General features: G+C 43.1%; 3 protein-coding genes across 3 annotated transcripts in view; 2 read left to right on the plus strand and 1 right to left on the minus strand.

Moving 5' to 3' along the window:
• CRTAP (cartilage associated protein) overlaps window positions 1-15,940 on the minus strand; it is a 23,495-nt gene extending 7,555 nt beyond the window's left edge. Inside the window, exons 1-4 of the mRNA XM_046673047.1 lie at window positions 15,395-15,940; window positions 10,089-10,238; window positions 7,417-7,588; window positions 2,187-2,315 (exon numbers count right to left, since the gene is read on the minus strand). Of these exons, the coding sequence (XP_046529003.1) occupies window positions 2,187-2,315; window positions 7,417-7,588; window positions 10,089-10,238; window positions 15,395-15,865 (922 nt within the window). The 5' untranslated portion in view covers window positions 15,866-15,940. The remainder of the gene's footprint in view (window positions 1-2,186; window positions 2,316-7,416; window positions 7,589-10,088; window positions 10,239-15,394) is intronic.
• A 15,950-nt stretch (window positions 15,941-31,890) lies between these two features.
• GLB1 (galactosidase beta 1) lies at window positions 31,891-121,245 on the plus strand. The gene is made up of 16 exons (XM_046666603.1): window positions 31,891-32,097; window positions 54,381-54,550; window positions 55,935-56,085; window positions 56,639-56,699; window positions 57,770-57,864; window positions 63,463-63,643; window positions 66,711-66,769; window positions 68,193-68,314; window positions 68,401-68,441; window positions 72,574-72,686; window positions 92,443-92,517; window positions 95,013-95,102; window positions 97,974-98,087; window positions 99,377-99,508; window positions 101,192-101,446; window positions 120,668-121,245. The coding sequence occupies exons 1-16, from the start codon at window positions 32,026-32,028 to the stop codon at window positions 120,920-120,922; spliced, it is 1,986 nt and encodes a 661-aa protein (XP_046522559.1). The 5' UTR covers window positions 31,891-32,025; the 3' UTR covers window positions 120,923-121,245.
• Window positions 32,113-38,519, plus strand: TMPPE (transmembrane protein with metallophosphoesterase domain). Its single transcript, XM_046666615.1, has 2 exons — window positions 32,113-32,393; window positions 34,320-38,519. Exon 2 carries the CDS (start codon window positions 34,429-34,431, stop codon window positions 35,770-35,772), a length of 1,344 nt encoding a protein of 447 aa, XP_046522571.1. The 5' UTR covers window positions 32,113-32,393; window positions 34,320-34,428; the 3' UTR covers window positions 35,773-38,519.
• Window positions 121,246-131,595: the final 10,350 nt, after the last annotated feature.

Raw genomic sequence — 131,595 nt, forward strand, 5'->3', positions numbered from 1 at the left:
CACTGTTTACTTATAACCCAGAAAGTAAAATTTTCCTGGGGAGCAGCAAGAAAAACTAGAAGTTTGGGGTTGCCAGTGTTTCTAAGTCTCAGCCACAGTTTCTGATAGGCAGGGTGATTTTCAGAGCATGTGAGGATTCCAGAGGACCAGTAAACTGCCAGCGCCTGGGTGGGTCTGGAACACTTCTAAACGCCTAGTGTTCTGGCTTTGTGCGCACAGAACCGAGCCCTGCTCAGAGGGCTGGAAGACCTGATGGATTCTTCCCCGTGTTTCAAAGTCCAGCACAGAGCTGGCTCACTGACCTGCCAGCACAGGTTTTCATGAAAATGGAATAAAAACACTAGCCTATGTTTTCATCCAACAGAAAATCTTTAAACTGTGAACCCAAGATTGGCAAAGTGTTGATAAAAGTTGAAGCTGGATGCTGAGCAGGCTAGAGTTCATTATCCCATCCTCTCTAACGCATGTTTTAAAATTTTCCAGAATAAGTTTTTTTTAAAACCACATATATAATTTTTCATAATTCTCATTAAAACAGAGCTCTTCCAAGTGTGGATGAAGATAAGCAAAAAGTTAACACCGGGGTAAGGAAGGGGAGGTGGGGGAGGTGGGAACAGGTGGCTTGCTCTGGATGTTTCTCTGTATATCTCCGAGATGTTTGGTTTGCTGCAACAAGCCTATACTACAAGCCTTTGTGAAAGAAAGCACTACTCAGTCACTTATATTAAAAAAGAGAGCTCTTCATTAGCAAAAATGCTACCTAGTAGAAACCGTCCCCTCAACACTAGAATACAGTCAGCAAATATTTTGTGGGGACCTACCATGAGTTCAGTGCTGTCTCATAGGAAAGCGTGTTCATAGATTATGTAGAACAAGACTCTTGTCCTTTATGCTAAATAATCCTTTACCAAACAGCTGGTGCCAGGGTGGCAAGTAAGACCTCATCCCTGCCCTCCGTGCAAGGGGACTTCTGGGAAGGACATCTGTTTAAGACACACCTCACCCTCCTGTTAATCTTGGAAATGTCCCAGCCAAAGGAAGTGAAGCTTTTCACTGCATCCTTAGATGAGGTTCCGGCTGAGAAAGGCAAGTTACCTTACTCAGGAAGACCTGGTGGAAATGACTGCTTCAAAGGAACAATCTTGATTCAAAGCAAAAATTATATATATACCTATATACATACATACATATATATAAATTTTTCCCTTTTGTGACCTTCAGCAGGCAAGGCTTTCAGTGTGTCCTGAAGAGGACAGGAGGTGGGATAAAAAGGTAAGTAGCTGTTGTGGGCAGAGAGAGCCCAACAAAGAATAGAATAGCCATAGCAGGGAGGGAGGGCGATGGAAGCCAAAGTCACCTGTCACTCTTCCCAGGACATCCCTGAATCTCCAAGGCCAGCCGCTCCTCAGTTTGAAGGGTAGCCTTGGGGAATGTAGCCAGACTCCTGCCCCTGGACCCAGGCATTCATCAGTAGGGCAGAGTAGTTCCTGCAGCAATTGTCCCTAATAATCCCCCTGTGTTTGTAACTCCTGTCCCTAATAGCCGCCGACGCACACGCTGCTCGAACAAGGGGCTCTCAGCAGGGTCAGTTACAGGGAGAGGAGGAAAAGCCAAAAAAGACAGGCCCTGAAGTCTAAACTCTGAATGACTTTCTCTCCTGCATTCATTTCCCTTTGTCCCCTTGGAATGTTCTGATTGATAAACATCATTTTCAGGCCAAGGGAGGACCGACTGGAATGAAACTCTAATAGCCTGAAAAATAATGCCAGTGATAGGGAGGAAGGGAAATAACGATAAAAAGAACAAACACTTGGATAGAGTCTGCTCTGTGCCAGGGTGCAAATACCCTAAGCAGTCTATGTCTATCAACTCCTTTAATCCTCACAACAATCCTATGAGGTTAGTACTATTATCTCCACTTTACAGATGAGGAAACTGAGACACAAAGAAGTGAGTAAGTGACGAAGCTGAAATTTGACCCAGACAGTCTGGCTCCAGAGTCCGTGTCCTGAAGCACCAGGCCATACTGACTGTGCAAAGCATGGCACCAGGGCTGTCAAGGCGACCTTGATAAATTCTCTCAACAACCATAGGAAAGGGTTGTACCCTTATGTCACAGATGGGGAAGCTGAGTCTCAGAAGGATTAAGTACCTTGCCCAAGATCTTACAGAAGATAATTACTTACGCTTATAATAAGCAAACTGCAAGTAATGATACATGGTAGCCACAAATTTCTCCACTGGATAGCCTCCTATCACTGGGGTGAGGTTCTCTTCACACTGTATTTTGCATTCCAGAACTTCTATATAATGATCTGAAAAAACACACAAATTTTCAGAGCAGTGCATTCATTATTTTTTTAGTACCACTTCTGCCCTGCCCCCCAAAGGATAAAGGTAAAAATGATAAAGGTGAAATACTGCAATACTTATGATAAAGGACTAAAATCTTTAATACATAAAGTTCCTTAAAATCAACAAGAAAAAGACGAACACCCCAATATAAAAACGGCCAAAGGATGTTAACAGAAATTATAAAAATGCTAATAAACATTGTGAAAAGATGCTAAACTTTTTCTGTAATTAAGAAATACAACCCCACCTAAAATAATAAAATAATTGAAATGGTTAAATTTGCAAATTTTTAAAAATTTGATAACATCCAGTGTTAGGGAGAGAATGATAAGACTTACACACTCTCATATTCTGTTGGTAGAAGCAAAACAGAAACAAATTTTTGGACAGCAATTTGGCAAAATCTATCAAAGGTTAAAATACACATATCCTCAAACCCAGCAGTCTACTTCCAGGAAATTTTCCTTAGACAGAGGCACACAAAAGCACTGTTTGTAATAGCAAACAAACTTGGAAATAACTTAAATGCCAATCAATAGGATGATGATTAATAAATTATGGTACATACAAACAATAGAATCTATAAGCCTTTAAAAGAGACTAGGTGGACCTAAATATAATAACAGAGAAAGATGTCAAAGACTACATTTCCCAGCCTCCCTTGCAGTTCAGTTGGGGCCACATGACTAGCTGTGCCAATGAGATGTGGATTGCAATAACTAATGAATGCTACTTCCGGGGCTGGTCCCTAAAAACCTTTCAGTGATCCTTGGCCCCCTCATTTTTCTCCCTTCATGTAGCTAGAAGCAAAAGGCTCCAGGATGATGGCACACATTTTGTTGGCAACACTGTGGAGGGACAGGTACTGTCATACATTGTTGGGAGGAATACAAAATGGTCACTTAAAATTCTAAATAATTTACAGAAATATTTAGTCTTTGAACTATCAATCCCACTTATGTTGACTTTGAAAACAAACCTCTATATGTAGGGGGAAAAAAGCCTAAAATTCCCCATTGCAATGTTATACATAAGAGCAAAAGATTGGAACAACCCAAAAGTCCATCAGATAGTTGACTAAACTGTAGTATGTCACTCTCTCAACTCCTCAATGCAGGACGCAGAAGCAATAAAAAAGAATGACACAATCTCTGTGCACTAGTTAGGACACATTAAGTGGAAAAACCAAAGAACAGAACATATAACATACGGTACCTATTCTGTATGAAAGAGGCAGACATAACATTAAGAGGAAAATAGATTTATACTTATATATCCTTTATAGGAAAAAAATGATTCAAAAAAATATTTAGGCAAGAATCTTCAATAGATGCTAAATCAACAGAGCAGGGATGGGGAAACACAGAGTTTGATGGATAATAAGTTGTATCTCCCCACAAATTATTTATTAATCTCTAAACTAGTAATTATATTGTGGAGAAACTAGGAACCAGAAAGAACTTTAACTAAATGCTTAAAAATTAACATCACCAATAAGGGGCAAACAGATACCACGCACACTGGGATGTGATACTCTGAGAAAGACGTTTCTGTAACGTTCCAACCAAAAACGCACAATGTGAATGTAATTGTAAAGACACATCATAGAAATTCAAATTGAGGAATATTCTATAAAATTATTGGCCCATATTCTTAAAAAAGATCAATGGCATAAAAAGACAAAGAAAGGCCAAGGAACGGACCCAGATTAAAAAACACTAAAGAAACAAATAAATAGGAAACATGATCCTGGACTGGATCTTACACTAGAAAAAAAAAGTTGCTAGCAAGGACATTATTGGTACAATTGACAAAAGTGGAATATGGACTACAGTTTGGGTCAAAAATAATTGGATCAAAAATAATAATAAAAAAATTGTATCAATATTAAGTTGCCTTAATTTAATAACTGTATTGTGGCTATGTGGGGAATATTATCATTCTTAGGAAATATACTGACGTATTATGGAGTAAAGGGTCATGATGTATGCAGCCTACTCTCAAATGCTTCTGAAATAAAAGTAATGATACACACACATACAGAGGTCGTGAAAAAGGAAATGTGGCACAATAATTGTTTAAATTTGGTGAATCTGGGTAAAGAGTGTATGAGAGTTCTTTGTACTGTTCTTGCAACTTTTCTATAGGTTTGAAATTATTTAAAAATAAAAACTAAAGGTCTCTAAATATCTATCTATATAGATAGATAGAGTCATAGATATAGATACAGATATAGATATATATCTTAGGTATATCAAAGATAAAGTTATCTTTGCTTATTTTTGTCAAAAAAAAAAAACCTTTTAGAAGTATAAGCCAGAAGCTAATAAAAATGGTTACCGTTGGGGGTGAGTGAAATGGGTAGAAGAAATGTGGATGGAAGCAAGACTTCCTTCTAGCTGCTTGTAACTCCTTCCTCCCCTTCAGTCTAGGAGATAACAACTCAGCTACTAGCAGCCCCGGGGTACAGTGTTGCCCCTCGGGTTCCCCGTCACCCACACGTCTGTAAATAACCCCTGTTATTCTGTAAATAAATCTTTCTTGAATTACCCTGCTGTATGTGTGCCATCTATTTCCAGTCAGAACCCTGACTATACAGAAGGAAACATCTTTCACAGTATATCCTTTTGTGTCTCACATTTTACACTATGTGCACATATTACCTTTTCAAAAATAAAAGTTCGAGACTAAGTATAACGTACCCCAGGAGGTGGGACACTGTTTCACTGGAGTTAGGAGAGAGGACTCAGCAGTCAGAATGCCTGGGTTCAAATCCCAGCCCTTTCCCTGAGGACAATGAGCACAGCAGTTAACCTCTCTATGCCTCAGCTTTCCCAGCTGTAAAATGGGAGAATGCTAGTACCTTCCTCATAGAGCTGCAAAATTCTAATTCTAATAATACACATAAAGAGCACAGAATGGGGCCTGGCATCTCCTTAGAGCTTCATACATGTTACCTTTTCTAATAACTATTTTTTATCTATAGTCAAAACACTGCAGCTCCAAGTAAGCCCCCTTTTCGCACCCCAGCCTTTATTCTGTGTGTAAAGAGCACTTCCTGACAATGCAGGCATGAAGGGAGGCTGGAAGGAATGACCCCCTCATCAGCAGAAGCACACTGGGTAACAGATTCTCTGTGAGGTCCAGGCGTGAGCACTAGCAGCTGCCAACATCACGGAAAGAGACAACCAGACATTCTGTGCCTCCTATAGGAGAACTCAGCGCCAAGTAGGAAGTAGCTTTGTCCCCCAGCCACCACCCAAAAAAAAACAACCTGAACCCGATCAAGCCTCTACATCCAACTACCAATTTATAAGAAATACAGAAGGCAGAGAATCATGGGGCACAATCAGCAAATCCAAACTATGGGAATCTCTACAGGGCAAACGAACCAGTTTTTTCAATTGCAACTGGGAAAGATATGGAGGAGGGACCTATAGATTAAGAGAGATTTAAAAGGCAACCAACTTCCTTTAATGTGGATGAACCTTGCGGACATTATGCTAAGTAAAATAAGCCAGTCACAAAAGGACAAATACTGTACCATTCCACTTAAATGTGGTACCTAGAGTAATCAAACTGATAGAGACAGAAAGTAGAATAGTGGTTGTCAGGGGCTGCGGGGAGAAGGATGGGGAGTTAGTGTTTAAAGGGTATGGAGTTTCAGTCTGGGAAGTTCTGGAGATGGATGATGGTGATGGGTGCACAACAGTGTGAATGTACTTAATGCCATAGGACTCTACACTTAAAGATGGTTAAAATAGTAACATTTATGTTATGTATACTTTACCACAATAAAAATTTAAAAAGATAACCAAGTGCAATTTTTGGACCTTATTTTGATCCTGATTCAAACAAACTGTAAACTAAAAGTAAACACACATACTTATAACATTTCTGAGATGACTGGGACACTGTCTGGAAAATTGATGACAAGATTAAGGAAATATGATTAAAATTCTTTTAGGTGTAATAGTTTGGTGGTTATGTTGAAAAAAGTTATCATTTAGAAGTATATACTGAAATATTACAAATGAAGTGATACAGAATCTGGGATTTGCCTCAAAATAACATGAGAGTGGGGAAGTGGGTGGGAATTAGGTGAAGCCCAAGTGGCCATGAGTTGACAACTGTGAAGCTGGGTCATGGGTACATGGGGGTTTGTTATACTCTTCTCTTTATTTTTTGCATAAGTTTGAAATTTTCCACAATAAAAAGGTTTTGTTAAGAAAATAATAAGGTACTCTGAAAAAAAAGATTCATGAACAAAAAATGATTTAAAAAAACTCTGGATTCAATACCTTAAAGAGCTGCCATCCAGCAGGATTTCTACGGGCCTTTAACCGCTAATGTACACTGTGACTCTCCAAGAGGCAGACAGCGCTCAGCCCATTCCCAGACTTCTTGGACCAGCGGACCCTTTCTGCACAGGGCAGTTCTAGGATCAGTGTTCCCAAAATACTTTAGGAAATCTCTTGGCCATTGTCCATTTTCTGGAGCAATACTGCCCACTAAAGGTTTAAAGAGAGATCCTAGGGAAATCTGAGCTATCTATGGGTAGTATTTTAAATTTTCTTTCTTTCTTCATTCTTTCCTATGTTTTCTAAACTTCCTATAATGAGCATGCATTGTTTCACAATTAGAAAGAAAAATCTGCCAAGTTACCTTAGTGACAACGACTAAAGGTTTATCATACTTTTCATTCTACCTTCATACGTGTTGGAAAATTTCCATAATCAAAGTTATCTGAGTCATGAATTGCTCTTGGGCCCATTTTTATTTTTCCAAAATCTAGTGGGGAATCTGTAATCTGCCCCTGCAGGGCAGAGTTGATATGGTGGACTTCCTCTCCAGCCCTGTGCTTGAACACTGTACCAAATTATTTCTCCAGAAGCCCCTACCCAGTCAAAGGCTGCTATGCAGGTGTCGGCCACCCCAGTTACCCATTAACATTCAAGCTCAAAAGTTCCTCAGAGGCCACTCAAGTTACCAAGAAGGCAGGCAGGCTCCACAAGAGTGATTGGAATCCCATTTACGTCTAGGATACAACTCACCACCAACCTGCTATGGAAAGATAGAAATCCTTGAAGTCCTTGATTTCCCTGGAGCCCTCACAGGCTGCGAGACACTCATAAAAGGCTTTGAAGAAGTCGGGAAGGGCCAGCTCCATGTCCGTGATGGACGTTCTCCAATTCTCGCCATTGTATGCCCGAACAGCTCGGACGAACAGGCTCTGGAAGGCAAGGAGAAGCCAGTGAAGCTCTGGACACAAAGGGAGATGAACTTGTCCTCCCAAAAGGAATCAGCCCATCATAGAGCTCCACTCTCATTAGTTCTCAAGAAACCATGCTGACCCTTAATAAGAAGCCAACCAGTGACTGACTTATATCCAGCTTTTTCTACCCTGTGTACAATGGTACACTTATTTCATTTAATTCAAAAAGTAGCAGGCACTTGATAATAAAACCAAATTCAAATCAAGGAAAAAGGGAAAACCAGTGACAGATATCTGAGCAATGGCAGCCAAGAGTCAGGGGTTGGGATAAAGGCTTAACTACAAAGAGGCATGAGGGAACATTTGAGGGGAGACGAAAATGTTCTAATCATGATTATGGTGGTAGTTTCATGACCGCATGCATTTGTCAAAAGTCATTGAATTATACACTTAAAATTGGTAAATACATTTTAAATAAATTATACCTCAATAAAGCTGATTTTAAATGTGAATCAAGGAAATGGTACAAGCTTGAGAGCAGGTGTCAGCTACCTCTGCCCGTGACAATGAAGTACAAAATAAGAATGCTGTGCATCAGCTCTAATTACCAGGGAGGGCAGCCATGTGCCAGATGGTGGAAGCTTCAAGGAATGTCTGCTCATTGTTGACTGGACCAGATGAAGGGCAATAACCAGGGCTGAGGAAGCAGCTTGGTCTCACAAGCAATAAGACAGATCTTAGATACATGCAAAACTATGCTAACTTGGAGGGGCCAAGACAGGCAGGCCTTGAAATAAGCATGGGACTCTCCATCTCGAGTTTCTTTTCAGCTGCACCAGAACAGGGGTACCCAGGGCCAACCCCAGACCTGGAATTTTCACCAATCTTAAGGCATCAGGTAGAGAAGGTGGATCTCCCTAAACCTCTTGGACAGGCAGGATCCCCTGGAAGTAAGACATGCAGAGGACGGAAGGGGCGTTGCCTGGAGACTGGGTAAATAAGCAGCCACTCCAGGCAGCTGGCTCTGCAGAGGCGGTAGGGCAGCAGCAGCAAGAAGAAAGCAAGGCAGAGAGAGAGACCAGCGGGCACACAGGAGGGCAGCCCGCCACACCCAGCAGGACTCCAAACAGGGACAGAAGGGCCTAGCTGACTTGCAGTAAAGCACAGTGCTCTGACCACATGCACTCAGCTCTGCTCCCCAAACCCTATGAAAATGACAATGAAGCAAGTAAAAAGTCCTAAATTCTTTTTATAGGCAAATGGGAAAGGAGCAAGCAGCAGACAAGAGAATTCAACAACTTTTGCAAAGACAGAACGCCAAATTATCACAGAGGAGGGTCCAGTAGGGAAATGAGCCACACACCCTGTTGGCACTTGCAGGAACTAGGGACCACGGAAGGCTGGCGCAAGGCACAGAATGGAAAGCAGGGCTGAAAAGCCTGAACGGGCCTGCTGGAGCCCTAGGTTCTCTCCCAGCACCTACCTGCCCACCCAAGGGATCACGCCTCCCAAAGCCACTCCTCATCAGACTGGTGATTTATTCTAGAGGCTCTATCCATAATAGCTGAAGGTCAGGGACCAGGCATAGCAGAGCTGGGGCTGAGGCAAGGGGCTGAAAACCAGGAAGTAGGTAAGGTCTGACTCAGCTGTGAGGCCTCCATCCTTCTCCCCAGACTGGCTCTCAGACACCAGCAGACAAGCATGGACACTCTACCAGTCCTGCCAAAGTCTGGAGAATTCTTCCCTGGAAAACTAAAGGGCCCCCAGAAAAGAGACTTTGCACACTATATTTGAGAGTCACCACCAGTGAAAAAGTGAGCTTGCAGCCAGGTCACACTACAGGAAACCCTGTAGTCAGACCTTGGGGTCTAACAGTTCCCCATAGATACTTTCAATACATCCCTCTGTTTTCAACCCTGCCCTGCCTTCCTTGGTACCCATGCCCCCAGTGCCCGAGCTCGACAGGCCCAGGCAATAGTAAGTCTCAAAGGGGTTAGATTCTTCCTTTTACTGTCATCATTAATTCTCATCAGAACTCCCCTTTGCAGAGCACAGATTTAAGGAGCCTCGAATACATCAAGTCAGTTCTGCCAGCTCCTCTATTCTCTTTCCACCTTAATATATATTGGGGGCAGGGGGCAGGAATGTATAAAAATATATGTCTCCTAGTTTCATCAGAAATGGAGACTTCAGTTTCTGTTTCTTGTGTTCTTGGTCATTTTTGGATGATTTCCAAGACATAAGTTTATTCCACAATCTTAAAACTGAATGATCAAATGACCACATTTCTAAAATGTAGGATTCAAAGGAAAAGTGGCTTTAAAAGCATCATGAAATGTAAAAATCTCATTCTTAAGTGGGTCAACTTTGTGATAAAAAGTCAATCACTTCTATTGTCGTAATATTCACCAATGTCATAAAAATTACTAGAGGTCCTTAGATGTCAATAGCTGTTCAACAGACACTCTTCTTCAACAATTCACATTGCGCCAAGTGCTGTGTAAAAATCGAAATATACCTCATATGACTTGGTTTCCAAGTCTTTAATGTAGTCCTCGGCATCAGGCAAGCTCTTGTAATACGCCATGTTTCTCTTCATCATTTCATCATCAGGATGCTTCAGTAGAAAGGTGTGAGCAGCTGCAATAGCTTTTGGAAGATTATTTGCCTAAAGTACAAAGAAGAAAGATAAGAGTTACTCAGTGGATGGGGAGAGGGCGAAAGGGGTAAAAGGGCACATATGTATGGTGACAGATGGCAACTAGACTTTTGGTGGTGAACACGATGCAGTCTACACAGAAGCTGAAATATAACGACGTACACCTGAAATTTATATAATGTTATAAACCAATGTGACCTCAATAAAATAAAAAAATAATAAATAAATAAATTTTTTTTTAAAGTTACTCAATGGATGATGAGCAGTGATTTGGGTAAAACAAGAATGCCTGTTTAGTCCTTCAAGTAACTTTGTATTCTACACAATGGTTCCAGCTAAGGGTTCAGTGACTTCCAGGGCCCAGCAAGACCTGGACTCTCTTGCCCTCGAGCTTCCAATGGGGTTCACCAATGAGGAGCCCCAATAGGTGTTTGAAGGAAGGGAAGAGAGTAAGGTTGGGTTATCTAGTCTCCTGACTCCCTCCCTGCACAGTCACCTTGGGCTGCTATTGTTCCTTAACTGAAGGTCACAGCTCCTCTCAAGGTGGCCCTCACCATACAGTCTCTCTCCTTCCAGGTTGCTCTCTCCCTTTCCCTTTTTTGGCCTAGGAGTAGTCACACCCCACCATTACTAGCCCTTGTAAATAACTACCTTACTAAACATCTCTCCAGTTACACCATGTGACTATACCATGTCTTTTCTGCTGGAATCTTGACAAATACATGAATATTTTCCCAAGTCTCTCACAGAACCTCCTGCTTCACCATTCTTGATGACCCCCTGCCACCTCCTCACTTACTCATCCACTCACTCATCAAATATCTGCTGAGAGCCTCCTACATGTAGGCACTGTTCTACAAAGTGGGTTTGTAACAATGAGGAAAACAGGGGAAAAAAATCCCTGCCTTCACGTACTGTGCATTCAAGGAAGTTTCCCTATCTGCCAGCAACCTCCACTAAGAGCCTCTTTTATGTTACACCGTGTTCTGTCCTCCTGCTTTTCACAGCACTCTGTTGCTTAGCTAATGCATCTATCTCCCCCTCCAGGCTATGGTCCTTGAAGGACCCACAGTGTCGTTCATGTCTGCATTCCTGGTGCCTGGCACGCTTCCTGGGACAAGGCAGGACGCAGTGAGTATCAGTCATTTGGACATGACATTATGACTACCTAATATTTTCATAAAATTAACTCACATTTTCCTCTTTCCCCCTTCCTCTTCTCCCCACTCAGGCGGTAGCCAGCTGATTCTGAGTTTCACTGCCTCGAGGGAGGTAGCTGTCTGGTGAGAATGCAGAAATTACCCATATGACAGAAGCCCTGTGCTCTTGAGAGAACTTAGCAGGTGTGAGGAGAGGAAGAAAGGGGGAGAGGGGCTGCGGGTAGAAGCTGAGAGAAGTGGGAGAAAGAGGGAGTCCCCCAGGCTAGAAAAAAGGTTCTCCTTGGGGCCTACAGGAACAGCAAGCTCTGTGGCCCTGGAGCTTCAGACTTGGCACTGTTGTGGGCAGAGCCCAGCAGGGCAGAAGTCCTCAGGGAGGAATGGTGTGCTGTCGTGGGCCTCAAGAGGGCAGGCAGACACGGATTTGGACACCTCCCTGTGTGGACACACACCAACAACCAGAGAGCCCCCCACACTGATGTCTTGGCTCTGGCCGTCCCCTGGAATCATGGTACAACCTGGTGGGGGAGGGGAGGCACCCGAACATGTGCACAGAGACTCCTTCAGCCAATCCAGAGGGACACTCAGAGGGAGGAATTCAGTTTGGAAAGAGAAAATAAGGGGATATTTAGTACACCTCGGATTTCTGAGAATCAAAGGGTAGCACATATCTGTATGAAATTGCCCCAGATTTCGAGCCAAGGCATTTGGAGATGAAGGCAGTGGCTATACTGGAGAAGTGGTGCGTGGGAACGAGGGCAGACTCCCAGACGTCAGTGCTGACATTCTGAGAATGCCCATCAGTGGCCTGTGGTGGGGCTGCCTCTGAAAGAATTCCACAGAAAGGTTTATACCGACCGGGAAAAGGCCAGTCCGGCAGCTAAAAGGAAGGGAGGAGGTATGAATGCAGCCCTTTTAAAGAATTTGCCGATGAAATTAGATTCTGTCATTCTCAAAAGAGCACTTAGAAAGAGGGGTACGGGGGGGAATATTTTAAGGCCACTAAGTCAGGACCTGGGTTTTACAAAATGGAACCCCTTCCGGAGGAGGAAAGGGTGATTTTACTCAGTTCAGCTCAGGCTCTGCCAGCTGGAACAGGGGGCCACATCTTGGCAGCTAAACCTCTGAGAGACCCAGGCAGGTTTTGGAGAAGGTGGGTAGAGCAGCTACCCTGCCCTGGGTTCCCGGAGACAGCCACCTGCATAGGAGGCCCCCAGCCACCTGCCAAACGAGCCACCCCTAAATCGGCCTCGATGTGCTGGCAGGCCCTGTGGTTCAGGGGAGAACAGAGTCCACGTCCAGGCAAAAGGTGAGCTAAGAGTGCCTGCGGGGCGGCCAGCTCTGTCCACTCAAAGTCATTAAAGGTTTGACAAAGTTGGGGCCGGACTGGTGGCGCAGCGGTTAAGTTCACACGTTCCGCTTCTCAGCGCCCTGGGGTTCGCTGGTTCAGATCCCGGGTGTGGACATGACAGTGCTTGGCATGCCATGCTGTGGTAGGCGTCCCATGTATAAAGTAGAGGAAGATGGGCACGGATGTTTCCTCAGGGCCAGGCTTCCTCAGCAAAAAGAGGAGGACTGGCAGTAGTTAGCTCAAGGCTAATCTTCCTCAAAAAAAAAAAAAAAAAGGTTTGATAAAGTGCTGGGGCCCACTTTTCCCTTGGCCTGAGGGGAAGATGAGCATTTCATGGAGATGGCAGCCATGGAAAGAAACCACAGCTAGTGACATGAAACTAAGGCAGATGGGGGACATGAGACCTATGGTGGGCTTGAGGACTACACACCAGGAGCACGGCCCCTTCTCTACAAGATCCCACATCCAAGCCGCCTGACCTTGCTCTGACAGTCTGAACCCACCATCCCCGTCCACGTGTTCAACTCAGGCATTTGTCCTGAATCACAAGACAGAGGCCTGTGAATCAGAACCGCTCAGTAACATCTATCCACATCCTGTTCCAGCTCGCAGCACCATCTAGCTCCAGACTCCGCTTCCAGGCTTCAGGTGCCAGGGAGAATGCATGTGCCTCACCAAGCATTTTCTCTCTACCCAGAAACACAGTTTGAAAACATAAACATCACTAAGGAAAAAAAAAATAAACCATACAATATTGCCACCTAAAATCACTGTAGCAGTGATTTTCAGTTGAAGCAATTAAGTGAAGATTTGGGTTTATTAGTAAAATTCTTGGCGCCAGCCCCGTGGCACAGCAGATAAGTTCACACTTTCCACTTTGGTGGTCCAGGGTTTACCGGTTCAGATCCCGGGTGTGGACCTACGCAGTGCTCGTCAAGCCATGCTGTGGTAGGCATCCCACATATAAAGTAGAGGAAAATAGGCATGGATGTTAGCTCAGGGCCAGTCTTCCTCAGCAAAAAAAGAGGAGAATTGGTGATAGATGTTAGCTCTGGGCTAATCTGCCTCAAAAATAAATAAATAAATAAATGAATAAAATTCTTAATTTTTTCCTCCCCATAAGAGATGTCCAAATACTAAGACAGATGGTATTTTACTGCCTTTTACGTAAGTGATTGTCATCGAGACATATAATGGGTTTTGAGGAGAAGCTATGAACTTCCTAACCTTTAAGGATGCCATGATGGAGAAAACCCATGCCTTACTGTCACATTGAGTAAAATGCTCTTCCTCTCCTCCCTATAGCACTTGTTTCAAATTCATCTATATATTAAAAAAAGCAGAGCTTCCATTATTTTCCAGGTTTAAAAGTAAAACATTTCCTCCTTGATTATGTGACTCAAATTTGGTTCAGACTGTATTTGCCAAAAGCTATACAAAAAAAGAGAGAATTAAACGAGTCATTTTTAGCTTAAAAAGTAGTGCTCGTATGAGTCAGCCATCATTTTTCAATGTCCTGGAAATTTATTAATCTTATCTCCCTTTCTATTTTAAAACTGATTTTTTATTGCCAGGACAAACATTCACAGAACTGATACTTTATATAAAACTGTAACTAAGCATGGAAATAACCCAGTTTTTCTCCTATTTGGAGTTTTGTGCTATTTCATTGCTCATATGATTGCAACATACACGTGGCTCTGTTTCAGCGGAAATATGAAAAACAGATCTTGTAGCCCAAAGTCTCAAAGCAAAGTTTAAAAAAATAAAAACCCAACCAACTTCCACTTCCAGAATCTGGGATATGCTGTGAATCTATTTTTGCAGTCGTTAAAAGAAATGCAATATGTTCCTTTAAAAATCGTTTTCAATTAGATACAGTAGAAACCGGACTTTGAGAGGGCTCTCCTGGCGAAGGAGGTGAAGACCCTCCAAGTTCAAGCCTGTTTACCCAGTAACAGGGAATTCAGCCCATTCTCAAAATTTGTGGCTCCCCAGAGTAAGGACTCAAAGGAGAGAGAACCGCAATCTGTGGCTATTTTTAGCCAGCAATCACAGAAGTTAAGTAGCCACAAAAAGGAGGAAGACAACTGTGTTAAATTCTAAATGAAAAAGAGACAGCGGCGAGCGCCAACCGGGTGAGTCATGGCGCACAAGCTCTGCTCCTCTAGGCACGGATGCGTCCAACCAAGCACGCCCTGTCCTTTCCTGGCCTCAACTTCCCCCTCTAGCCGGCTCCTCAGGTCCTCTTCCGCTTTATTAGTGAAAGTCACTACTCACTTGAGAAAAGGCGATTTTAATGGTATATACAGAAAAAAGGAGTCGGTGTTCAAATAACACGTAACATTTATCAGGCACTTTGTTGGGTGCCAGACACTGAGCTGGACGTTCTAGGTACGTGTTCTCTGCCTCAGAACGACCCTTCCAGAAGAGTAGCTTCATCTCTATTTAAGACGAAGAAGAGGGGGCAGGATTTGGAAGCATCCTTTGGCTGAGCTGGGAGGGAGAGAGCCCTGGAAGGTCATGAAAGGTCCTGAAAGGGCGGTGCAAAAGCGGCCCAGGCCGGAGGGGCGGGGGCGGGGCCAGGGCCGCGGGGCGGGGCAGGGGCGGGGCCCTGGAGGGGGCGAGGCCGCGGCCGCAAGGCCGGGCGGACTTGCCTTGAAGTAGGCGAACTGCAGGAACTTGTAGGGCTCGCGGCGCTGGAAGTCGGCCAGCACTTCGCGGCTGGGCTGCGACTGGCGGAAGGCTGGCAGGCCCTGCTTGCACCGCTTGAGACAGTGCGCGCGGCGCAGCAGGCCCCCGAAGAGGCGCAGCTCGGGGTAGCGGGCGAGGCCGGCGGCGGGCTCGGGCTGGGGTGCCGCGCTGCAGTTGCGGTGGCAGAAGGCCTCACTGTCGCGCAGCAGGCGGTGCAGCCGCAGGCTGATCTCCAGGTAGCCCACGCTCTCCGCCCAGTGCTCGCCGCTGTATTGGTCCAGCGCGTGCCGGTAGGCCGACTCGAGCGGCATCAGCTCGTCCCGCGGGAAGCTGCGGAAGCTGTAGCGCTCGTACTGGGCGCGCCCGGAGCGCAGCGCACAGCCTGCGCACAGCAGCGCCAGCAGCACTGCGGCCGCCCTGCGCCCCGGCTCCATCGCGCCCGGCGGAAGGAAGGACGGGAGGAAGGGAGGAAGGGAGAGAGGAGGCAAGGAAGGAGGCGGACGGCGCAACGCGGCGGGCCGAAAGCCTGGGAGGCGGGGACGCTAGCCTCCGGCCCGCCCCGTCCGGCCGCCCCTCCCCACCCATCCCGGGGGGCAAAGCCGCGCTTGCGGGGAGGGTGCCCTGGGGAAGGCGCGCAGCCGTCTGGTTCCTGCACCGTCTAACCCGTGTTCTGGGGTTCCACTGTTCCTTGGTTTGGAGACGGCCGTCTGCAAGCCAGACGCGGCCCTAATGGATCCTAGATTAGCGCTAAACTTTAGAATCACTTGGAGGACTTGTGAAAACTTAGATTCCTGGGCCGTGCCCATAGAGTTTCTGATTCAGCAAGTCTTGGATGGGCGTCTGAGGATTTGCATTTCCAACCAGCACCCTGATGAGGCTGATGCCTCGGGTCCCAGGCCTACACTTTGGTAGCACTGCCGCCCACCTTACATTTCAGTGAGAAAGAGAACGCATAAATAAAATTAATAAGAATGTCAGTGGCACTTTATAAACTATTTAGCTAGCCAAATTGAAGGTGCACGCACCTTATGACTGCCGTTCCACTCTCCAGAATATACTCCAGAAATAGACTCTTGTATGTGTGCATCGAAAGATATGGATGAAATGTTGAAAGCACTTTTAAAAAATTCTTTATTTTGAAATAATTTACAGAAAAGTTGCAAGGATAGTACAAAGAACTCCTATATACCCTTTAATCGAGATTCACAAATTGCTAAGGTTATGATGCCACATTTCCTTTCTTTATCTGTGTGGCTTTTGCCTTAATCTTTCAGTATGTGTATCCTAAGAATGAAACTACAGTGATCAAATTCAGGAAATTTAACACTGATAGAAGACTTTAATCTACACTCCCTATTCCAATTTCCTCAACTGTACCAATAACGTCTTCTATAGCACTTTTTTGCATTGACACAATGCAGTCCAGGATCATGTATTGCATGTGGTTGTCACCTCTACTTAGTGTCTTCTAATCTGGACCTTTTCTTCATCTTTTCTTGTCATGCTGTCAACATTTTTGAAGAGTATAGGCCAAAACAACAATGAGATACCACCACACACCTACTAAAATGGCCAAAGTCCAAAACACTGACAACACTAAATGCTGGCAAAGATATGGAGTACCAGGAACTCTCATTCATTGCTGATGGGAATGCAGAACGGTACAGCCACTTTGATGGCAGTTTGGCAGTTTCTTACCAAACTAAATGCACTCTTATTATACAACCCAGCAATCACATTTCTCTATATTTACCGAAATAAGCTGAAAACTTATGTCCACACAAAACCTGCACACAAATGTTTATAGCAGCTTTATTCATAATTGCCAAAACTTGGAAGCAACCAAGATGTCCTTCAGTAGGTGAATGGATAAATAAACTGTGGTACATCCAGACAATGGAATATTATTCAGTGTTAAGGAAAAAAAAAGGAGTTATCAAGCCGTGAAAAGACATGGAGCTACCTTAAATGCATATAACTAAGTGAAAGAAGCCAATCTGAAAAGGCTATGTACTGTATGATTCTAATCATACGACATTCTGGAAAAGGCAAAACTATGAAGGCAGTAAAATGTCATTGGTTGCCAGGCATTGAGAGGAAAGGATGAATAGGCATAGTACAGAGTATTTTGGGGGCAAACTATTCTGTTATAAACCAACATTACCGCAAGTAAAGAAAAAAAATAATCTAACAGAAAAAAAACTATTCTGTATGATACTATAATGGTGGATAAATATCATTACACGTTTGTCAAAACCCATGGAATGGGGGTCTGGCCCCATGGCTCAGCAGTTAGCTGCAGACCTAGCACCACTTCTCAAGCCATGCTGTGTCAGGCGTCCCACATATAAAGTAGAGGAAGATGGGCACAGATGTTAGCTCAGGGCTAATCTTCCTCAAAAAAACAAACAAACCCATAGAATGTACAACACCAAGAGTGAACCCTAATGTAAACTATGGACTTTGCGTGATTATGATGTGTCAATGTAGCTTCATTGATTGTAAGAAATGTACCACACGGCATTCTGAGAGTGGGGGCAGCTGTACTTATGTAGTGGCAGAAGGTGTATGGAAAAATCTCTGTACCTTCCACTTGATTTTTCTCCAAATCTAAAACTGTTTTAAAATAAAATCTGTTTTAAAAGAGAATACAGGCTAGTTATTTTATAAAAGCTCCCTTGTTTGGCGTTTTCTCTGATGTTTCCTCATGATTAGATTCAGATTAAGCTCCTGCGGCTAGAATACCACAGAAGCAATGTTGCAGCCATCTCAGGTGTCACATAGGAGGAATACAGTGTTGGCCCCTTATCAGGGATGTTAATTTTGACTACTTTGTTAAGGTTGTATCGATTTTCTCCACTTCATTTCTTTCTTTTGTAATTAGTAAGTGTTTCTGGTAAGATATGGCAGTCTTATTCTTTTTTTTTTTTTTTAAGATTTTATTTTTCCTTTTTCTCCCCAGAGCCCCCCGGTACATAGTTGTGTATTTTTAGTTGTGGGTCCTTCTAGTTGTGGCATGTGGGACGCGACCTCAGCATGGCCTGATGAGCAGTACCATGTCTGCACCCAGGATTCAAACCGCCGAAACCCCGGTCCACTGAATCGGAGCGCGAGAACTTAACCACTTGGCCACGGGACCAGCCCCAGCAGTCTTGTTCTTAATAGCAGAAAGCAGAAATACCTGTCCATAAACAGAAGAGTGGATTTTTTTTTTAAGTGAGACTATGTGTACATAGAAGAATATTTTACAGCAGGGGAAAATGAAAGAGTGACAGCTACACATAACAACACAGTTTAACCTTAAAAAAAAAAAAAAGAATGATTCCATTTGTCTAAAGTTTAAAAATATGCTAAAGTACACAAAATATTATTTAAGAATGCAAATAATATAGTCTTACCTCATATAAACACACAGGGTAAAACTTTAATGAAAAAGGAACCATAAACAAAAACTGGACAGTGGTTTCCTGTGAGGTAGAAGGAGGGGCATGGAAGTGGGAGGGGGTCCCATTGGGGTGAGGAGATGGGAGTGAGTATGCATCACTTTTTATGGCATACATTTATGTTTATAAGATATAATTTTATAGTTACTTGTTACTTTAAAAAAATATTGCAATAGTTATATAAGGAAAATAAAACAAGTGGCTGGGATGAGGTGGGGGAAGATTACATGAGGAGGTGATATTCGAGCAGAGACCTGAACGGGGGGAAGGAGCCTGTGCAGAGAGCTGAGCTGGGAGGAGTTCACTTGGTCCCCTGGAGCCTCCTGCTCAATCCGTGACCACCTTGCTTGGGGCTTGATGTCCTTAATGTGTGGAGAACATGAAAAAGTCCAATACTCCCTTTCAAAAACAGGCACACAAAGGAAAATGTCCAATAACAGAAAAAAAGTTCAATCCTACTAGTAATAAAATACAATTAAAAAGCATCTCCGGGCTGGCCAGGTGGTGCAGCCATTAAGTTCGCACCTTCCACTTTGACGGCCTGAGGTTTGCCAGTTCGGATCCCAGGCACAGACCTCAGCACCGCTTATCAAGCCCTGCTGTGGCAGGCATCCCACATACAAAAAATAGAGGAAGATAGGCATAGAGGTTAGCTCAAGGCTGATCTTCCTCAGCAAAAAGAGGAAGATTGATAGTGGATGTTAACTCAGGGTTAATCTTCCTAGAAAAAAAAGGCTCACCCAACAGCTCAGTTGTACCAGCTGCTAAGCTCTGGCCGCAGCTTCCTCTGTCTTGTACTTGCCTTGCCAGCCCCTGCTGAAGGCCCTTTGCCCAGGGCTGTTATTTTAGATCCCATTCAGATGTCACTTCCCCAGAGACACTTTCCTTTCTTCTCTGTCCTTCTTAACTACATCTGTTCAGAACCTCACAGAACTTGTGACAATTTCAGGTCAAAATTTCTCAAATTGTATACCTTAAATATGTACAGTTTCTGGGACTAGTCCCGTGGCCAAGTGGTTAAGTTTTCGCGCTCCGCTGCAGGCGGCCCAGTGTTTCGTTGGTTCGAATCCTGGGCGCAGACATGGCACTGCTCATCAAACCACGCTGAGGGAGCGTCCCACATACCACAACTCGAAGGACCCACAACGAAGAATATACAACTATGTACTGGGGGGCTTTGGGGAGAAAAAGGAAAAAATAAATAAAAATGAATATGTACAGTTTATGGTATGTCAATTATACCTCAATTAAAACTGTTTTTAAAAAGGGCACAATAGTAAAAAAAAAAAAAACCACAACTCACAGACCCACGTGCCTGTCACTGTAGCATCTATCACAGTTGCAAATTTATGTTTCTTTTTGTGATTATTTGATTGACATCTCTTTCCTCATAAGACTGTATGCTTCACAAGGTAGGGACTGCATCTGTTTTACCTACCACTGTGTTCCTAGCACGTCAGAGAGTGCTTGGCACTTAGTAGGTACTCAATAAATACTTGTGGAATGAATGACACATCTGTCAGACTGTCGAGTCTCTGTTATCTCCACCAAGCTATTTCTCTCAAAGATACTGTTCAAAAAAGCTTATTAATCAATCCGTTCTGTGTGCACAGCATTATCCTCAGTCCAGTGTGTTTGACAAGGACGAACGAGTAAGTGAAGCAGCATAAACCTAGAAAGGAAGATAAGGCAACTATTAAATTAACCATCTTCTGGAATACCAGAACCAAGTGGAAAGCTACTTTAAGATACACATAGCAAAGTGTTTCCTTTCTACAAAAAACAAACTCATCTAAGAGAGAATGAACTGAACATTTGCTTATGGTTGATTGCAGGAATGCTTCAAATTCCTCCCCTCTCCGTACAATTTCTCCATCAAGAGGTGGGGTCAGTTCCTTCACCCTTTGCATCTAGATTTGCCTATGTGATTTGCTTTGGCCAATGAGAAAGCAGCAAATGTCCCACTTTGTATCAGGACTTGCCTTCTCTTGTGGCACGTAGGACCCTCTCTTCGTGTGACTAAGCCTAGGCTGGCCTGCTGGGGGATGAGAGACTTGTGGCCCAACTGTTTCTCCATCACTCATGCCAGCTGCCAAATGTATGAATGAAGCCATCCTAGATCAGCCAGCACCAGAAGATTCCTGGGCTATCTGCGGATACATGAGAAGTCCAGCAGAGGCAAAACCAAAAAAACCACTCAGTTGACCTGGAGAATCATGAACTAAATAAATGATTGTTGTTGGCCTCTCAGTTTTGGGGTAGTTTGTTACACAGCATTAGCTAATGAATACATCGACCAAAAGTTCAAGAAGGATACCTCTTTTTTTCTTCTCATTTGGCTCCTTCTCTTGTCCTTGAAGTTAGTTTGAGTCAACCTAGTGGGGTTAATGGAGAGAGACTGTCACATGTGTACTGTGGCCTCTGCTGAAGTGACATCTGTTCCTGGTTGGTCGCCAATGAGGAGTCATCCCTTATCACCTTGGCCAAGCCCCTTCAGGTCCATCAGCTCTATGCCACTTCCAGCCCACTCTGCATTGACAGTGGGGTTTGGGACATTTCTGGGAGCTGCTTGGATCCCAGGATATCTCCAGATGTCATAAACCAATGTACCAGCCCCCACCAAAGATGGTTCTGAAGGAGGAGACATGAAAGGTACAAGAGGCTGAGAGAAGGTCACTGTGGCTACAGTATAAAGAGTGGAGGGAAGGAAGTGGGGGCAGCAAAGGTTAAGCGGAATTGCCTTTGAGAAGCAAGATTGTAGGTGGGCAAGTGGAAGTGGCGGGAACAGTTGCTTCCTATTATAATTCAACAGAATTTTAAAAGGAAGTGAAACCAATGTCTACTGTGTCTGACCCCTAGACTTATGGGCTGGTTGGTGCCATCAGAGCTCTGTCTGAGAGGGTTCCTCACTAAAGGAACCAGTGTTCTCCAGGTGACTTTAGTGACAAATTCTCTTTCGTATCATGAATTTATTCATTCTTTCAATATGCTGTTCAACATCTACCTTATACCAGGTGCTAGAATGCAAAGATGAATCAGACAAATATCCCTGACGGCAAGGAACTTCCAGTTGAGTAAAGATAAGATGTTTATTTTTTTTTCATCTGTTACATAAATCTATAGCAAACTATTGTGTGCCAGGCACTGTATTAGGGAAATGATATCAACTGTTTCCTCAGAGAACTCAAAGTCTGGAGAAGACAGATAAGTAAATCTTCCATTACCCTACCATTAGAGCTGGAATGGACATATGGACAGAGGACTGTGTGGGCCCCAAGGGGGCTCGGGTAACTGTCTTAGTCTGTTCGGGCGGCTATAACAAAATACCATAAGCTGGGTGGCTTATAAACACAGCATTTATTTTTCACAGTTCTGGAGACTGAGCAGTCCACGAAGAAGGTGCCAGCAGATTCGGTGTCTGGTGAGAGTCCACTTTCTGGTTCACAGACGGCCTTCTTCTCACTGTGTCTTCATATGGTGGAAGGAGCAAGGGAGCTCTCTGGGGTCTCTTTTATAAGGGCTTTATCTTCATGACTTAATCACTCAAAAGACCCCAAAGACCCTACCTCCAAAGAGCATCACACTGGGTATTAGGTTTCAGCATATGAATTTGGGGGGGGGGACCTCAAACATTCAGTCTATAGCAGTAATGTAGTTTGAGAGTAAGTCTGGGAAGGCTTCTTGCAAGAGGCCCTGCTTGAACTCCTTTAAAGGGTCTTAAAAGATGGAGAAGTTGGCTGGAGGCAAAAACAGAAAAGGAAGAAGATTCCTGGCAGAGGGAGCAACATGTGCAAAGGCTCAATTGGGGAGGAAGGTGATGGGGCTGGAGGCCAAAAAACAGTATAGGAGACTCCCGAAGTTTTCCCCATAAGACAGTTGAGGACCTGAGTTAAAGCACAGAACATAAAGAGCCATAACATAGAGAAAGATGTCATAAGTTAGATGTAGGGAGAGCACTATGGAAATTTCTGGAAGGAAAGAACTCCTTCGACTAGTGCGATCACTGGTTACTTCACTAAGAAAGAAGCACTAAATCTGGGGTTTGAATTGGGAATGAGTTGTGACCTATGGTCCTAAAAGCAAAATCTAAGAGGACCTCCCCAAAACCCAAGGTTGGAGAAAGCTCAAGAAATGCATACAGGAAATGGTAGGCTTCAGAGCAATTTCATCACGTTGAACAAATAATTGTCTCATCTGGGTTCCCTAGAAAATAGAGTCTGAGGCAAGAAGTAAATGTTTTTGTTTTTGTTTTTTGAGGAAGATTAGCCCTGAGCTAACTGCTGCCAATCCTCCTCTTTTTGCTGAGGAAGACTGGCCCTGAGCTAACATCATGCCCATCTTCCTCCACTCTATATGTGGGATGCCTACCACAGCATGGCTTGCCAAGCAGTGCCATGTCCACACCCGGGATCCGAACCGGTTAACCCCCGGGCCGCCGAAGCAGAACGTGCGCAGTTAACCACTGTGCCACCGGGCCGGCCCCAAGAAGTAAATGTTAATACGTACTTTATTTGGGAGGCACAATCAATGACAGTGAGAGTGAGAGGAGAGGGAAAAGAGGCAAGGGAGAATGAGAAGCCACATAAACGTGTTCCTATGCTCGCTCCTGCTTCATAACGGCCTTGAAGGCGCAGCCAATTTCCTGGCAGGTGCACCCACTAAACCACATGGAATGTCTCCGGAGGCTGTACAGAGAAACCACACTTTGAGTTAATAGTTAATCTGAGGGAGGAAGGGAGAGGACATTTACTTACTGGCTTTTTCCCTCCTCTGGTCTCCCACTGCACTACATTTCTCCATGGGGGGTGAACTTGTCTGCCCTTCTGGGTTGCACCACCCAACCTCTTTGGCAGCCACATGGTGCTTCGCTCCAGTGAGTCCAGAAGTGTCTGGAGGAGCCAAAGACTCTAGACGGCTGGCTTGCAGTGGCAGATGTGCTTGCTGCAAGGGCATCTGAGGTGGAGCAGGCAGCCCAGGGTTCGGGAGACAGGTGACTAGTGAATCTGAGGTGTCACAAGGATGTGATTGATATAGCAATCATAGACCTTGTGATCAAATTACCGCTGAGACACTCTGACCCAGAAGTTGCAAACTTAAATCTCTCACGGGGCCTGCAGGTCATGTCAAATGTGAAGTGGACCGGATGGAGACTGTTGCTGGATGTCCCAATCTCTGGTCTACTGTTACCCCATGGGACAGTGGGGCTGGTGTGGCCAGAACTTCTGATCTTTGAAAAGAAGCTAGAAATCAAGATTATGTAAGTTCTACTGACTAAATGTTGACAACTCCAAGAATATAAAATTTAAGACACTGATGGGCCAACATGGTGACTGTCAGAACAAATAGCCCTTCTGGCCATATCCAGTTGTAACCTTCAAATGAGCTAGAAAATGACTGTGATCATTCAGAGGACTGAGCCACAACCGCAGATGTGGCTATAAAGACAGAAAGGGTGGCCAAACCTAGGGGCCCAGGTGAAGGAGAAACAACAGGCCTAGAACAAACATGAAGGGAAAAAAACGCAACCCTGCAAAGATGCAGCTGAGACACCCCAGGGAAGCAGATGCTCCTGACAGATAACAAGGTGATGGAAAAAAGATAGACGAGAAGAGTGTTTGAAACAAAGTCATCATTTTTATTTCCTAAGGCAGGTCTCACTTGGGGCATTTTATGTCTACAGATATCTCAAAGGGAGTTTGAGGACATAGGGACAAGGACATTGTAACGTTCATGACTGCCGTATGGTGTGGTCCAATTCCTGATACACAGCTAACTTGTATTGGAACTGTGCAGAAACTGTTGGCTGATATTTCACAATTTTATCCTTCTATTGTTTTATAACCATACTCATTAGTTGGTTGCACAACTTAGCCTCAGGACTTTCTGTGTCAGAAAACTTAAAGATATGTGAGAAGGCGAAGGAATTGCTGCACAGAACTGTCCACATCTGTAGGCTGGAGACTTTATTTTTCGAATAAATTTTTGTTTTGATATAAGAATTCCTGTATGCCTTTTACCTAATTCATCAATTTTTAGCATTTTGCCTCACTTGCTTTATAATTTCTCTTTCATCATACACATGTAATATATATGTATGTTATCTATAATATATAATTACATGTATAAATATATACATATTATTATTATTATCATTTGAGAGTAAGTTGCAGACATTATGCTCCTTTACCCCTAAATATTTCAGAGTGTATTTCCTAAGAACACAGCTATAGTATAATTACCAAAATTAGGAAATTTAATATTGATACAATCTTTTTTCTAATCCATACTGTATATTAAGCTTTCGTTAATTGTGCCAATAATGTCTTATTTTGTGGTATTTTTTTTTCCTGGTCTAAGAGCCAATCCGGGATCGTGCATTGCATTTAGTTGTCATGTTTTTTTAGTGGAGGCCTAGTTTTTCCCCTGCCTTTAACATATATCTTTTAATACCACTAAAACCTATTCCAAGTTACAATCATTTTAATGGAATTTTTAAAATATTTAGAAATGTAAAGTTAGTCAAATTTTTACACTGAAACACAGGTCAGAACTCACACGGGGACGTGAAATTTGCTGAATAGGAAACTCTATTAGGACCATAAGTGAAAAGAGACCAATGAAGGGGGTTGAGATTCATGCTTACTTTCTGTGCAAGGCCCTGTTAGGGTAGAAAAACAATGTTTTCATCTGTGTTATTGAGCTGCACATCTCTCTCTCCTTCATTGTTCTTAGGTTTCTCAAACTACCTTTGGTGAAGAATCAGTTTTGTTTCTGTGGTTATCAGTGCTCTTTCTCATCTATCAAGGACCGATCCTCTTGTAAAAATACGATAAAAATAAATTACTAGAAAGACAAAATAAAAATAGACACACAAAATTCACATCCACTTTTTTCATTATTAGATTCAACAGACAAACTTTCTCACATTGCTACAAGTTTCGAAATACCTACTCTGAATTTCTGTACTTATCTCTTGCCCACTGGTCCTTGGACCACACTTTGAGTAGCACTGGTCTATGTTAGAGTACGCACCATATTTAGTCGTGTATGTGGACATCTGTTTCACTGGAGATGAATCTCTACAGGGGGACAGCCTTCTTATGCTCATTTCTTATCCCCCACAACCTGGAGCAGCCTGGTTTGCATCCCAGCACACTATATATAGCCTTGGACAGGAACTGAAAAATAAAGTATGGGCAGAAGCATGGCATTGTAAAAGTAACTCAGGCTCTAAAGTTAGGCAATGTGACTTGAGAGACTCCATCACTTGCTAGCTCTGTGACTACTGGCAAGTCACTTAACTCCTCTGTGCCTCAGTTTTCTCATCTGTGAAATGTGGATAACAACATGCAACTTGGCTTGAGAGGCAGAGTAAAGCATTCAGCACAACAATGTCCATTACTATTATTGCTAGTTCAACTACAATACAAAGTCAAGTACTAAAATCTCAGAAATGGGTGGGTGGCCCAGTGGTACAGTGGTTAAGTTCGCATGTTCTGCTTCGGCGGCCCAGGGTTCACCAGTTCAGATGCTGGGTGCGGACATGGCACTGCTTGGCAAGCCATGCGGTGGCAGGCATCCCACATATAAAGTAGAGGAAGATAGCACAGATGTTAGCTCAGGGCCAGTCTTCCTCAGCAAAAAGAGAAGGATTGCCAGCAGATGTTAGCTCAGGGCTACTGTTCCTCAAAAAAAAAAAAAAATCTCAGAAACAAACTACAATCTACACCCTCTGGGCAAGCTTTTACTGCAAAGGGACAGATAGAAAATATTTTAGGTTTTGTGTTTCAACTACTCAGCTGCCATTGCAGTGCAAAAGCAGCCGTACGCAATATGTAGAGGATTAGGAGGGGCCGTATTCTAATACAACTTTATTTATGGACACTGACATTTGATTCTCATATCTTTTTTTTTTATTGAGTTATTGATAGGTTACAATCTTGTGAAATTTCAATTGTACATCAATGTTTGTCAGTCATGTTGTAGGTGCACCACTTCACCCTTTGTGCCCACCCCCCACCCCACCTTTCCCTGGTATCCACTAAACTGTTCTTGGTCCATAGTTTTAAATTCCTCATATGAGTGGAGTCATACACAGATTATCTTTCTCTTGCTGGCTTATTTCACTTAACATAATTCTCTCAAGGTCCATCCATGTTATTGCAAATGGAATGATTTTGTTCTGTTTTGCAGCTGAGTAGTATTCCATTGTATATATGTACCACATCTTCTTTATCCATTCGTCGGTTGATGGGCACTTAGGTTGCTTCCACGTCTTGGCTATTGTAAACAGTGCTGCAATAAACATTGGGGTGCACAGGACTTTTGGGATTGCTGACTTCAGGCTCTTTGGATAAATACCCAGTAGTGGGATGGCTGGATCGTATGGTAGTTCTATTTTTAGTTTTTTGAGGAATCTCCATACTGTTTTCCATAGTGGCTGCACCAGTTTGCATTCCCACCAGCAGTGTATGAGGGTTCCTTTTTCTCCGCAACCTCTCCAACATTTGTTGCTATTAGTTTTAGATATTTTTGTCATTCTAACGGGTGTAAGGTGATATCTTAGTGTAGTTTTGATTTGCATTTCCCTGATGATCAGCGATGATGAGCATCTTTTCATGTGCCTATTGGCCATCCGTATATCTTCTTTGGAGAAATGCCTGTTCATGTCTCCAGCCCATTTTTTGATTGGGTTGTTTGATGTTTTGTGATTGAGTTGCGAGAGTTCTTTATATATTAAGGATATTAATTAAGCCTTTGTCAGATATATGACTTGCAAATATTTTTTCCCAGTTAGTGGGTTGTTTTTTTGTTTCAATCCTGTTTTCATTTGCCTTGAAAAAGCTCTTTAATCTGATGAAGTCTCATTTGTTTATTCTTTCTATTGTTTCCCTTCTCTGAGAAGGCATGGTGTCCGAAAAGATCCTTTTAATACTGATGTCAAAGAGTGTACTGCCTACGTTTTCTTCCAGAAGCCTTATGGTTTCAGGTCTCAGCTTTAGGTCTTTAATCCATTTTGAGTTTATTTTGGTGAATGGTGAAAAAGAATGGTCAATTTTCATTCTTTTACATGTGGCTTTCCAGTTTTCCCAGCACCATTTGTTGAAAAGACTTTCTTTTCTCCATTGTATGCTCTCAGCTCCTTTGTCAAAGATAAGCTGTCCATAGATGTGTGGTTTTATTTCTGGGCTTTCAATTTTGTTCCATTGATCTGTGCACCTGTTTTTGTACCAGTACCATGCTGTTTTGATTACTGTAGCTTTGTAGTATGTTTTGAAGTCAGGGATTGTGATGCCTCCCATTTTGTTCATTTTTCTCAGGATTGCTTTAGCAATTCGGGGTCTTTTGTTGCCCCATATGAATTTTAGGATTCTTTGTTCTAATTCTGTAAAGAATGTCATTGGGATTCTGATTGGGATGGCGTTGAATCTGTAGATTGCTTTAGGTAGAACGGACATTTTAACTATGTTTATTCTTCCAATCCATGTACATGGAATGTCTTTCCATCTCCTTATGTCGTCATCCAATTCTCTCAGAAAGGCCTTGTAATTTTCATTATATAGGTCCTTCACTTCCCTAGTTAAATTTACCCCAAGGTATTTTATTCTTTTTGTTGCGATTGTGAATGGTATTGTATTCTTGAATTCTTTTTCTGTTGGTTCATTACTGGAGTATAGAAATGCTACTGATTTATGCAAATTGATTTTATACCCTGCAACTTTGCTGTAGTTGTTGATTACTTCTAACAGTTTTCCAATGGATTCTTTGGGGTTTTCTATATATAAGATCATGTCATCTGCAAACAGTGACAGTTTCACTTCTTCGCTCCCTATTTGGATTCCTTTTATTCCTTTTTCTTGCCTGATTGCTCTGGCCAGGACCTCCAGTACTATGTTAAATAAGAGTGGTGATAGAGGGCATCCTTGTCTTGTTCCTGTTTTCAGGGGGATGGGGTTCAGTTTTTGCCCATTGAGTATGATGTTGGCTATGGGTTTGTCATATATGGCCTTTATTATGTTGAGGTAGTTTCCTTCTATGCCCATTTTGTTCAGAGTTTTTATCATAAATGGCTGTTGGATCTTGTCAAATGCCTTCTCTGCATCTATTGAGATGATCATGTGGTTTTTATTCCTCAGTTTGTTGATGTGGTGTATCACGTTGATTGATTTGAGGATGTTGAACCATCCCTGTGTCCCTGGTATGAATCCCACCTGATCCTGATGTATGATTCTTTTGATGAATTGCTGAATTCTGGTTGCCAAGATTCTCATATCTTTTTTAAATGTCACAAAATATTATTCTTCTTTTGACTTTTTCCCAACCATTTAAAAACATAAAAATGGGGCTGGTGTGGTGGCGCAGTGGTTGAGTTCACATGCTCTGCTTCAGTAGCCCAGGGTTAGCAGGTTCAGACCCCGAGCATGGACCTATGCACCGCTCATCAAGCCATGCTGTGGTGGCATCCTACATATAAAATAGAGGAAGACTGATACAGATGTTAAGTCAGGGACCATCTTCCTCAAGTAAAAAGAGGAAGATTGGCAACAGATGTTAGCTCAGGGCCAATCTTCCTCACACACACACACAAATAATTAATTAATTTAATTTAATTAAAATGTAAAAGTGATTCTTAACTGGTAGGCCATACAAAAACAGGCAGCAGGCCGGATTTAGGCTGCTGGCTGGTTTGTCAAGCCCTATGTTAAACCCTTTCTGCCTCAGTTCAGTTAAAAATGCCTGCTGCATATCATCACCTGGTCTAGAGGCTGGGAAAGAAGGTGGGAAAAGTTGAATCTGCCAGGTGCTAAGGATTTTTTGTTTTTAATTTAACTTCATTTTGCAATAACTTAGAAAAAAGTTGAAAAAACAGTACAAAGAATTCCTTGATTGATTCCCCGAAGTCCACATTTTACCACATTTGCTTTATGGTTCTGTGTGTGTATACACTTTTTTTCCTGAACTGTTTGAGAGTCAGTTGCAAAGATAATGCCCTTTTGTTTCCTAAAAACAAGGACAATCTCTCATGTAGCCACAGTGCAATTATCAAAACCAATAAATTAATATGAAACTATTATTTAATCTTTAGACCCAGTAACCTTATCAAAATCAGGAAATTAACCTATAGGCCTAATTCTGACTTCATCAACTGTCCCACTAACATCCTGGTTGTGCCAAACATTTTATAGTCGTCAGCTCTGGTAACTCTCCCAACTTCCCAGTGAGTTCCATATTGTCTGGTTACCAGTTGAAGGAACTAAAGCTCAGAGAGGTTAAGTAACTTGCCCACAGTCACAGAGACATTAAGTGGCAGGGTTGGAAGTCCAACTCAAGGGTGCCTGTGTGCAAAGCCCTTGCTCTTCAGTTCTGGACTCGGATGGCAGAGTCTGAAAAGGCCTTCACAGGAGCACAAGGAGAGAGAGTTGGTATTCTAGGCATGAAAAGAACCTGAGAAAGGTCCAGTAAGAAAGGAGAAAAGGAGAAGCAAATGGAATTTTAGGTATTTCCTTACACAACATAAAAGATTTTTTTGGAACATGGCTAAGGTTACTTTTTAAAAGTAAAAAATACCTTTTGACTTATTTTAAAAACAGATTCAGAAAGCAACACAAAACACATAAATGATTTAATAAGTTATATTATGAATACCCTTGTAACTACCCTCTAGTTCAAGAAACAAAACTTTGTTGCCCCCTCCCAGAAGCCCCTCCATGGGCCCCATCCCAGTCTCAGCCCCTCACTCCCATAAGTAACCAACATTCTTGACTTTCATAGTCATCACTCCCAGCGTTTAAAAACCAAACTAAGGTTTTTAAAAGATCCACAAGTTGTAAAAAGTAGTGCTAAAGAAAAAATTATTCTGACTTGTTAAAATGGTAAGGAAGACTTCCTTCAAGACTGTTGTGATGGGGTCAACTCTATTGCGATAGGGGAGAGAGCTGGGTCTCAAATCTAGGAAGGGCAAAGACAGCTGGGGATTTATATAGCCAACCAGCAGAGCGAGGGATTGTAGGTGGAAAAGTATAAGAGGAGATATCAAGGGATTCTTCCTAAGGGCAGGTCAAGGACTTAGAAGTCAGAGGTCGGGGATAAGGAACTTGATCGGATATCAAGGGTGGGGAGATTCTCCCTAAACTGACTCAGCAGGATTCTTTGCTAAGACTGGGCAAGGCAGGCCAGGCAAGGACAGGAAGACAGGCACAAACTTGAGACCCGGATCTAGTGGTGACTGGCGGTCCTGGACAAGTTATCACACACTGCAGAGCCTTCGTTTTCCCAAGCGTGAAAAGAGACAATATTATTTTAAGGCCGCTTGACAGATTTGAGGCATCCCCGGGATGTGGAGAGGCTCAAGCGCAAAACTGGAAAGTGGGAGATGTTGCTATTCTCTCTCAAAACCCAACAATGAAAAAAAAATTCTGCAGACCCTGGTGCTTTAAAGGCTGGCACTTGGAATGATTTTGCCGCAGTTGAACCATACCTCTAAATTTATCAGTAACCTAGATCAAAGGTCCTCAAACTTTAGCATGCACCGAAATAACCTGAAGGGTCTGTAAAAATACAGATTTCTGGACTCCATCCCTAGAATTTCTGATTGAGAATTTCTGGGATGGGGCGCTGGAATTTGCATTTCTAACAAGTTCCAGGTATACGCTTAGTCCAGGGACCACCCTTTGCGGACCCCTGGTTTAGAGCTTTCCGGAGAGTCCGTATGCAGGGCTAGCATCCTATCTCATCCACTTAGGTTTATCTGGTCTCAATTTCCCCCTTCTGTCCTCTCAAGGCAGCCAGGGAGCAAGGAGATCCTTGTTAAAGTCCAACCCCCGGGCGCCTTATCAAGCTGCTGACAGCCGGGTCTCCTGATAGACTTTCCAAAGGGTCCCTCCCTGCGGCAAAGGCCACCAAAAGCCTGATAACACTATCCTGGAGTCACGCGGCCGCCGGCAGCCTCCAAGTCCCGCCAGCTCCCTCCTCCCCCGCCCCGGGCTCCACTGACGCCGGACCGAGCGCGGGGCGGGGCAAGCGCCGGGGCTGGCGGCGGGGCTAGCGGCAAGGCCGGCGAGGGGTGGTGCCAGGCCGCGGGTCCTTAGTCAAGTGACGCCGCGCGGCTGGCCTGGGCGCCGACTGCGGAGCCGAGAGGCTGGAGGGTGGACATGCTGGGGGTCGTTCGCTTCCTCTCTCTGCTGCTGGTGCCGCTGCTGCTGGGCTCTACGCGCGGGTTGCGCGTAAGTCCACGGGACCCCCGCGCGGGGATGCATTGATGAGGGACAGGCTGGCGGGGGACGCGGCTGGGGCTGCAGCCAACCGGGGTCCTGCAGGGCGGAGGGCCAGGGACCCCGGAGTGCGCCCCGCAGGCAGGCAGCCGGCAGTGCTCAGGCAGTGGAGGGGCCCTCCCGTCGGGGGCGGGCCGGGCGGGGCGCGCGCGTCCTTCCCGATAGCTCTGTAGCTTCTGTGTTCTGCCCCGGTCGCTCCTTTCGCCTGGACCCACTTCCCCATCGGTGCGACGAGGGGGTGAGATGAGGTGCGCCCGAACCTTTCCAGTTTCGCAGGCTTCCGGGAAGGGAATTCCAAGTAGCGCGTGTTACTGGCGGCCGCCTCGGGCTCTGGGTTAGGGCGCCCCCCCTGGCCCAGTTTGTGCTTTGCGGAGTGCTCCGGAAGGAGAAAAATGGGGTCAGTGGAGGCCCCCCGTAATGGGAATATTGGATTAATTGCCTTCGAAGTATTCTCTTTTTAAACCTCTCGTCCCCTTCTCGTCACTCCCCGCCGCCTACTTTTTTGGCTTGGATTTTCCAAATCTTCAGGGTTTGGCGGTCCAGGCCGTGGGTGGGCAAGGGGCAGGCTGCAGGTGGCAGCCAGCGTTGCTGGAGGGAGTTCTGGCGGGACGTGTAGGTGAGGTATGGGGGCGTGCCAATGGCCGGAGAAGGACAGCCTCAGCCCAGGGGTTCGAGCTGAGGGAGGGGCCGGAGGGGGCTCTGAATCGCTGCCTGGAGAAGTTGGCGTCACAGCTGCGTAAGGCGCGGGGTGGAGAGGGTGGGTGGGGAATTGAAACGGGCAGCTGCCCCTCGGCACGTTCAGCGAACCCTGCTTCCTCCAGAGTTTGGGTGGGTCGAGTCTGAGGCATGTTTTAAATAGAAGATGGTGGAATTTGGGCCCCTGACTTGTAAATTACACCCTTTGATGGCTTTCAATAACGTGCCTAGAGCAAGGTCATACATTTATCTAAAATCAAGATTGAAGATCTTAAGTATTTGGAAAACAGCGAGTAAAAATATCTTCGTTTTGGATTCTTCTTGGGAAAAGGTCACCTCAAATGGAGTGTTTGCTAACCCCTGCTGCCCAGTCTGGGGTTCCCCTGCCCCAGTGTTTTTCCTGGGAGGCCTAGAGGAGCCCCCGGTGAGAGCTAGCCATCTATGAGAACTCCTGGTGAGGGTGGAACTGAGGAATCGTTCAAGGAAACAGTGGCAGAGAAAGATGGGTGAGGAGAAGGCAGATCTTAACCAAAGTCTAGAAGGGTTGAGGGAGGGGAGAGAGAAAGACTTATGGATGAGGAGCTGTTGGACAGGTAACCTGGGTGATGGTTGCTCCTCGTTGTTGTGCAGCATCATTCAGCAGAGGGGTGCCCTGTGACTGCCAGGCCCACGGCCCACACAGGGAGGCTGGCTCTGCTCCAAGAATTCCTATGTCAGGGGTCTAGGTGTCCCTTCTGAGCCTAGAGCTGAAGAAAGATAACCAGCAGACTCACTTTCCAAGATTTCCTTGTTTACATTTATCCAGAACAGCGGTTCTCAAACTTTAACTGTTCTAGAAATTAAACAGAAAAATTTAAAATATTTATTAGTTTATTTAAGAAACAATAAACCTGTTATGTCAATAAACTTAATTTTTTTGGAGAAATAACAATGTTTCTCCCTAAATTTTATGACAAACAGTGGCATTATGTTACATTTTTGCAAATCTCTTTCATGTCTGTCTTAATAGATGACAGATTCTCCTAGCTACTTCTGCATTCTGTCTTGCCATGTCACATGTCACATAGCTTCTGGAAAACTCCACTGTATACTCATGAGAGAATGAGAATGGAAAAGACAGGATTATTATGGCTTATTATGATGAAAATAGTTTTGATTAAAAGGACCCCCTGAAAAGGTCTCCCCAGACCACACTTTGAGAACCGCTGATTTAGAATGATGTTTTTATTATAAAAGAAGTTCATACGCATTGTGGAAAACATTTAAACCTTCAGAAAACTGTCAGTAAGAAAAGGAAAACTGCCCGTCATGTTATAATCCAGTGTGTTTGTATTTTAATAATGAAGTGTAGCAACTGACTGGTATTTGACTGGCTTGGATTCAGAGTGGGTTGGGCACATGTAAGTGGCCTTCAGGTTTTGAATGGGGACAAGGAAGTTCTAATATCCCACAAAGCTGATGCCGGTTCCTGGTTGCAGGCGGAGCTGACCTGGAAACCTCTCCTTGGCCACTGTCCTTTCTAAGGAACTCACCTTCCAGAGCCCACCCGCACAGAACTGGCAGGGGACCCTCTTAGGAGCAGAGAAAATGGCGATCTTCAGGCAGCTGTCCTTGGGCATGAAGGCCGCTCTGGCTGCTGGCACTGTCTTCGTGTCCATGATTGTCTCCCGCTGTTATTTGGCGGGGAGCCTTGAGCTCAGGGCCTGGCGTTGGCTGTTGCGCTTGCAGCTGGCCCTGTTTGCCAACTCACTCATGCTTATAGGCTCCCACTACATCTGGTGTAGTGCAGTCAGCAACCTCAGCCATGCCTCAGCTGCAGAGTCGGCCTGTTTTCAGCTTTGGAAGATGGCTGTTGTGACATTTCTGGCCCTGGCCCATTCCAGTTTCTTCACCATGCTCTTTTTAGTGGCCGAGGAGCCCTATCTCTTTTCCTTGGCAGCCTACTCCTGCCTCGGGGCGTACATCATCATGGTCTTCTTCCTCTGTACCCTCAGTGGCATGGAGCAGGCCTGTCAGCTCCTGGCCTGGCGCAGTGGTCGAGTCGTGAGCAGCCTTGACAAGACAAGGAAGCTGGCACTCAGGCCAGCCCTGGCCGTGGTGGTGACCGCTGTGCTCAGTGTGGTCGGGCTTCTGAATGCTGCCCAGCCCCCAGCTGTGAAAACAGTGGAGGTGCCCATCCATCAGCTGCCCCCCTCTATGGACAACCTCAAGATAGTGCTCCTCTCAGACATTCACTTGGGTCCCACCGTGGGCAGGACCAAGATGGAGATGTTCGTGAGGATGGTGAACATGCTGGAACCAGATGTCACGGTGATCGTGGGTGACCTCTGTGATTCAGAAGCCTCAACCCTCCGGACCGCTGTCGCTCCTTTGGGCCAGCTTCATTCACGCCTCGGCACCTACTTCGTCACAGGCAATCACGAATACTACACATCAGATGTCAGCAACTGGTTTGCGCTGCTGGAATCCCTGAATGTCAAGCCCCTTCACAATGAGAATGTGAAGATTTCTGCCATCCGGGCCCAACATGGTGGTGGTGAGGATGGCGACTGGATCTGCTTGGCTGGGGTGGACGATATTGAAGCAGATGTCTTGCACTACTCTGGCCACGGCATGGATCTCGACAAGGCCCTGGGGGGCTGTAGCCCAGACCACACCACCATCTTGCTAGCTCACCAGCCCCTGGCTGCCAAGAGAGCCCTTCAAGCTCGGCCAGATATTAACTTGATCCTTTCTGGGCACACGCATGCTGGGCAAATCTTCCCCTTGAACGTGGCAGCCTATCTCCTGAACCCCTTCTTTGCTGGTCTCTACCAAGTGGCCCAGACTACATTTGTATATGTCAGCCCAGGCACGGCCTACTATGGGATACCCATGAGATTGGGTAGCAGGGCGGAGATTACGGAGCTCATCCTGCAGCGAGCTCCCTGAACCCGGCCCTGCCTTGTACACCTCTTGATTGAACCTTGACCTTCACTCTCCGTCCTTCAGAGCGGGTTGCCTGCTTCACCTGTTCCAGCCTCTCCTGCCCAGCCCTGCCAACACACGCTTGTCACAAGCCTGGCTGGAACAGTGATTTGTGGTGGGGCTGCCTGGCAGGTTAACTCTGTAGATGGCCAGTTGCTTTTTTAAATGCATTTGTGAGGCCACTGAAGTCACTGAAAGTCACTGAAGTCACACATGAAAGAACAGGCATCCTTTTTCCCAATGTGGAGTGAACCCTCCTCTGTAGAGCTCACCTGGATGAACTGAAACATGGGGTTGCTCAGAAGGGTTCCATCTAGAAAGCAACTTGGGAAGGAACTCTTGGTGGTTTTAAACCCTCTTTAGGACTCAGACTGTTTCCAGAATCATTGATCTAGAGCTTTCTGGGGAAGGGGCAGTGTTGCTAGATAATCTGGGAGAACAGGAGAGATGGAGACCCCTCTGGCTGCTAGAGAGGAATGTTTTCATTTTCCTCTTGGTTCTGACAGAATCGGCTTTATTGGGGGCATCAGCAAAAGCCGCTGGATGCAGGGCTCCTCCTGTTGCAGGCCTCGAGTGATGCTGTTTAACTGCCTGTGCTCCTGGCCTTTGGGATTGGGGGTGGGGAGGAAAGAAACGTGAGCACTGTGGTAGGGGGTGGTGATGCTACTGCTGCTTAGGAATTCAGAGGGTATTTGCCTCCCGTGTCTCATTTTATACAGCACTTGGGTGAGGTAATTAGGGACGGCTACTTTTTCCTATTTAGAGATGAGGAAACTGAGGCAAAGAGACGTAGGGCATTGGCAACATGACAAGGTATGGAGGAGATTCCGCGCTAGAAGCCAGGTCTTCTACTGCCCAGTGACAGTGTCCTTTCCACCGTCTGCTGGGTAGGTAGCCATATCTGTTACAAGTGAGTACAGGATTCCAACAGAGTTGATGTAAAGAGAACCAACAAGGGTTCTTTCAAAGTGGTTTGCTTGAGGCTGATATCAATTCACCCGTAACTACATGGGGCCAGGACCCGGAAGGAGGTCGGCTTGTTTCAGTGTAGGATGTCTTTTACGTTGGAGGAAGCATCAGGAAGCTGGACACCCGCATCCCCCACCCCAGGTTTGGGTCTGCTTTTTTGTGAGAAACTGAGGTTCACTCTCTCCCAGTGTGGAAGTTGAGGCTTGGGCAGGGAGTGGCAGGGCTCTGTGCTCTGGGGGCCTTGAGCTTTCCCTCCCACTGGGCCCTGGCCGTGGAATGCTGGGACTGTCCTTCCTGCTGGGCAGCTCCCCCCAACCCCCTACACTGGCCTGACCCCATCAGAGCTGTCCCAGGGCTCTGGCCACAGAACTTATGGGGCCATCCCAGCTGGCCACTAGATCCATAGCAAAACAGGGAGGGGTTACTGTGTCCGGAGTGACCCCACCCCTGTTGGCATGGCCCTGTGCCAGCGACAAGAGATCTTTCATCCTGGGGCAGCAATAAGCACTCCTGTTAGAAAAGGCCGCACTGAGAAGCCTGAGGACCTGGGCTCGCCCTTGACTTTGTTTGTGATTGAGAGTCTCTCCAACAGGGAACAAAGACACCACTCTGACTGGAGAGGCTCACCCTGCTGCTCACTGGCCAGGCAGCCTCAGGCGAATGACTTGACCTCACTGAGCTCAGTTACCCTCGCCCTAAAATGAGGATAATTGTTGTATCTACCTCAAGATTGTTTCATGGGGAGGGGACTGAGACATGGTGCATGAATTGCATGTGGCACAGTCGCACAAGAAGCACTCCGCATTGCTAATTTTTAACTCTCACATTAGGGCTTGCTAAGGAACTCTGTTGGGGACAGGTGCCCAGACGATTTGTGGAGCAGCCAGTGCTGGGGTATGTGATGGGCAACCTGCCACCTGCTGGGGCCCAGAGATTTGTCAGGGCAGCAGCTGCTGGGGGTTGGCTCTCCGCTGCTGTGTTTCTGTCTCCTTGCGCACGCTCTACCTGGCCAGAGCGAGTTTCTTCATTTTCCTCCCGGTATGTAATGGAATCCTGGGGGATCCTGGAGGCCACCTTTCTTGCTTCCGGGCAGCCAAGATATTGACAGCAGACCTTCCAGTCAAGTTGAAAATATGTCTTTCAGTCAAGACACATTTTAGTGTTTTCTTATTTTCCCTTTCAGCGGTTTCCTTATTTTTTCCCCTTCATGTTTAGTCCTTATAGTCAGGAATAAGTCTGGAGAAAAACTTACTCAAAACAGAGCTTGGGACCCTGGAGAGCCTTTTAACCTGTTTTGCAGATGGTGGGGTGATACAAGAGGTGAAGTGTCTCGTCCAGGGCAGCGGCCCAGCCCCCAGCTCCATGACTCCCTTCACGGCACCACTGCAAGCTCGCCACCCTGCTCAGCCTCAGGAGGGTTGGTCTTCCAAACGCTCTCACTTTCTTGTGACCTGACGCCATGTTTTGGATCACTGTTATGGGCTTTCACTTCTCTTTGGTTTGGACTTCCCCAGACAACACCCGTTGATGCTGTTTGTCTTCCACCCTTCGGTGCAGCTGGTAGTGTTTGATTCGGGTGCCATACCAGTCATTTCACTGGGTTCTTGATTTTGGCTCTTTCTCATCAGTTCTCTGAGCCCTTTGAAATTAGCTTCCATCAGTCCTATTTTTTATCTTGCCTCTTTTTTTTTAAGATTTTTATTTTTTCTTTTTCTTCCCAAAGCACCCCCCCCCCCATACATAGTTGCATGTTTTTAGTTGTGGGTCCTTCTAGTTGTGGCATGTGGGACGCCGCCTCAGCATGGCCTGATGAGCGGTGCCATGTCCATGCCCAGGATCCGAACCAGCGAAACCCTGGGCCGCTGAAGCGGAGTGCGTGAACTTAACCATTTGGCCACGGGGCCGGCCCCTATCTTGCCTGTTTGTCTCTTTTCTTTCTCTCGAGTGCCCTCATTTTACAGTCTGGTATACCCTTCATCCTTGCTCTGAAGTCCTTGCTTGACCAGTTCCTGTTTATTAACAGAAACAAAACAGGTCCATCTTGTATGTCCAAGCAGTAGTCAATAACACTTTCTCATGCTTGGTTTGTATTCCATGATGCAGTGGAAGTTTTCCCAGCAGAAATTTCTCCATTATGGTCCAGATATGACCCTGGTGGCCGCTCTCCACAGTACTCTTTGTATCTCTGTTCCTGTTTTCCATTCATTTACCTTTGTTTTGTTTTCTTATGGCTGGAGGAGGTAGGGAGAAACATTTACCTGAAGCTTGAAAATTCTTTCAATTTCGTTTTAGTTTCTTTTTTTTAATCTGTTAAATGCAAGTTAAAATGAAATGTAGTACTTTTAAAAAAATTAACATTAGCATGTGTACTATACTATTGTTATAAAACTCAATAAATTAATCCTACTGCCATCCATTTCAAACATCCATCCATCCTTTCCCCCCCTTATTTTGTTTTAAATTTCTTACCGTGAAAATTTAAAAATATTCACAAAAGGGGCCAGCCCTATGGCATAGAGCTTAGTCTGACGCACTCCACTTTGGCAGCCTGGGTTCACAGGTTTGGATCCCGGGAGTGGCCCCACACCACTTGTTAAGCCATGCTGTGGCGGCAACCCACATACAAAATAGAGAAAGATTGGCACAGATGTTAGCTCAGGGCTAATCTTCCTCAAGCAAAAGGAAAAAAAAAAAGAAAGATTGGCAACAAATGTTAGCTCACAGCGAATCTTCCTCACACACACACACGAAATTCACAAAGTAGAGAGAACAGCGTACTGAATTTCTATGTATTCATTACCTGATGTCAACAGCTATGACTCTTCTGCTGTTCTTTCTCATCTACCCCTACCCTACACTCCTTTTTTCTTTTTGGTTGGAGTATATTAAGGCAAATCTTAGGAAACATGATTTCACCCCAAAATACTTAAGTATGAATTCACTTTTAAAAAAGCATATCTATAATGCCATTATCATATCCAAAGAAATTAACAGTTATTCTTGAATACCATCTAACACCTAGTTAGGAGATTTGGAGCTAGAAGCCAGGTCTTCCACCTCTCAATAAAACCATTCTTGCTGCTCTATGAGGGTGAAGTAGCACAGGATTCAAATGCAGTTAACTGTGTAAAGAGTTTGTGTTCACTTTTTCCTGATTATGTCAATTGCCTATTTTTTTGTAGTAAAAAGTACGTAGCATAAAATTTATCATCTTAATGAGTTTTAAGTGGCAGTTCAGCAATGTGAAGTAGATTTGCATTGTTGTGAAACAGATCTCCAGGGCTTTTTCACCTTGCAAATCAGAAACTCTATACCCGTTAAACAATAACTCCTCTTCCCTGCCCCGACCCCCTCCCCAGCCCTTAGTAGCCACCATTTTTACTTTCTGTTTCTAAGAATTTAATGACTCTGAGTACTTCCTCTAAGTGGAATCATACATTATTTGTTTTTTTGTGACTGGCTTATTTCACTTAACATAATGTCCTCAGTGTTCATCTATGTTGTAGTGTGTGACAAGACTTCTTTCCTTTTTAAAGCTGAATAATATTTCATTGTATGTGTATACCACATTTTGTTTATCCATTTGTCCATCAGTGCACATTTGGGTTGCTTACACCTTTTATCTATTGTGAATGGTGCTGCTATGTGCATGGTGTGCCAATATCTCTTTGAGATTCTGCTTTCTATTCTTTTGGATATATACCCAGAGTGGGATTGCTGGATCATATAGTAGTTCTATTTTTGATTTTTTGAGGGACCTCCATACTGTTTTCCATAGCAGTTGCACCACACCATTTTACACTCCCACCAACAGTGCACAAGTGTTCCACTTTCTCTGCATCCTCACCAGAACTTGTTATGTTCTATTTTTTTGATAGTGGTATGAGGTGATAACTTATTGTTGTTTTCATTTGCATTTCTCTTTTTAGTGTATGTGCTGCCAAAGCGAGCATATTTGCATTTCTCTGATGATCAGTAATGTTGAGCATCTTTTCATATGCTTGTTATCCATTGTATATCATCTCTGGGAAAATGTCTGTTAGGTCTTTTGCTCATTTTTAAATCAGGCATTTTGATTTTTGTTGTTGTTAAATTGTAGGAATTCTTTATGTATTCTGGATTTTAACCCCTTATCAGACACAGGATTTGCAAATATTTTTTCTCATTCCATAGATTGGCTTTTCCCTCTACTAATTGTGTCCCTTGATGCACAAAAGTTTTTAAGGATGTCCCACTTGTCTATTTTTGCTCTTGTTGCCTGTGCTTTTGGTGTCCTATGCAAGAAATCATTGCCAAGTCCAATAACATGAAGATTTCCCCTATGTTGTCTTCTAGGAGTTTTATAGTTTTGGATCTTATGTTTAGATCTTTGATCCATTTTGAGTCAACTTTTGTATATAGTGTAAGGTAAGGGTTCAACTTCATTCTTCTGAATGTGCATATCTAGTTTTCCTGATACCATATGTTGAAAAGACTGTCCTTTCCCCATTGGGTTGTCTTGGCACCTTTGTCAAAGACCATTTGAGCATATACCTGAGGATTTATTTCTGGCCTCTGTTCTATTCTATTGGTGTATTTGTCAGTCTTTATGCCAATACTATAGTGTTTTGATTACTGTAGCTTTGTAATATATTTTGAAATCAGTAAGTGTGTCTTCCAACTTTGCTCTTTTTCAAAATTGTTTTGGTTATTTGGAGTTCCTTGAAATTCCATATGAATTTTAGGATGAATTTTTCTATTTCTGCAAAAAATACCCTTGGGGTTTTGATAGAGATCACATTGAATCTCTAGGTCACATTGGGTAGTATGGACGTCTTGACAATACGGTGTCTTCCAATCCATGCACACAAAATGTCTTACTAATTATTTGTTTCTTCTTTAATTTCTTTTAGCAACGTTTTATAGTTTTCAGTGTACAAATCTTTCACCTCCTCAGTTAGATTTATTCCTAAGTATTTTATTCTTTTTGGTGCTATTGTAAACGGAATTGTTTTCTTAATTTCCTTTTGGGATTATTCATTGTTGTTATATAGAAATGCAACTCATTCTTGTATGTTGATTTTGTATCCTGAAAGTTTGCTGGATTTGTTCATTTGTTCTAACAATTGGTTTTTTTGATGTGTGGACTGTTTAGGGTTTTCTACATATAGGATCATGTCATCTGTGAAAAGAGATAATGTTACTTTTTCTTTTCCAGTTGAATGCATTTTATTTCCTTTTCTTGCCTAATTGCTCTGGCTAGGACTTCCAATACTATGTTGAATAGAGGTGGTGAGAGTGGGCATCTTTGCCTTGTTCCTGATCATAGAAGAAAAGTTTGCATGCTTTCATCATTGAGAATGATATTAGCTGTAGGCTTTCAAATTATATGGGCTTTTTTTATTAGGCTGAGGTAATTTCCTTCTATTCTTAGTTCGTTGAGTGTTTTATCATGAAAAGGGGCTGAATCTTGTCAAATCTATTTCTGCCTCGAGTGAGATGATCATGTGGTTTTTGTCCTTTATTTTGTTAATAATGATGTGTTACATTGATTGATTTTCAAATGTTGAAACATCCTTGCATTCCAGTAATGTCTCATTTGGTCATGATGTATAATCCTTTTAATGTATTATTGAATTCAGTTTGCTGGTATTTTGTTGAGAATTTTTGCATCGATGTTCATCAGGAATATTGGGCTGTAGTTTTCTTGCTTGTTGTGTCTCGTCTGGCTTTGGTATTAGGGTAGTGTTGGCCTCCTAGAATGAACTTAGAAGTGTTCTTTTCTCTTCAGTTTTTGGGAAGAGTTTCAGGAGAATTGTTCTTAATTCTTTAAATGTTTGGTAGAATTCTTCAGCAAAGCCATCAGATTTTCTTTGAGATTTTCAATTACTGATTCAATCTTTTTCCTAGTTATTTGTATGTTCAGATTTTCTGTTTGTGATTCACTCTTGGTAGTGATGTGTTTCTAGGAATTTATCTATTTCTTCTAGGTTACCCAATTTGTTGGCATACAATTGTTTGTAGTACTCTCTTATAATCTTTTTCATATTTCCTTCCTTCTGTGAGCTTTGAGTTTAGTTTCTTTGGTTTTTGAGGAATTGTATCTCTTTACAGTTTTTTTGTTTGAATCAGGATCTAAAAACAAGGTCCATATATCGTACATAATATATTTCTTAAGTCTCTCTAAGTCTATAAAACACCCTCCGCTCTTATTTTGTGTGATTTGTTTGATCAAGTTATCTGGATATTATATCTTAGAATTTCCTACATTTGGATTGTGGTGGTGTTTAACATGTTGTACTATCTGTCATGTTTTCTATAGTCTAGTGGAGCTAGAGATCTATAAAAGTTAGAGGTAGAGGCTGGATAGATTCAGGTTCAATTTTTTCCCTTTGTTGATAGGAAGACTTCATTGCTTTCTGTGATGCTAAGATTGACCCATGGGTCCAGGTGTTGTCAGCTGGATCCTTCTACTAGAAAGTTCCTCATTATTTTTTTGTCTAATATTTCAGCAATCATTGATGGTTGTTGCCTAAAGTCATTATTCCACTAGGGATTGCAAAATGATGATATTTTTAATAGTGTGATACATTTAATTCAGAATTTAGTGGGCCAAAGTACTAAATAGGTTTTCTGGGAATAATTACTTGTCTTTTATATATTCAAGAGACAATGAAAACTTCTTTTACCTCAGTTCTGCATTCTGAAGGAGTTTTTGTGGTACTCAGAAATATAATCCTGCCATCAGCCCAGAAAATGGTGATTTTTAATTTCATCATTTCTTCTGCGTTTAGGAACTGTGGTTCTTCTGCAAAGAACTGTCATCATCGATTGTTTGGTTACTCTAAAAAAGTCCATAGCAAAGGCAAGACAGATGCTAGATTCTTCCCCTTTATTCATCAGTTTTCAGAATAATGAGTTGATGCTCCAGCAATGTCCAATAGGCTTCTTTGGGTTGAGAGGGAGTATTAGGAATTTGGTTATTTTTGTATGTCTGATGTATTTCAATCCATTGAAGCAATAAATCTTTTGATTCTCAAAATATCCCTTCTTTGGCCAGTTGGAGGCCCTTCAAATTGACTTTAACGTCATTTTGTTTTGACCTTAATAGTTTTTGATAATTTTAGGCTTATTTTGTACATATTCTGCCCCACACTTGAATTAAGTAATTTCTTGAAGGAGCCTGGTTCTTTTTAGTGGGAAGTATTTAAGAGACCATAATTTAAGTGCTAGAGGAGCTAATTGCTACTGGCTAGTGTCATTTCTATGCTGTTTCAGTAGATATTGCTAGGAAATAAATTTTTTTTAGAAAGAGAAAAAAGCTTAAGTTTATAGTACTATTTCCAATTCAAATGAAAGATTACGGGCTTTATTTTAATTTCTATTTATTTATTTATTTTTTATTTTTTTCAAAGATTGGCACCTGAGCTAACCTCTGTTGCCACTCTTCTTTGTTTTTTTTCCTTCTTCTTCCCAAAGTCCGCCAGTACATAGTTGTATATTCTAGTTGTAGGTCCTTCTGGTTGTGCTATGTGGGATGCTGCCTCAGCATAGCTTGAGTAGTGCCAGGTTCACGCCCAGGATCCAAACAGGCGAAGCCCTGGGCTGCCGAAGTGGAGCTCATGAACTTAACCACTTGGCCATGGGGCCAGCCCTGAGGGGCTTTATTTTAAAATAGACTTTATTTTTTAGAGCAGTTTTAGGTTCACAGAAAAATCGAGTGGAAGGTACAGAGATTTCTCACATACCCCTGATTACAGGATTTTTACTCATCTTTCTTTTATTTTATGTTTGTTTCTCTTTTACATTGAAATTTTTGGTTCCTAACAACCCGATGTAATTACTTATTTACTTTATCCTACTACATATATTATAGATTCAAAATAGTAATAAAAGATTATTACTAAGATGAAATCTGTTGGATACAGTTTGGTTTGTTGGTTTGTTTGACCTGAATGTAGTTTAAGATGTATTTTTATCCTTAGGCTAAATATAGTCAAAATACTATTTCAGACTCACTTGAAGTGATTCTTTCCTGTGTGGAAAGTTAGGTGTGTTTTTAACTTTTAAGAATTATTTTATATTTTTAGAATTTATTTTTGTTTTACAAACTGTGCATGTATCTTTTCTCTGAGATGACAGGGCAGAGTTGAATCTGGAAATGTCTGTTTGTCCTGGAGGATTGGGAACAGATCCTAAACTCTGCTCGTTCCTCCTCCATTCTGCCATTTTTCTTCTCTTACGTTGTAATTTATGTTCTTTATCCACAGACTTTTGGGATGCTTAGCAAGAATCTTTTTGGAACCAGACAGGCATAAATAAGTGAACAGAATTAATAAAAGTAGGCTGCATAGGCTCTAGCAGTTCATCCACAGTTCCCCAGATCCATATTGATTTTGCTTCTACAGACCGCTGATGTCATGGGGCTTCTATGACATTTAATGTTTGAAAGCTCTTAGATCTGGCATAAATAAAATTTGTTTTCTGGTCATCTGAAATATTCCCTCTCTTTCTCATTGTTCTGTCAACTGAGGGGTCTGGGAAGCCCAGGATTAGTACATACGCTTCTACCCCTATCTTCCCTCAATCCCTCTTCCCTCAACCCTGGGATGCTAGCAGCCTGGGGGGTTTGGGTCTCTGCCACCTTGGAGCTGAGCAGCTCACCTCAGGAATTCTCCAGGCTCTTGGGTCTCTAGGGTGAGTTGAAAGGGTATGTGGGCTGCTGGGGATGGAGATCCATTGAATAGGTGCTTATTAAGAGTTACGCTGAGGGAGCTGAAGACATATTATCTTCACATAATCAGCAGGGCCCCTAACCTGTGATGTCACTGAGCTCTTTTTATTTCTTTATTCTAGTTGAGGAATGTGCACAAGTAATGTGAATGTAATTATTTTTATTCCTGAGGACTAGGAAACTTGGGGAATGTTCACATTACCTAGTGGTATTAATATCAGTGTTATGTTTAATGTATTTCTTTTGTTAAGAAATGCTTATTTACCGCTGAAATAATCTAAACTGAATAAATAACTTTAAAAATGTTATATTGGACAGTGTCAGGTCCCTGATGTGTATTTGGTCTGAGGGTATTTTGTTTATTTTGCTCTTGTTTTCCTCCAGTAATAAATGTATTATACACATGGGGGGACTTGGGAAATGTGGGCTTTGCCTTGATTGGAATTGCTTTTTATTTTCTAAATTTTCTGTGATGTCCTGTGATGTAAATACTGATGCTGCCACACCCCCGCAAGTGTGAAATAAAACTACGGCTCTTCAGCTTTCTGTTCCAGTGCCAGTTAATTTAGAAGGGGTGGAATTTGCACACAGGGCAAATTTTGCATTATCTGCATTTTAGGGGAATAACTCTGAAGACAGCTTTTCCTCCTCCCCCGCATTTCTTGATCGCCTTACTTCTGTTGGTGGTGCCACAGTGCAGAGATGTTAAGGAAGCTGGCTATTTTAGGCTGGATCCTCTCTGGTCCTTAAATGTTGAGAGGGGTCACTTTGGAGCCATGCAGTGGATTTTCCCTTGTACCTTGGCCATGACAGTCACCAGTTAGAAGCTGTCTTTTAGGGGATGCGATTTCTGCAGCTGTCCACATTGATCTTCTCAGTGCTGCTTTTCTAAATTTGAGTTTCAGAGACTTGTCACTGCTCCCCAGGTCCAAATAACCTAGTGTTTATATATCAGACCAGCCCATGGAATGTCCTGGCGGTCAAGGTCTCTCACGGGAGAAAGTAGGGCAGTTAACAGAGCCCTGGGGTGAGAGAGTGTGTACTGCTGTCCTGCTTGCTTACAAACAAACTGCTGCTGATTATTTTTATTGATAGTTTTGAAAAGATAAGAACATTAGCCACAAACGAAACGCCAAAGGCTGTGTTGATCTGTTCCAGTAGTGATACAGTACCCACGCAATAGCTGCCACTGGGGTACTACTTGTTCAAATCAGTGGACCACTGTCATGCACCATGATCTCTCTGCTAGGGCTCACACGTCATTTGAATGGGATATGATGGGAACGTCCTGTGAGTCTTTCTGGAGGAGGAACTAATATCTGCATTTCCAGGAGGCGTTGTGGTCTTGCTTCGGATTTCTCTTGGGTGGCGGTGGGGAGTGGGCAGCTCCAGGACTCCCACTTGGCCCTTCCTTCCATCATGGTTCTTACTCACGGTGAGGAGTCTGTTAAGTAAAACCATCCCAGTTTGCACTCAAGACCAGTGAAGTAATCATAATCTGGGTCCTCTGACTTATTGGACCCACTGTGAGAAAGACTTGGGCCAGGGCTCCCTTTGCCCCCTGGCCTCCCTAAGAGCGGTAACGGCATTTCAGGTAACGTGGTATTGGTGTCAGCTCAGACTGTAACCAACGATCCTCAGAAGATCTGGGAGTGCCACTTTTCCTGGGACACAGATGCTCTAAGTCCCATTGGGGAAGGATTGGGGATTTATTGTGTGTACTTGGGGTGGCATCACAGGGGATCCGTCCAGCATTCTCTTTAATCAATTGCCTGTTTGTCAAAGAACTGCCTCAGAGCTGGAACTGGATAAAGGAAACAGCTTTCCACTGCAGTGGCTCACGTCTGCCTTTTGCTCATGAGATCTTGGGTTTTTTTTTCTTGTTAGGCATTTCACGCAGCACCCTCGCTGGTCGCCTAACCATTTCACCCTCTAGGAATGCTGTGGTTTGTGAGCCATTGCCTGAGATTGCTATGGTCAGCACCCGCTGGTTGCCACTCTGGCCTTGCTAGTCATCGTGGTAATTATATCCACCTGCTTCTGATATTAAGCAGTCCGTCTTTGGTTATGCCAGAATCTCATCATCCCCAATGATGTTAGGGAGCCCAGGGCCACAGCAGCATCTTTTGTCATCTTTTGCCTACAAAGGACAGCCTCCAGGACTTCTCAGTGATGCCAGGGCCCTCCTTACTAGTGCATTCCTTACTGATAAGGGTGTCCATTTTTACATTCCCACCTTTGAGCCATCTCACACCTTCGTCAGGATGCCAAGGCAGTCCTGTCATCTCTACCTCCTTTCCTGTAGACCAGTATCATGTCCAGGTTCCAGGAAGCCATCGTGACAGCATAGAGACTGGGTTAAGATGCCTTTACCAAGAGGCTAACCCGCAAGTCTTGAGAGAGCGCACCATGTCAGTAAGCTTCCCTCTCTCCAGCCTTATGTTCTGGCCCCTCAAGATCCGCCCACAGTGTTCCCCCACAGTTACGTCCTGAGCCTTACTTTATTAGTAGGAGATTTAGATTTCTTTAAATATTGCCGTGGAAGCCTCTCGTGTTCACAGAATGGCCTGAGTGGATGGCTGGGCTGAGCCTGCCAACCAATCTGTTTCTTCAGAGCTTGTAAATCTGTTAACAAAAGCCAGCCAACCTCACAATCCTTACAATACCTGTAACAACCCCTTCCCCAGGCCTTATTCCAGGGGTAGAGCTAATGCAGATGCCAACTCCTCTCCTACCTGGACTCCTCCCAGTCAGGCAGTCTTACTATTCGTATTTACATACCATGGTGTGTCACCACTCACATAGCACCAACTATGGGGTTCTTGTTGCAAAATTTGACATACATGAGAAATCCAGGGACAGACCCATATCCTGTGGATCTGCTGTTTAGGCCTGTCCTGGTACCAGTTGTCTTAATTTGGGTTCCTCTGGAAGCAGAGCATGAAACAAGGGCATGGGTGCAGTTGGTCTAACAAGTGATCCAAGAGCACAAGAACGAGGGACAGGTGGAAGGAAGCAAGAGCCTAAATAAGGATGTGTATCGTGGTTCTTGCTCTGGGCAACAGGGCAGGGATTCTACCAAGATCTGGAAAGCATACAGAATGTCTCCAGAGCTGTCTGCCTAAAAGAGGAGAATACAGTTATTCACACCATTGGTTGAGGGTTGCCCCCGGGGGCATGGACTCCCCAGGACCCCTGGACTCCTGGTGTTGGGGCAGGAGGGCACAAAGACTTGAGGTGTGAGTTTGAATTGAGACACTGTCAACAGAAAGCGTGCTGAGTCACGGGACTATCCACAAGAGCAGCTGACATAAGTGTGTTTTAAAAGATACTTCTCTGTTTTCTCTTTTTACTTGGTATGTATCAGAGATCTTTCCACAATGGCAAGAGCAGAATACCTCATTATTCCAGCGGCTACGTAATATTTCATCATGTATGTGTGTGTATGTACATGCATCTACAATACACATACCCGAGAAACCACAATTTTATTTCATCAGTCCACTTTTTTATTTATGTCAACATTTTGCTAGGAAAAATGTTCAGACATACAGAGAGTTGAAAAAATTTTATAGCCACCATCCAGATTCTACCATAAACATATTACTATCCATCCCTCCATCTATCTGTCAATCTGTCTTATCTTTTGGATGTATTTCTAAGTAAGTTGCAGACATCAGTGCACCTCCCCCCAAATACTTCAGCATGTGTATCATTAATTAGAGGTCAATATTTGTTTATTGCTGTGTTTTTCCTTTTATGATAAACTTTACATAAAACGAAATGCACAAATCTTAAGTGTACCATTTGAGAAGTTTTGACATACATTATGACATTATGCATACACCTGCATAATCCAAAACCCTTACCCAGCTATAGAATATTACCATTACCCTGGAAAGTTCCCTCATGTTCCTTCCCAAGCGATACCTGCCCCCACTCTCCCAAAAGCAACAACTATTTTGATTTTTTTTTCCGTAATAGATTTGCTTATTCTAGAACTTCACATAAATGGGTTCCATATGGTCTAAATCCTTTTGTGTAAAGCTTCTTTCACTCAGCATAACATTTTTGAGATTTATCCATATTATTGCAAGTATCAGTAGTTCTTTTTTTATTGCTGAGTAGTATTCCATCTCATGAATATACCACCATTTGTTTATCCATTCTCCTGTTGATAGACATTTGGTTGTTTTCAATTTTGGACTATTATTAATAAAGCTTCTATGAACATTTTTCACAAGTCTTTGCATGAATGTATGTTTTTCTTTCTCTCATAACCAAGAAAACCCACTATTTTGAAGGGCAATTTGGTTTATTATTATTATTATTATTTTTCTTCTTCTTCCCAAAGCCCCCCAGTACATAGTTGTATATTCTAGTTGTGAGTGCCTCTGGTTGTGCTATGTGGGACGCCACCCCAGCATGGCTCAACGAATGGTGCCATGTCCGCGCCCAGGAACCGAACCGGCAAGACCCTGGGCCACAGAAGCAGAGCACGTGAACTTAGCCACTCGGCCATGGGGCTGGCCCTGCAATTTGGTTTAAACAGTGTTGCAGTTAAAAAAAAACACACACACACATTTGTAAGTACATCCATAGAGAGAATTCTGTGAAAAGGGTAAATGCAGGTTTGAAAGCTTTTTATTATAAAAAATGTTTAAAATACCGGCAGAGAATACCCATGTGTCCTTTACCCAGCTTCAACAATGGCCAATTTTGCTCTATCTACCCTCTACTTTTTTGGTTCTTTTTCTTTTTGGTCTGTAGTCACCACCTCAAAATACTTCTGTGTGCACCTCTATCTGATAAAACCTTTTTTTCCTTTTGTATAATCACCATGCCATTATTGTACCCAAAAGAATCAAGGTAATTCTTTGAATTCTATCTAATGCCCGATCTGTGTTCAGATTTTTCCTACCTTAACATTGTTTTTTTCTTCAGTTTGTTAGAATCAGGATCCAAACGAGGTTCCCACACTGCATTAGGTCGTCACACCTCTTAAGGTCTCTTTTATTTTTTGACAATACTCTATTTTGTTTTATTTTATTTTAAAGATTTTTAAAAAATTTTTTTCCTTTTTCTCCCCAAAGCCCCCCAGTACATAGTTGTATATTCTTTGTTGTGGGTCCTTCTAGTTGTGGCATGTGGGACGCTGCCTCAGCGTGGTTTGATGAGCAGTGCCATGTCCGCACCCAGGATTCAAACTGACGAAACACTGGGCCGCCTGCAGCTAAGTGCGCAAACTTAACCACTCGGCCACGGGGCCAGCCCCTGTTTTATTTTATTTTAATACCACCAAATTATCAGAGCAAGCCTATCGTTAGACTCTTTTGTTTGAGATTGACTTATTGCCTCCCGTGGAATCTTTGATTCAGGTCCAGCAGAGGCTGAAGTTCAGGAATGGGGCTGTGTCCTTCCTGTTGAATCCCAGCATGAGACACGTCTGCTTGCTCCATTGTGACTGAGGCTGAGATCGAGCAGGGGGCGCACAGAGAATCTGCCTGATCCCTTCTTTGTAAAGTTCCACCACTTGCTGACGGTTTCAGCGGCCTTTAATGATTATAGCTTAAATCCGTTATTTCCCTAAGCGTTAGAAAAGGGTGTTTTCCAGATTCTGTTATTCCATCTGCATTTATTAGCTGGAATACTGTGAGGAACTTTCCTTTGTCAGGATACCCTGAAATACAGTTTTTATGTGAAAGAGAAGTAAACTGCTTGGTTCTTTCCCTTTTATCATTTTTCCAAGTAATACATCGGTACTCAAGCAATCTCCAAAGGTGACCAGTGAATTTTTTCCCCTCTGTGGATCTTTGTGAACTCATAGTTGTTAAAATCCATCAAGTCTTTTTTTTCCTCCTGGTTGATATCTCTTAAGTCTCTCTCTTACTTTTTTTAAATGCTCAAATTTTTCCATCTGAGGCCGGCGGGAGCCTCTTCTGTTTAGCCCCTGTGTCCTACATCTCATCAGCCGCTTGGCCCTCTGGGTTCTGCCTCCTGTCTGCTGCGCACCTCACTGCCACCGCTGTGGTCCATGACTCTGCTTCCTTTGTTGCCGGTTCAGGAAAAAGCCAGAGTGGCAAACGTTTGAAAACACGTGTCTGATCCTATCATTCTTCTGTTGAAGCCGCTCTTGGCATGAGGTCCAGGCCCTTAAGTGTGGACTTCCGGGCGCATTTGATCTGACCCTGCCTGTCTCCTCTGTTTCAGCAGCTGTCACGCTTTATCTATATTGGAGTCTCCGGCCCCTTCCCCATGTCCTGACCTCTCTCCACCAGTTCTCATACACAGTTTCCTCTGCTATGTCACCTTTCCCCTTGGCTAATTCTTCCTCATCCTAGGGCTTCCCTTAGGCCAATGGTTCTCCACCCTGGCTGTACCTTCCATCATCCAGGCAGTTTTGAGAAATACCAATGCCTGGGCTCCACCCAAGACCAACTGTAACTAAATGTCCGGGGAGTGAGGCCTGACTTTGCTATTTTTAGAAGCTTGCGCAGGTGGCTCTGATGTGTGGCCAAGATTGAGAATCACGGTTTGGGGTGAAACTTGTCCTTGCGCCCTACGCCTGAGTTATCTGCCGTTTATTGCTGCTGCCGTGCTGCACTTTAATCCTTTTTCCTCCAGCTTTATTGAGATTTCACTGACAGATAACACTGTGCAAGTTTAAGGTGTACAGCGTGGTGATCTGACACTTACTTTACCATCCAGGCCTCACTGTGCTGTCTCTTGGCTTGTTCCATGCTAGATGGAAGCTTCACGTGGGCTGCGGCTGCATCTGTGTGGTTCCCCTCAGGGATTACTCAGCACGTAGTAGGTGCTTGGTGATATTTGGAAATGGATGGTAGGGAGGTCTTTGGGCTGGACTTGGAGATTGTTTGAGTGCAGGGATGGTGCTCTGCTGTGTGGGATGAAGGCCAGGTTCCATTGTCCACCAAGGTCATTTCTCGCCAACCTGATCTGCTCCTCCGAATCCCTTCCCCTAGACCAGGGGACTTCAGACAGCTATTTCCTTCCCCAGTTCTGCCCAAAGTTGCTTACTACCTTTCTACCTGCCCAAAGAATTTGCCCAACTCATCAGCCACCTCTGAACTCACCAAACTTGTGGGAAGCTCTTATTTGACACTCAGTCATATACAAGCTGTGAAAATGTTTTCAAAATCATCCACTGGGGCACCTGGTGTAAGAAATAATTTTGCTATTTTTGTGAGTTTCTTTAGGAGTTTCTTGCCTTTTAATGGCAATTAAAGCCTTTTTTTACCAGAAGAGTAAAGTGATACTAAATTGACACTCACCTTTTTTTAATGATTCTTATTTATTTGTTTATTTTTGGTTAGCTTTTTTGAGGTGTAACTCACATACAATAAAGCTTTCTGTTTGCCCATGAGCAATCCACTCTCAGTTGGTTAACTTTCAGTCACAGTGTTTCAACTCCCTAGTTGGATTTCAGGCCAAGTGTGATCTAGGACTCATGCTCTCACAGTTGTTTCCAGATATGATTTCAAGGGCAACCCCCAAAGTTTTCATGGATTGTGATGCTCCTATGAACAAAGCTTTAAGAAAAAAGTGTAAAGAGGCACAAGGAATCTTACTAACAATGGAGGACACTAATTAAATGGTTTCTTGTAGCCCTGGTCCTGTTGGCACCTGTGGCCTGTTGCTGCCTTTTTCCATCCACCAGAGGGCAGTGTTCTGTTTTGCCTATGAATTGGCCTCCCCTTTGAGGCCATCCCTTTCAAATCCTAGCATTTTAGCTCCTGATGTGACCCCAAAACAGCGTTTCTCAAAACTTGCTATGACTACTAGAAATACATCTTACATTGCAACTCCATAGAGACATATATATGCAATTCTATATATGCAACAAAAGTTTCATAAAATAATACTTGTCTTTGCTTTGTGCAATGCACTCTGATATTTTCTGTTCTCTTTCGTTAAAAAAAGGTGCTGGGGCTGGCCTGGTGGTATAGTGGTTAAGTTTGTGCGCTCCACTTCGTTGGCCTGAGGTTCACAGGTTTGGATCTGGGCACAGATCTACACACCACTCATCAAGGCATGCTGTGGCAGCATCCCATATACAAAGGAGAGGAAGATTGACGTAGATGTTATTGCAGGGACAATCTTCCTCGAGCAAAAAGAGGAAGATTGGCAACAGGTGTTAGCTCAGGGCCAATCTTCCTCACCAAAAAAAAAAAAAAAAAGTTGATTATCACTCAAATTGAGTACATGACTCACACACTGGGTAGGAGCCCACAATTTGAGAAATATTGCTTTAGAGTTCTTTTAGTCCAACATCCTGCATATTTATGAAGAGATGCAGGGTTAGAGAAGGGACTCGCTCAGGTCACTGTGAAACTTAGAGCAGTACCTAGGATGAGGCTTCAGGGCTTTAGACTTCTAATCTGTTGCTTTCAGCCCTGTATGTTACACTTAGAATTTTCTTTCTTTCTTTCTTTCTTTTTAATGGATCTTGGTTGTCCCAGTGACATTACTGTTGAGGTACAGTCAGTGCCAAGGCAGGTCACAGCCACAGGAAGGGTGTGTGTGTGTGTGTTTTCTATTCCTAGCACACTGGGCTTTGCTACAGTTGCTTCCAGCAGGGTTTTCCCTTGGGGAATATAATTTCTGTATCTCAGCTACTGATTGTCAGATTGGTGCTGGCCTCTAGAAGGTGGGCCTTGTGGATTCCTGCAGGTGGGTCCTCCTTGATGATTTTTCTTACCCGAGTGCATCCGGTGGACCAGTGGTTTGTTCTATAGCCCAGAAACCAAGCATTAACTCCATCGGCACATTAGGCAAGTGAAATAGATGGGAAAACACTTGCCACTGTCAAAGTTTCTGCTTCTGAAATGCAAGGGTGGAAGTTCTCATGTGGTCCATCCTTGCTCTGTAGAATGCCTCCCAGAGGACGTTCAAGATCGACTATAGCCACAACCGCTTCCTCAAGGATGGCCAGCCGTTCCGATACATCTCAGGAAGCATCCACTACTTCCGCATACCCCGCTTCTACTGGAAGGACCGGCTGCTGAAGATGAAAATGGCTGGGCTAAATGCCATCCAGACGTAAGTGGGAGGGCACCTGGCTCTCACCTGGGCCTGGCCACTCACCCCTGGAAAGAGAGTACAGCTGCATTTCTCAGTGCGGCTGTTTCATTGCTCAGAATGGGAAAGAGCGTAGTCTGGCATTCTGGGAGGGGCTTGTCATGAGCTGGCCTTGCCCTTCTTCTGATAACCAATCTTGAACTTTGTCACCGGGAATCATAAAATTAATATCAGCTTAAAAAGGCAAAGGGAAGTCACAGTGATTGAGCGTTTACTGTGTGCAGAGGGCACTTTACAAGAATGATTCCATTTCTCCAAGGTACCTATTACCATTCCCATTTACAGCTGGTGAAACTGAAATTTGCCCAAGCACATAGTTTTGGCCAGAGGTCCAGCTAGGATTGGAAGATAAGGGTGTTTGTAGGCAGCCATAGCTTCTCTCAGCTCTTAGGGGAATAGGCCTTGTTAGGTCGATTTCTGAAACCCAGTTTGTCTGCGTGGTTCTGCTGGGGTAATTCTACAGCCTGGAGTTAAAAAATTACCCCAATAACTATCTCTCTTCATCTCTTCTCTTCTACTGTTGCAAAGTGACTAATTGGGAAGAAAGTTGGGGTGGCTGGCAACTCTGGTTTTTGCAGTGCTGCTGTGGCTTGCTGATGACTTGTCAAAGATAAAGGGTGAGAAAACCCAGAGGCAGATTCCTGGGAAGATAGGGAGAATCCCACTTGTTTTTCTGGTTCTAAGGCCCCTGAGACCTGTCTGTAGTTTCAACAGGAGGTTCTGGGGGACCCAGGATATCTGTTCCAGAGAACCCTGAACCCATGGGATCGTGGAAAAACGACACCAGCCAGAGGTCATCAGGGAGACCTCTGTGCTCCTGGGGGTGGCTTCATATCTAAATTTGTGTCCCATGCTGTAGGCAGCCAGGGGCGCTGGTAGGAGCTTTTGTCATTTTACCTCCTGAGTGTTATTCATGACAAAACTTTTGTCAGGAGGACATAGGGGTTTGAGATTTTTCCATTTTTATTAAAAAGTGTTTTTCCAAAAATGTTTCCCTCTTTTTACTGTGGAATAGGTCTTTTCATTTTTCCTAAGCCTTACACAGCCATATATAATTTATACATTGTATAGTGATTCATGTTCATGTAAATCTGTATCTTTTTTAAAGTCACGTGTTAAATAGGAATGGGCATTCTTTGTGGGTCATAAAAGTGTCCCCTCCACGTTTGTTGTGCTTGGGTAGCTCCTGTGAAAACTCCAAACGAAGCCTCTTTCCCGAGAGGCTGCCAAAGGGAAAGGTCTGTGCGTCCTGTGGGTTTACAGTTGTGCACACAGTTCCGAAATTCCTGTAGGACATCTGGACTGTTGAGCTGTTTCCAGGAAGGGACTCTGTGTGTCTTGGCAGGTACGTGCCCTGGAACTTTCATGAGCCCCAGCCAGGACAGTACCAGTTTTCTGAGGATCATGATGTGGAATATTTTATTCAGCTGGCTCACGAACTGGGCCTGCTGGTTATCCTGAGGCCGGGACCCTACATCTGTGCAGAGTGGGATATGGTGAGTGTGGCCAGACTGGGCTCTGCCTGCCTGGTGTGTGTGACAGGGGTGGGCTGGCAGGCAGGGACCTGGGGGAAAGTGCATTACAGCAGTTTAAATAAGTATCTAATTGCAGATAACCCGGGGCCTGTGACCGTAGCCAGCACAGGTATCCATTACCTTAAGAGGTGCCTAGGCAGAGAAGAACAGGTGAGGGGCAGTGGCGCTGGTCCTCCTCTTGGTGGTCACTCACATAAGTTCATTTCCTCTTTTGTAAAAAAGCAGTTCATGCTGTGGGCTCTACCTCACCAAGTAGTTGTGAATTTAGAATTAAGCTACATAAAAGGCTTTGATCCTCAAAACATCACATTCACACAGAGCGATCTTATTTTTACTACGTTACAATTTCTAATTTCCCTGAAAGTTACAAACTAGGAAGCCTAGCTCAAATACCCTCCTCATGAAACTTTTCTCCTTTTCCCTCATTCCCAACAGTAATTTCTCTCTCTCCTGAGCACGTTTCATGAAATGGACGCTATAATGGTTTCCATTTTTTTTCTTTTCCCCATCCTAGGGAGGATTACCTGCATGGCTATTAGAGAAACAATCTATTGTTCTCCGTTCTTCTGATCCAGGTAAATTGTTACAGATGTCTTAAGGATTTACGAAAGCTTAGGCAATTTATATCAAAAGGGTCGGGTATTTTGAAGGCTGGGGTTCTTCTATGCAAACACTTCTGAAAGTCAGAATATAGTCATCGTCCACTGCATGACACCAGACATTGAATGTGTAGGAAATAGATTTTCTTGAACTACTCACCCACATCTTGCTGATAAACTGAGAAATCTTTGATTTGACATTGCGTTTGACTGACTGACTTTAATGCTTTGCGTTGCGTGACCGGCGATAGCATCTCGCTAATCCAAATGGCAGAAGTGACTTCTGGAATAGTGTCACTGGACTGCTCCGTAGCTGCAGTGCCTCCTATTTCTTTGTCTACTTTTAGAGTGGTATGTAAATGATAGCTTATTATTTAGATAGAGATTATTCCAGCTGTAAACTCTTGTCAGTCAGAAGGTCCCATCCAGCTGCATTTCTGTCTTCTGAAGACCAGTTTTTCTTGGTGATGAGGGTAGTCATAAGAGCACTAACACTGATTGTTTAACATCTAAAACATTACTGTGTTACACTCTGTACACATTTCCTTCTTAGGTATAACCCTCACATTTTACACCCTTAGTATATTATTAGTGTTTTCATGCATATTGTTTAATCCTTACAGCAACTTTATGAAATATGCACTCTATAATCCCCGTTTGACAATGTAAATATATAATTTAGAACTTAATTTTAATTTAAAAAACCTCTACTGTGACAGAGAGAAGGACACACCATTCAGTCACTCTTTTCTTCATTCAACAAATGTTGGCTGGCTGCCTCCTATGCTCCAGGGTTTGTGTCCTAGTGGCAGGGACAGATACCAGGCATACTGGTCCTTGTCCACTGAGAGCTCAGCTGAAGAGACAACTCCTTGCAGGACAACTTCTATCAGACTTTTAGTGCATGTAGCTACCCCATTTCAGAAGGTAGTTATTGAATCCAGTGTACCCCAGTCTCTGCTGCCAGCCCCAGGGTGACAAGGCTGCATTGTGTCTGGTTTGTACTAAAAGGTGCCTGATGGTGTTAAACCTGTCTTGTTTTCCAGATTACCTTGCAGCTGTGGACAAGTGGTTGGGAGTCCTTCTGCCCAAGATGAAGCCCCTACTCTATCAGAATGGAGGGCCAATTATAACAGTGCAGGTAACCATGGAGATGAGGCTGGGCAGGTGGTGGGGGAAGGTTTCCATCCATCCACGTTATATATAGGAGTGATGTAGACATGAGCCTCATAAGTCTATTTCTTTGAGAGGCAATGCCACAGATGATGTTTTGATTTAAATTGCATTTTGGGGAGGCATTATCATTTTTGAATGCCTGTCGTGTACAGACTCTGTGCCAGATGCCCTATAAATGCTACTCAATTCTTCCAACCACAATCTCTTTTAAATGAAGAACTTCAAAGAGGTTAAGTGACTTGGCCAAGGTCACCCGGCTGGCAGGTCACAGAATCAGGACTGCACCCTACGTCTGCTGGTCCTGTGGCCCGTCTCTTTCTCTCGTGCCTCGTTGCCTTCTGGCTGCAGGGCTGTGGCGTGGACTGAACTGCTTTGATGTCTGCACTCCTTAGGTGGTCAGTTCACACTGGCCTGGAAAGAGGCGCAGTGAATTGTGGCTGGATGTTTTCTCTCCTGCTTCCTACTCCCATTCTCCTTCCATGTGTTTTTCTGTCTGCAAAGACTGGTGTATTGTAGGGTATGACTTGTGGCAAGTACTCGACATGTGAAAAATTGGGACACTTGACTAGCAGTGATTTTTGATGTTTGTAAAATTACGTAGGTAAAACATAAAACCATGTTCATTGGACATTTACCAAAGATGCTCTTATTGAAAAGAATAAAGTTACATCAAATTGGCTGCATCCTGGAACATCAGGGGGATGCAGTGTGGTGGGCCAGATTTCCTTCTTAGGAACAGCACTGTAGACAGTTTGTAGGGACGGGTCATTGTGGGGAGGGAGCAGGGCCACTCCCTTGCCCTGCGGATATAAGTCAGGTGAGGCAGTGAGAGGCTGGACTGGCCAGGGTGTCCATTCCAACACCACAGTGGAGAGAGGGTAGGCTGCTGCTCCCAGGGGGGTGTACGAGTAGCGCTCAATGGCCCTTCGCCCGTCTTGAGTCTGTACTGGTTAAGCTTATGGGAGCCTATTTTCCTGTGTGAAGATTTCAAGGCTGAAACTTGAGTGTGTCTTTGCCCAGCTGGATCTTCCTCCTTTCTCTTAGTCTTAGGTTTTCTTTAGTTTCCCTCATTTTTCAGTCTCTGCTTCTCCCTAACTCACTTCCAATTTTTGCTCACAACTTTTCGGTACTTTTTGATTGAAATGCCACAGAGAATGTGATCAGATAGGAACTCTGCAGAGGAGAGCAAAGTTGAATGTCGGGGGGACGTTTCTTCTTGTGTCCGTCCCTGGCAACCTTAGACGACCTTAACTTGACCGTGGATCCTGCCCGGGCCCTCGGCCTCCTCCTCCATCTTGCCCATCACATCTCCACCTGCTTGAATCCCACCTAATCCTTTTTGCCCCTTGACTACTAAATAAACAAGTAAATACTGGGAAGTACAGAAAAATATAAGAAAGCAGAGAAACCGTAACTGTCACTTAAACAGGAGCCAGAAGCAAAGCTCTTTCAGTTTTGGGGAGATTTCCTTGAATGTTTTTCCAAGCCTTAAAAAATTTCTCTTTAGAGACTTAGTTCATACTGTGTGACCACTTTCCTATCTGAGTTTTTTTATGTTATTCTTATGTCATAAGAATTTTTTTTGTATCATTAAAAATTCTTTGTTCACCAAATTCATGGTTGCCTTCTTGTCATTTGAGGCGCAGTTCACAGCTGCTCCCTCTGTCCGGAAGCCTTCCCGAGTGACTTAATTGGTGTCGGCTTAACTCTCGGAACCCTTGGTTAGTGCCTCTGTTTGTGAAGCACTTATGGCGGTTTTTCTACTTTCATCCCTGACCTCTAGTCTCTTCTGCACCCTACATGTCTGCGTGGCAGCCGTGCGGTCACATCACACATGCGTGCCCATCACACACCTAACAAGTGGTTCTAGAATAGAATAGAGAGCGGTAGGTTAGATAAGAAAGAAGCTGGCATTGATAGACAGTGTTTCAGCGTGTAAAGGTTTCTCTGAAAGCTGCTTTCTATCTCGATCTTAATTCAGGCCAGGAGCATGCTGGCTTTCCTCAGCTCACAATGTTGGCGCTCTCTCTGGGAGTGCGGAGTTGAAGAGGCCACAGAGGACCCATCTGTCTGCAGGTAAAGATGATTCAGACCAGAAGGGTCAAATCCCAGCCTGAGGGTGTTTAGGGCTCTCAACACTATTGTCTTACAGCTGGGCAAGGCCAGCCTGGACCTTTGTTCATCCTTATGATTCAGCCGGATGTGGCAGTATTCTCTTGGGGGGGATTAGTCAAACCAGTGCCACCTAAGCTGGTTTGTGGATGTTTATCTCAGTTGGTACCAAGACCACACCTAAAATCAGTAAAGCCGTAAACACCTGTTAATGATATCCAAGATGAAAATAATTAGGAGTGAGGCCCTTCCACCCACAGCTTTGCCTCATGCAACGTGTGGGGTGTACGCCCTGTTGATGCCTGTTGTTGTGGAAGATGAACAGCCTTAAAAGTCTGCAGTGCTTTGTGGCTTCATTAAGGAGCTTGCAGCATGAGACAGTTGCTCTAGAACAAGCACCTGCAAACTGGCCTGTGGGCCAAGTCTGGCCCCCGGTGTGTTTTTGTAAATAAGGGTACATTGGAACACAGCCGTGCCCACTTGTTTTCATATTACCTGTGGCTTTTGCAGTACAATAGCAGAACTGAGTAGTTGAGACAAAGACATATGGCCAAAAAGGCTAAAATATTTACTCTTTTGCCCTTTAGGGAAAAAGTTTGCTGACCCCTGCTCTAGAAAAGTCTCTGTTCCTCTGAATCTCACTGTGACTTTTTCTGTGAGTCTTTCAAGCCCTTTTCTGGGTGTGTTTCTCCTCTCACCTCCGCAGCCCACACATGCCCCTCTTTTTTTCACTGGTTGGCAATGATACAGACTTTGAGTAGTGTCCTGGTTGCTGGCTTTCTGAGCACTTACTGGGCGCGAGGTATTGTGCGAAGCCCTGTTCACGTGTTGACTCAGTCAATCCTCATAACACCCAGCAAGCTTGGTATTTTTGCCTCTTACAGATGAGAAAGCATTTTACAGGTGGGGTCCTAAGGATAAGAAGTGGCAGAGCTGAGATTTGCATGTGAACACCTGGGCCTGTGACGCCTGTGCCCGTGACCATAGCTCTAAGCCACCTTGCAAATGTTGAACTTTTCTCTCTCTCTCAAAACCTAACCAAATTATGTGTGTGCATTTGTTGCAAGCCTGTTTATTTTAAGGTACATCACACAGTGATGTTAATGGAAAAATAAGACTTGAAAAAGTAAGAGAAAATGAATGAGGTTGGGTTGGGGTGTGAGGATGGGCAGAAAACAACACGAGGTGCAAAGGCTCTGGGGCCACTTAGTCGTTAGAGCTGACTCTTAGGTTTAGCTCTGATCTTCTTGACAGCCAAACCATGAAGGAAGACACAGCCATACAAATAGCTCTTATTAAATGAGGAGAAAAAAGAAAAGGAGCAGGAAAGTAGCTTGCGAGTATTTGCAAAGCTTTTCTTAGTGTTTATCTCAGTTATTTCCAAAGGGACTTCTGTGGGGCTGATCAAAGTACCAGGATCAGTCACTCACTCTGTTGAGTGGCACATCCCTCCTTTTTCAGGATGGCTTCCTGGACCACAAATCCTTGGTCCTGGGCATGCTCACGACAGTCTGTTTTGCTTCTTGAACCCATAGCATGAAAGTATTGTCAGAGGGATCCTCTCTGAGAAAACAATCATTCATTAAACCATTGAGCAGGCAGGGATATGCAGATAAGACTGGTGGTATTTATTTCATCCACATCATTCACCATTCCTTTCATACTCCGCCAGTGTGTGCCCAGGCCACACGGAGCTTCAGGTAATTTCTGAAGTACTCTGCACTCGGCCCTCTTCGCTGGATAGTACTTCGGGCAGCCCCTCGGAGAAGCCTCCTTAACCATCTCTCCCAGCCACCGTCAGGCTGGATGCCTCTCTCCTGGGGGCTCACAGTTTCTTGTGCTTATGTTTAAAGACCATGTATCCCCAGCACCACAAAAATTTGTTTTGCATTATGTGAGGGTTGAAATTTTATGGTTGGGTATTTTTTCAATTTTTGTAAAATGGTGAACTATAACACACATACAAAACGTGCAGTATAATGAAGCATTATGTTGAGAACCCCCACATAATCACCACCCAAGATGGAAAATAGCGCTTGGCCAGGACCCTAGAAGCTTGCCAGGAGTCCTTCTTGATCACACCCCACTTCTTCCCACTGTGCTGACTTTCATGGCCATCGTTTCTTGGTAAAAGTATAAATAAAATTTTACCACCTATATGTGTACCCGGACTTCATAGTTTGGTGTTGACTCTTTTGGATTTTCTATACTGTCTATTTTTCGGTGTCCTGCTTCTTTCTCTCCGCGTTAGGTCTCTAAGCTTCTTGGGCGTTAGGAGAGGAGCTGAAGATCATTCATTTCATTGCTTTAGAGCAATAAAGCAATAAACCTTTTTTTCACTGTTGCCCCCTAAAAAGCCTCTTTAGAGATTTTTTCCTAATTGCCTCCCCAGGAAATTTCAATACCTGAGAGATACTGTATGCCTGTATGTATATCTGTGCTTTATATATAAAAAGAATAAGATTTTTTTTTTATCCTATAAGAATCAATTTCACCTCCTTGGGGATGCTCTCCACCCCCACTGAGAATGCATGCCTCAGAGCAGGGTTTCTTCTCACCTCGCCCTATTGCCAGTTCGCACCTGATAATTCTGTGTTGTGGAGGCTGTTGATGTAGGATGTAGGATGTTTAGTGGCATCGCTTGGCCTCTACCCACTAGATGCCAGTAGCACACCACTCCCTCCAGTTATGACAACCCAAAATATCTCTAGACATTGCCAGATGTCTCCTGGGGGGTAAAAATAGCTCCTGGTTGAAAACCTCTGATGATACCTAGCACAAACTGAGCATTGGTTATTGAGTACAAAACAAGAAACACCCTGAATGTTTGACAGTAGGAGCTCAAGTAAATGATGGTGCATCCGTATCCCACATCTGCCCTTGTTACTGCGGTGGACATTTTGCGTAGTGTATTAAGGAGGAAAAGTGATGTTATGACTGGTGCATATAATATGATACCAGTTTTGAGGACAGGAAACAATTACCTTTTATTATTGGGTATATTTAGAGTGTGTGTGTGTGTATGTAAATCTGGAAGACTGCCAAAATGCTTACAATGGCTATCTCTGAATTATAGAATTAACAGATGCTTTTTCCATTTTCTTTTCATTTTTATGCATTGTCTAGTATTTCTATCATGGGTGTTATTTATGTAACGTTTAAGGTATCTATTATCTCTTATGGGGGAGAATATCACTACACTTCGAAAACTAACATGGTGGTTTTTGTCGTTTTCTTATTTCTTGGAGTGTAGTAGAAGGTAAGTTTTTATGCTGAGTTGCTTCTTGGACAATGAGTTTTGAGAACTGAGTGTAGGAGATATTTTTGGTGATCAGTAAGCCTTGTCATCTCAGCAGATGCTCAGGTATTTTCTCCAGACAAGAGCTTGTGTCAGAATGACTGCGCTGGGATCTCCTTAGTTTTTTTTTCCCCTCCTCTTTTTGATTTGCAGGTTGAAAATGAGTATGGCAGCTACTTTACCTGTGATTATGACTACCTGCGTTTCCTGCAGAAGCTCTTCCACCAACACCTGGGGGATGATGTGCTTCTGTTCACTACCGACGGCATCTTTCAGAAGTTCCTGAAGTGTGGGGCACTGCAGGGGCTCTATGCCACAGTGGACTTTGGGTCAGGTTGGTGTGTGTAGTAGCAGAAAGCCCAGCTAAGGCCATGCGGGCTGGGGTTTTCACTCTGTCGATTGCTCTGGGCAGCTGTTGCTGTAAGTGGCATGGGCATATTGAATGAGATTTCTCAAGTTTTGCCTTATCAAGTAAAGGTCAGATAGAGTAGTTGATAAAGCACCCCTTCATTGCAGAGATTGTTTTATTTAGGCTGCTTTGGCCTTTAGGACAAGCGCTCCATTTTCAGCACTGCGGAGCTAGCCTGGAATCTGGAGTGGTTTTCTCTTAGGGGCTGGCCCTCACAGGAGCAGTTCCAGCCGTGAGAAGCTCTACCCTGAGCACTTGCCTTCCAGGCTCTGTCTAGGATGCTGTGCTTCTCTGCTCTCCCTGTCCCCCGTATCGTGGCTGGATGCTCGGGGCTATGTTGTGGCTGTAGTGAACTCTGAAGTCAGCCACTGGCTAGGTGGTGTTGGCCTGTCAGCTCTGGAGTGCAGGGACCTACACTTCCATCTTTTTGCGTAACCCAACACTATGAACTGTGATGGGCCAGAGGTGGTTTGGTAGATGCTGCAAAAGTCATCTTGCCTGTGGGCTGGCCCAGTGACATAGTGGTTAAGTACTTGTGCTCTCCTTCGGCAGCCCGGGGTTCATGGGTTTGGATCCTGGGTGTGAACTAGCACCACTCATCAATCCACAATTTAGTGGCATCCCACATAAAATAGAGGAAGATTGGAATAGATGTTAGCTCAGCGACAGTCTTCCTTACCAAACAAACAAACAAACAAAAATCCTGTCTTGCCCAACTTGTTAGTGCTGTGTAAGCTGCAGAGGTTCCGCAAATGAAAATTCCGGGTGGGCAAGCAGCATGCTAGGATGCTTCTGGCTATATAAACATTAGAAGAGAGTCTACATTCAGGTTGAGAGCAGCTTTCATAAAGGACATGACAGCTAAATGTGGCATGTGATCCTGAAAAGGATCCTGGTCTGAACTTTTTCTCTTTTTTTTTGCTATGAAGGACATTACTGGGACAATTGAAATCTTTGAATAAAATCTGTAGATTAGGTAATAGTATTGTATTCATGTTAATTTCCTGAGTTTTTTGGGGGTTTTTTGCTGAGGAAGATTCACCCTGAGTAACATCTGTGTCAGTCTTCCTCTATTTTGTATGTGGGTTGCCACCACAGCATGGCCACCGATGAGTGGTGTAGATCCACGCCCAGGAACTGAACTTGGGCCACTGAAGTGAAGCATGCCGAACTTAACCACTAGGCCACAGGGCTAGCCCCAATTTCCTGATTTTTAATAATTGTATTGTGGTTTTTTAAAGAATGCCCTTTCTCTTGGGGAATGCACACTGAAGTATTCAGGGGTAAAGGGCCATCATGTCTGCAACTTTTTCTCAAATGACTCAGGAAGAGACACGTGTATTTATGTAGAGACAAACTGATAAAGTAACTGATAAAATGTTAACAGTTGGGAAATCCGAGTGAAAGGAATATGGGTTTTTTGTACTATTCTCACAACTTTTCTATAAGTTTGAAATTATTTCAAAATAAAAATTTATCCCTCCCCACAAAAAAGACCAACTCTTGACGTAGCATAAAGAGCCCGCTCTTCCCCCATCTAGAATATAAGACACTCCGTGCACATTGCACGTCCAACAGTTGCTTTCTCTTGAGAAGGGTGTACAAGACGGAAGTTGTATTTTTAAAGACATTCTTCTACGTTACCAAAAAATAAAAGAATTGGCTTTAAGTGAATTGAGTGTTTCTAGAAACATGGGACGTTGCTCAGAGGATTTGGTGATGAAATAACTCACCTACAAAGGGCTGCACAGGAAGTGGTATGCTGGTTTCCTCCTGCTTTGGCACCCTTCCTATCACGATGATGAAAAAGCACAGTATTTTTCTGTTGGGAGGAACAAATGGAAGATTATTATGTGTTTATTGTGAACATGATTTGTCTGGCCATGGGGGTTGACAGCACAATTGCTACTGCTGTGGGTTGAAGGACAGACCACTGCAAGGCCAGTGCACCTGGGCCAGGTGGGGCTTGTGGCAGCCTCATTCATTTGTGTGGCAGAGGTGCATTGCCTCGGGTCAGATCATAGGAGAGGTTCATGAGAACAGTGTTTCAAGATCTGAATGCCACCTGACGCTTAATAATGAGAAAATTACAGCCATAATGTCCTTGAGATTCCACTCTTTCTTGATCACCCCATTCTTTCCTGAAAGCTGACCTTCCAGAGAAGCCAGAGGCTAATCCAAGAGCAGCGGGTTCTGTGGAGGTCTGGGCTGGCATTGTTTCCCCTCTGAGATACCTGCTGTGGGAACTAGATCGTGACGTTTGGGATCAGGGTATCTGCTTTGGTTGGAGAAACACTATTCATGCTCACTCTTTCACTGATGTAAGACAGCCCATTACCCCTCTGTGGAGAAATTTTTTCTCTTTTTAGAGGAGGAAGGAAGAATAGAAGACATGGGAAGCAAGACAAGACACAGACATCCCTTTGGAATAATTCAGAAGGAAAAATTGAGAGCAAGTGGACTGGAATGGCTGATGTTGTACAAATTAAAATTCAGAGGATACTCCATTATTCAAGGGAAAACACAGTTAGACTCATTCACCCCTTTGATTTGTTAATTAATTGGCAAATATTTATGGCACTATTGTGTGTGTGGCGCTGTGGAGGCTACAAGGATGTATCTTGAAAGCAGACCCATCCTGAAGGGAGCATCCAGGTCGCCCAGATGTCCATGTGAAGAGAGAACACGCGACATGTGTCCAGGTCGTGGGGAAACACAGATGAAGACAACAAGCCTGTGAAGTGAATTCCCAAAGCAATGCAGTCCGGAAAGGCCGAGGGGACCTGTTTAGAGAGGAAGCAGTGTTTTGTGGTCCACACACATCTGTCAAATTGATGGTCTGAATCAGCCTAAAGTTGGTTTGGAGGTGGAAAGGCCCATGGGGTGTGGGGGAGGTCAGGGGCCTCAGGCTCAAGTCCTACAAAGGACTCTTTTTATATAACTTCTTGTCATTCCCATGACTAACCTTTTTTCTGTCTCTCATAATTTTTAGGTATCAATGTCACAGCTGCTTTCCAAATCCAGAGGAAGAGCGAGCCCAGAGGACCCTTGGTAAGAACTGGGGATGTGGTGTGGAGAGACTTTGTGTTTGTACTATCATTACAGCTGTTGGGAGAGAGAGATTACCTGCTGCAGAAGGGTGGGAGGAGAACCTTGGTTTTTCTGTCTGTGGGGTTGGCAACTGATGGGACCATAGGGCCTGGCCCTCTGGACACATGGGTGTCAGCAGAAGCAGTGCTCCTGTTTGAAACTGAGGCCCTGCACTGGAGTGGAACAGAATGGGGACTAATGTGAATGTCCTGCCCTGCGTCAGGTTCTGTGCTCTTGCACACTCCATCTCATTTGGTCCTCACGGCAACTCTGCTAAGCAGTGTTACCATCTCCATTTTCAGTGAGGCTCGGAGAACGTATGTCACTTGCGCAGGGTTGTACAGCTGGTGAGAGGCAGGGCCGGCATCTGAGTTCATGCCTGTGTCTCTCGAGATCTCTTTGTGACAGCTTCTCCACCTTTAATGTGCTTACAAGTCACATGGGAATCTTGTTAAAATGCAAACTTTGATCTGTGTGGTCTGTGATGGGGACAGATTCTGCATTTCTGACAAGCAACCAGGTTACACTGGGGATGTAGGTTTGCTGAGCACACTTTGAGTTGCAGGGCTTTATGGCATGCTGTGTAGGTGGCTAGGAGGCGGAGATGGTGGCAGGTCCGGGTGGGAGTATACAGTCCATCGATCCATCGTTCTCCACTCTTCCCTTCTCCGCAGTGGTAGTTGTTGTTGTTACTCAGCCCAGTTTAAGGGGTTATGTCCTGTGTCTTCTCTGTAGAGGTCAACCTGCCCCGCCTGTGTATGAACCTTTGTACAAAACAGCCTTTTCTGAATCTGGTCTCTGCTTAGTGAGCAGTGCAGAACCTGCATTCACAGACTTTGGGTGGAGCTATTTCCTGGAACCTGAGACGTGAAGGCCCCACGACATGTCCAGATTTCTTTTTCCTTCTCGAGACCAAGGGCTTAGCAGGGAAGTGCCCAACAGAAGCATGAAGTGCACGGGGCCTGCTTTGCAGCATAATCGGACCAACAGTCAGTTACTCACTTTAAGTCAACCTGAGATCTGAAAACCTGGATTCATACAAAGAGTGAATTTGGAGCTGATTATTTTATAAAAGTATTTTGCCCTCTGATTCTTTTGCCCAACAAACTTCCCTATTGTGCTTAAAAGGGGGATTGGTTAACAAAATTTTGGTGCAGGTACAACTTTTTAGGAATACCTGTATTATTGGTGCCTGAAAACTGAGTTTCAGCAGTGTTATTATTGGAACTCCTCGCTGGCCCTCCCAGCTCAGGATTAAGCACTGCATCTCAACTCCCCTTTCCAGCCATCCCCTGGCAGAGTACTAGGGCCATCGTTACAGGGAAGGCACAGCGTTGGAAGGTCGTAGATCTACCCTAAGCTCCATGTCCTCTTCTCTTTTTAGATCAATTCTGAATTCTATACTGGCTGGTTAGACCATTGGGGCCAACGACACTCAAAAGCCAAGACTGATGTGGTGGCTTCTACCCTCTATGATATACTTGCTAGTGGGGCGAATGTGAACATGTGAGTGTTAATTTCTGGAGGGGAGGGCGCCCTCCACAACTGTGGGCTCACAGTCAAGTACTGTCTGTTCTCTTGTTTCCTTGTAGGTACATGTTTATAGGTGGGACCAATTTTGCCTATTGGAATGGTAAGAACAATTTAACATCTGTTTGTAGAAGCTTATGCTAGATTGTTTCTGGTGCTTGATTTTGAGAGGGTGTGCTTACAATTTTTATTTCCATTTTTGTTGGTCCTCTCCTAAATTTCCCGAAAAATTAGAACATTTTTTAGAAATTTTTAGGAAAATTTTTACATAATTTAAAAAGTCATTTTTCCTTAAAAAATTTTTTTAAGGGATATAACTTGTGCATTTGGAAACCTTATTGTTTTGAAATAAGCCAGCTGGGCGAGTCTCACTCATAGTATCTGGCTATAGATTACTTGTTCATATATTCTGCTGTGGTCTTTTTTTTTCTTTTCTAACATTTTGTTTTGTTGAGATATAATTCACATATCATAAAATTAATAATTTTAGAATGTACAATTCAGTATAGTATTTAGTATATTACAAAATTGTGCAACTGTTAACACCCTCTAATTCCAGAACATTTTCGTTATTCCAAAAAGAAACCCCATACCCAAGAAAGTCCCCACTGTCCCTCCTCCCACCCATTGGCAACCACTAGTCTACTCGCCATCTTTATGGATTTGCCTGTTCTGGACATTTCATATAAATAGAACGATACAGTGTATGGTCTTTTGTATTTGACTTCTTTCATTTGGCAGAATCTTTTCAAGGTTCATCCCTATTCTAGTGTGTATCAGTACTTCATTTGTTTTTATTGCTGAATAATATTCTATCATATAGATATACAACATTTTGTTTATTCATTCATCAATTGATGGACATTTGGGTTGTTTCCACTTTTGGGCCGTTATGAATAATGTCACTATGAACATTGATATATAAGTATTTGTTTGAATCCCTGTTTCAGTTCTTTTGGGTATATACCTAGGAGTGGAATTGCTGGGTCATAGGGTAACTAAATCTTGTGTTTAGAGTTTGAGGAACTGCCGTAGTGTTTTCCAAAGCGGCTGCACCATTTTACATTCCTTCATTAACTGTTCTCTAAGCCTCCTTCCCCACCTCTTTCCACATCTGCACTTTTCTCTCTGAATCACTGACGATGTCCTACTGTTGCATTTTGAAGGCTTCCTTTGGGTTTCTATCCCCTAGGATCTGTAATTGGATACCATCAACTCTTAGTAAAGTTTCTCCTTTGAACTGCTCTCTTTTGTGCAGCGTGGGATGGGTTGGAGAAGACTTAGTTTACAAGTATTATTTTTCTTATTACTATTATTAGAGCCAAGAAATGGCAATATTGCAAAACTCACACGTCGCTTCTTAAAAGATCATAGCTTGCCAAGGTTGGTAATTGAAGTTTTAGATCATCTCTGTGTGTCTCTCTTCTCATTAGAAACAATTAAGACTTTGTGATGCATTTTCATTCAGTGGATAAGAATGCCACTCAGGGAATTGAGACTAATCATCCAAGCCAGGAATAAAGACTGATATTTTTTGGAATTTACAGTTCATGATACATTTTTTTCATATTGTATTATTTTACTTAAAACAGTACATTCTTGTCAAAAAACTGGCGGCTGGCAGGGAGGGGAGCCTGGACTCAAACTCAGTCCTTGGAAAGCCGGTCACTGCCCTTTGGATAACCCCTGGCCATCTGAAGACCCTGCGCCAGCCCCTCTTGTGTTTGCAGGCCTCTCCAACCTGCCCTCTTGCCTGGTCTCTTTGGAAAAGTGAGGGAGGGCCAGTCTGTGCTTCTTAGCAGCTGTTCTTCAGACCAGCTTCCCAGAGAAGAGCAGTGAGAGAAAAAGCTGTGCAGGTATGCGTACCACACTCTGAGCCTTGTGTGTGTCGCCATCTGCGTGAGGGCCTCCTATGGGATCCAGACTGCCCGATACTTCTCACACAATGTGGAGAGTTGAGGCGTGGTAGGTCTTGCCATTTCTTTTGCCTTGCTGCCTCACACTCCCTAACTCCTAACTTCCTCCTAAGAGGACGCTTGAGTTAGCACTGTTGCTCTGTGACACAGCCCTACGGTGGTCTGAAAACATCCAGAGAAAGATTCTCTGCTACAACTAGAGCAAAGACTTAGTTTTCCAGGCTGTCCTTCCACCCACTGGTCAGCTTCCCAACCTGGGTTCCCTTGGCCTGTAAAGTTTGTTTCTACAAGTCACACCTGTTCAACTCAACTCAGCAACCACTTATTGAGCTCCCCCTTCATACCTGGCTCTGGAGGGGGCAGGGCGCTTGGGTAAATGAAGCCACGCCTACTCTAGGGTGCACGCAATCTAGTGTGGAGCAAGACGTAAATGAGAAACACAGCAGCAAAGTCACTGCCACATTAGAGCTAGGGGAGGGACCACAAAGGAGAAGCTGAGCTCCTTGGAGCAAGGGATGTGGTTTTATTTTTCTGTGCATCTCACAGCAAAGGATGTGTTTTAACGTATGTATCCACAGAGGCAGATGGACCTGTTGGCAGGCTGCTGTCTCTGATTAATAAGAAATGGAGGAATGGAAGTATCACTGGATCAGTTCACTTGGTTGAGTGGTCCAGGTCTTTCAAATTGTAGATTTTCTACAGGAAAATAATGAAGCAGAGCCTTTGGGGGATGACCTGATTCTCAGCCTCACTCATCTGTCAACTCCACTACCAGTAGGATCACCCATGGTGGCTCCATCGTTTGTGAGCTGTGGGATCAATTGAAGGAATTTGTTACTAAATCATAGGTGAACTATCAGATTTTGTGCCTCATTTACTTAGAAATTAGGTTGGATATAAGATTATCCTAAAATAACTTATTTTCACACACTTGCATTGCAAAATGCTCTCTGGAGTACAAGAGAAAGGGGTGGCACAGAGCCTTGCTGGTCCGCAGACAGCAGCATCAGCATCACCTGGGAGGTTGTTAGAAACGCACAGTCTCAGGTTGCACCCCAGACCTGCTGAATCAGAGTCTCGGCTGGGGCTTAGGAATCTGTTTTGACAAGCTCTCCATTTGGCTCTCATGCATGAGGAAGTTTGCTAGGTACTGGCATAGGGTCACCGCCCAGTATTGCACACAGTCTCCTACCTGTGAATATCATCTGTGGCAAGGTTGGGGGACCTCTGGTCTAACTATGTCCTTTGGACAATAACTGAAAGGCCATTTGCTTTCCTAGTTTTTTTGTATACACAGTATTGGTATTATTTATTGGTTTCTGTTGTAGGTCACGTTCCCATGGAAACAGACTCTGAGATTACTCAACAGGAAGTGTATTGGGGTGTGCTCCCAGGAGCTACACTTGTGAGAGAGTGTGGGTGGCAGGATTAGGCAGAGGGAGAAGTTGGCCTGTGATGCAGTTTCAAAAGTGGCTCAGCTGATCCTAGAGGAGTTTGGAGCTGGGATTCATGACCCTTTGAGGCAAGAGCACCAGGTTTTTTTATCCCCACGTTGGTCAATCGTTTGATCTGGGCTATCCCAAGAGGGTCATAACCTTGGGCAAGACATTCCGGCAGAGGTCAGTGACCAGAAGGACACATCTGAGAGCCGTCAGCAGCCATCACTCCTGGCAGCCGGAGGGATGAGCGAGGGCCTTGGTCCTGAAGGGAGATGTAAGAGGCACACCATAGCACCCGCCAACTCTTTGCAGACATTACAGAGGCCTTAGGGTTACATTTGAATCTCTGTGGGCGAATATGTCTCTGCAGTCATCTCCCACTTGGTCTGGTGTGACAACCCCTCACTTGTTTTCTGCTGCTCCTTGGCCCACTTACCTGTGTCTCCACTACTGACCTTTTCTCAACCACACAGGTCGAGGTCATGAAAAAAGACCGCAGACTGCAGGGTTGATCTGCAACCCTGGAGATGTGGGTCATGCCATAAGTCCTGCCATTACTGGTTGTGAGATTTTGAGCAGATTTTGTGGGGAGCTTCAGATCCCCTGCTTGTCCAGCAGGGTCGCAGCTGTGAGCTTCCACTGAGAGAGTGGATGGGGAAGGTGCTTCGTAGACTGAAAGGTGCTTTGGCCAGGGCCACCTGTAGGAAGAAACTCACTTCTCTAAACCTTGCGTCCTGAGGGCCAGCTCTGTGTCGCTTAACAACTAGTTCTAATGTGTCCTTTATTTTCTCCCTCTGCAATGCCAAGCCGTGAATCCCAAAGAACTTGTCCCACAGGAGGGCCTTCAGGAGTAACTAGTGGCATATTTTTTGTCTTCTAGGGGCCAACTTGCCCTACCAACCACAGCCCACCAGCTATGACTATGACGCCCCGCTGAGCGAGGCAGGGGACCTTACTGAGAAGTATTTTGCTCTGCGAGACGTTATTAAGAAGGTGGGTGCTTTGTCTGGGCTATGGTGGGCTGGTCTTGAACAGAGCCTGCCTTGGGTTCATTGTGCTCTATAGATGACTTCCTGGAGCCTTTGGGGTTAAAAGGACTGATGAAGGGAGGCATGAGATAGACTTGGTCTTGAGCCTACCTGATTAAGAATGAGCCTGTAGCAAGACACTCCACTGGTCTATTCATTTGTAAAACAGAGAGGACAGCACCTGGTTGTGCTGTAAGGATTAAAAAGAATGTGTGTACAGCATCCAGTACAGTCCTGATACGTATGTTGTCCAATAGGAGGTAGCCACTACTATTATTCATACTAAAAGTAAGAAAATGTGTCCCCACATAAATAGCTGAAGTTTGTAGGAGAGAAAATCCGTGGGCCTGTGAAGCACCACTGTGCAAATGTGAGCTGTCAGCAATGCTCATTTTTCTATTTGGGGCGAGTGATTGCCGTTTCCTCCTGTCCTGACACCTGAACTGCTTAGTCCTGCTAACGTTGTGACCTTGTGAGGCATCTAAAGCACCCAGGTGGGGTTTCCTGTCTCTGCTGTGGGTTTAAAAAAAAAACCCACAATTTTTCTGCTCAGTCACCTGAGTTTTGAAGTTAAAAAACAAAGGTTTTCTGCCTATAAATGGTATGGACATTTTTTGTTTTAAGTATGCCGAAGTCTCAATTTAAGCCTAAGTGTTAAAATTAAGCCTAACTGTTAAAGTTTATGTTTTGAAACATTTTCAACATATTGAAAAATACGATCTATACTTAACTACACTTAGAATTTGTCCATTTCATCTAAATTTTCAGGTGTACGGTTAAAATGTTGCTCATGGTTTTTTTATTATGGGTTTAATGTCTGCAGAATTTATGGTGAGGACTCGCAAGCTCTCTCTTGTACATTTGTTCTGTTTCAAAGCTTTTTGTTCCTCTCTTTATTATTTTTTTCCTTTATTTGAAGCTTAGCTTTTTAATCCAGCCTTTCTTCTTTTCTAATATAAATATTCAAGGTCATACATTTCCTTCAAGTACTGCTGTCACCCCATCTCGTAAGTTTTGATATGTAATATATTTATTATATTTGCTTCTAAACATGCCTATTTTGGTTTCTCTTTGACCCTTGAAATGTTCAAAAGTGGGTTTTTCAATTATTAAACATAAGTATTTTTGCAGTTTTTTGGTTTCTAACATGTTTGCCTTCTGGTTAGAGAATGTAGTCTGTATGATACCAATCTCTTGAAATGTGTTGAACCTAGTCTTAGAGCCCGGCATATACCAATATGAATGAATATTCCATGTATTCTTGAAAAGACTGTATGTTTTATAATTGTTGAATATAACCTATATGTGTTCATTAGATTAACCTTAGTAATGGTGTTGTTGATATCTTTGATATCCTTTCTAATTTTTTTGTCAGTTTATTCTATTATTTACTGAGAGTTGTGTTTATGTACTTTTCCTTGTACTTGTGTCAGTTTTTGAGGCCATGTCATTAGGTATGCAAGTTGAGAATTAAATACTTTAGTATCATTATGTGGTAACCCTCCGTTTCGAATAATGCTTTTTGCCTTAAAGTCTTTGTCTGATACTAATATAGCTTACCTGCCTTCTTTTGCTTAGTATTTACCTGTTATATCTTTCACAATGCTTTAATTTCAACCTTTTTATATCCTTTTTTTTTATTGTGTCACTTATAAACAGGATACAGCTGGATTTTTTTTTTGAGGAGGAGGATTATCCATGAGATAACATCTGCCGCCAATCCTCCTCTTTTTGCTGAGGAAAGCTGGCCCTGAGCTAACATCCATGCCCATCTTCCTCTACTTTATATGTGGGACGCCTGCCACAGCATGGCTTGTCATGCGGTGCCATGTCCGCACCTGGGATCTGAACCAGCGAACCCCGAGCCACCAAAGCAGAATGTGTGCATTTAACCACCTCACCACCAGGCCAGCCCCTCTGGATTTTTTAAATATCTAGTTTAAACTTTTTTGTCTTTTAATTGGTGCTTTTTTTCATTTTCATTTGTTATAATTCTTGATAGACATTGATTAAACTATTTTATTATTTTTTAATTTTTTTCCATTTTATTTACTTTTTAATTTTAATTTTTGTTTTTATAGCAGTAACATTGGATTATAACATTATATAACTTTCAGATGTACACCATAATATGTTTCGAATTCTGTGTAGATTATGTCATGTTTACCACCCAAAGACTAATTATAATCTATCACCACACATGAGCCTAATCACCCCTTTCACCCTTCTCCCTCCCCCTTCCCCTCTGGTAACCACCAGTCCAATCTCTGTTGCTATGTGTTTGTTTTGTCGTTGTTTTTATCTTCTACTTATGCGTGAGATCATATGGTATTTGACTTTCTCCCTCTGACTTATTTCACTCAGCATAATACCCTCCAGGTCCATCCATGTTGTCACAAATGGCCGGATTTCATCATTTCTTATGGCTGAGTAGTATTCCATTGTGTATAAATACCACATCTTCTTTATCCATTCGTCCCTTGATGGGCACCTAGGTTGCTTCCAAGTCTTGGCTATTGTGAAGAATGCTGCCATGAACATAGGGGTGCATGTATCTTTATGCCTTTGTGTTTTCAAGTTCTTTGGATAAATATCCAGCAGTGGGATAGCTGGATCATATGGTAGATCTATTCTTAATTTTCTGAGAAATCTCCGTACTGCTTTCCATAGTGGCTGCGCCAGTTTGCACTCCCACCAGCAGTGTACGAGGGTTCCCTTCTCCCCACATCCTCTCCAACACTTGTTGTTTCCTGTCAACTATTTTATTTTATAATAATCTATTTGTTCACTTTTTCTGTTTTGTCTTCCCTTTATTACTTTCTTTTAAATTGTTTGAGTTTTTTTTTCCTTATTTCATCCTCCACCCTCCTGCTAGTTTGGAAGTTATTCACTATGTTTTCACTCTTTTAGTGATTACCTATTAAAATATATGCCTTCCAGAAAGCACAACGCGTAAGTGTACAGCTCAGTGAATTTATGTGAAGTGAACACAGCCCTGTAACCCACACACAGCACCCCAGAAGCCCCCCTCATGCTCTTTTCTAGTCATGAACCTCCGATCCCCAGAGTTAGCCACTGTCCTGACCTCTGTCACTCTAGGTTAGTTTTGCTTGTTTCTTTATTTTATGTAGATGGATTCATACAGTGTGCACTCCTTTATGTCTGGCTCTCAAAAAACTTTAACATTCAGTTTTAACTTATAATAATTTAAAATTAATCGATATCTTTACCTTCTCCACACAGCCAGAACTTTATCTCATGTTAGCTCCAATTACATCCCTCTTGACTTGTATGCCATTAATGTCATGTATGTTAGGTCTCTTGGGTTTAGATTTCATGTATTCTAGTTCTCTCTTTAAAAAATAAACCCTATAAGGCATTTTTATAATTGTTTCAGACAGTGTTTGACTTTGCCCACATTGTTCATTTATTCACAAATAATTCCACAAATATTTGTAAGTTCCCTCTATAGGCCAGGTGCGGTTTTAGCTGCTTGGTATACATAGGCCTCCTTGAGAAAGTAAAACTGGAATAAAGACTTTAAGGTGGAGAGAGAGCCGTGTGGGATATCCAGGGCAGGAGCATTCCCCGCAGAATGCAGCCAGTGAAAAGGTGGGAAAGCACATGGCATTTTTAAGGACTAGCGAGGAGGCCAGAGTGGCTGGAGCTCAGGAAGGGAAGGGGAGAGTAGTAGGAGATGAGTTCGGAGAGAAAATGGGGAACTGACCCCATAGGGCCTTATAGGCCATTGTAAGACTTTGGCTTCCTCTGAAGGAAATGGAGATTCATTGTAGAGTTGAGCAGAGCAGCTAAAGGGTTACTCAGGGAGGCAGTTGTACTTGTAGACTCTGGGAGGAGGGGCGGGGGTAGTACAGGAAAACTGATTCAAAGGCTTTTGCAGCTATTTAGCTGAGAGGGAACTGTGGCTTGTGAAGATACTGGGCACTGGTTGTATTCAGACTACCTAAGCAAGTAGAGCTCATAGAACTTCCTGATGTGGAGTATGAAAGAAAGTATTTGACCCGAGCAACTTGAAGGGTGGAGTTCTGGGGGGAAGATCAGGAATTCAATTTGGATATGCTGAGTTTGACTTGTCTAATATACGTCCTAGTGGAGATGCAACGTAGACAGATATATGAATACAGAGTAACGACGAGCGTACTATCTGAGAAACGCGCTGTTAGATGATTTCATCATGCAAACGTCATAGAGTGTATTTACACAAACCTAGATGGTGTAGCCTGCTACCTACCCAAGCTATGTGGTACTAATCTAATGGGACTACTGTTGTATACGCTGTTAGTCATTGACTGGAACATTGTTATGCAATGCATGACTGTAACTTTGTCCTAGTTACGTACTTTCTTTATTCTTTATTCCTTCTTGCATCTTCTCAATCTTTCCGTCTGAGATCGCTTTCCTTCTGCTTGAAGTATATTCTGTAGAATTTCGTTTAGTGAGCAAACTATTTTAATTCTTATTTGTCTGAAAGTGTCTTTTTTTTCACCCTCATTTCCAAAGTGTAGCTTTTCTAGACCAACAGTTATTTTCCTTCAGCATACTGTCTTATGGCTTCCATTGTTGCCGTTGAGAAGTCAGATGATTCTCACTCTGTTGCTTCTTTGAAGGTACCCTGTCTTTCCTCTCTGGCTGCTTCTAAGATTTTCCCTTTCTATTTGATGTTCTGCAGTTTCTCTGTGACGTCTCTAAGTGTGAATTTCTTTTTATTTATCCTGCTTGGTTATTTTTGGAAAATCTTAAAATTTGTGTCTTGGTGTCTTTTTCACTAGTCTTGAAAAGTTTAAGTTATTTTCTCTTCAAATATTTACTTCTACCCTGCTGTCTCTCTTTTCTGGAACTCCAATTACATGTTTGTTACAGCTTCTGATTCTAGCCTTCTTATCTCTTAATCTCTTTTTCTCTGTGTCATTTTGAATACCTTCAGATCTATTGTTCTTCAATTCTGTTTTCTCTTTAGCAGCTATAAATTCTGAGGTTAAACCTGTCCACTGAATTATTAAATTATATTTTTTATTCCAGAAGTCCCCAATGGCACTTCTAATGCTACGTGGTCATTTTAAAAATCTCTTGGCTCTCTCCTTATATATATACTCTCTTCTTTTATTTCTTTAAACACATTAAAGATATTTCTATTCTATGTCTATATGTGATAATTCCAGCACCAAAGACTTTGTCTGATTCTACTCTTTGTTATTTCTGTGAGCTCTTGCTCACAATGCCTTGTTTCTTTGTGTGTGTTGTGATTTTTGACTGTGAGCTCAATTCTTGGATCTTTTGCCTTAGGGATTCTTTGAGGTTTAGGGTCAAAGGTGGGTTCTTCCAGAGAGAGTTAACATTTGTTTCTGGAAAGTACTAGAGGAAAAGTACTACTACAATTTAAATTAAATTTTTTTTTTTTTTCCGGCTGAGAAAGATTCACCTTGAGCTAACATCTCCTGCCGATCTTCCTCTATTTTGTGTGTGGGTCCCTGCCATAGCATGGCTGCCAACAAGTGGGGCAGGTCCATGCCTGGGAACCAAACCTGGGCTGCTGAAGTGGTGCACACTAAACTTAACCACTAGGCAACAGGGCCAGCCCCTAAATTAAATTGTTAGATTGAGGGGTTTTTGTACTATAAAGTAGTATGAATTCTGGTGGCGCATATATGTGGGGGCTAGTCATGGATATGAATTTTCAAGGGAGATTTGTTTTCTTCTCTCTTGCTGTATAACAAATTACCTGCAAACTTAGTAGCTTAAAACAACAAATGTTTATTATCTCAAACAGTTTCTGAGGGTAAAAAAATCTAGAGGTGTCTTAGCTGGATATTCTAGCTCATGAAGTTTCCCAAGGTTGCAGTCAAGTGGTCGGCCAAGCTGCGGACTCTGAAGACTTGACTGGGGCTGAAGGATTCATTTCTAAAAGCCCTCACAAGGCTGTTGGCAGGTTGCTTCCGTTCCTTGACATGTAGGCCCCTCCGTAAGACTGCTTACAACATGGATACCCGCAAAGTAAAGGATCCATGAGCGCACCTCCAAGATGGAAGCTGCTATCCTTTTATTACCTAAGCTCGGAAATGACACCCCATCACTTTTGCTATATTCTTTTCATTGAAAGCAAGTTACTAAGTCCAGGCCATTCTCAGGGGAATTAAGTTCCACTTATCAAGGGGAAGAGTTTCAGAGAATTTGCAAGCATATTGTTAAAACCACCACATCCCCCTACACTCCGGGCCAAATTTGTGACAGGCAATGTTAATTGAGGTAGGGTTTGGTTATGCCACTAACCAAATAAACAAGTAGGTTCATTTCTTTCCTTTTTTGGTTTTTGATTTTTATAGATTACTTTTGATTTAATTTTGTTTAATTATATAAAATTACAAGGTATCAGTATCTTTAGATTTTTTCTCTATGGCCTTTAAGATTTCCAAGAGAGAGAGGTCTTCCAGTTTCCTGCCTGGAGTAAGAGGCTGGCTGCCAGCATTCTGGGCCCTGGGGCAGAGTGGGTACTGGTGGTAGTTACTGTTTACTATCTACATGATCACATTCTTCCTTTTTGATATGGTATACTTGTCCTCAACTCTGCAGGTTAACGTTGAACCCAAAACTATCTGTTTTCCCCTTTCCAGAGAATAAATCTCTAATCTTCTGCCCAGGTAGGAAGGGGCATTACATAGAGTAGTGTTTCTCAAACACCAGAGCATCAGAATCACCTAGGAATTTGATGGAAATGCAAATTCTACTAAATCAGAAATTCTGTGGGTAGGGCCAGCAATCTGAGGTTTTACAGACCCCTGCGTGATTCTGATGTGCACTAGAGTTGGAGGACCCTTGGCTTGGAGTAGGAGAAGAAATCTGAGGATCAGACTGCTTCACAAATAGCTTTCACCCAGTCCTCCTTATTTTAGCATCTGCACTTCCTAGTTCTACAAGTATCTGGTGCTGCCAATTTTGAGCCTTTTGGTAATTCTGCAGCCAAACTGAATTGGTTCTTAGTTTTCTCCCATTCTAGGTTAGGATTTGGCTTTCTTACTACTGATTTGCTATTCATTTGACCAGTTTCCAAAGTTTTGTTGCTGTTTTCTCCTCCCTGTTCTTCTGTTGTGTGTACTTATATCTTTAAAAAATATCTGTATACTGGGATTTTCTTGGCATTTTGGGAAAGAATGAAATTCGATGTGTATGTTTAGTGTGTGCCATCTTAACCTAGATGACCTCATTCTCTTTAATGGCTACCTGCTATTATAATATGTAGATTTACTGCTGTTTACTTAATCAGTTTTTTTTTTTTTTAAGATTTTATTTTTTTTCTCTTTTTCCCCCCAAACCCCCCCCCCCCCCGGTACATAGTTGTATTATATTCTTCATTGTGGGGTCCTTCTAGTTGTGGTATGTGGGACACTCCGTCAGCGTGGTTTGATGAGCAGTGCCATGTCCGCGCCCAGGATTTGAACCAACGAAACACTGGGCCGCCTGCAGCGGAGCGCGCGAACTTAACCACTCGGCCAAGGGGCCAGCCCCCTACTTAATCAGTTTCTAATTGATGGGCATTTAGGTTATTTTCAACATTTAAATGACATCTCATGTACCAGTTCAAGGATAGCTACAGGAAATTTTCTTGAAATGGAATTGGTGGGACAAGGTTGTTTAAACCTAATGTTTTGATGGATATTACCAAACAGCCCTTCCACGAAACTACATCAGTTGAGTCTCGTTTCCCCACACTTTTACCAATACTGTGAATTATCAGACCTTTTGACCTTACCATTTGATATGTAAGAAGGATGGTTTTTAGAGAAAGTACTGCATTTCTTTAGTATTAAGTACTAGAGTTGTACAACCTTTCATGAACGAATTGTCCATTTATGTTTTGTTTTCCATGAACTACTTGTTCAGGTTTTTCACAGTTTTTCTGTTGGGCTATTTGTCTTTTTTATAATTTGAAAATGTTCTATTATTGTGGTATTTTTTTAGCTTTGGGGGTTCTTTATTCTTTTTTCTGTAAAAAAATAATCTTGAATTTTTATGTAGTCAAATGTATTACTTCTCTCCTTTATGGCTGCTTCTCCACTCTAGTAGTATAAATAAATTCCCTTATGTGCTTAAAATTTTTATGATTTCATGTTTTACATTTAAATGTTGAAGTACATGAAATTTTTGCTGGTGGTGGGGTTAAGAGTGAGGTAGGGATTCATGTCTTACATGACTAGCCAGTTATGCCAGCACCTTTCATTGACTGAGCCATTATTTTATCACTGATTTGATGCGCCCATTTTATCACCTACTTAATTTCCATAAGTATTTGGGTCTATTTTTTAACTCTTTCTTTTATGTTATTTTTTTTCTCCTTTACCAATACCAAACTGTTTTGTTACCTTTATTATGTTTTATTATCTAGTAGGACCAGTCTTCCATCTTTAGTCTTTCAGAATTTCCCTGGCTTTTACTGCAAGTTTGCTTTTCCACGTAAACTTTGGTATTATTTTGTCAACTTCAAAACAAAACAAAAACCCAAGACACCTGATGATGTTTTGATTAGTTTTGTAATAAATTTATACATCAAATAAGGAGTGATATTTACGATATTGACTTTTAGCCAAGAAAATGCTTTCCCATCTATTCAAGTCTTCTCTGATGTCCCTTTGTTTTAAAGTTTTTTAAAAATGCCCCCTGTCCATTTCTTTTTTCTTTCTTTTTTTTCTTTTGAGGAAGACTAGCCCTGAGCTATCATCTGCCGCCAATCCTCCTCTTTTTTTTTGCTGAGGAAGCCTGGCCCTGAGCTAACATCCATGCCCATCTTCCTCTACTTTATATGTGGGACGCCTGCCACAGCATGGCTTGCCAAGCGGTGCCATGTCTGCACTCAGGATCCGAACCGGCAAACCCCAGGCCACTAAAGCGAAACACGTGCACTTAACTGCTGCGCCACTGGGCCGGCCCCTGTCCATTTCTTAATATGTTTATTCCCAAATAGTCTATGTTTTTAAATATCTTTATAAAAAGAATCTTTTATTTCTTTATATTTTTAGGAGATTTATTTGTCTTCAAAATATGAAATATTTAAAAGTTTTAAATATGTCAAATAATATTGCAGACACCCAGTACCTAGATTTCACACAAGTTATTATAAAAATCTTTTTTTCTGGGGCCACCCGGTGGCACAGCGGTTAAGTTTGCACGCTCTGCTTCTCGGCGGCCAGGGGTTCACTGGTTCGGATCCCAGGTGCGGACATGGCACCCACTTGGCAAAAGCCATGCTGTGGTAGGCGTCCCATATATAAAGTAGAGGAAGATGGGCATGGATGTTAGCTCAGGGCCAGTCTTCCTCAGCAAAAAGAGGAGGATAGGCAGCAGTTAGGTCAAGGCTAATCTTCCTAAAAAAAAAAAAAAATCTTTTTTTCTGATTTTTTAAGAAAATAATACGTTACAGATAAAACTAGAGCTTCATTCCCTGTTTCTTTCCCTCCTTCCTCGGATTTAATTAATCTCCTGGTATGGAATTTGTCATTCACACACATTTTTCTGCTTTTACTACAAATGCATGCATCCACATACAATATATTTAATTATTTTTGTCTCTTAGAAATTGTACATGAATTTACATTGTAATTATCCTTTTCAAGTTACTGACTGATTTGTTTGATTTGATTATATTGCCTGTGGACTTATTTCCTTTATAGTCTGTTGCTTCATTGCACAAACCACTTAAACAGATTTATTTAGATATAATTCACATGCCATACAATTCACCCATTTAAAGTACACAATTCAGTGGGTTTTGGTATATTACATTATTAAGTTTTTTAAATTGTGATAAAATATATATAACAAAATTTGCCATTTTAACCATTTTTAAGCGTGCAATTCACTGGCATTAATTACATTCATAATGTTCTGTAACCATCACCACTATCTATTTCCAAAATCTTTTCAGAACCTCAGACAGAAACTCTGTAACTATTAAGCAATAACTCCCCAATGCTTCCTCCTCTCCGGCGCTGGTAACCTCTAGGTTATTTTCTGTCTCTGTGAATTTACCTATTCTAGCTCTTTCACATACGTGGAACTGTGCAGTAGTGTCCTTTCGTGTCTGACTTATTTCATTTGGCATAATGTGTTCAAGGTTCATCCATGTTATAACATGTATCAGAATTTCATTTCTTTTTATAGAGGAATAATATTCCATTGTGTGTATATACCACATTTTGTTTATCTCTTCCTCTCTTGATGGACACTTAAGTTGTTTCCATCTTTGGCTGTTTTGAATAATGCTGCATTGAAACTGGGGCACAGGTATCTGTTCAAGTCCCTCGTATATACCTAGTAGTGGTGTTGCTGGCAGGTTTATTTTTAGGACAGTTTTTTTTCTGAAATAGTGAGCTTTCCTATGCCTTATATATATAAAAAACTCCAAATCAGATTTTAAAACAGATATTTACTTGTACTTTTTTGCAAATAACATCACCTTATATTTGGCCTCATCCTAACCTCACATTTTTATTCTCCTATATTTTTAGTTGCTTCTTTCTGCCCCCTCCCTCACCCCTGCAAACCTTCACAGTTCTCTTGACCTTCCCTGGCTCTTGTGATTGATGACTTTCAGAGTCTTTCACCATCACCCCCCATTCCCTTCTATGCTGTTGTTCAAGGGGCCCTGCTCTCCACACCACCTAGCCCAGGCCATTCTGACTGTCACACTCCGGCGCTGGAACCAGGCAGGGGAACTGTAGACTGCAGTGTGGACTGGCTGAACAGGGATTTGTACTTCCAATCTCAGTTGGACCTTGAACTATCTCCATTTCTCTTCTTGCACGTTGCTCTCTCCTCACTGTCTAGTGTAAACCATCACCGCTCTACTTTCTCCCTAACGTACAGGTGATGTTGCCTCCTACTTCACTGAGAACATTAATGCTATGAATATGCCATGTTATGGAGCTTACAGAAAGTGATAGAGATAGATATGCATTTCAGAAAAGGTATTGGGTGAGACAACAAAAATGAATGTGTATTTAAATGAGTTAAAAAATTACAAATTACAAAAATTTAAAAGACTTAAATAGTAGCGAACATCACAAAACTTAAAAATATATTTTGCATTTATCAACCGTTTGAAATACCTCTGCTATCCTTTCCTTACATTCTTTTGACTGCTTGCTGTATTATTGTCTCTTCAGGTGACAAAAACGTTGGTAGTCTTTTTCTCTGGAGAGAATGGAAATCTTTCTCTTTAGCGTGGCTGACTGAAATTTGTTTTTTAGTATGAGTAGTTTAGAAAAATATAAAAGCTTCACATTTTGTTCCTGATAATGTTGTATAAATATTTAGGATTGTTATCAAAATTGGGGAACTCTCTCACAAGTTCTTTCATATATGAGCTATAATATTTGGAAGAAATTTCTACAGACAGGTTCTGGCCCCATGCATTTCAAACCTTGTTTCTCCTCCACCACCCACATACTTCTGGGGCTGGATGCCTTAGGGTGTGATCCTATTGCAAGTGAGTCAGCATATCGGATGTTAGGAATAATCTGTTAGCAATAATTTACATACTCGTGAAGTGACAGTGAGGCATGTAAACAGATTCTACACTCAAATTAAGTAAATCTCCACCTCAACCCTCCTTTGGTTGAATCCCACAGATGCCTGTATCCCTCTGAAGCCTCCTGACATAAGAGGATGTGTGACTCAGAGAGGCTGGAGCAGAGAGAGACCAGAGTCTTAGCCTGTTGTGGTGAAATTATATTACCTTGGCACATTTTACAGTAACCTATGACCTTGTGAACACGCCGCTAGGACCATCCTTTGGGACATGACTTTGGAGGCTGCTGCAGTAACCTAGGAATGAGATGATGGCAGGGGCAGCAGAAAGTGGGGAGGAAACAATAGATCTGAAGATTATTTAGGAGATAAAATTGGGAGGATTTGGTGATTGACTGAATGCAGGAGTGACAAAGAACGAAGAGTCGTTGGTTTGTCCAGGTTATAACCTTGGTTGGATAACTGGATAGCTATGGGGGTCAGCAACTAAGACAGAGGATTGCAGAGAACGCACAGCCTGGAAACGAGGAGGGGGAAACAGGTTCAGTTCTGGGCTTTTTCAGCTCAAGATGCCTCTGGGAACATCCAGGTGGAGGTGTCTGTCCAGCAAGCACCTCACTTAAGAGTGAGAAGCTCCAGGAAGAAGTCATTAGGACAGACACACACATTCTGGGGTCGTCAGTGGAAGTGGAGGCTGAAGTCCAGGGGAGGTTGAGACTGCAAGAAGGGCAGGGGGCCAAGCAAAAGACAAACCCAGGGGATCCCAAGCGTTTAACCAGTAGGCACAGTAAGGACAGAGAATGAGAATGAAGGAGACAGAGTCTTCAGAAATTAATGTAATTCAGTAGCTTATGATAGCTTCCTGTTTAACACGTGGTCGTCTTTCCCCCCTTCATTTTTTTGATATTTTAGGTTTTGAAGAGAGAAATAAACTACTTTAAAAGTGGACTCTTTCTTATGAGACTTTGTAGACATTCAGTTAGCTAGTTGCTTAAATGATATTCAAAATATTTGCTTGCATTGAGGAAAAGAGATGGGATTGTAAATACCCCCATATATAGTTCTTCCTGCATCTTTCCTTCACAAAAGACTTAAAAAGTGGAATGGGTCTCTTCTCTAATCCATTTCAAGAGTAAATTGGGTAGTGCTAGACAATATCTTTCACTGACGTGGACTCCCAGGGATAATTTCCCATCAGAGTGCACAAGCCTGTGCTCAATGGTGAAGGCTCCAGGCAGACCTTTGATATGACTTTTCAAGGCATGACAAGGCTCATGATATTTGCATTTGCTAAAGTATTCTCTTTGGTGTGGGTAAAACTCAACCAGACATGGTTAACACTTTCACCTCGAGGATGAACCGTAATACTGTCAGTGCCATCTTCCTCCCTACTGATTCCTGAGAGGGGCAGTGGTAAAGTTTATTTTTGTATGCTTTTGAATGGATTTCAGACCCATTTTTTAAGAGCTTTGTTCCAGTTCTTCATAGGGATTCTATCAAAGGTAAGAGGCCATCTGGCATTTTAGAGATGGGTCATTCTGCAGAAATTCAAGTTGTAGTCGAGGACATTGGTAATTGGAGTGGATCTTGGGATCACCTGAGGTGGTCGTTGAGGCTGGGCAGGATCCTGGGAATGTGAGAATGGCCACAGTGTTTTTCAGTACTTCAAAAGCTTAATGAAATTTGAAACTTGACCCAGGACCAGTCTACACTGGCTGATTGATTGTCCTTCTCGGTTGATGGCTGGAATGACATTAGCTCAGAGAGTGGACATAAGCTCTCTCTTGCTGATCCATAGTGCTGGTGGAAACACAGTGTTTTTATGTCTGCTAATTAAAGATGACAAAGTGAATATTAGTTAACAGATGTTAGATAGTCTTTTAAAGCACCGCCTGCACTCCTGTGGCGCTAGTCTTTCCATTTCCTGCAGACTTGGCCTTTCTAATCTATCTTCCAGAGATATCTTCCAGTGTTTCTCTAAAATGCTGATCTGATCAGGGTGCCTTCCATGACCTGGCCCCCTGTTTTTCTCAAGTGCCATCATTCAGCTCTCCTCTTCTTGTATGTGACTCTCAGGCCTTAAAATGAGGCACATAAAATTCCATGAATGAGACAGTGGTATTTATACCTCCTCTGCACGAACTCTTCCCTCTGCCTCTATCCATCAGGAACGTAAGGACATACCTCACTTACCTTCTCTAGGGAGTCATCTGTGATCCATCTCTCTGCAGTTAGTCACTCTTCATTTTCTGCCACCACCTTATAGTGTGGAAATCTTGAATACACTACTTCTCATAATGTGTTGATATAACTTGTTTTCACACATTTCTCACTCTCTGGCCTAGGAGCTGTTTATGTCCCTGGTACCAAGCATAGGACCTGACACAATACTTTCTTCTAAGAGTTTGTTAGAAGAATGAACAAACACATTGGAGATCTTGGGGAAAGAAAAGTTGGTCACCATTCAATCTATTGGATTCCATGGGGAAAAGAGCAGCTTCTTACATTGAATTTATCCAGCTAAATAAGTAGGATAAGAAGCAATATTTATGATTGGTCTGAAAACTGATTGAAGTACAATTTATTATGAAGAAATGAAAGTTTAGAAGTATAGTGTTTGGGGGGCTGGGCCCATGGCCAAGTGGTTAAGTTCACGCGCTCCACTGCAGGCGGCCCAGTGTTTCATTGGTTCGAATCCTGGGCGCGGACATGGCACTGCTCATCAAACCACGCTGAGGCAGCGTCCCACATGCCACAACTAGAAGGAGCTACAAGGAAGAATATACAACTATGTACCAGGGGGCTTTGGGGAGAAAAAGGAAAAAAATAAAATCTTAAAAAAAAAAGAAAAAAAAGGAAGTATGGTGTTTGGTATATTCATCTATTTCTTTTCTGAAACATTAATTAGTTGGCTAGGGGAATAGGATTTTGCTATATGATAATCAATGAAAAAAATCACTAAAATTATTAAAATGAAAAGAGAATATTGTGGCAAATGGGATAGACAGATGCAAGCTTAATATCGATATTATAATGAGCTCATGCCACTGATTAAAATATCAAGATCCAAATAGATAATTGGCAAAAGACATACTGTGTAGACATTTGGTGAAAACTTGAGTAGACACTATATTAATAACCATATAAAATCCTCATGTCATTTGACCTAGTAACCACTCACTTGAGGCTTTATTAAAAAAAATTTTTTTAGAGCCAGCCCCAGTAGCCTAATGGTTAAGTTCAGTGCAGTCTTCTGTGGTCTGGGTTTGATTCCTGGGCACTGACCTACACCACTCATCTGTCAGTGGCCATGCTGTGGCAGCAGCTCACATACAAAAAGAGGAAGATTGGCAGCAAATGTTGGCTCAGGGCGAATCTTCCTCAGGAAAAAAAAATTTTTTTAAACAAGAGTAATGCTATAAACCTGAAGTTGTTCATTGCAACATTATATAATATCAAAAATTGAAAATAACTCCTAATATTGAAGGGATGGTTATGTAAATTCTGTCATATCTATTTGAATATAATATGCAATAAGTAAATTATTGTCAATATTTGGTCATGCCAAAAGTGCTTTTGATAAGTGGCAGCAACAAATTACAAAATTATCTCTTATGTTCCTATTATATGTGTGCTTAAGGGGAGGGTCTAGGAGGAATTATGGTTAAAGACACTTTCTATTCTATTGTTTCAACAATAAAAGAGGCAAGATGGACCAGTAGGAACAGCACTAGACTTGGAGTCAGAATCTCAGCTCCCTCCCTTGTTCTCTTCATGATCTCGAGCAAGTTCCTCAGTCTCATCTCTAAAAAGGAAATGTAATAACCAGCAGTGCAGGCCCTTGTGAGTAGTAAATGAGATGACAAAACTAGCACTCCCTCAAAGTTAGCTGAATGTAGTTTGAATAAAGATGGCTGTGCAATGACTTTTTCTTCCAATATGGTAGAAGAGATTGCAGTCCTAGTTACATTGGAATCTGCTTTGACTTTAGGAGTTAGATGTGACGTGGTTACTACTTGTACAGGGAAATAGGGGCCTCAGAAAACGAATCATACTGCTTTCAAGGCTCTTCTGTGGATTTGTTTTTTCTGCTTTTCTTGGCCAGAATGTGGGGTGGAAGAGGATGGGGTGGGTAAACTGCCAAAGGAGAAGGATGTGGTCTAGACTTCAGGGAAAGCTGGGAAGAGAGGTATTACATCTTGCTCTAAGATCAACAGTAACTCTTTGGCCTCACATTCATTTTAATATGAATCACGAAGATCATTTTAACATGATCTTCTTAAAATTTCACAGAATTTTAGAAATACAAAGAACTTCCAGTTCAAGATGGCTCAACGACCACATATTTGTCTCTTTTTCCTTCCAAAATGTTACCAAACAATAAAAAAGGAATTTTTTTAAAAAAAATGAAGCCAACAAGAGGGGAGCTGTCCATGCATGAGAGATTGCAAAAGATTTCTAAGAAACAAAAATAGATGGAGGAGTGGTGACTGAAGAAGCAAGATAGGAAATCTAGGGCCCCAGTGCGTGCAGAGGGGGCTTATAGAAACGGGGGGCAGGGAGTAGATTGGCCCTAAAGAACCCTGGAGAGGCAGGGTTGTGGAAGTGAAGGTGTGACAATGGATGGCAATGAAACAGAGCTGAAAAGGAGAAGGCAAATTTAACTCTATGTATTTCCTGTGAGGTCCTCCGCTCTTTCACCCCACATTCAAATAGACTATCCATCAGGGAAGCATCTTTCTACCAGTCAGAAAATCAGAATTTTTTTTTTTTCTTAAAAAAAAAAAAAGTGCATAGCCCCAGAGCAAAGACCGTACATATTACATCCTCCTTGCCGAATCACATTAAAACAAAGCTCCCCACTGGACAAGCCTTGTTCCTGTACACAGAGCAGAACTGGCACAGAGAAGATGATTATGCAAATGCTGGTGTATTCATTTGCATTACCATTAAATATGAATGGACAACCAAGGATGACTGGATGATTGAGGACATCCGTAAAACCTGCAACAGGAAAGAGAAAGACCAAGATGAAATAAACAGAAAAATAACCCTAACGCTATAGAAAATTCAGAGGACAGGAGAGATATAAGCAAAACAGAGCAAATCCTCTCAAATGTACATCCTTCCCAGAGATTTGAGAAGATATTGTATTCATAAAATAAGAATGAAATACTTTGAAAAAGGAGCCGTTCAAGAACAAGAAAGAGTTCTTGGAAATTAAAAATAATCTCCTAGGGGGCCTGCCCCGTGGCTGAGTGGTTAAGTTCACGTGCTCTGCTTTGGCAGCCCAGGGTTCGTCGGTTCGGATCCTGGGCACGGACGTGGCACCGCTCATCAGGCCATGCTGAGGCGGTGTCCCACATAACACAGCCAGAGGCACTCACAACTAGAATATACAGCTATGTACTGGAGGGCTTTGGGGAGAAGAAGGAGAAAAAAAAGAAGTTTGGCAACAGATGTTAGTTCAGGTGCCAATCTTTAAAAAAAAAAAAAAAAAATCTGCTAGAAATTAGAACCAGAAGACTGAGATGGAAATAGAGAGAAAAGATGAGAGAGAGAGGAACAATCTAGGATATCTAACTTACTTATAAGAAGAAAAAAATATGGAGATAAAGAAAATATCAAAGAAACAATACAGAATTTTTTCCAAAACAGAAAAGGATTTCTGAGTGGCCTGGCATAATGAATAGAAAAAAAATACACATCTAAACACATCCTTGGAAAATTTTAGAACATAGAAAATAAAGTGCCTATAAGTTTCTAGAGACAAAAAGCTGGTCACTTTTAAAAGAACAAGATTGAGCCCGGCCTAAGCCTCACTGGATGACAGAGGACAGAGAACAGTACCTGTGGCATTCTGAGGGAAGATGATTTTCAACATAGAATTCTCTACCCATCCAAGTTATCAACTAAATGTGACATTTTCAGACAGTCAAAGATTCAGGAATTTACCTTCCGCCAACCAGTTCTTAGGAAGTTATTTGAGATTGCTCCAGTGAAATGAGGTAGTCATGAGATCCCAGAAACAAGAGCTAAAAGCCAGGACAAGAATAAGTCCCAGAATATTAAGCCTAGAGGAGAGTCGTCAGTCCCTTGGAGCAAGAGGACTCAGGGTTCCAGGAGGGAGTTTTCTAGGGGTCAAAGGGGTGTTTGGAGAGACTTGATACCATCTTTAGAAATTTGGAACAACCTAAAGAAGCGTTCACCTAGAAGGAGGCAGGAATAAAAAAAGGCGATTAGAAACCCCAGGGGGAGGGGCCAGCCCAGTGGCGCAGCGGTTAAGTGCGCATGTTCCGCTTCGGCGCCTGGGGTTCGCTGGTTCAGATCCCTGGTGCGGACATGGCACCGAAAGGCAAGCCATGCTGTTGTAGGCGTCCCACATGTAAAGTAGAGGAAGATGGGCACGGATGTTAGCTCAGGGCCAGTCTTCCTCAGCAAAAAGAGGAGGATTGGCAGCAGATGTTAGCTCAGGGCTAGTCTTCCTCAAAAAAGAAATCCCAGGGGGAGGGAAAAGAACAGAAAAAGCTGAACAAGACGGAACATGCCATCATAGTATACACCACTTAGCAGAGCAGAGAGCAATACTTACATAGTTATGATAATGTGAGCACTATTGCTTGATTTTGAATTTACAGTCAATATACAGATGAAGGGAGTACTTATGACTACAGGACAGATTGCTTTAACCTTGACAGTGTGACAGTATAACTGAGGGTTTGAAGGTGGGAGTAGGGAAGAGAACTCAGAGAAGGAGGCAAATAGCATTATCTTAAAAAGTGTGGGCATGGGGGGGGGCGCACAAAGGGTGAAGTGGTGCACCTAAAATATGACTGGCCAATAATAATGTACAACTGAAATTTCACAAGGTTTTAAACTATCATAACCTCAATAAAAAAAATTTGAAAAAAAAAGCTGTGTGGACACAGAGGATAATGTCTTAATTGATGGAACTAAGAAATAAAGGTATAGGATATTATTTAAAGCTACAAAGTTAACCAGTAGAGAAACTGACAATGGTGATATAACCATGTTGGCAAGAACGGGCGATATCCAGAATAGTACAACTGAGCTAAATTCTCATGTATTAAAGAAATCAATGATACTGTTTTAAATGGATCAAATAAGAAATGGCTGATAAGTATATTATTTAGAGGTCAAAAGAAGTAAAAGTAGGAACAGTTAAATGATTTTAAAATGGTTTCCTCTGAAGAACAGAACTAAGAGAATAGTGAGTCAGGAGACTATTGCTTTTCACTAAGGCAAACTTTTATCCTCCTCTTCTTTTTGTATTACTTTTAAAAAGGGAAATCAAAAAAAGAAATACGGAAAGAAATGTAAGGATCCTGAGAGACTATAATGCAACATACTTGGAGATGCTAGATGGACACAGACTTTTCTAAGGCCTGGAACTTACATCCATATCTTCTAGTGCTGATATAAATATATGTGTGTGTGTGTGTATACACATATTTAATAAGGTTTTATTTTATTTTTTGACTTTTTATTTAAATATAATTTCAAACTTACAGAAAAGTTTCAAGAATAACAATAGTACAAAGAAAACTTGTATGTTCCACGCCGAGGTTCACCCATGTCAACACTCGCTCTGTCCGCTTCATCATTTGCCCCTCGCTGCCCCCTTGTTTTCTAAACCATTGGAGGGTTGCATGCGTCGTGACCCTTTACCCCTAAACACTTCAGTGTATGTTGCATAAGAATAGGTAGGAACATGTTTTTACATAACCACAGCAAAGCTAACATTGAAACAAAACTTTAAGCTACCAATAATATTTAACCTACAAATAACGTTTTTCGCTCCTATAAGCTACTTCCCTTTAGATTCTGTTTTGCCGTGTATTTTTTTCCTTTTCTCCCCCCACTCCAGTCTTCTGCTGTCACTTCATTCTCTCTACTTGTTTATGCTCTCTGTTTTGAAGTCTTTTATCTATAATTATTTGAATGATTCGTGGAGCTTAAAACACAGACATACACATGCTTAGAAGTAAAAACTTAATCAGATCCTATTTTGGAGAAAGTCTTTCATTCCTTTGTTTTTCCAAAAATCACTGGCACTGTTCTTTGAGTCTTTGACCCTCCTTTTGAGAAATTAATTGTACAGATGTTTCTGAAGGTTTAACAGGTTTTTTTCCTTTTCTCTCTTTTTCCACTGTGGTTTATAGTTTGAAAAAGTGCCAGAAGGTTTTATCCCTCCGTCCACACCGAAGTTTGCATATGGAAAAGTTGCTATGAAAAAGGTAAGAAAAAAATAACAGAAACGTTGCGAGTGAGGAAGTGGAATTTTGCAGTCGTGAGTGAAAGTGTTATGCTGGGGAATTGGTTCGTTATTTTTCTGTGAATTTGTTTTCTGTGAGACTGATGGGGTAGATGATGTTTCTTGGAAAATGGGACATGGGAGGCAAGAGGATATGTACACTGACAGGGTGAGCAAATGAGCCAGGAGTAGGTAGGCAGTCTTAGATCGTTCAGGTCATTTTGGTTCAGTTGTCAGTTGTCAAAAGCAGTGCCAGGAGCCTTTATGGGAATAACGTGCTGCCCTGTTGTTATGGCTGGTGAGGTTCTTTTCCATAATTCACCTTTTTTTAAGGGAGTTCTCAAAAGCCACAGGCATTTTGATAGGTATTTGCCCTTAATTATACACTCCCTTCTGTGTTAAAATCATGTCTTAATTTTTGTGGTCTGTGGTTTATATGGTAAATGAGACATCAGGGGGAAGCGCTAGAAATTAATCATATATAGAAGTTAAAGACAGTTTATTCTAGGAAAAGAGAAAAAGAAGAAAGATTTAATTTAATAGTCTGGAGTGACGTAAGCCAAAGTCAATTTGTTTTGACCTTCTGTGTCTTCAGGTTTTCCCCTTTTATAATCCCTAACTCCTACATGTCTTAACTCACAAGAAAAAAAAAAACACAAACAGTTACATATTTCTTAAGAATCTTGATGTTCTAAAATAGCATCATAAGTTTTTATCTTTATGCAAAATGCCAAACATGATTGTATAATTTTTCCATTCACGAAGCCCTTTGATATTACTGTTGGTTGCTCTCTGGTAACATTTTCCACCTAGTGTCAGATACGTGTGTTACATTCTGCAAAGACTGTGGTCTGTCTGCCTGATAAGAATCTTGCTTTAGGTTAATCAAACTTTAATCACATTTGTGAAGGGAGCACCTGCGACTTGTTCATTGCTACCGCTACTTAAGGAAAAGGTTGGTTGGTCTGTTTTAGAGCTGTGAAAAATTTATTTTTATGCAACAGAAAGTAACTGCAAGTATTTAATGCAACAAAATTGCTAAAACAAAGCCAGCTTAGTACCAAAAGCACATTCTTTTTTTTTAAGTAATTTTATTGGGATTATAATGGTTTATAACATTGTGTAATTTCGGGTGTACATGATTATTTCTCTATTCCTGAATACGCTTCATCATGCTCACCCCTAGTAATCTAATTTTTCTCCATCACCATATATATATATATATATATATGTATATATGTGCCCCTTTGTTCCTTTCGCCCACTTCCCAACCCCCTTCCCCTCTGGTAACCACTAATCTGTTCTCTTTATCCATGTATTTGTTATCTTCCACACATGAGTGAAATCATGCAGTATTTGTCTTTCTCTGTCTGGCTTATTTCACTTAACATCACACCCTCCAGGTCCATCCATGTTGTTGCAAATGGGACAATTTTGTCTTTTCTTATAGCTGAGTCGTATTCCATCGTATATATATACACCACATCTTCTTTATCCCTTCAAAAGCACATTCTGTTTACCATGAAGGAAAATTGTGTGGGCTGAAGTGGTTTTTCATTGTCAACTAAATATATACAATTTGTGATAGCAACTCAGCATATAACTGAATTAAATTTATATAGAACATAATTATATAGCATAAAACCTTTTACTGTGAATTGAATTCCTTTAATTGTCCAAGTGGAAAAACATCCATGTGAGTAGCTGAATTGATGGAATTGTAATGATTTTTTTTCCTGGGAAGTCCTGGGTTTGGAGCCAAACCTAACTGCAAATTCTGGCTCTGCCACTGATCAAGTGACCTATCTGAGTACCTGTTTCCTCATCCCTAACATGAGGATTCACTGAGGTGTGCCATCTCACCTGGAGTGTGTTAGGGACCGAGTGATTGGTAGCTGTTATCATTGTTGTTGTTGCATCAGAATAAGCATCCTGGGTTGCAAGAATACACAGTCATTTGGATTGAATAGGTATTTACTGAGTGTCTACTATGTGCTGGGCATTGGGGGTGAGCACAGTACAGACCCTGTCCTTAAGGAGCTGACTGTCTGGCAAGGACGGTAAAGGTAATCAACTGATCAACGACACACGCATGGAAAATATGCCACGGACAAGTTCAGAGGAGGGCGCAGTCATAGTGACTTCACTTGGGCATGTAGGGGAAGGCTTTTCAGAGGAGGCAGCCCCTGAGCCTTGGTTTTTAAGGACCTTTAATTACAGGAGGTTGCATTTGCAAATAAGTATGTTTGAAACTCTTTAAGATTGCCATTAGTTATTTTTCGTCAAGAGTTAGGGAACAGATGGAGATGATTGAAGGTGACTGGGGGCGATGTTGAGTGGAATTTGAACCATTTAGGTTTATTTAGGAGCTTGGTCCAATCCACTAATGTCTTTGATAATTTGCAAATGATGTGATCCTCCATTCTGATTACCAGCAAGGGGTGACAGTGAGTGAATGCTGCTTTTGTTTCTTTTCAGTTAAAGACAGTGGAGGGAGCTTTGGACATTCTGTGTCCTGCTGGGCCCATAAAAAGCCTTTATCCCTTGACGTTTATCCAGGTGAAACAGGTAGGTCTTCAAAGGTAATGCTTCATCTTTTTTTCTACTTGCAAAGTGTGCTTTCTGCACTGCCTGGTAGTGCCTGTTCTGAGCACAGGGACCAAAACGGTAAGCAGATACATCAGACCTGAAGTAAAGGTTCTCTTTAGCTGGGCTGATCTTTCCTATGTTTTTCCCCCATTTCTTATTATCACTCAAGTAGATAGTGACTCAACCTGCTTCAGCCTGCTTCTGCAAAAGCTATAAATCGAGTACATTTCTGATCTGATTAATCTGTATTACTCGGTACCAGAGAAAAAACACTAATACTCAAAAAAGACAAATTAATTATTTGTCCCTAGTTAGTTCAAAGGTGTAAGGACAATGTTCTTAATAGAGTCAGTTCTTAGAGATTTTTTTTCTCTGCTTTTGAAGAGAACAGAGCATATCATGTATGTGTGTGTGTTTTTGTGTGTGTGTTTAATCTCTAGGCACGGCCCCATCTTTATTTTAAAAGCTTTTCCCGAACTTGTTTTTTTTAATTGAGGCAACATTAGTTTATAACATTATATAAATTTCAGGTGTAGATCATTATATTTCTTTTTGTTTGGAAAATTTCAAATCTGAAAAAGCTGCAAGAATAGTACAGCAAACCCCTATATGGCTTTCACATAGTTAACACTAGCCTAACCAAGTGTGAACAGTCTCTTCCCTTACTTTATCTTTCTCTGTAGGTGTGTGTATGTATCAACGGCTTTTTTTTTATTACCATTTGAGTTATTTGTCAAAATCATGACACTTCACCCCAAATATTGCAGCATGTATCTTTTAAGAAGGACATTATCCTGTATGACCACGATCACACTTAAGAAATTTCACATTGATACAATCCTATTATCTAATATACATTCTGTAGTCAAGTATCCCTTGGCATTCCAAGATCATGCATTGCATTTAGTTATAATGTCTCTTTAGGCTTCTTTCTTCTGAAACTGTTGCTCAGTTTTTTTTTTTCTCTCTCTCTCATGACACGGACGTTTCTGAAGTGTTCAGGCTATTGTTTTGTGCACTGCCCCTCACTAATTAGGTTCAGTAAAACATTTTTGGTACAAACGTGACAAAGGTGATGTGTCCTTCTCAGGGCACCATATCAGGATGCCCATGAGGTCAGTTTGTCCCTTTGTGGTGATGTTAAGTTTGATCACTTAGGATCTCAGCCCCATTTTTTGAAATGGAAAGTTACCTGGGTCCTCCTTTCTGACTTTCTGTGCAGCTCACCTCTGGCAGGTGTCTGAATGATAAGGTGACATAATAATAACATATCTAATCTTAGTTTAGTGTATTTTTTGCCTCCAGTTACTATTTTTACGCTTGTGATTTATTCCAACAACTCCGATTTGTGATAAATTAAATGAGTAATTAAGCTCCCCTCCCTGCTTCTTCATTAACATTGGGTAGAGTTCTTAAGTTCTAGCACACACTGGCTGTACGTCTATGTCTTCTTCTATGAAATGGAACCTGTCTTCATCTGTCAGGGCCATTGAGCACATCAGACAAGACACGGCCGCTCGAGCAGTTGGAACTTGGGAAGTGGAGTTCAGGTTAATGGATAGACCCTTGCAGTCACCGCTCTTTCTCAGACCCCTTCTGCTTTCCAATCTGTGGCCAAGGCAGTGCTCTCATAGCGAGTGGGGCTCCCTGGGCCCTGGCTGTTTTGGGTCCAGGGCAAGTCCACAGAATGATTATTTCCAGTGAACCCATGGAGGGCACAGCTGCAGGGAGTGGGGTGCAGCCTTGGTACCTCTGAAGCTGGCCCCCCCGTGGTCCCCCGACCTCCGAGGCCTCACCCACACCTTTGCAGGGAGCAACACAGCTTCCGCTCCCCTCCTGGAGGCCCTTCGCTAGGTTTTCTTCAGCCTCTGAGTTAGAACTTACCGCTTTGGTTACTTTCAAAAGGAAAAAACAAGAGAGAGATGGAGACTTGGTGTCTAGGAGGGAGGCATCCTTGTGCTTGAAGATTTGAGTGGCAGTACCAGTGGCATTTCTTGAGTTCAGCCCTTTCCTGTAACACAGGAACGTGGGTTAATGTTTTGTCAGCTCCTCCAGATCACCGTCCCACTTGCCGGAGGTACGCGTCCTTGCTTTCCAGGCCCTGAAGTGGGGAGCTTCTTCTCTGCTCCACACTGGATTTCTATTTGGATTCTCTTCTGTGACTCAGGATTAGGTCCCGCTCACTGTCGCCAATGTCTACAGCAGGAAAGTCACTAACTGAGGCTGTGGGTGCTGGTGCTGCCAAGGCTGACTGTTTGGGGCCTTCCTTTCAGACCAGGGCTACTAGCATCTAAAAGTATTTTCTGACTTAGCAACCGGTTACTCCCCCATCTCTCACTCTCTCTGTTTCACCCCTGCTCCTCCACTTTAAACACTTTCTGATTGACTCTTGTTTTGTATGTGAGAGCAGATTTAGCCCAAGAACCTGGAGAATGTTTTGCCGAACATTCTTGGCTTTGTTGTTGGTTGTTTGACTTTTTTTGTTAGGTTCTTTTTTTGTTGGGTTTTTTTTTTTTTGAGGTAACATAAACCACCTTTGGGTATATATGATAGGGTCCCCCTGAGTGATTTTGGGCAAATCACTTAACACATTCCAGGGTCTAGTTTCCTCGTGTGGGAAAGGGGTCTTGGCCAACATGCCCTTCAGGGTTTCCTGCTGTGACGGTTATTCTATGATCTAAAAACTTAAGCCAGTTCCCGTTTTTCAGACCAAATTTTTGCTAGAGGCTGGGGAAGCTTTTCATTCCTTATGGTTTTAGAGACAGCACTTCAAGTAAATCAAGGGTGACCAAGTTCTCTTCAAATGAACAGCAAGAGTGATGTGTTTTTCTGACATTCTTTTCTAATCAGTATTTTGGGTTTGTGCTGTACCGAACAACGCTTCGTCAAAACTGCAGCAAACCAACGCCCCTCTCCTCACCCCTCAACGGAGTCCACGATCGGGCCTATGTTGCTGTGGATGGGGTAAGAATTGTCTGTGAACTGTGCAAGCTTGCCCCAACATGGACATGCGTGGTCTGCATTTGGTAACGTGGCATTCGAGGCCTCTGCCCCCTTTTCCAACTTCAGCCTCCGCCCCCTCCTCTTGATAGCTTGTAGCTGTGCCCCCTGGCTTCCTGATGTGGCCTCATCCATGCTCCATCTGCCTGGAATACACCCCCTCCACCATGTCAACCTGGAGGGCTGTGCTCAAGGCCCCACCTTCTCGGAAACCTTCCTGGTGTCCCCAGTCCAAGGCCATCCTCTCTAACTGACCATAGCGTGTCACCTCTGTCTTCTTTGCTCCTTGGGGACGGGGTCCATTTTGTACATACTAGAATGGTGATTCATTTAACTTTGTGCCTTCATCCTTCATGAGAAATTATATTCTGAAGGATTGCTTGTGATAATTATAGCTAAAATAGACAAACAACTTTGTTTCATAACAAGGAAAGATACATTTTAGGATTTCCATTCCTCTCACTGAAACAATCATGTGAAAGAACAGGTGAAGAGATTTTCCTGACCAAGAATATGTGTTCAGAACAAACTTTAAAATTTAAAATTTAAAAATTTCCATTCCATTGTCATCAGCAGCTTTAACTGAGTGGAGCAAGTTTCTAAGACATTCTGTATCTACTGATGGCAGTTGTTTCTTGCATTCCAATTTAGGGGTTGTCTTAGTGAATTGTGGTCAGTATAACATCAATTTTTTTTAAAGTGTCACCTTTAAAAAAATAGGAATATGTTGCTGCTAAAATACCTGTTGTTTTCCCTTATTCTGTTACATAATATTCGTGGTTAATGCAGCACATCGGGTATTTTGAGGTGAGACTACTCCACCTAACTCTCTGATTTTATCTCCTTTATCTGATGTCTCGTCTCTCCATCTTGTTTTAGAGCTACTTTTTATGACTGCCTTCTGTGCTGGCAGAAGACAATGCAGTTCCTGTAATAGGAATCTCCCCTGGAATTTTTTGCCTCCATTCCTTTTCTAGTAAAAATAGATGCACAGCAGAACATTCCAGAGCAAAGGAAACCAGCCTAGACCTTTTCTTGCTCTGAGCTGTGTCTGGCGATTTTCCTGTTTAGAAAGCATTGATTGGAGGAACGTGGCCGCCTGGCCAGTGACTTGAGCAAAGAAGCCATCGAAGCATTGCCTCCCGAGTCTGGTGACACTTCACAGTGGGAAACCGAGTGCTGAATTAACTAATGAGCAACCTCTCTGCTGTCTTCTCACCTGAGTTAATTTTCATTTGGCATTGAACCCACAGGTCCCCCAGGGAATCCTTGAGCGAAATACTGTGACCACTCTGAACATAACAGGAAAAGCTGGAGCCACTCTGGACCTGCTGGTGGAGAACATGGGGCGCATAAACTATGGCGCATATATCAATGATTCTAAGGTAGGACTGGCCACACTGTCAGGAGTGAGGTTCAAAGGTTGACAGGACTGTGCCTAAGCCGTCCAAGGAAGTCTTTTAAATCCATTTAAAAACTCATGTATACATTCTTTCCCTTCAGCCCTGTTAAGATAGAGGCAATGCTTAAAAGCACACACTTTGCCACATTTGATGAGTGAACCTGCCTGATTTGTTTTGCAGCCTAGAAGATGGGTTATTTTGAAGACTTGCTTTCCTCTGCAGGTGATGAGAAAGTTGCACTTTGCAAACAGAACACTTCCCTTGTGTTGAGTTCAGTCATCCTATAGAAAGAAACAGAAGGCGGAAGCCTCACCACTGGGCTTTTCTTTTGCTTAAAAAGCCCACCTAGCTCACGAAAGACACTCCCTTGCCAACAAAGCCAGCCTAGCCTTTGGTCTGTTCTGTTTCTGTGTGTGGATGATCTGTGACAAACTCTTGAATTGTAGAAAGCCTGTTCCCTTGGTGCACTGCCTCCTGCCTCTATTGGTTGCTCAGTGCCCAGGTGTCTAGTCCAAATGTGTTTTTCTGACACGTATTTGTAGAACATTATTCAGCAAACATTTGTTAAGCTCATACTCTATGTGAGATGCTCCACGAGGTACTTTGGGGATGCAGAGATGTTCAGATATAGGCTCCCCAACGAGTAGCTCACCATCTGCTGGAGGAGAAAAGGCCTGCACTGAAGGAATTATGGCACCACCTGGTCTAGGACCGGACAGGTGTCAGGCTATTTCCTGACTCTTGGTTGCAGCTCAGAAGCAAGACAATTACACTCTCAGGGAATGGCCTTGCAAGAGCCACATTTGCCTCCACTAGAGATGTCCCTGTTACAGTCCTTGTGCTCACGCTATAGTGGCCTTCCTGCTTGGCCAACACAGGCCACGCTGACCTGTGGATTGACAGAGACTCTTGTGTAGTCTCTGGGTCCCCAGTACCCAGGAGAGTGCCTGGCACACAGCTGCCCCGTTAATGTTCATTGAATTACTAAATGGGCAGTTGAGGCTTGGTATTGAGAGGTGTCCTGGGGCAAATTTGGGATCCCACTGGGAATAGAGAAGTTCTTATATGGAAGGCTGGGAAAAGGAAGCTAGATGAGTCATAAGCATAGACTTCGATGCAGTAGCCGGTGCCATGGACGCGCCAGCCCCCTGACCCCAGTGGACAGATAGAGCAACTTCAGAATACAAGCCATCATCATCATGGCACTTTCTATCCTTTTACAGATATCAAAGTATTCTTGCTTCTGGTATCTCATTTAGTCCCACAAAGGTGACTGGACTCAGGTGTGATCATCCCTGTGAGTGCTGCTGAGAAGTTCAAGGTCAGGACTTGCTCCTTGCTATATGTGAGGGTCCCTCCCTCCCATCTACAGTGGGCTGAATGTTCTTTTGCATCCCCCACACCATTAATTCTCCCATGCCTCAGATTCCATCATTCCTTCCATTCTAGTAATGTCTTTGAACCGAACACTGAAGATTGGGGATTTGGGGTCAAGAGCTCTGGCCTCAAGCTCTTTGACATACACATAGTTTGCATCTCATTTACTGTTGGCATTTCTTATCCCAATTTGCTCTTCCCAGGAAGTCAGGGCTAGACTACAAGGACATTTGAAGCCTTTCCTCCCTTGTCCCCAACCCGAGCTCATTGTTTGTTTCTCCTTTACAGGGTCTTATTTCTAACCTGACCCTTGGTTCCAAAATCCTCACGGACTGGATGATCTTCCCACTGGACACAGAGGATGCAGTGAGCAGCCACTTGGGGGGCTGGGATGGCCATGACAGTGGCTCCCGTGATGAAGCCTGTGCCTGCAGCTCATCTAACTACACACTCCCAGCCTTTTATGTAGGGAACTTCTCCATTCCCAGTGGGATCTCAGACTTGCCCCAGGACACCTTTATCCGTTTTCCTGGATGGACCAAGGTACATGACTTCATGGAAAGTGTTTGAATTCATGTCTCAAACATCTGGTTTTCAGTGTCTGGTAAAGAATCAAAAAGAGTTGTTAATAAGATGCTGTGTGACAGTTTGGGAGTGGAGGGTTTTCTGTGTTAGTTCACCCATTCCTCAGGAATGGGGACCATGGCAGATCTTTGGGGATTCAATGACCAGGTTGAAGGTGTTCCATCTGCCCCATTTTCATTGACTGAAAACTTCCTGTAGTGAATGATGGCTTTCCTGCTTCCTCTAAGGAAAATCGTAGCCCCTTTGAATACTGATTATGAGGGGCATTTCCCCTTTCCCTGAAGAATATCTGGTCAAGGCAAAGGGGTGAATCCCTGGGAGAGCCTGTTTTTCTTTTTCCATGCCTAACTCTGTACTCCCATAACACCGCCACCTTCACACAGCCCTGTTCCCTGGGGGCATCCACCATTGTCTATATCATCCTCAGCTCTTCCTTAGTCACTCCCCTTTATTCTTGGAAGATATTAGCATGTCTTCCTTCGCTGTTATCTTCTCCACTTCAAGTCGTATTTTCATCCTAGAGGACCTTACCATGACTCAGTTCTTCATTCAACAAATATTTTTCAGTGGCTACTATGTTCCTAAGCTTGGTGCCAGGCACTAAGGATATAATAGTGAATAAAACTAGATATAGTCCTTGCCTTCAGAGAACTTAAAAAGTCTAGTTGGGGAGGCAGACCTAAATCATAGAATCACCCAAACTAAATGATAAAGCTGCAGCTGCGGTGGGTGCTAAGAAGAGATAGGAGGGTTGATAATAATTGGGGCGTTTGACCTTGTGAGGGAGCTCACAGACGCCTTCCCTGTGGAAGTGATGCTTGACAGAGATATGGAGGATGAGTAGGAAGAAACAGCAAAAAGGGGAGGGAAACACGTTCCAGGCAGAGGAGATAGAATGTGTGAAGGCCGTGTGGTTAAGGGAAAATGGCCAGTGTGAGCCACTAATAAAGGACCCAAATGTACGGATCACAGAAGAAAGGGAATGTGGCTTAGAGAAGAGGCTAGAAAGTGGGTAGAGACCAGATTGGGATAGGCCTTATAGACCACATTAAAGTTTTCTTTATGTTGAGAGCCGTTGAAGTAGGAGAGTGACATGATAGATTGTGATGTGACAAGACTCTGAGCCCAGTATGCAGAATGAGTTGAGTGATGACGGTGCATGTGGATTCAGGGGAACTATCTAGGAGACTCTACCATAGTCTTGTGGAGAGACTCAGATGGTGGTAGCCAAGATGGAGATGACGATAACTATTTGAGAGATGTTTGAAGTTAAATCCATAAGACATAATGATGGATTGGATATGGGATTTTAAAAAGAAGGACTTAGCCCGGATGACTCTTAGATTCCGGGCTTGCGACTGGGCAGGTGGTACCACTTACTGAAAGAAGAAATTTCAACAGAAGACTTGTGCTGGAAGAACAAGATCATGAGTTTGAATTTGGACAAATAGAGTTTGAGAGGCCTTTGAGAACACCTGAGAGAAGACACTGGAGGAGGGCTGTTGGATCTGTGGTGGGGAATTCAGAGGAGGGATCTGGGCTGGGAATATACATATAAAATAATTTCTATATGGGGGCTGGCCCCGTGGCCGAGTGGTTAAGTTCGCGCGCTCCGCTGCAGGCGGCCCAGTGTTTCGTCGGTTCGAATCCTGGGCGCGGACATGGCACTGCTCGTCAGACCACGCTGAGGCAGCGTCCCACATGCTACAACTAGAGGAACCCACAACGAAGAATACACAACTATGTACCGGGGGGCTTTGGGGAGAAAAAGGAAAAAATAAAATCTTTAAAAAAAAAAAAAAAATAATAATAATTTCTATATGGATAGTCATTGAAAACATGGGATGGATGGGGTTGTCTAACGAGAGAGGATGCAGAAGGAAGAAAAGAGGACCGAAGGCTGATCTTTGAGAGACACGAACATGACAGAGAGTGAGGAGGAGAGACCAAGAAAGCAGAAGGAAAACCGGCATTTATGCCTCCAAGAAGGCAAGATGAAGGCAGAAGCACTTCTACCAGATTTAGCAACAAGGAGGTCACTGGGACCCTCGTAAGTGCTATGCCAGTGGAGTGAAGCATATGCAAGCCAAGTGCATCCTACTGAGGAGCGTAGGGTAAGGAAATGAACATGTGAACGTAAATATGGATACTTGAATATAAACATTCTTTTTGAGAAGTTTGACTCTGAAGGAGAAGAGGAAAAACATGTTAATAACTGTAAGAGAAGAGGGCAAAAGATGCACATGACGTGTGTTTAATAAATCCCCTTTTATTTTTTGCTTTTTAAATGTTTCTGCAAATATATTTTCATTATCATCCTGTTTGAAGTATTTTCTAATTTCCATTATTATCTCTTCTTTGACCCATAGATTATTTAGAAATGTGTTAATTCCTGTATATTTGTGGGTTATTTTTTTGAGCATATCTTAGTTTTATTGATTTCTAATTTAATTCTTCTATAAAACATCTAGAAGACGGAGAAAAATCTTCATGACCTTGGGTTAGGCAAAGACTTTCTTAGATTTGACACCTAAAGCATGATCCTTAAAGGAAAAAAATTGATAACTTGGACTTCATCAAAATTAAAAATGTTTTCTCTTCAAAAGACATTATTAAGAAAAGGACAAGACACAGACTGGGACAAAATATTTTCAAATCATATCTAATCTAATATTGTATCTAGAATATGTAAAGAATTCTTGCAACTCAATTGTAGAAAAACAGACACAATCAAAAAATGGGCAAAGGGTTAGCATAGGCATTTCACCAAAGAAATATACAAATGGCTGATAAATACCTAAAAAGATGCTTAATGCCAAACATCATTAATCATTAAGGAAGTGCAAATCAAAACCACAATGAAATACTACTTCATACCCACTAGAATGGCTATAATAATAAAAGATGGACAATAACAAATGTTAGCAAGGATGTGGAGAAATGGGAACTCTCCTGTGTTGCCAATGCGAATGTAAAATGGTACAAACACTTTGGAACACAGTTTGGCAGTTTCTTCAAGGGTTAAACACAGAATTACCATAAGACTCATCAATTCTACTCCTAGGTATATACACAAGTGAAATGAAAACGTGTTCACACAAAGACTTATATGCAAATATTCAATCAGCATTATTCCTAATAGCCAAAAACTGGAAATAATTGAAAATGTCTGTCAATGGATGAATGGATAAATAAAATATGCTATATCCATACAATGGAATAATGTTCTACAGTAAAAAGAAACAGACTACTGATACATGCGATTATGTGGATGAATCTGAAAAACGTTATGCTCAGTAGAAGCCAGTCATATTTTATGATCCCATTTTTATGAAATGTTCAGAAAAGGCAAATCTATGGAGACAGAAAGTGGACTAATAATTGCCTAGGACTGAGGGCAGGAATGGAGAATGACTGCAACCGTTTGGAGTTTCTTTTGGATGTGATGGAAATATTCCAGAATTAAATTGTGGTGATGGTTACATAATCTTAAATTTATTGAGATTTGTTTTATGACCCAGCATATGGTATTTCTTGGTGAATATAATCCGGAATTTTAAGCTCTACTATCTTCTCTCTGTCCACATGTCTCTGTCCCCTGAATTCTCATGCCTCACAAGCATGCTCTTGGATCTTATTGATGACCTGGAACTCTCCACCATTAAGGACTCAGTTCTTCCCTGTCCAGCCTAGACATCACCACTCTCCTTTTTGAAGAGCCATCTTGCTCTTCCACTCTGTCGCTTTCATCCTTCATTTTGAGTGGGTCCACCATTGGCGTTTGCTGGTTCACCAGTAACTGAGCACAGGTGGAGGGGGCCTCTCTAGCACATTCATCAGGCCATGATCCCCTCACAGCCTCCAGCCTCCAGGGTCCCCCAACTTGCCCAGCAGTCCTTGGTCTCTCTCTTCCCCCTTCCCCAGCTGGCCTTTCTAACTTTGATCACTCTCCTTAAGCCACCTTACTCTCCCCCCACACCTTCCGCTGAGGACTCACCCTCCTTGACTGCTATCAGTGTAACTCCTTTGTTCCTCAGCTTCCTGTCAGACTTATCTCTCTACCTCCACCCTCGCTTCCTGCCCAGTGGCCTCTAGGAGGAAGTCTAAGTTATGAATCCCCTCCCCACCTTCTTCCTCCAAGCCGAGATCCTGTTCTCGTACTTTCTCCTCCTGCTTTTGGTCAGCATTTCCATCTTCTCTGCCAACTCCCATTTTGTAACCAAGTGATATCTAGGGGCCCTAGAACCTAAAAACGAAGTGAAGCCCTCCCTGGACCTTCCCACTTTAGCTAGCAAGCTTGCTCGGTTCCCTTTCTCCTTCTTTTCCTCCCCTCCTCCCTTTCCCCTTCTCCCTTTGGTGTCCTGCTGTGTCATATATTGCCTTTGTTCTTGATCTTTCTTTCCCTCACCTGCCCACCTGGTTATCACATATTCATCTGTCAAGACTGGCATTAACTCTCCTATGAAACCTTCCCAGACCCTTAGTCCAGGAAACAACTGGCCCCGTTCTCTTTCGAGCCCCCTCTCTGCCCACCTGGACTCAGTATCACAATGATTCATCACACTTAGGTTGGCACCTCGGTTTCACCCACTGGGTCAGAAGCTTCATGAGAGGCTTTTTTTTTTTTTTTTTGCTTTTTCTCTCCAAATCCCACCAGTACATAGTTGTGGGTCCTTGTAGTTGTAGCATGGGGACACCACCCCAACATGGCCTGATGAGCAGTGTCATGTCTGTGCCCAGGATCCGAACCAGCAAAACCCTGGGCCGCCGAAGCAGAGTGTGCAAACTTAATCACTCAGACGTGGGGCCAGCCTCCATGAGAGGCTTTTTTTTTTTTTTTGAGGAAGATTAGCCCTCAGCTAACATCTGCTGCCAATCCTCTTTTTTTTTTTTTGCTGAGGAAGGCTGGCTCTGAGCTAACATCCATGCCCATCATCCTCTACTTTATACGTGGGATGCCTACCACAACATGGCTTGCCAAACAGTGCCATGTCCTCATCTGGGATCCGAACCAGTGAACCCTGGGCTGCCAAAACGGAACATGCACACTTAACTGCTGCACCACCCAGCCGGCCCTGAGAGGCATTTTTAAAAAGTGCCCAGCTTATTCACTGTCCTGCCCTCCTCCTGGGCCTGGTTGCTCTGTAAATGCTTTCAAGTGAACAGGTGCACAAATGCCTGTGTTGCTGAGCCCCTGAGAAGAAAGCCAACTAGAGGAGTGTGGGCCCTCAGGCAGTCCTGCTGGTGAGAAGCAGCTTTGCTGAGTTCTGTGGATACAGGGCCAGGGCAGATGAGAAGACCCAGACGCTAATCATTGCTCACCAAGAGGTGTCAGTTTAGTGTTTTAAGAGAAAGAACTTGCAGGAGATGCAAAGCAGAAAGAGAACAGATCTGCTACAGGAACTGTGAGAAGAGCTGGCTCAGATGGAGCTTGAAACAGACCTGGAGGACGGATGGCCCTTCATCAGACTCAGAGGAAGTTTTGCCAGGGAGGGAGTTTCAGATGGGAGAATAATAGAAACAAAGGTGCAGAAATGGAAAAGCATGGCACACTTTTGGAGGTCAGAGGGGGTTCACCCAGGCCACGTCATAAAGGTGTCATACCCAAGAGCTGACCCAGGAATTCTGCTCAACACAGAGAGACGCTATCACTATAATCATGAAAAGATACATATGTGGTAGGATGTTGTGTCATTATCTCCAGTTTGCTGATGAGCAGATAGAGGATCAGAGAACTAAGTAACTTGTATGAGTACAGGAGTAGGTAATGGAACAACTCCCTGAGCCCCAGGTCTGTCTGACTTGAAGGCCCAGGTGAAACGGCCTCAAAGACGAAGGAGGAGCTTGTGCTAATTATCTAAGCAGGGGCTCTTTGCTTGTTCCACCAGTCTGATGAATATTCTGCACCTTCATGCTTGAAAAGTCTATAAACACAATATCTGTGACTGTGTCAGAGGGTTCGACCCCTAAAAGCCCATCTAATCCATATGTCCGCTCAAAAACTAGTACACAAATGTTCATAGCAGCATTATCCCAAATTGCTGAAAGGTGGAAAAACCCAGTGTCCGTCAATGGATGAATGAATAAACAGAATGTGGTACATCCACGTAACAGAATACTATTGGGCAATAAAAAGAAAGGAAGTCCTGATGCACGTTACAACATGGGTGAACCTGGAAAACATGCTAAATGAAAGAAGCCAGTCAGAAGCCATACATACTATATGATTCCCTTTACGTGACATGCCCAGAATCGGGATCTCTGTAGAGACAGGAAGATTAGTGGTTGTCTAGAGCAGGGAAAGCGGGGGTTGCAGGGGAATGGGGAGTGAATGCTCAATCGTTCAGCGGTCCTTTGTGGGGGGATGAAAATGTTCTAAAGTTGACTGTGGTGATGGCTGCACAGCTCTGTAGTGTGCTAAAAACCACTGAAGTGTACACTTTAAATGAGTGAATTGTGTGGTATGGGAATTATATCTCAGTAAACCTTTACACACACACACGGGCCCATCCATGGGATTTGTGGGCCTGGGTTGCATAAGTCTAAAGGTCAGAGGACATGCATCATACATAAAACAGCATGCACGGTTTCCATTATTTTCTGGCACGTGGTGTCCCCTGTTGTTGAGGATAGTCCTGGCCCGGCTCCTGAGGTTCTGAACGATCAGTAGACTCAGAACAGACAGATCCCCCTCCCTCACAGCGTGCTGAGTTATGACTTTGGGAGAATGAGCACTCTGGCAGATGGACCAAATGGTACCTGAAGCCCCAGTCATTTCTAAGACTCTGCCTCCTTCATCCTCCTCCATCAGGGAGGGCCTGTCGAGGCCACTGTCCCCAGCCTCTTGGCTTCTTTTATTGACTTGCTGTAAAGAAACTACCTTGATTTAGTGAATGAAGTCACTGATAAGGGTGATTCACAAGATTTAAAAAAATCACTTCTCGTTAGTCTGGACTTGAGTCGGATGTGGCTTTCTGGTTAAACGCCAGAAAGTCAACTGGGATTTCAGCGGGAAGCGATCAGGCATGTTTTGCTCTGTCTAAGAGACACAGGCCAGGGTTCTGTGTGCACAGAACTCTTGTCTGACTGCAAACTCCCCCAGACAGGCAGTGTTGTTCACTGCTTCGGCTGTGTCGTATGTGCCATCCTAAGATGTCGTGTTCTGACAGTGCAGTGACGGTTGTGCTGTTTATCTGTCCTTCAGATGGGTGTGGATAAGGCTCGTGAACCTCCCCTGCAGCCTTCCTGCGTTTTTTTAGTCTCTTGTGGTAGGTTTGGGTGCATAACGAGCATGGTGGTGAGAGGGATGGGATAATGGCCTACTTTTCCTCAACAAAAATTATGCTTTGAGAAGCTGAGAATCAAATTAGAATACTGACTAAAGGCAATTTTATTTTTTAAAGGCAAACATTCTTTCAAGAGGTAAAAGAAAAATCACGAAATAAAAGAATTTATAACAAAGGGCTGACAAAAATTCCTTTATTTTAAAATTATTTTTGCATTTTGCTTTTGACATTTCCAACCTTGTAATCATTTGATCTTTCTGGTGACCAGTCCTGTCTTGAGGCCCCCACCCAGCAACCTCTGGAGTCGGGGGCGGGGGGGGCCGGGGGGGCTAGAGATTGAGCTCTACAAAAACTCTTGAACAATCAGATCAGAGGATTTCTGAGTTGGTGACCACATCCATGCGCTAGGAGGTGCATCTGGAGAGGGCTGGAAGCTCACATCCCACTTTCCATACCTTGCCCTATGCATCGCTTCCATCTGGCCATTCCTGAGTTGCATCCTTTATAATAAACCCATAAATGTAGGTACAAGGTTTTCCTGAGTTCTCTGAGCCATTCTAGCAAACTATTGAACCTGAAGAGGGGGTCAGTCAGAAATACAGGTGGCCCAGGACTTGCAACTGGTGTCTGAAGTGGGGGCAATCTTGTAGGACTGAGCCGTTTAACTTGTGGGATCTGACACTAACTCTGGGTAGATGGTGTCAGAATCTAATTAGATTGTTAGACACCCAGTTGGTGTCCAGAGAATTGGGGAATTGGTCAGTGTCAAAGAAGATATCTCAGAAAGAATGAGGAGGGAAGTGGTAGAAAATGCAGTTGGAAAGGTGGTTTCATGGCTTCATGTACCAAGGAGTTTGGATATTACCTTGATAACTTTGTAGAACTAGGGGCGGTTTTAAGCTTCAAAGTGATATGAGCAGATATGGCAATAGTGTGTAGCATGTACCAGAGAGGGGAAGTACTTGGTGACTGACTTTTGAGCACATGAACATGATAGACAAGGACACTGCTAGTGGGGAAACATCACAATTAAACACTATCATTTCAGATAGTGATAACAATTAGGAAGAAAATAAAGGTAATGATGCAACGTAAAGTAAGATGTGGGGGTGAAGATGTTGCTATTTTAATGGTGTATTAGTTATCTATTACTATGTAACAAATTACTGTAAAATTTAGTGGCTTAAAACAGCAATAAACATTTATTTATTATCCTCACAATTTCTCTGCGTCAGGAATTTGGGACTGGCGTGGCTGGGCAATTCTGGTCAGGGTCTCCCATGAGCTTATGGTCAAGCTGTCAGCTGAAGCTGCATCATCTGAAGGCTTGGCTGGGGCTGGAGCATCCACTTCAGTGGTGGCTTACTCACATGGTTGGCACATTGGTGCTGGCCTCAGTTCTTCCCCACACAGTTGAGCATCCTCATGACGTGATGACTGGCTTTCCCTAGAGTGAGCAAGCCAGGAAAGAAAGAGCCAGGCAAAAACTATCCTTTGTTATAACCTAGCCTTGGAAGTCACATAGCATCACTTTTGCCACATTCTCTTTGTTAAAAGAGAGTCATTGAGTCCAGTCCCTGTTCTTGGGATGGGAATTAGTTTCTACCCATTGAAGCAAAAAATGTTGGAGAATTTATGGCTGTATTTTAAAACCATCAAATACAGAATAGTCAAGGATGCTTCTAGGAGGAGGTTACCATTGAGTGAGACTGAGTCATCCATGTAAAAAGCCAGAGGAAGAACATTCCAGAACTAGAGAACAGTGAGTGCAAAGGCCTGAAGCAAGAAAGATCCCGTGAGCAAGGGGAAGAGTGTGGGAGATGAGGAGCTGCAAGTGGGGGAGGGTCAAGTCAGATGGTGACAGTGAGGAATTTGGCTTCTCTTTGCTCCAGTGGAGGGTGTTAAGCAGAGAGTAAAATGACTGATTTACATTTAAAAGATCACTTCTCAGTGGGGAATGGATTATATAGCAGGTGAGACTAGAATCAGGGACTCCTGATAAGAGGCTGTTATAGAAATCTTGTAAGAAATTGTGGACTTAGGTGGATAGAGAGAAGTGCAAAATTTGTCTAGAAGTGCAAGATTTGCTGAAAGATTGGGTGTGATGTTTAAGAAAAAGAGTCAATGCATACAAATATGGAATCATTATGTTGTACACCTGAAACTAATATAATATTGTTATTTGTACCTCAATAAAAATGTAAACAAAAAAAAAAAAAAAGAAAAGAGTCAAGGAGGCCTCCAGAGTCTGGCACCTCCACAACTGGAGGGATGGAGTTGTCAGTTTCTAAGGTGGGGAAGACTGGAGGAGCGCAGGTTGGGGGCAGAAGCTCTATTTTGGATGTGTTCAGTCTCAAGTACTTACTAATCCTCCAAGTCTTGGCCATCTGCTCTTGGCCATCAAAGAGGTGGCCATAAGGTCTGGAAACATAGAGATGACATTATTTCATTGTATTGAATGCAGCTTTATTTTTTTGGTATGTTTTAGATTTTATGGCCATCCTGTAGAAGGCCTGTCAGTCTTGAATCTGTCCATGTAAGTCTGTACAAATCGGGAGGTGGGTTACAATACAATGTAAATTAAAGGTATGTATTCAGTGCTTGTTAAGGGAATGCAGAGGTGAGGTTCCTGTCCCAGGTTTGGAGCTGTTAGGCAAAGGACCCAACCAGTAGAACCAACACAAGAGTGGAGGGCGATGAGTAGGAACTGCTCTTCTGCTCCCACACTCCTCTGAAGCTGTTCTGGCCAAGGCCACCAGCACCTACATGGTGATGTGTCCCCCAGACATTTCTTAGGCCTTGTCTTACTTGACCTCTAGGCAAGTAACATCTGACACAGTAACCACTCCCTTTGAAACCCTTCTCCTGACTTCTGTGACCAAATTTCTCCTGGTTTTCCTTCCCCTTCTTTGTTCTTTCTCAGGCTTCTCTCTCAGCTTCTGTGTTGCCATCCTCAGGACTCATTTCTGGACCCTCCTCTTACACTTTCAGGGGCTGTCATCCTCACAGGTGTTCTGGTAACACGTAAATTTCCAGCTCCAACTCAGCATTTTTGAGGATCCAGAGCACCACATCCAAATGCCCCTGTGGGCCCGCCATTGGGGATTTTGTAGGTACCTTTGACCTGATACTTGTAAAACAGAACTCTTCCTCCTCATGACCCCTGAAATCTGCTCTTCTGCTGGAGAAGCGGTCCAGGGAGAAAGAATGAAGCTGGGACTTCAGTGTAGCAGTGGGGATGGAGGAGAGGGTCCCACTGTGGGAAATACTGATACTAGCAGCCACATTTATTGAGAGCTTATTGCATGGCCATCACTTGGCTGAGTGCTCCTGTGTCCTCTCACTTAGTCATTTGCCACAACCCTAAGAGAGGCACAAACACAACTGAGGGAGCCCTGACAGGATTTAGTGACTGATTAGTGAAAGAAGAACCGACTAGTAGAGTAGGACTCTACTATTTTTAAATTGGGTTTATAAACATCATTTACTTTACTAAAAAGTAGTGTGCTAATGCACCTTGATGCATATTAGTTAGCTTTTGCTGTGTAATAAACCATCCAAAACTTAGTGGTTTAAAACAACCACCGTTATTCAGCTTGTCGTTCTGAGTGTTGGCAGACTGGGTGGTTCTTCTGCTGGTCTCAGCTGGGCATGCCCTTCTGCTCTGGGTGTTGGCTGACTTTTCTGCAGAGGCGACAAAAGAGACTGGGCCATGTCTCTTTCATCCTCCAGCAAGCTAGCCCAGGCCTGTTCCCCTGACGACTGGCAGGATTCAAAGAAAGAATGCAAATGTGTGAGGCTTCTTCAGGCCCAAGTCAGAATTCACATGTCACTTCTTCCACGTTCTTTGGCCAAAACAAGTCACTAGACCAGTCAGATTCAAGGGATAAAGAAACAGATTCTGCCTCTTGATAGGGGAAGCTGCAAATAATTGAGGCCATTTCTGCAGTCTGCCACAGGTCTTAGCTCTGACCCTACTTTCATTCTGAAATTTTTTTAATTTATTTTTCTTATTGAAGTAACATTGGTTTATAACTTTATATAAGTTTCATGATATATCAACTTCTATATAGACTATGTCATGTTCACCACCAAAAGTCTAATTGCCATCTGTCACTCTACGAATGTGCCTCTTCCATTTCGCTATCTCCCTCCCCACCCCCACCACCTCCAGTAGCCACTAATCTGTTCTCTGTGTCTATGTGTTTGGTGGTGGTTGTTGTTTTTATCTTCTGCATATGAGTGAAATCATATGGTATTTGGCTTTCTCCATCCAACTTATTTTGCTTAGCATAATACCCTCAAGGTTCATTCATGTTGTCACAAATGGCAAGATTTTCATCTTTTTTACGGCTAATATTCCATTGTGTATATACACCACATCTCCTTTATCCATTCGTCCCTTGATGGGCACCTAGGTTGCTTCCAAGTCTTGGCTATTGTGAATAACACTGCAATGAACATAGGGGTGCAGATATTTTTTTGCCTTCATGTTTTCATGTTCTTTGGATAAATACCCAGAAGTGGAATAGCTGGATCATATGGTAGTTTTATTTTTAATTTTGTGAGAAATCTCCATACTGTTTTCCATAGTGACTGCACCAGTTTACATTCCCAGCAGCAGTGTATGCGAGTTCCCTTTTCTCCACATCTTCTCCAACATTCGTTATTTGTTGCTTTTTTAATAATAGCCATTCTGACAGGCATGAGGTGATATCTCATTGTGGTTTTGATTTGCATTTCCCTGATAATTAGTGATGTTGAACATCTTTTCATGTGCCTGTTGGCCATCTGTATATCTTCTTTAGAAAAATGTCTATTCAGATCCTCTGCCCGTTTTTTGATCAGGTTGTTTGTTTTGTTTTGTTGTTGTTGAGTTGTATGAGTTTTTTATATATTTTGGATAATAACCCCGTATCGGATATACGATTTGCAAATATCCTCTCCCAGTTGGTAGGTTGTCTTTTGTTTTGTTGATAGTTTCTTTTGCCATGGAGAAGCTTTTTAGTTTTATATAGTCCCATTTATTTTTTCCTTTGTTTCCCTTGCCTGAGGAGACATGATATTCAAAAAGATACTGGTAATGGGGCTGGCCCCATGGCAGAGTGATTAAGTTTGCACGCTCTGCTTTGGCGACCCAGGGTTTCACCAGTTCAAATCCTGGGCACGGACATGGCACTGCTCATCAGGCCATGCTGAGGTGGTGTCCCACGTAGCACAACCAGAGGCACTCACAACTAGAATGCACAACTATGTACTGGGGGGCTTCGGGGAGAAGAAGAAAAATATATATTTTTTTAATTTAAAAAACTTTTTAAAAGATACTGATAAGATTAATGTCAAAGAATGTACTCCTGTTCTTTTCTTTTAGGACTTTTATGGTTTCAGGCCTTACATTCAAGTCTTTAATCCATTTTGAGTTAATTTTTGCATATGGTATAAGATAGTGGTCTACTTTCATTCTTTTGTATTTGGCTGTCCAGTTTTCCTAACACTATTTATTGAAAAGACTTTCCTTTATTTATTGTATGTTCTTGGCTCCTTTGTCAAAAAAATTAGCTGTCCATAAATGTGTGGGTTTATTTCTGGGCTCTCAATTCTGTTCCATTTCTGTGTGTGACTGTTTTTCTGCCAGTACCATGCTGTTTTGATTACTGTAGCTTTGTGATATACTTTGAAATCAGGGAGTGTCATGCCTCCAGCTTTGTTCTTTTTCCTCAGGATTGCTTTGGCTCATTCTGAATTTGATGTGCTTTTTAAATTTTTTTGCCTGATTTGTAGTTGTTCTTACCCCTACAAAATCTGCTGTTTCCATCTAGTTCATTATTTCTAGTCACCAGTCCTGTGAACTTGGAAACTAGATAATCAGACTTCTTTCTTTCTAAAAATGTATATTAATTTAGTAATAAAACTTGTGTCTATGAAAATAATCCATAATCAATCTATAAATCAAAATTGGGGCAAGTTTATTATGAGCCAGGTTTGAGGACTATAGCCCAGGGCCTTCCTTCCTCAAGGAAGGAAGGGCACCAAAGAAGTGGGGTGTACAGAGTGCTTTATACCGTTTTGAAACAAAGAGCATACATCACATATGACAGGAATATCTCTTTTACTGCTGTCATGAGATGCTTAGCTGGCACAGCAGGTCGGTGGTCCGCAGGTGAGTGGTCACAAGGTGAGCACAGCAGGTCGATAATTAATCCTTAGTTTTTAGGAAGAGATGCTTATCCTTAAAGGAATGCTGATATGGGTGGAAGATACATCCTTATCTTTAAGGGTATCATTCTTGTCTTTGGGACATCATAAATGTTTAAAGCAGATGTACAGTGCATGCTCAACAGGCCATGACAGGCCCTTTTGGAAAAACAAGGTCAGGACAAATGAGTTTTAAACCACATGGCTTCCTTGTATGCTCCAATATATCCTGTTGCTTTTCGTTTATTTATCACTTTGGAAAATTGTGTGTCAACAGGAGTAATGAAACGAGAGGAGGAAGTGATTGATCTTTTATGTTAATATTTTGTGCTTTGATGGCCTCAATTCTGTTTGTCCTCTCCTAAAATACAGAGGAACCGTAAAGTTGTTTACCTTTATTACTCTAAGACCAAGGAGGAGGCAAAGGGGTATGATTGGCAGCAGCTGCAGCCCCCTTTGGCTCTGCAGGAAGGGGAGAATTCATGTTCTCCTGTGCACTTTAGTGACGTCTATTTAACATCTTATTTCTAAGCAAGCCCCTTACTATTTTACCTTTATTATTCTTATTATTATCCTCTTTTTCTTTTCTTTCTCCCAAGTTAACGTTACAAACACTCATGAATCGCGTGTGGTGAGAGCCATTTAACCTGGAGAAATGGACCTGTGTCTTTTCCATTTGAAGTCCTGCAGTGTCTAAATGTCTTCTTTCAGAGTGTAACAAAGGCAATATTCCACCTGGGTTTATTGTTTTCAAAGGAACTTCCAACCAAATTTTAAAAGTTTCAAAGTATGACTTAGTACAGCATCGAAACTTTCGCTTTAACTTCTTATGAGAAGATTTCATTATCTGGAGAATCTAAAACAGACAGACAGACATCTGTCTCAGTAATGAAGAAGTGGGTCGGGCATTTCCAGGAACCTAACATTTATTGGAACTGTTAGCACTTTGGTGATAATGGCAGAGCAAGGAGTCTACCAGGGGTCAAGCCAGGGTCAGAGAAAGTCAGATTTTGTTATGGAACCGTTTCAGCTGGGACAGTGCTGGGAAGCCCCAGAACGTCCTGGGCTCACTCTACAAATGCTTGGCCCCGCTGGGCTCAGTGCATTAATGAAGAGTATGTCTGCTTTTAGATCACATTCACAACATGTGCATACCCCAGCTTCCACTAATCATTGCAGCGTAACCTTCTAAAGAGAAACAAAAATCAGAGTGTATATACTTTTTGAAAATGGAATTTTTTAAAGTTCAACTCTTTTAAAGTAATTTTTATAGCATTTTCAAAAATCTCTTTCTTATCACTTTATTTTTGATTGAAGAAGGGAATGCAAATATTTCATTTTTCTTCCTGTGAACAGTATTCTCTAAAACTCTTAAGCCAGGGGCAGAGGAGCATGAAGTATTCTTTCAGAGGGCTTCGAGTCACCTCTTCAGTGAATTTTTTCTCAGGCAGAATTATCAACCAGTATTATCTAATGAGGGCTGCTAGGTATATACTGAATATCACTCTGCTGAATGCTGAGAATGTCGCCTTGAACAAGATGGACAAAGCCTTTCCCTCCATAGAATCTATGCTGGGAATAGCTATAAACCAGTAACCAAACAAATGATATGAAGTTCAAACAATGATAATAACTAGAAGAAAAAGAAGAGATGAAAGGGACAGTAAGTGACTTGGAATGGAAGGCCCAGTGTTAGAAGGTGACCTTGCCCCTTCTCTCTGAGGAGGTGATGATGGAGTTGAGACCCCAGTGATCAGAAAGCTTTAGGCCTGGGGGAGCAATCTTTCAGGCCTGGGGAATGGTTAATGTGCAGGGGAGACAAGCTTGGTGTGTTAAAGTAATGCGAAAAAGTTCAGTGGGGAGCTCAGTGAGCAAGGGGGAGAGGGGTGGAGGCAGGGCAGAGAGGAAGAAGGCCTGGATCTGTGGCCCGGGGAAGGCGGTTAGAAGCAGGAGGCGTAAAAATCATCTGATTTTCGTTTTGCTGCTGCTGGAGCCTGGGTCCTGGAGTTAACAGAGGAAGTCAGGAGACCTGCGAGGAGGCCGCAGTGGTCTAAGACAGCACTGATTATGACTTAATTTAGAAGACTGGGGTCCGGGCCTGTGGCCGAGTGGTTGAGTTCATGTGCTGTAGTTTGGCGGCCCAGGGTTTTGTCAGTTTGGATCCTGGGCATGGACCTAGCACTGCTCATCAAGCCATGCTGAGGCAGCATCCTACATGCCACAACTAGAAGGACCTACAGCTATAATATACAACTATGTACTGGGGGGCTTTGGGAGAAGAAAAAAGAAAAAAAAAGATTGGCAACAGATGTTAGCTTGGGGTCAATCCTAAAAAAAAGAAGACTGGCTGTGACAGTGGAGAGAAGCAGAGAGATTGTGCTCTGATGATGAAATTACATTTCACCAGCCTCAACTATGTTGTCCAGTATGACAGCCACTAGCCACATGTGGCTATTTACACTTAATTTAAATTAATTGAAAGTAAAAATTCAGGGACTGGCCCCATGGCCTAGTGGTTAAGTTTGGCACATTCCGCTTCGGTGGTCTGGGTTCGGTTTACAGGCACAGACCTACATCAGTCATCAGTGGCCACACTGTGGCAGCAACCCACATGCAAAATAGAGGAAGACTGGCACAGGTGTTAGCTCAGGGCAAATCTTCCTCAAGCAAAAAAGAGGAAGCTTGGTGATGGGTGTTAGCTTAGGGCGAATCTTCCTCAGCAAAAAAAAAAAAAAAAAAGTGAAAATTCAATTCCTCCTTCACACTAGCCACTTTTCAAGTGTTCAATAGCCATATGTGGCTAGTGGCTATTCTATTGTGCAGTGCAGAACATTCTGTCATTGCAGAAAGTTCTGTTGGACAGCATTGCCTCAGAGCTATGTGCCTGTATGACCTGTTCTTTCCAAATTCTTCACTCCTCTCTCTTGGAAGGACAACCCATCCACCGTAAACTTCGTTTAATGCCCATTCTGTTAGGAGCTGTGAGTGGAGGGAAATTTTGTCCTGAAGAAATTCGTAGCTTTGGAGAATTAACCAAAGCCAAAGAAGACATTAACCCTGAGTTTGGGGAAAGTTAGAATGTGCAAGGCATGCTACCCACAAACTGGAGAGTCATTTGGGTGAGCCAGGAGGCAGAGTTCATATGGGAGCTGAAGGCTCAAAATGGGCCACAGGTGATAATTTGGGGGAGGAAAGAATAACTAGAACAGATCATGCAGTGTCCAGAATTAAAGAAGTGACTAGGAGAAAAATAATACCAACTTTGATCAGCAACTAGGAGCGACAGTTGGGGGTTGTCTCCATCAGTCACAGTGCAGACTGGGAAGTGGAGCCATTGTGAGTATTCATTGGTGAGAGTTAGACCTTGCACAAATGTGGGAGGAGCTGGGAAAGTGGAAGTTGGAAGAGGGGTCAGAGATCAAAGGCAGGAACACTACTCGGCCCTCCCAAGCTGGTCAAGTCAGGAATCTCAGCAAGTCCAGCCGCCCACGTCGTGCTCTGGGGAGCTGACAGGGAGGTCTTTGGGACTTGTGAGGCTACGGCACTGTTGCTCAGCAGGCAGCGTTTAGGAAGACCAACTAGACATGGAATAGAGGACACCAAGGGCGAGCTGAACTCACAGGCGCCCCTGGTTATATCAGTCCCGCGTTTAACCAAGATAACCCCCCAAGGGCAATGGCTGCTGCTTCCCTTCCACCTTACTAATCTCAAGCAAGGTCCTCTTTTGGCCAACTCTAACCCAAAACCCTCTGGCAAAGGGGATTCAGGGAAACAGTTCCAGGTGGACATGCTTGATTCCTCACAATGCATGTGAGGGACCGTCCCTTGGATACTTAGGAAATGGAATTTTAGGGGTGAGAAGGGACCAAACCTCTATGTCACTCACCTCGCCATTTGGTCAGGAGTTGGCTTGACCTTGGTTGGGACCCAGTGTGCAGCCCGTGTCGCACAGGCGTTCTCATGTGCTGCTCACAGAGCCCTATTCCTCACCCACCTTTGCACCATCTTCCCCCTTGACTGCAGGAAGTCAAGCGCTGCCGTTCTCTATTACTGTGAAAACAAGGCACCGGCAGATCTTAAACTGATAAAAACCTGGTAAAGCTGTCATTGTATATACCTTTAGGATGGATCGAGATAGCATATCCCGTGGTAAAAACAAGAGTAAAATCGTTCTGAGAACTGTGAAACTGTCAACCTTTTTCTAAATGACTTAATCCAACAGGCAGGTGTCGTTTAATCACTGGCCTCCTTTTGTGGGCATGAGAATGCCACGATCTTTTTATTTTAGGAGTGTGAGGAGTGCTACCACTCACAGAGCACCTCCCCAGGGCCAGGCACTATGCTGACCACGAGATCTGCATGCACTGCTTCCTTCTGTCGTCACTGTCCCCTGTTACCGGTGGGAATTGGGACCTGCCCAAGATCAGGCAGCCAGTAAGTGGCAGGACTAAGGTTTGAACTCAGGGAGGGAATTCAGAGGGAGCTGGAATAAAGCGGACACGTGGAGGCGGGGAAATACCCAGAGGTAGGCAACTAAGTAGCTCTAGGATAAGCGAGTGCAGCTGTGTCATGGAGCGTGCTGGCACTCAGGGCTGGCCAGGTGGTGGCCATCCTGGGCCTCCACCAGGTTCCCCCAGTTATGTTTCAGCCACTGTGAGTAGCAGTTTCTTTCCTTCTTCCTCCCTCCCTTCCTTCTTGCTTGATTCCTTCCTTCTATCCTCTCCTACATTTTCTCTTTCTCTCTCGTGTGTGTGTATGATTTCCCTCCTTCACCCTCTTTCTTTCTTAGTAATGGAATGTTCCATCTGTTCAGCCAACTGTTCAGTCTTACCCCATGAGCAAATCCTAAGACATGCAGGAAGGCTGTGCAGACACACCCAGACATGGGCTCTGTTCTCTAGGGGCTTCTCCTCCACTCTCAGTTTTGTAGGGAAGCAACTTGTCCTACTCTCAGAAAGTGTCTTTGCAGCTTGTAGGGCCAGCTCTGCTCCTTGAGGTAAGTGTGGAGTCCCCATCCTCACTCTGATGCTGCTGTGAAAACCGTTAAAACACAGCAGTAACAGACACCCAACTGAGTGGGCCCGTCTCTCCCTCCCCCAACCCCCACATGCTACTTGAGAGATTGTTTGGGGATGGCTCCTGGGACCTGTGTGCACGCGGGCTGCAGGCCTGTGTTCGTCCTGTGCACGCAGACAGCGTGGTCAAGACCCTCTAGGAGGGGACAGCAAAGAAGGAAAGCTCATCTTCCTGAGGAGGCAGCTCGGCAATTCTCCTCTGTGTCCAGAGGAGTCAGGGAGAAGCTGGTATATGGAGACAAGCAGTCCCCTGAGGCCCAGGACGAAATTCAGAAACTTGGTGAAACTGCCACAGTGCTGTCCAGTACTGACATGTGTGCCTGCTAAAGCCCGTCAGAGGGACTAAACATGTATTTTCCTGAATCAGGAGTGGGTATCCAGGGCAACTTTTTGTTGTTTCTCCCACCCAGCCCTTGCCCAACTTGGCCAGTCATCTCAACAGGATGCTGGAACCAAGACTGGTGTGGGCCTGCTTCTCAGGTCTTGTGTGTGGTGGGAGAGCACCTTGATGGGGGCATGTCCCGCCTCCACCAGTGCTGACCTGTGTGCATCAAGGCTGTCTCGCTCGTCGGGGTTGTCAGTGCAGCTGGGGTTGATGGTTTTCTCGTTCTCTTTCTCTCCAGGGGCAGGTGTGGATTAATGGCTTTAACCTTGGACGCTATTGGCCAGCACGGGGTCCCCAGATGACCTTGTTTGTGCCACAGCACATCCTGATGACATCGGCCCCAAACTCAGTCATCGTACTGGAACTGGAGCACGCACCCTGCAGCGACAATAACCTAGAACTGTGCGCTGTGGAGTTCGTGGACAGGCCGGATATCGGTGCGTCTCAAACCCAAAGTCGTCTCCCTCCACACCTGTCTATTCAGGGCTTATGACTAGATGGTACAAGATGACTAAAGGCTGAACCCTTTGGGGTTCTAGCCTTGCACATACCTCATTTATCCCCCTGGTAATGCCAACATTCACTGAAGAGTCTGATGGGAAAATAAATTCAGTATGTGTGTTTTCGCCTGAGTTCCCCTGCAGCCTTGCAGTGCCTGACCCGCCACCATCAGGGGCCACCATGGATGTGTGATGGGAGGTAGCCCAGGAATGCACTGACGTGTCTGCAGAGCTGGGTGGAAGCTTTCAAGGTGTTTCTGATTTTTACTTTGCAAGAATCTTGTCTCTTTAGTCAATAAAATTTGTACTCAAATGATGTTACTGTTTTTAATGTGAAGCCGGTATTAAATTATATGTTCTGATTTAAATCATAACTAGACTTGAGTGGGCTGAATAAGCCACTTCACTAACTTGAGGTTCAAAGGAATGGAAAAGAGCCTTGGTTTGATCTAGTGGACTACTGCTTTTCTGATTCTTATTTGACTTCCTTTTGAATTTCTGTATTTACTAGGTAGCCCATAAGTGCAACTCAAAACGATTATGCAAACGATCTAAATGATCAACAGTTGGAGGGTGTACATGGTGTGGTTCATCTGTACTCTGTAGCCACTGAAATGGTAATGTAGATCTGTATTTATTTATATGAAAACACTTTCATGGTGTGTTGTGTGGAAAAAGCAGATTACCTTAAGTTTGATCCCATTTTGTGTTTAGCCATAAAAACTGCACACGTCCACACACTCAACACAGGCCTGCACACACGTCAGTAGACACATACACGTGAGTGCACGTTCTGTGCACGTACATGGATATACAGGGACATGGCATTGCGTAGTATGCATGTCCTGTCCAGAGCAGCAGCTCTCATTTGTTGAGCCCTTGGTCTATATCATACCCAGTTCTAAGCATATTATATATTTAATTCACTCACCCCTCACAAGAACCCTGAGGAATGTTCTATCATCTTTTCCGATTTTCCTGGTCACACAGCCATAGGTGGTAGAGACAGAGTTTGAACCCACGTAGTCTGGCTCTAACGTCCAGTGACACATCACATACATAGTATATCAACATGTGCTTCTATTCGCCTAGGAAAAGACTGGGACGACAGAAACAAGAAATGTTAACATGATCCTATCTGGGTGGAAAGTGTTTGAGAGTTACCTTCTCTTTTTTGTTTATCTGTGCTTTAAATTCTTTACAGAGAAGATGCAAGTTTTTTTAAAGGAGGAAGAAAGGAAAGATTTTTGGTGCTAATCTACAACATGTTTTCGTGGGAGTGTATTTTTCCTTGTCTCCTTGACATCGGTAATGAATATCTGGGATTCAACAGGGAGTTTTCAACTCTGGTTGAGCCAACTGCAAGAGGCATATGTGAATTGACACAAACTGAGACTAGAAGTTTATTTAGGACTGTTTTCCATACATCTTTTTCTAGATGTTCTGCCTCGTTTGACGTTTGGGCATACCGTAGGGTGAAGGAGATGCTACATGGACCCACGACCTTGTTTCATGACTCTTCGTTCTACTACTAAGTTACTGAAAACTTGTAAAATACTACTCAAGAACTGGGCCAGTGATAAGCTTTGGAAAGACATGTGAGGTGATTCTTTTTAAAGCATTATGTACATTGGTAAACGGCACCACCCCTATATCAGAGACCAGCATGGAGTCTCCAGAAGGCTCAGGCAGTGAAGTGGGATCGCCTCGTCACAGTGTACACTTCCCTTCGATTCTCTCATAGGATCTTCAGAACCACCCTCTAAGGCAGGCAGCGCTAAGCCCATTTTACAGATGAAAACATTTAAAGCTTCAGGGAGAGGTGGAGCTGGGTTCCAATCTGGGCTCTCTCCATCCAAAGGCAGAGTGTTGTGTCTTGTCAGTTTGAGGGAATCATTTGGGGTTCTCCTTCTTCAGCACCATGACATCACTTGTCCAAAATGTCATGTCCTGGAAAACGGGATCTTAATCCATAAATAGTACCACCCTGGACTCTACTCACAACCTGTCCGACTCTCCATAGCGCCTGTGAGGGGCGTACATTTTACCTTCTGCAATGTCACTCTTAAAACACGATGTGCCTTGGTGACTCCTGAATTCTTAACTCTGTGTATGGATGCTATCTCTGAAAATAATAAGGGCAAAACCTTTATTGCCTGCCATGTAAACCTTTGATGAACATTCAAACTGTTTCCAGTTTCGGGCTATTATGAATAATGCTGATCAGAACATCCAGGCACGATTCTTCGTGTGGCCATATGTCTTCATTTCCTTTGGGTAAGTGCCTAGGAGTGGATTATTTAGTGATGTGGTAAATGTATGTTTAACTTTTTAAGAAACTGCCAAACAATTCCAGAACATCTTTCTTGAGGCTGGCAAGGAACGAAGAAGAGGCAGAGACGCACTGGGCAGAGCCCTCTCTGTTCCGGAGTTAGCGCCCCCTGCGTCCTCTCTGTCTGTTCCCTGCTCTGCCCCTTTCAGTGTCTCTCTTTGTCTCCGTTTCTCAGCACATTGAGTTTATTCAGAATGAAATTGTTTAGTGCTCATCTGAGTTTGGGTTTTTTTCGTTGTTTCCCCAACAAGCAATGTGTCTTCTGTCAGATGACACAAATAGGAAATCATCTTGTGTGGTGTTTGTTTCTTGCTTTTTGAGAAAAGTCATTTTCTGAAATCACGTTTTTAGTCAGTGTGAGGGATTCTGTCTGGTCTGTGGTAGAATAGACAGCTAATGTGGACCAGTATCCGTGGGCTGTGAGGAAAGTCCAGTCAATGTCCAGAAAATTGGAGTGAGGTGGTTCTGGGTTGAAACTCGGCCCCTGCTCTTGGTCTGACTGGGTGTTACTTTCTGGGTTGTCCCTTGCCCTCTGGCCGCTGGCCCTGAGGTTTAACTGGACACCTAGCAGCTATCTGGTTATCTGTAAATGCCCAGTGAAGATTCTGAACTGATTATCCACCAGACAATTGCTCTGTTTGCACCACAAGGGGCTTTCCCAACATGTGAGGAAACCTCCCATGAGCTTCAGCCTCTGAACTCCCAAGCCAGCAGCACTGTCTCCCTGGGTGAAACAAGACAAGCCCTGGGACAGAAACGCATTCGTGCTCCCCTCCATCACTTCCCATTGGCATGATCTCAAGCAAGTGATTGACTTAGAAGCCTCAATTTCCTCATCTCCGAAGTGTGGTCCCCACCTCATGGGATTTTAAAATCAAATGCAGTAATCATAAAAGCACCTCACATGGCACTTGCTGGTTTGATTCTTTCCTATGACGTTCCTCCACAGAAGCCAATAAATGATCATCTGGAAATCTGAGGGACAAGGGGGGAAGAAATGCCACCCAGGACACACCATCCTTTCCCCAGATCGCTTTGTGTTCAGTTCAACAACTTCATTCCCCCGATCAGCCGCCGTGCTTGGCTAAAGCTTGCAAAGGTAAAGGAGACAGTCTAGTATAAAATATGGATGCAGACCTGGGGGCGGGGGGCACGTTCCACAGAAAGGGTGAAGGTGCGTTTCCGTCAAGACCCTCCAGCATTAACCTGACACTACAGGGGGCTCTCAAAACTTAAGTAGGGCCCTTCTGCCACAGCAGCCACTGAAAAACAGCAGCCATGGCTTTGTGCTACCCCATGATTGTGGGTCTTAACAAGGGCCACAGGGTGACCAAGAACATGAGCAAGCCAAGGCACAGCCGCCTGGCTGGCACCTCACTAAGCACACCAAATTCATGTGAGACTTGATCCCAGAGGTGTGTGACTCTGCCCGGTGTGAGCGATGTGCCACAGAGCTGCTCGAGGTGTCCATGGACAAGCAGGCCCTCAAGTTCATCACAAAAAGTGTGGGGACACAACTCCATGCCAAGAGGAAGCAAGAGAAGCTAAGCAACATCCTAGCTGCCATGAGGAAAGCTGCCAAGGCTGTGAAGAAGGCCTGAACTCCCTGCCCGCTGTGTGCGTATTGAAACTGTTACAGAAAAAAAGAAATTAAGCAACTTTCCAGGGCTAACATTGAATTCCTAGCCCAAAGGGCGTTTCTCATCATTGTGTGCTTTTGGTGGTTGTCTGTTGGTGTCTATCAAACCACTTCAATAAGTTTCCTTAAGTGGCATGAAACGGCTATTTTGTAATGCACCTGATTCTGTGGGTCAGGAATTCAGACAGCGCAACAGGATGGCCTGTCTTTGCTCTGTGACATCTGGGGCCTTTGCTAGGTACCAGAAATCATCTAGAGCTTCCTTCTCTCAAATGTCTTGCATGTGGACTGAGATGATTTGAGGTCCGAGCTCAGCTGGGACTGTTAACCAAAGCATCTACACATGGCCATTCCATGTGTTTCTGGCTTTTTCCATGTGATAGCCAGGTTCTGAGAGGGCGTGTTCCAGGAGGGACTTCTGGAGAGTAAGCATTGCAACAGAACCAGGCAGAAGCTGTGTGGTCCTTTAAGACCTAGATGCAGAAGTCACATAGTGTCACTTCCACTGTACTCTATTGGTCAAGGCAGTCACAGCACACCCAGATTCAAGGGGAGGGAATATAGACCTCAGCCCTTGATGGGAGGAATGACAAAGAATTTGCGGCCATGTTCAAAAACCCTCATAGGTACACATAGTACTGTGTTGTAGCACAGTCGGTTTAGTATATTTCTGTCCATTCCCCTAAAAGTCTGAAAACCTGGTGAGTGTGAATGGAGTCCTATTCATCCTTGGTCCAAGACCCCATTGACGAATCACTGCGCCTGGTCCACAACAGGTACATTTAGCCTGTGTTGAATGAATCGGATCCTTTGCCTCTTTTGTAGATTACCTAGTCCCTGGTAACCCAGCCAGGTATTAACTAAAGAGGACTCTGAACCTAGACTAGAGATCCACTATGTAAACCACCCACCAGCCAGAGTATATGGCAGTGTGAGGTGATGGGTGCTGCACTTAACACTCAGTCTCGTTTCCTTCTTTATTATCTTTGGTGAAGTCTTTCGATTTAGATTCCTGAGCAAGGCGTGCAGTCTGTCCAATTTCAACTTTGCTTTAACTTTTACTGAGAAATGGGATCTTTTTCCCAGGGTGCCTTAGCTGTTGTGGTTCACCTGTCCTCTTTTCCATGGCCTTTGAAATCATGAAGTGTCCCAAGAAGTGCCAGTGAGGAATCCCCAGGGTTTCAGGTCTTATCACTTTTTAAGATGATAAGTGTGCTCCTCACCTTTTAACAATTAGTGTAGATTTTTTTCATTTACTCAATAAATTTTCATTCAGTACTTACTCTGAGCCCCGTACTACTGAGTAGGGCACATTTCTGGCCCCTCAGGGCCACGGCACACAGATGTGTAAATGCACAATGTGATATTGTGTAAGGAAGATAATGCCAGGGACAAGACCAGAGCGCTGTGAGCATGCTGGATCTAATCTTGGACTTGATGTGGAGTGGAGATTGGCCAAGGTAAGCTTCCTGGAGTTGAGCGAGATAGAGAATAAGAGAAGGAGAAAAGGTAGAAGTGAAGAGGGCAGAAGACACTTCAGAGAGGGAAGCAGCATCTGCAAAGATTCAGGGTGTAGAAATCCAATAGAGAATTCCAGAAACTGATGACATGTAGCTCAATCTGACTGGAGTTTGGAGTGGAGAGAGATGAGACTGGAGAAAGATGGGGATTGGAGCTCTCTCCAACCAGGTTATAGTATCCTGAAAAATCTATTATTTTCACACATCTTCTGAAGTTTCTTAGTTTATGACTTAAATTTTGATGGTAGTTAATAACAATATTTATAAAGTACTTTTGATGTTTTATTTTGCACATAGTATCTGTTTTGAAGAAATAGTACAAGTGACATGCAGCCCAATTTGCAGTTTAGGAAAATTGAGAGGTAGGAAGGATTATGATTTACCCAAAATTGGGAGGGCCAAGCTGAGACTCAAGTCTCTTGCCTCCAAATCATACACTCTTTTCCCATAGGCAGGTTGCCTTGATTGCTTGGGCTGCAAGGAGAAAGTTTTGTATCCATTTGAGAAAACTCAAAACACAGAAGAATAAATTTTCAGCCATGCTGCCTGGCTTGCTGTCAGGTCATGTGTGAGAGCTGTGGCCCCAGGTTTTGGTGAATGACCCATGAGTCTTGTGTGTGTGTGTGGTGAGCAGAATGGCTAGTACATGTGGGACCCCGGTGGACACAGGTCAGGAAGCAAGGAATCCTCCACACTGGAAGATGGCTTTCTCCCAAGGCCGGGCCTTGGCCTTGACAAAACCAACCATCGCGGAGCCCAGCCTCTCTTCTGCTTTGACTTGTTCTTTGACACTTAGCGAATTCCCCAGGAATTTCGCTGAAAAGTTGCGTGAGCAGCGAATTTCTTCGAAAGAAGCGAGCAGAGGCATTACATGGAATTGCAGTTGAGCAGTCAAATGGCAACTCACAGTTTTTCTCTGGAGGGAGCTCTTCCTCAAGATGAGACGGGCTGAAGAGACTGGGAGTGGGCGGAGAGGCACTGCAGATTGACATCAACTCAAGCTCTTGGGATGATAAGAACTCACAACTTTCCTTGTGGGTGACCGGGCCCGCTCTCTGCCCTGCTTGGTACACACCAATACGCATTTGCAAAGAACGAATACGATAAAGTACTTGAGAAACCACACTGAAGAGTTAATTTGTAGTGGATCAGAGGTTCTTGAGCCGTTCCCAGAGCCCCCAGTGACCTTGAAGAGTTTTTCATGGTTTGCACTCCAAAATTGAGATTGCCTAGAATCTAAATGCCAAGTCTGTCCATTAGACGGGATTTTTGCAGTACTAAATAAATATCTACAAGAAAGAACAGCTAGATGGAAGATGGTTGGGTAGAGGACTGGTTTTGCCTATCTTTCTATTAAAAAATTCTGTGATTGCCTGATAAGCTGATAATAGGTAAGTATTTATTGGATACATCTTCCAGACCCTGTCCTGAGGTCATTACAGATTCATGTCAGTCTCATTACAAACTCTACTGAAGCCAACCTGGTTAAAGATGGGATTCTGCTTGTTCAGGAGGATAGAGCTGGAAGATAGGAAGAAAGGAGACTAGGATAATCATCTGATTTTTTCCACTCCCAACACCAGAGTTTTACCTCTTAATAGATAAGGAGGAGCCACCCATCTCGTATTCAAATAGAATAATGCTTTTGAGAATAACCAACTCTTCACTCTCATATAAAAATACAGTACCCATGTTACCTATGTAGTAACATGTAGAATGTGAATACCATACAGCGAGAGTGAACCAAACTTTCAGCGCCTGCTCACTGAGCAGGACCCTTCAACATCATCTTGGTCTCAACTGCTCCTCTTTCTGTTGGTACCAAAATTCTGCCTTTTTCTGCTCCCATGTTTTTATACACTGGAATTATCTCTTCTTCATTTCAGAGATCCTATCACTTAAGTCCTTGGTCTTTGCACCTGAAAAGTCTCCAAGATCTGTTCTTCATGGAAATATTATTGATCTCCAATATGCTCTACAAAAGTACTTGTAGGCTGTATCTCTGTTAAATCTAGGACAACCTTCAATCGTTCATTCATTCATTCAACTATTAGGGAGTACCTAATACATACTAGGAATTGGGGATAAAATGGTAAACAGTTTACAACCCCCTCTCTCAATCTCTTTTTTAAAGAGTATAGAGCTACTACCAATAGCAATAATAATAAAAACAGGGCCCATGCCTTCAAGAGGTTTATAGTCAGTAGGAGAGGTAAGTAAACAGTTTCGATGCAGTCTCATGGGTACCCAGGACAGGACAGCACAAGTGACGGAGCAGCACAGGAGGGGTTCACAGTCCAGGCCCAGGCAGTCAGGGACTCTCTCTTACAGCAGAGCATAAGACAAGGATTCGGGTGCATGTGGTTTATAGAGGGGCTGCTCTAAGGAGAAAGGGAATGAGGGAAGAACATGGGGCAGGGGAATAAAGATAAGCAAGGACACTACCTTCAACTTAAGACAACTGTTTATTTAGTTCACAATTCTGCTAGGCAATTCTGTTCTGGACCAGGCTCTGCTGATGTTGATTTGGCTCACTCCTGTGTCTGAGGTCAGGCAGTAGGTCAGCTTGGGCTGGCTAATTCCAGAGAAACGCACACATATTAATTGCACCACAAAATTGGTCTCACCTTGAGTCAAGGGGGCCAGTCTCTTATACTCCCCCCATGTCAGCCAGCTGTTGGCTGCAGGCTGCCACTGAGGGGGAGGAGAAACTAGTTATGCTATGGGAAGATGGTGGGGAGGTGGCCAAACAAAAAGAGAGGAGGGCATCTGTGAACTATTAGCAGGCAATGCTCACCGAAGCTGGGGACCATGTACACCAGTCCCTAAAGGAGTTTTGGGTAGGCCATCAGCATCTGCTATAGATATCTAAATTGAAACCTGAAGGATGAGTAAAAGTTAGCCATGAGAAGGGTGGGGGAAAAGCATCTGAGGTAAATTTAACAGCATATGCAGATAGCCAGAGCTAAGAGAAGGCAAGACCATTCACAGAAATATATATGACAGGGCTGGAGAGATCTGAGAATACACCAGGCCACAGTGAGATCAAGGAGCTAGATGTGAAGTGACTTGTATGATTGTATAATGAGGATAATATTTTTGGTGATTTAGACCAATATTTCTGTATCAGTCAGTATAGGCTCAGTTATGTTATATACAAACAACACCCAAGACTTAGTGGCTTAAAACAACAAGATTCATTTCTCATTCTTGTTACACGTCCTTTGCCAACTAGTTAGAGGTCTTAGTTCCCTATTTGTTTTCACACTAGGATCCGGGCTGACAGAGCAGTCACCACCTAAAGCATTCCTTCCACAAAGCAGGCAAAAAGGAAGGTGGAAAATCACACACTGACTCTTAAAGCTTCCACCTGGAAGTGATACCAAAAAAAAAAAAAAGACTAATTTAAAAGCATCGTTAGGAATAGAGAGTCACCACAACAATAAGGAAATTACTATTCATCTAGAAGATATATCAATTCTAAACATGTATGCATAAGATAAAGTACATAAAGAAAAAAATGATAGAACTACAGGGAGAAATTAACAATCCTCTATCATAGAGCATTGAGAAGCTGATAGGCTAGTAAGAAAGAAAGATGAACAAATCATTCAGAGACATTTTTGCATCTGAGGATCCAAAGTAAACTGACAGTAAACCTGAAAACTGTTTTTGGATGAGTTCATGAGGCCAGGCGCACAGAAGTCAATGCCTAGCACTCATCAAAGTTGGGAAGTCTAATAGGATACTGACCCACATTAATCTGGGTGGCTGCAATCCTCAGGGTAGGAGTGGAACAAATGGTAACCACCCTCCTTTCTCTGAATTCCCAGGGAATGTATGGACAGGTGCCTTGATGCTGAGCGAGGCAGGAATAACTGCCAACCCATCCCTGATAGGCTGTGAGTACAGGCCAGCCCTAGTGAGGATTTATAGTCTCAATTTGCATCACTGTATAGTCCAATAAACTTCAGGCAATGAATTAAAGTGTTTCACAGAACCAATAATGCCTCTTCATGTCTGACAGAAGCAAACTCAAAATCATCTTTGGAACAAGGGCACTTTCATTCTACATCTTGGGAAATCCCCCCAAATAATTTTCAAGGTCAGAGAGTAGTCACAGTCAAATATAACCAAATACACAAGAAAACAAAGCAATATAAACAGGAACTAGCAGAAACAAACACAAACAGGCTTTGTATATTGAAATTATGAAACATATTTTAAAATAAATATTCTTTAATATTTAAAGACAAATAACATTGAAAATATCTGCAGGGGATGTGAAACTCTATGATGAGACATCACAGATTTGTAAAAGAACTAAATAGAACTTTTCGAACTGAAAAATAAAAGAGCCAAATTTTAAAACCCAATGTACGGTTTTGGGAGCTGGTTAGACATGACAGAAAAGAGAATTAGTGCATTGGAATATAGATCAGAAGAAATATAGAATATAGCATAGAAAACAAACAAATAAAAAGAAAAACATGGAAGAGAAGATGTAGAGACATGGGGGATAGAGTGAGATGATCTAACATATGTTTAATCTGAATTCTGGAAGGAGAAGATAGAATTCAGCAGAGGTAGTATTTGAAGAAATAATAGATGAGAATTTTCTAGAATCAATGTACGATGTCAGTCCATATATTGAAGAAGTAAAACTTCTTAACTATAGTAAAACTGAAGAACACCGGCAATAAATAGAAGCATCTTCAAAGTAGTCAGAGAATAAAGATTACCTTTAAGTAGGTGATGGTAGACTAAAAGGAGACTTCTCAAAAGCAAAAATAAAAGACCAAAGACAATAGAATGATATCTTCAATGTACTGAAGGGAAACAACTGCCAACCTAGAATTCTTTACCCAATGAAATTATCTCTCAAGAATATTGGCAAAATTAAGACATTTTTTGAGAAGCATAAACAGAGTCTCATTGAAGGATGTACTAAAGCACGTAACTCAGGAAGAAAGAAAGTGACTCTAGAAGGAGAGTCTAGGATGTGAAAAATATCAAAGAGCAAAAACAGTGGTAAATCCATGCATAAATGTAAACAAATATTACATTCATGACACAGTAGCAGTAATGGCTGGGGGACCTCACAATGCTGAATCATAATACACGACAACGAGAACTATGAGACAGGGGCAATAATGGCTGGGGGACCTCACAGTG

The sequence above is a fragment of the Equus quagga genome, chromosome 1 (genome assembly GCF_021613505.1).
Source record: "Equus quagga isolate Etosha38 chromosome 1, UCLA_HA_Equagga_1.0, whole genome shotgun sequence".
Lineage (NCBI taxonomy): Eukaryota > Metazoa > Chordata > Mammalia > Perissodactyla > Equidae > Equus > Equus quagga.

Excerpts from the sequence above, each read along its gene's own strand:
- TMPPE (XM_046666615.1), top strand. The coding sequence starts at position 34,429 with ATGGCGATCTTCAGGCAGCTGTCCTTGGGCATGAAGGCCGCTCTGGCT.
- GLB1 (XM_046666603.1), top strand. The coding sequence starts at position 32,026 with ATGCTGGGGGTCGTTCGCTTCCTCTCTCTGCTGCTGGTGCCGCTGCTG. Across the intron at positions 57,865-63,462 it reads GGCCAATTATAACAGTGCAG|GTTGAAAATGAGTATGGCAG; the intron begins GTAACCATGGAG and ends TTTGATTTGCAG. Across the intron at positions 72,687-92,442 it reads TGCGAGACGTTATTAAGAAG|TTTGAAAAAGTGCCAGAAGG; the intron begins GTGGGTGCTTTG and ends TGTGGTTTATAG.